Source organism: Colletes latitarsis, chromosome 11 (assembly GCF_051014445.1).
Source record: "Colletes latitarsis isolate SP2378_abdomen chromosome 11, iyColLati1, whole genome shotgun sequence".
NCBI lineage: Eukaryota > Metazoa > Arthropoda > Insecta > Hymenoptera > Colletidae > Colletes > Colletes latitarsis.
In genome coordinates, this window is record NC_135144.1 from 25,657,857 (window position 1) to 25,800,543 (window position 142,687).

Below are 142,687 nucleotides of genomic sequence, written 5' to 3' on the forward strand. Positions count from 1 at the left end.
GTGAGGCACGAATCCCACGATGGTTCAGCCCCTTTCGATAGTCCGACAAAAAGTGGTTCCCGTCGAAGTTAATCAGTATTTAATCGACAGGAAATTACAGTTGCTTAAATTTAAAAACAAATTGATTTTCGATAAAAAATTAAGGTTACTGTTATATTTTTAAATGGAACTAGGTATTTTTAACTTCGTAGTATTGTAGGTGACTACAACGATACTAGATGACTTTTAGATGATTGCCATAGTATTTGAAATAAACAAATGAAAGTACAATACTATGAAATTAAAAATACCTAGTTTCGTTTAAAAGTATCATTTGAAAATCACTTTGTTCTTAAATTTAAGCAACTGTATAGTAATCGTTCAATATCTTTAGGTCGATTAGGATATTACTATAATTTATATGAACCCGTTGGAGCTTACCAAGACCTAATTCCATACGATTTTGTACAGTCTACACACACTACTCTGGTTTCGGAAAATTCGAGAAACTATTTTTTGGTCATTCTATAATTTTTATGTACCGTTCGAAATTTTAAACCGTATCAGGAATTCGTGCACACACATTTGGAAACAACATGGAGTGTTGTATCGAAGCTTTCACAAGTGTGAGCTTCCCCAAATTAATTTGCAGAGGAACTATAACAACACAACTTTGTTGTCAACGCTTTAAAAGCTTCCACAAGTATGGAGCCTCGGACGTCAGGACAGTGAAAGGTCGATCCTAACCTAGATTGACGTTCGAGCACTTGCGAGAGAAACGAGAGCGTAGCCCTCTGGCGGCGAGTGCGCTAATCGCAAGCGCCGCCACGAGATTACCGTGCAGTTTTGCATCGGCCAAAATTCTGTTTTCGCAGAAAATTAACTACTCTGTCGTCGTAGTGTCATAAAACTCATTAGATCGTTAGGATAAATTCGGTATTAGCCGGGATTTCGCGTTGAATAACTTTGCTATCGCGGAAACGTAATTTATGGGCGAAGAGACGGATTTATCTCGCACTGTAAACATGCGGTCAGGCATTCTTTATAGTTGTTTGCACTACGCTCGAAACATGCACCCTCGTGCATACTCTGATCGTTTCTGACTGCAAATAAATGGCGACGGAGGAGTTTGAAACGAACAGAAAGTCTTAAAATATTTCTCACAATATTTTATAGATCCTCTGAAACATTCTTACGAGTGGAATTATAAAATTGAACAAAATTTTATTCATGAAACATTGAAAGTAGTTTGGAAAATAATTTTCAAACAATTATGGGGAACTATGGGACTGCTAAAAGAATTTGTAGACACATTAATAACGTAATTAGAAACCTTATTCTAATTTTAGAAACTTTCTGAAATTCGTTAGTACAATATGTTCACTTTTTATTTTCTGTTTCCCTCTTTGTACTTCGTTGTTTACACACTCTGGAGTATATTTTGCCCAACACATTTGTTACAAGCCAATAGTACGTCGAGCTTTAAAGATTCAGCGATTCGTTTACGCCGGTAAAAAGAGGAAATAACGATTTTCTGCCGAAAGAAGGATTTCCTCGATCGATACTGAATTCGTCATGTTCACTCGAAGGCGGCTATAATTACTCGATGTTCGTTCCCACAGCTGTCCAGCTGAATGAAGATGTTTCCCTCGGGCCGATTGGATTACGCTCTTTATTCCCTTAAATCATTTATTAATAGATCATCGACATTCTGACGCCATCACGTTGTCGTACTTTATCGTGAAAGATTGATAGCCTTTATTTTACCTTCGATTCGCCTCATAAAGAACTCGACGACGTTAATTTTTCATAATTCGTTACTTCTCGAAAACAGAACGATAATAAGATATTGGAAACTTCTAAAAATACTGTTTCGTAACGAGATCTAATTTTCAAATTTTCCCGCCAGAAGTCTGCGATGTATTTGCATAGTTATTTAAACATTCTGACAAGTAGAATATTTTACATTCTCGTGTTTACGCAATCACGATTTTAATATCAATGTATGCTTATTTCATTTCATAAAAAATATAGTAGTTATGCATTTTTAATTTTTTCTTCTGTTTATTAAACTACGAGCAATTTGTATTACATTCGAATTTATTCCACGTCGCATGAGACAGGTACAAATTTTTTTTTTCCTCGACGTGAAACAAGTTGTACAAGTTTCGCAGTTCGTAGAAATACGGGAGCAAATTAAGATCGACAGATCATATATTTAGAAAAGAGAACGCCGTGGTGGATGCGAGCTTTCAATGTTTCCCGGATTCGATTCGCAGGTTCTATTTTCGGGGAAACCGAATTTTCCGAGGCGATACGATTAAATAGTAGAATACGACCGACGGAGCCCGCGTGGATATTTAAAGCCTAAATAATTCAAGAGCCACCGAAGTTATTTTGCGATTATAATCGTCAATTACGGCGGTCGACGAGGGAATATTCACCGTCGATTTAAAATATTGAAATCAGAAGCAATAGAGGCGTATTTACGCTTGAATTCGATCGATCGATTCGTCAGTAGGACTCATAATTATGGATGAACCGTTCGCTCGGCTCTGGGGGATCGCTGAAAGGACTTTCAGCAGGAAATTTGTCTTCTTCGTCGACCGTGGCGGCCCTCAAGTGTGAATTTTAAATTGATCGTCGACCCAGTGACGCTTCTACACCGCGAAACTTCGCCGATAATGGGAAAGACAAGAAAATCGCTCCTTTACAGCGTTTAATCGATACTCCAGTTTCACAATTCCGAGTAAAATGAAGAGAATCACGCGTAACAAAATAAACGTGCGAATAAAACTAAACAATCCTGTTTGAAACCAACGTCTACCAACTAAATTGGGAAAAGGAGAACGAACTCCAACTTAAGGATATTAAAAATTTAAACCAAACAGATAATGATCCGTGTTATCCAGCAGGGGGAGGGGGAAGGGGGTGGTTTACGACCGTTTAGGGGTCGCACGTGTTACCGGGAAGCGAGTGTAAGCGTTAATTAAAAGTGCAAGTAATAGATCGCTCGAGTTCTTCCTCAGTCCTTGGGAGGTTGACCCATTTTCTTGAGGATTTCCGGAGGGACTATGTAACCGAGTTCCTTCATCTCTTTGACGATTTTAGGGGCTTTGCTGAGGTTGTCGATCCACTTGTAGTAAGGCAATTCCTCCCGAGTCCCGCCATACTTCTTCGGCAAGTGGGTCGGCGAGATGTGCTGGTGGAGGCTGTCCATATTACTGCCGTGAAAGAAAATCTTGTTCTGCATCCTCACGTCCAGGAACGGCTTGAACACCGCGAACATCACATCGAAAACCCACGACTGGTGCAGAATATGAATCGCGTGTGTCTTCATGGGAAACGCCGACACCATCAGCGCTATCACCATACTGGCCACCTACAAAAACAATGGAAAACCTTAGTTTCTTATAGTTTATTAGAGTCTTCTAGAATATTCTTGGAGTTTCTACATATTCTTCACCAAAATACGAAACATTAAAATCGTCCAATCCGTTCAGAAGTTATAATGTCTTGAACATACGCGTGAAATTTCAGGGGAATCATTCAGACACTGGTCAGACATTGTATTTTCGGTAATGAATTTTTTTCTCGAAAGTGCGTGGGATTTCGGGGGTATGTCTATTCACCAAAAGTGATTGTAATTAACCCCCCTAGGTAAAAATAATTTTTTTAGAACGATTTGAAATTTTTTAATTTCGCCGAAAAATTTCTCCACATACGAATTTTTTTCTCGAAAATGCGTGGGATTTCGAGGGTATGTCTATTCACCAAAAATGATTGTAATTAACCCCCCTAGGTAAAAATAATTTTTTTAGAACGATATGAAATTTTTTAATTTCGCCGAAAAATTTCTCAACCTACGAATTTTTTTCTCGAAAGCGCGTGGGATTTCGGGGGTATGTCTATTCACCAAAAGTGATTGTAATTAACCCCTCTAGGTAAAAATAATTTTTTTAGAACGATTTGAAATTTTTTAATTTCGCCGACAAATTTCTCCACATACGAATTTTTTTCTCGAAAGTGCGTGGGATTTCGAGGGTATGTCTATTCACCAAAAGTGATTGTAATTAACCCCCCTAGGTAAAAATAATTTTTTTAGAACGATTTGAAATTTTTTAATTTCGCCGAAAAATTTCTCCACATACGAATTTTTTTCTCGAAAATGCGTGGGATTTCGAGGGTATGTCTATTCACCAAAAGTGATTGTAATTAACCCCCCTAGGTAAAAATAATTTTTTTAGAACGATTTGAAATTTTTTAATTTCGCCGAAAAATTTCTCCACATACGAATTTTTTTCTCGAAAATGCGTGGGAATTCGAGGGTATGTCTATTCATCAAAAGCGATTGTAATTAACCCCTCTAGGTAAAAATAATTTTTTTAGAACGATATGAAATTTTTTAATTTCGCCGAAAAATTTCTCCACATACGAATTTTTTTTCGAAAATGCGTGGGATTTCGGGGGTATGTCTATTCACCAAAAGTGATTGTAATTAACCCCCCTAGGTAAAAATAATTTTTTAGAACGATATGAAATTTTTTAATTTCGCCGAAAAATTTCTCAACCTACGAATTTTTTTCTCGAAAATGCGTGGAAATTCGTGGGTATGTCTATTCACCAAAAGTGATTGTAATTAACCCCCCTAGGTAAAAATAATTTCTTTAGAACGATTTGAAATTCTTTTCAATGTCCTGCCATGGCCATCACGCTTTACGAATGGCGTTGTTAAATTCCACGTTACACGCATCGTTAAACTTGACGACCAAAGAGAAATATAGATCATAATAATCGGTTTTAAGATCTCGATCGCCAACGATGGACGAGAAGGACAGGTTGCGTCCGAAAGTTTTCAGCTGGGGCGTCGATAAACGTTGCAAGCTCGTTTTGTTCCATCGCCGGGACCGACGATGCGTCGAAGAGAGGAACGGAGGAACTCGGAGACGCACGGAAGAATATCGGTGTCGAGAACTTTACGGATTGTTGAAGTTTCAAGGACACCATTAGTGCCGGGGGTCCCGTACAGCCACTCCGCCTAGGTTCGCGCGGGATGAATAAATGTAACAGGAGGTGGCCAGATAAAAGGAGGGACTATTAGTTTCAAGGACATTATAAATGGTTCAACTTTCAAGAACGCTGAAAGCAAATCGATGACGGTATCCGCGATACCTAGCGCGGATAAATTAGTGCGCCGGTTGGCGTTCAATTTAAATCGTTATTAACCGAATTCGCGAACGATCCTCCTGCCTGGGGGAGCTTCGATTATTTTCTGGTGAATAATTGCAGTAAATTGAGGCTTACGAGAAGTCAAATTTAAATAAACTATTTTAGAATTAACGCGTGGAGTCGAGAAATTTACAAGTCCAGACGAAGAATTTTGAAAATCAAAGTTTCTTGTGTTATTTGCAAATGGCGTACGATAAGCAAATCACACAAGAAATCTCCACGATAACCAACTGGAAGGAATGAAAATTGTTAGAAAAATAAAATGCAACTGTGAGCGATCAGAAGTCGATAGAATTTGTTGCAAAATACTTGGAGGGAAAAGTAAAAAATGGTACCTGATGAGTGATGGTCCACGCATGCGCCATCGTGATGCCTTCCAGATCGAAAATGGCGACGCCACCGAGAATCTGAGCGGTGGGTTCCAAGACGCCCAGCTCCAGAATGATAACCGTGGCCTTGAAGATCTCCTCCACGGAATATTTCCTTGGATCCCAGTTCCCCAATCGATAGATCATCATCCTTCTGCCGCACTGGGTCCTGTTCGCCGGCACCGTCATCACGTCGTCGTCCCCGATATGCTTCATGTCCATTGGGTTCACATTGTGATGGATCTCTGGGTGTTCCTCTTTGAAGTTGTAGTAATTCACTATCTATCGAAAGATCCCTTGAGAGGAAGGGGCTAAAGTTCGGTCATTTTGCTGCGGAGGCAACTTTGAACGATTAACAGTCTACGGTAACGCGTTTGCTGTCGCACGATTTGAGGTTAGGATCAGGGAAACGAGATCCAATTGATATCGAATGGCACGAATGCACATGGAACGAATGTATAGCTTGGCGAAGTGAAAAAGTCACTTTGTGGGCGTGGTCTGTGCGTGGCGGGACTGTTTAAAACGAGTCAGACTATAGATTGCCGAAGAATAAGACCGAAAATATTTTGATTTTCGTCTTATTTTGGTTTCTACAGTCTCCCATTAAAATATTTCCCAGTATTTTACAAAGACTAAGTATTTCCACGCAAGACAAAGAAATAAACACCCCGACGTGCAAAAGAAAGGATCGAAATATTCTAGTCCATCGCTGAAAGTAAATTAGTTACCCGAGCGCGGCCATTCGCCATCTTATCTCGAGTTTGGATACCATTTGTCATCCTGTACGGCACGCGGAACTACTTTCGTTCCACTTGGCGAAGAATACGAACAAATACCCAGAAGATAAAGCTCCCGGACAAGAAGACGTCGCGCGATCCGATGAAACCTGTCCACGAAGCGAATCAAGATTTCCCAGTCACCGAACCGTGGGCCAACGAATAATTAATGTCGTTGCAAAGGGAGAAACAGCGGGACAAAGGAACGCTCCGTGGAGCTGCTGACGGGAAGAGATCGCGCGGGCAATTATTCAAGCATATCGCGGGCCACTTTAACGAGGCGACGGAACGCGTTTCGGGGAAAAAGTTCGGTTAAATATCGCGGCACGGGACGCGATCGAGTCTGTTAACGATCCAGGCGTCGGCGACGACACGCGGAATTGCGACAACCGCGGCACGAACGGCGTAAATTCGTTCCGTGTTCCGATTCCCGGGTAACGAGAACCCTTTGCCACGGAAAAGTTTCAAAGGAATCCTGGGATAAAGGCTCACTTATACGGGACGATCCGTTTAAATGGATCCTCCCGAATGAAACCTCGAAACTATCGATTGCGTCAAAGGGTCCTTCGAAGCAGAAAAAAATTTGGTGCAATCATTTTTTTGCCAGTGAACTCGGGAAAAATATGGGAGGCTCCATTTGCAATTGCACTTGAAGAAATTGAAGAGTCCCTCTGATAAAACACACGATTTGTTATTTATTTAGAGTGAACTTTTGCTAAATATTGAATTTTGAACGCCTCACGAAAGTTCGACGCCAATGGCTGACAATGAGACACCACGGCGTCGTTCCGTGGATCAAATTGCAACAATACGTGAACATAACCGGCTGGATTAATCAGCCATATCTGGGCACGCATGATTTCTTGTGGTTTTAATTCGCGAAGGTTTCACGTTGAGAGATGTTTGGAGCCTAGTGAAATCGATTGGGCAAATAACTGAGAAACTTTCCAGATCGAGACAGGACATTAATCCTTGTCGATAGATGTCTATCTAACTATTCTATCGACTGATTTGGTATTTATGGTAGCATCTGTATATGCCTGATTCTTTAAGCGATTTATATAAATTGATTCATGAAAGTTAGGCCTTTCATCTTCGACAACTTTAGCTATATCTATAGGCAGATATTTAAGTCCTATCGACTATAATAATGTCTGTCATTGCCTGACATAGTAGTTGAGAATTAAAACTGGTCAATTATTTGCTCAGCCACGAACGTGGGACCCGTGTTTCGCGCTGCGTTCCCTCCAGGGCTTTTTTCACAAGAATCTGACACTACATTTCTCGTTCCTTTCGAACGACAGTCGAGTCGCGTCGGTGCATACAAATGGACCTCGAGCCCCGTGGATTTATCGTCCACATTTTCGCGGAACGTAACGTGGAAAGTGATCTACGATCGATCAGCCGAATAATTGACAGCGTTAAACCGTTAACGAGCGCGTTGTAAGGCACGAACGCTGATTCCTAAATGGTCTTCGATCGAGCCTCGGTGTCCCGACTAATCGTTCCATTCTGGCGCTTGAATTACTCGATTCAGACTCCTTAGAGTGGATTCCTTTTGTTTGTTAATTGGTCTGTAATTGTTCGATCGTCGACGATGACAGGACTACGGCTGTAAGACGAGCTACCCGGATAATTGGTGGAGTTCAGAGACAATTGTCCGGGTACTTTGTCTGGGATGTGTGGCTCGAAGTGTAAGTTAATTTGAAAAAGAAACTTGGACGATTAAGGAGGGAGTCGTTTAAAGGAAAGCAAACTTTTTTTTTACACTGACAAGCGTCTTGGTATTAAATATGAAAGAAAAATTTACTTAGAGTCTCTGTTTAAACAAAAAGAACCCAAGCTTTGTCGATAAATGTTTGGAAGGTGTTTGAAGAGCAATTGGGTCAGGATTTAATGGACGAAGAAATTGATTTCTGAAAAATATAACTTCCATTGACAAGTGTTTTAGATGTAATTGAGAAATTCAGATCTAATTATGGAGGATGAGTTGATCCTTGTTACATTTAAGTTATCTTCCACTTGTTATCAATTTATTTTGCGCCAAATTTAACATAACCTTTGATATTTCGAGGCAACTGCACACTAATAGCTTTTGAAAGTCGTTTGGAAGAAACAGTATTCTCGATTCTGTGTTAACAAGTGTAGATATGATTATTGATAATCTAATCTGGTACCAGTTATTCGACATTCATTGGGAAACACAAATTGATATTATAATGACAGTGTATTCGAAGCAGAAAATTTTGCATTCCCTAGAGAATTACACAGGTTGCACAAAAAGGGCCGACAGAAATAACGTCAATCCTCTAAAGGCTACGTTTTCCATCACGCTGCCTGGCTACCGGTTAGATCGCCTCAGTATGGTTGTGCAAGTGTTGCAAACAAACCCGTTAAACGAATTACGTCACGTCGGTCGCCAGGTTGTAAATTGTCCGACTGTTCGTTTATTTTTAGACCCGCTTTTAACACATTTTTTCGATGCGCGAACATGTGATTCTATCGTAAAAAAAAGAAAGTTCTCTGTGACGTGAAACGACTCGTCGCCATTAACAATTCGCGCGTTCGTAATTGGCGAATCGATAAATAAATTGTCGAGATCCCGGGGCAATTAACTTACCAATCGATGCGCGCGATTGACATTGAAGTTCCTCACTCTGAGAAACCTGACCAAAAAGGCGTCGTCCGTCCTGTGCGGCAAGCACTCTCCCCTCTCTGTTAAACAAACATTTGTTTTTTTTTTAAATTTAAGCGTACTCGAGGCGATCGAAGCCTCGAGAACTTTTCAAATATTATAATATTCAATTCTCTCGACTCTGAAAATATTTCAAATATTCGCCTCGAGGTTCGTTATTACAAAAAATTTTGCTAAATAATCATCCCCGGTGTAAAAATCATTTGAAAGCAGTCTCCAAGCGACGCAGAATCTTCCCCCGGATCGTTCAGAAATAGATTTCCCCGAGCAACGACGTTTGAATTTCCCGCCAAACTAGTAAGTGTGTCACCGTATCACGTGACAGCGATCGTGGAGGCCCGAGAGCCCCAAGAAAGCTCCAATTACCGTAAATCATGTCCCTCAGTTCCTGTATGGTCTGACATTTGACCTCCTCGGTCTCCCCTAGCTCCCTCCTGGCGTACTCCATCACTTCCGGCGACGGTTCGCCCACGTTCAACGAAACCTCCTCCTCGTCGTCCGTCTGGACCTCGTCGTCCTTGAGTTCCGGCATCCCGTTCAAATCCTCCCGCCGTTCACCATCGACCTTGTCCTTGGACGGATCCTCCCCGAAGATTTCCCTCGGTCGATTCTCGTTCGAGGCTCGACCATCGATCTCGCCGTTCACCAGCGAGGCTGTCTCGTTCTCCTGCGGCATCGTGCACCCTCGCGTCATTCGCGATCGACTCTGCTCGAGTGTCGACTCGTCATTCGACGACGCGATATCTGCTTCGAAGCGATAACCTCCTAGAACGGACGCGACCTCGCGTCTTTCCGACTATTCGCGGTGATTCGGTTTTGTTTTCCCTCGTTTCGCAGTCTATCTAGAGAATTCATGTTTAGGGACTTTTTTTCCTAGGCCTCCACCACCCCTGGGGGTCAACACTTGACTGCCAGGGCTTTGGAAATCGTTTTTAGGGACGATCGTTGACATTCGAGAGCCCTACGTTTACTTTCTTTAAGCCTTTACACTCCAAGAATTCATTTTAACGGAAGGAACTCGAATAAAATTTTGTAACGCTGTTTTAATGAATATTAAAATTGTCCTTTTTCCCTCAGAGATATTTGTAAACGTTTGTTAATTTTTTTGCTGTACATGAAATAAATCGAGGTGTGGTATAGTATGTCAGAGTGCAAAGGGAAAAGCTCCAATTTTGAGAATTTAATTTTTCTCGTTTCGTGTATGGTTTAGGTGGCAGTCAATGCGTTGAAGGTCCATTTGTACTACCGACTAGCCATTAAAAATTATTGCAGAAGAACTGAATGTAGTCGGTAGTGCAAATGGGCCTTAATTCGCTGTTGACAACAATCTTGACGCAGATTTTTAAGAATATGTCACTAGGGGGGTGTTTTTGTCTTTGCATTTCTGGGAACGTCTCTGCAATTTTAAATTGAGAAATGAGAATTTACTAGATTATTAAAATTTCATTCAAAATTCAGGTTTAGAATGTATAATTAATTTGCAAAAAATTATGTTTTCTCTTGTACACCAATGGATTTTTACTTCTATAATGAATCAATTACCAAACAGAGGATTCGAAAAGAAATAACAGCATTTAATCAATTACTCTTCAATTTTGGAACTTTGTCACACTAAAAATGGTGGTTTTAAAATCCCCCTGCCAGAGACTTCTAACCAATCGGGGGGAAAAACATTGTCAGAAACACCTTTCAAGGCTTTCTACTATTCTTTCCGGAAGTTCTTATAGCCTCCCATCACCTTGGGAAACCAGATCCTCAATGTCAACTGAAACCGGAAACGACAACGTCCCGATAGAAAAGCACAATTATTTAGGAAATAACCGACTCGTGGGAAACTCTATTTATTCCTGGTACGATTCCTATTATCACACACTTTTCGTCATTAGACATTAGCGCGACTCGAGGGCAACGATTGTCCAAAATTGTAATTAGAAAAGATTCAAGAGATCACAGACGATACTCGATCACAGAAATCGCAAACTTTAGTTCGAAACGGAGGTCGAAATATTTGTTTTAGCGTCGAAACGATGGTTCTTTTGGTCGGTACGCGGTGATGAGTGGGAAAGTTTGATAATTATTCCGCGTTTCGCGCGTTTCCGCCGCGAAACGAGAGGAGAAACGCTCGTCGGTAGTCGCGAGTTTCCCGTGATCGCCGGATCGTTCGAGCAGCGACGCCGGTCGGTGATGCAACTGGCTGCAGCTACGGGGCCCAGCCTGGTTGCATCGACGCGAAATGCACCGCGGTTTCCCTCTTACCTGCGGCCTCACCTTCGAGAAACCGTCAGGGGAAACGATCGCCCCGATTCTAGACTACTGGTCGCGCGATCACAGGGTCGCGTTCGTCGCACTTTTACTTTCCCCAATGTTATTCCCACACGCGATATCGTTTTTTCGATCCTCCGTTAACTGCACAATTAGACATCGCGAAACGAGAATTTTAGTCGCGCTAAAAACGATGATCTTGGGGACCTAGCGTGCAACTGTTCAGCCTAGATTCCTTTCTCTAGTTTTTGGTGAAACCTGGTGACAGGAATTAACATTGTTTAGAAATTTTAACGAAAATAACAGTGACTATTTTGAGGTGTCAATTTGTGATCATTCGTATTTGGAATAGTTTGTTTGTGATGGATGAAAAATCATAAAACGTGGTAACAGGATTGTGTATAAATTTTAATGAAAATAATAGTGGCTAGGTATTTGGAGGTATCAATTTTTGACCATTCGTATTTGGGAGGAATTGCACTGCATTAATAATAATTTAATCCAGAAATTGGATACGATAGACTTTAGGAAAAAACGTTCCATTTTGTTATCCAAATTATTTGATCGTATAATATCACGAAAGAAACTTAATTACATACACCTTAAAGTTCCAAGAACTTCTCAATTTGTGCCAATTTCGTTTAATAATTTTCACGACCCGATGTTTTCACTCGTGAAAATTTGAGCCACAAAGACTCCTGTTAATTTTATTTTGGAAACGGTTCGCTGTTGTTTTGGACGAAATGGATAATCGTGGGCGGTCGCCATTTTGTCCAGCGAGAAATATCGCGAGACCGGAGATGAATATGGTATTCGTACAGGTGACGCGACGTGCAAGTCATTTGAGAAAAAAAGACCATCTATTTAAAGATACAGATAAACATCCTGTTACTTCGCGAGATTGCAACAACGTTCATTTCCAACACGGCTGGAATGATTATTCAAACGAGAGGCGTACGCGTTCGACAAAAGCGACTCTAAAGTTCAAGGCACCCAGGTTCACCGGAGGACACCGACCAATTTTTTGTTTCTACGTTTGCTTTTCCAATATTGAACGATTAGCGCGAAAGATGTCGAAAGTCAACGATTGGTGCATATAAATATTGTCTCAACAAACGGTTCTCTTTTAATATTCACGGCCAGTATCTTAGTCGCAAGATAAATTAAAGGATCATTCAGTCAGATGAACATAAAATAAAGTTGCTTAACTTAAAAATTTGAATGAAAGAGAATTTCTATAATTACTCGAATAATTAATATAAAAATCGAGTATCAAGTATAAATATTATCTTAACAAACGGTTCTCTTTTAATATTCACGGCCAGTACTTTAGTCACAAAGTAAATTAAAGGATCATTCAGTCAGATGAATATAAAATAAAGTTGCTTGACTTAAAAATTTGAATGAAAGAGAATTTCTATAATTACTCGAATAATTAATATAAAAATCGAGTATCAAGTATAAATATTATCTTAACAAAAGGTTCTGTTTGAATATTCACGGCCAGTATCTTAGTCACAAAGTAAATTAAAGGATCATTCAGTCAGATGAACATAAAATAAAGTTGCTTGACTTAAAAATTTGGATGAAAGAAGATTTCTGTGATTACGCAAATAATTAATATAAAAATCGAGTATCAAGTATAAATATTATCTTAACAAAAGGTTCTTTTTAATATTCACGGCCAGTATCTTAGTCACAAAGTAAATTAAAGGATCATTCAGTCAGATGAACATAAAATAAAGTTGCTTGACTTAAAAATTTGGATGAAAGAAGATTTCTGTGATTACGCAAATAATTAATATAAAAATCGAGTATCAAGTATAAATATTATCTTAACAAAAGGTTCTCTTTTAATATTCACGGCCAGTATCTTAGTCACAAAGTAAATTAAAGGATCATTCAGTCAGATGAACATAAAATAAAGTTGCTTAACTTAAAAATTTGAATGAAAGAAGATTTCTATAATTACTCGAATAATTAATATAAAAATCGAGTATCAAGTATAAATATTATCTTAACAAAAGGTTCTTTTTAATATTCACGGTCAGTATCTTAGTCACAAAGTAAATTAAAGGATCATTCAGTCAGATCAACATAAAATAAAATTACTTGTCTTAAAAATTTGAATGAAAGAGAATTTCTATAATTACACGAATAATTAATATAAAAATTGCTAGGACACTTTGGGTATGCTAAGAACTCTCGATTAGGCCACCGTCTAAGTTTAATATCCGATTCCACGGTTCTCGAATATAAGCGAACGTATGATTAAATTGGTGGAAGAAAGTAAGAATTACAAATGATTACCGGGCTATTTTAGAAATTATAAATAATTATCGAGAAGATAGTATTTACGAGAGGACCGTGCTCGTCTCACGGAACGGAAACTGTGCCGGAAGAACGAGACGATAATTATTACCGGATACCACGAGGTCGACGCATTGAATGTCTAGAATTCGGAAAGGAACAAAGTAATCTGTTCCAGTAAAAATTATCTCCAGAGACACGCCAATGCGAAAGAAAGTTTATTGCACTCGAGTAAACGATTTTCAATAATTTCATCAAAAATGTGAACCTGGCCATTTTGAAGTATTTGAGGGGAAAAATACGGTTTTTACTTTCTTCTTTGTCCATCTAAACTGTTTATAAAAATAAAATCAGGAAACTTTATATCGAACAAATACTAGAATTCAAATTCGAGTTGAAATAAAATAATAAAAAATTCGTGAGGTTGAAATTAAACGATGCAATATTTTAACGATGGAAACCACATACATATATGTATATCTAAGTATACATTTATTTGAAATGTGGTTTTCTTCGTTAAGATATTGCATCATTGGATTTCAACTTCATAGATTTTTTATTATTCTATTTTGACTCGAAACCACATTTCATCTTAAATATAATAAAAAATAAATAAATATGTGGTTTTCATCGTTAAAATATTGCATCATTCAATCTCGACTTCATAGATTTCTCATTATTCTATTTAAGTTTGAATTTTAATATTTCTCCAGTACAAGGTTTTCGATACATATATTTGCATAACTGGTTTCAATAAAAGAAAGACATCGGTGAGTTTAGTGTTAATTTACTTGCTCAGAACCGAGAAATAAATTTACAAATTTACTATCGATACACTACTAAAGTTTATCGTTTCGTTAGGAACTCGTCAAAGATGACTCTAAACTCGAAACGTTTCTTCTTCTAAGAGTAAACGATTCGCGAGTCTCTGCATTTAATTAGCGATTTTCCAGCATAATTTAGGTGGTTCGAATCAACGGACGCTAAAGGTATCGAGAATGCTAAAAAGAGACTGCATAGATGGTACCGTGACGCTTCTGGCGTTGATGGAGAAAGTTTTATGGTCTAGACCTAAACACCAGCGGCTGCATAAATGCATGAATTAACTGGTAATTGAGAGGTGTTCCCAAGGTCGAACCGAGTTACTTACGTATACGAGCCTCGAGGATCGTTTTCGACGACGTCCAATAGCTGACACTCGAGACGTTACAAAGTGACACGGACGTCGAGTAAATTTGCGTTCGAACGTCTTTTTACAAACGACGCGTATGAAATTTTACGACTCGTTTATCCACTCTGCCTGGAAGTACTGTGCAGAGATCGTAAGTTATCATCGTTTGTAATTGGATCGTTAATATTGGCTTAGAAGCGTCCAATCAGCGTGGTCGTTGAGAATCTGAAGCAGGAAACTCGTGGAGGGGATTGGACGAAGCGTGGACCAATGCCAGCGCGCTCTGGGGAAGGGTTTATAGGTAGTCGACAACATTCGATCTCTGCATAGTACGATTATGGCCACAGGGAGAGAAACACGTTACGAGAATCACGAAATGGAGGTTAGTTTCGATAAATGGGAGCTGTTAATCTTTTTTACTAGGATATTTCTGTGTCTATCTGTGGGAAAAGTTAGGTTTTTATTTTTTTTAAATTGTCAAATAATACGACGGATAATAAAACCAGTTTCTTTTGTTGTAATTTTATGTTTTATGTTGGGGTGTCTAAAAAATTTAGAAAGTATCAATTATTGTCTGATTGCAGACCAATCCCAGCGCGCTCTGGCGAAGGGTTTATAGGTAGTCAACAACATTCGATCTCTGCATAGTACGATTATGGCCACAGGGAGAGAAACACGTTACGAGAATCACGAAATGGAGGTTAGTTTCGATAAATGGGAGCTGTTAATCTTTTTTACTAGGATATTTCTGTGTCTATCTGTGGGAAAAGTTAGGTTTTTATTTTTTTTAAATTGTCAAATAATACGATGGATAATAAAACCAGTTTCTTTTATTGTAATTTTATGTTTTATGTTGGGGTGTCTAAAAAATTTAGAAAGTATCAATTATTGTCTGATTGCAGACCAATCCCAGCGCGCTCTGGCGAAGGGTTTATAGGTAGTCGACAACATTCGATCTCTGCTCAGTACGATTATGGCCACAGGGAGAGAAACACGTTACGAGCATCACGAAATGGAGGTTAGTTTCGATAAATGGGAGCTGTTAATCTTTTTTACTAGGATATTTCTGTGTCTATCTGTGGGAAAAGTTAGGTTTTTATTTTTTTTAAATTGTCAAATAATACGATGGATAATAAAACCAGTTTCTTTTATTGTAATTTTATGTTTTATGTTGGGGTGTCTAAAAAATTTAGAAAGTATCAATTATTGTTTGATTGTAAACCTGTTTTATTCGTAGAGTTTTATTATTCCTGCGGAGAGTTAAACCGTGATTGATGGACGATTTTCAGTGCAAGCGACCGCGGCACGGTTTATCGAGAACTGCGCAAAATGCAGGCCGGAACGCGCCTGTGCAGTTTCTCTGAGCTCTGCTTCTGGTAACTTGAAACGTTTCAATCCGCCGGACAGAATGTTAAAGAGATTTTCTAAGATTTCTATACGATATTCGCCGGGGGGATCCATAGAACGCGGAATGCAATAAGATACAGTCGGAAGGTAGGTCAGAATTGCGAGGAAGATTTGATTTCGCGGACATGGCGTTGCATTCTTAAGTTTCAACATATTCCGGGATTACATCCTCGGAATATTTCTGAATTATTCAGTTTACGGGAAAACGACCATTTATTAAATACCAAATTATTTCAAATGCAAATTTGTCCCTTGGCCACTTTACGAGAATCTTACATTTCACGAAGGAAAAATCGAGAATTATATTACACGAAAATCTTATTCTTCGAAACCCATCACCATCCATTTAAATAGTTTTTAATCGGCGACTTTTATCCCCCGAAGAATTTAATTCAAAGTTAATCATTATATTATGTCTCGAGAAGAATAATTAAATCCGACAAATATAAATTATCAAAACCCCAAAACTAAAAAGAAAGAAATCTTATAGTGACTGCAAACAGTTGTCATAATTCTATGTTTTGTCATGTTTCCCAATTTCTTCTTGAATTTCGCGTTAAATGGACACTTTATTATAGGTAAAAATGGCCCTGTTTTAGTTCAAACTGCATCGTTAATATCAAGCTCGTGGTGACTACAGGCAGTTGTCATAATTTTATGTTTTGTCATGTTTCCCAATGTCTTCTTGAAACTCACGTTAAATGGACACTTCTTCTCAAGAAAGAAATTGAAAACTATTTTCAACGCGTTCACTGTCCGGTTTCTCAACGGCGTATCTAATAGCGTGGCGGTATGACCCATATACATGTCATAGACAGTGAACGCGTTAAAAAAATGAGAATTTCCATCGTTCCCCTGAAGTCATCGTCGAAGGTCGGTAATAAATGTCACCCAGGATGACAGGAGACATTGAACATGAATTGAACTTTTACTTTTGTTCCCTTCCCCCGGTAACGTACAACGTGCTGGGTAAAATACGGGTTATCGAAACGCGTAATAACGATACGTTAAGCGTACACTGAAAAATAAATGAACGAAACGCAGAGACCGCATCGGCCGGTGCAAGTTGCATCGAACGAGTTACCAAAGATATCATCGAGTTGCGAAACGTGTCATGGTCATCCTGTTGCATCCACGGCTCGATGCTTTCACTAACAGCCGCATCGTATCGCGACTTTTGTCGTGGGTGCATGCGTTGCAAGCGATGCATTACGATGCACGTGCGCCTGGTTGGAGAAAGTATTAGCTAGAATATCGCTTATGGCGCCTGGTCGTACGTTCCACGTATTTTTCACGCCATTCTCGACATTAGAATATCTATTATGTACGAAAAATTGCTCGCCAAAGGTCAGAATCAACGCTAAAGCGGTAATATGAGTAATTGCAATTTGGAAAGAAAATAGAAATCCATCGTAATTTTGTAATTGCTCACACTGTATTCAAAATTAAGTCTTTGTTTTGGTTATACCTTCTCTGAACAAAATAAAATACTGTACTCGTGCTTCGTCAAGATCTTGACGATTATATTCGTTCTGATTCTCCGTGACATTCATTAATCATAACTATGCATCACCCAGTAATCGTAGTCATTAATTACCGAGCCGATTACGCAATATTCGTAAGCATTAATCATTAGATTACACTTTGCTCAATACGTAGAAGTTCATTACCGTAAAATGTTTTCGTTAGAATAATTTTCTGTTCCTTGAAACTTATTATGCTCTGTTTAGACAGTTCTCTTCGTGAATAATTCAAACATCGAACTGTTTGTCTCGACGCGATTTTTAAAAGAAATCGTACAATTTGACGAATATCGAGGAGCATTAATAATTCGATGCGATCCAGCAAAAGTGAAAATATTTACGTAAAGCGATCGAAAAATATTACTACGAGCAAAATGCTACCGTTTTGTAATAAACAATTTTCGTTTGACCTGTAATTGGAAAAATTACCATTTAATTATGCTACTACTTCTTGTTGAATTTCACAAATCCTTATTTATATGCAAATTGAAAATATTACAAATATCATACATTTCAAACTTTGTAAAGCAAATTAATTCAAATAATTTAACAACAAATTTTTAAGCTTAGAATATATTATATAGATATTTTTGGCTATTTTGTAACGTTAATTGTCAAGTTGTTAATTATTACCGAACTCTGATTTCTCCAATGTTTTGGAATCGGTGTATTTCGTAATTTTAGCTCCGCCATTTCCACCAGTAATGCTCGCCGCGTGCATTACATACCAAGACGTAATATGCAGTGATTTGTTATTACGTTCGTTGATGCAATGAACAGCATAAAAGCGCCCCATTACTGCTTTCTCTGTTGTCGCAGACGTTGCAGCAACGCTGTCGCTTTTTCCCTTCGTACGATTTCGTTTTCAACGTAACCACTAATCAGTCAACGAGGCATCCAGTATCGTTTACGGGCGTTCCATTGACGTTCGCTAGTCGGTGGTCAGTTTTTTTGTTACCAGTTTCTTGTGATTTCTACGATCGTACATTTTCCTTGCTTTAAAATCGCTCTTACGTTCATTGAATCTCATTACCCGCGTTTTAGACAACTTTTAACCAGTTTTTGCTCGATGACCAATTTCAATTCACCTTTCGATACGATCTTTAATCTTCTTACCAGAATGAAACATTTTGAGCTTCTTCGATCCAAGATCCGATTACACCTTGTTAAAGTTGTTCCTTAGTCGGTCTCATTATTTAAGAACAAAATTATTAACAGAATTGTTTCGTTAATGCGATGTTTTTTTGAACAATGAAAACTGCTATTAATGATAGGTTAACTCAAAGCGTATCCGCCATTTTTTATCTCTGGTAAAAAAATTAATCAAGATTTATCGGTCGATGTTTCTCTCCACGAGGACGTTTGTTCGTTATTATGGTAATTCTTCGAATAAATCGTTCCACAAGTCCAGTTCGTAAACAAAAACTAAACACATGAATATTTACGCAAAGATAGATTTCAAAGTTCAAAGATTGATATCTAGAACACCCTATATAGCACTAGCAGTCAGAGAAACCTTTATATCCCAGCTTCTAACATTTTCACTTCGTAAAAACGAACGAACGACAGCTGAATAAATAATACCGGGCTGCAACATTGAGATTATGTACGAACGTTTGATCAAACAAAACGTACGAAGATTCATCGAATGAACGACACTTCCTCATTTTATGCCGAGAGACTACTCTCTTCAAACTTGTATTTGTCGAGGGACAACAATGATTTTCTATGCATTTTTTATTATAAGAATGCAAAACTTCTGCTATTTATATTTCTCGAAAGTAATAAAAGTTGCAATGAAATACAGTGAGAAATTCAGGCAGGTTTTCTGTATTATATGTATAATGCTTTTCGAAAAATTTGTTTTACGCATAGTCACGATGTTACACAATTTTTAATTGTATATTTCCTGGGGGAAAAAAACTTGTTGACACCGATTGACGCTGACGTGGATGGTCGACCCTGGGTCAGTTATGACCCACGATACTCTACTATTGACTTTTTCAATTTCTTAAATTGAAATGACTATTGTTTTCATATATAACAAACTTTGGTGCCATATTCTACTCTCCATGCGTTTAAAAATTCCTCATTTTCAAAATATACAGCCGACTCTGGGTCACTTATGACCCACGCTGTCAAACTACAGACTTCCTCAATTTCTTAAATTGAAATGACTACTGTTTTCGTAAGCAACAAACTAAAATAGGTGGTAAAACTTTAATACTATATTCTACTCTCCATATTTTCACTTTTCAAGATACAAACAATTTTTATTTTTTATTTCTACCATCGTACATCCGGACTGAATCATTTAATGCAATTGCAGAAAATAATTAAAGTAAATTTGTCTGCTTTTTTTATTTTTGATGGGAGTAGAGTAGGAGAGCCAAAGTTTGGCCTATTTCTGAGGCACTAAAGGTGGGTAAAAAGTGTCCCAGGGTCGACTGGTCGGTGAGTTTAACAGGCTGATGGTAAAATCGAGTTACAGGGATCACTGTGGGGTACTCACCCTTCGTCTGGTTCGGAACCAAGGGCTGGTCTGTCAAGGACGCGTAGGGATCCTAGCGCCACCGCGATCCTGCGTGCACTGCGACCACCGGAGCACCCACCTAGCCGGTTTCACGCTTCTTCCGTGTCCGTGCATAAATCTGACAGCGAGAAAGTTGCATGGCCGCCGTGGCACAATCGCCTAGCTAGCGTCAAGCGAGCCCTCGTCGACGATATTGCTTCCTGGAGGCGACCGGTATCAACTTGAGTCACTGGCCGCGGCTCTTGGCTTCCTAATACAGCTCTCAGACCCGTTCGTGGATCCCTGAACTGGGTCAATCGGCAACTCGGGCAAATAGATCGCGATGACGTTACCGAGCTCGTAAAACATAAATAAACCATCGGAATATTCGATCGTTTCACGAAAGATACGTGTTTGGAATTTTATCGAATATTAAATACAGATATATCTTTTACTCGATGACCCCCTTGGTCCAAAAATGATAATCGATTCATTCAAGAATCGTCTTTTTCGTAGATTAAGTAAACACATTGAGTGAAAAGAAAATTCTCGAGATTAGATGTTAAGGAAAATTAATCTCGATGGAACTGTAAAAATAAGTTCTATGGGAAACGGTGAGGATGTGTTTCCAAGTGTCTGAAGACAAAATGAAGTAACATTTTTAGGCGGACTTTAAACGCTAGATTTTAGCTGATTTTTATTCTCTATGTAGCGTTGGCGTTTTCCAATTTAATCCACCGCCCCTGGGAAACGAAACTTTCAATGGGAACAAAATCTGAACAACTGAAACAATTTTATCGATACATTGGAGTTCGATGCTTTCAAATTTAATACCCGGTTCAAGATAATTTATTGAAATATATTGTTTAGATTTTGTCTCTCGTTTCGTATTGTTTGCAGTAACTATCGAGCGATAAAGCAACCAGGAATGGTACTAAAGTACACAAAATCGTCTCTATAAATGTTCAAACTTCGAGTGAGATTTTATTATCATGGAGTTCGCGTTGTTTATGTGCACCAGTTCGAAATACTATGTTTGGATTAATGTTTGACCCAATTTGACACACTCTATGTAGCAATGTTTCGATGACCAACACATAATTCTTTGTTTCGTAACTTGATCGAAAGATCTGCAGGAGGCAGACCGTCGATAGTGCAATATTAAACTCTATATTCATAGTTTGGATGTTTCTATGTTGGTGTTTGAAATACTCTATTTGGGTTAATATCTGACCCAATTTAATCCTCTATGTGGCACATGATGTTTCCATTACTCACACATAACGAGCTTTCCTAACTTAGTTGGAGGATCTCGAAAATCCATCGATGGTGCAGTATTAAATTTTGTTCTTATAGATAAATCGATACATATGATATAGTGTAAACAAACGCGTACAAACGAGTGGGACAATTTTCGTCGATGTATTGTAACACTATAAAAAACAGAAAAACTCTTTTCTGATATAAATGAAAGTAGTATAATAATTTGAAAACGTTAAGGACTCGATTAAACTCGATTTTACGATGTTGTGAAATGTAAAATGTGAAATTTGTAACTTAGACACGGGATAGGATTCGACTTAATTAAATTTTCTTTACACGATGTTTAATATATAAGCTCTGGAAATTAGGTGAAGGTTTCATAAGCGTTAAGCTTAATGAATATGGATGTCCTCCGTCGGTTTCCTGAATGTGCTCGTGTCACAGCCAAAGATGTTTATTTTTAAAATTTAATCAAACTAATCATCGATCTTTCTCGTTCGAGATTCGTAATTTAATCGTGAGATTTAGAAGCAGATTGTTAAACTCTATAAATATATATTACGGTTCAAGAATCTCGGTTTTTCGAATTTTAACCGAATGTAATCTCTCACGTGACACGCGATGTCTGGATTAATAACTCGTAATGAGCTTCATAAATTAACTGAAGGACTCGAAAGGGGTTGCCAGCGATAGAATTTTAAGCGTTATAAATATGGATGTGCTCGTTGAGTTTTTCCAAGTGGGCTCGTATTACACTCGAAAGTTACTCGTTTCGAGGATCAAAATTAAAACATTGAATTGCGTACGTAAAGCTCGAACAAATCAAACTGATTCAAACTGTTCGTAATAGACTGATCGATTATATAAATTTTTATACCGATAACTCGGTATTTTTAATAAAACATTGCCACTGGCTGAGGTTATTTTTAAATTTCAACCATTTAGAAAACAATTCAAATATTTGTAAATAAATCGTCATGTATTTTTTGACAGTTTAATGACGAGTTTTTTGACAGTAGATGAAGAAATAAACGTCAGAGACTCGAGTCAAACTGAGTCAAGCTGAGTCAAGCTGAGTCAAACTGAGTCAAACTGATTCAAACAATATGTCGATATCATAAATTGTTATACTTATAGTTCTAGTTATTTTTAAATTTCAACCATTTAGAAAACAATTCAAATATTTTTAAATAAATCGTCATGTATTTTTTGACAGTTGACGAAGAAATGAACGTCAGGAACTTGAGTCAAACTGAGTCAAACTGAGTCAAACTGATTCAAACAGTATGTCGATATCATAAATTGTTATATTTACAGCTCTAGTTATTTTTAAATTTCAACCATTTAGAAAACAATTCAAATATTTTTAAATAAATCGTCATATATTTTTTGACAGTTTAAAGACGAATTTGTTTTACAGTTAACGAAGAACCTAACCGCAGATTCGATTAGATAAAAAGTGGGAAGCTTTATTTGAATCTTCCAGCCAATTCGTGATACATTTCTCAAAAGTTTCTTGCGTTCGATTTTCGTATTAATAGCCAGTTAATAACCCGTATTATTCCTTCTTCTCGCATCGATTGACGTCAGACGAACACGTAACCGTTCGATTATATGTGTAATCACTGTAAGTGACGTGGATGGCAATTTATTAATTGACTAGTAAAGTGTTTTCGGAATCCTGAATACTCCGATCCGTATTACAGTACGTACAAAAAATATTAACAAATATCCGAGTCACTTTCGCGTTCTCTGACACATTTGTGCCCATCCGTGACGAGTTTTAGTTTTTTTCTTTATTTATTTATGGATCCGTAACTCCCGTTGCACCATCGTACTCGTATTAGAAATCAATTACATAATACTTGCATTTATTGCAAGCAGGGCACATTAACTCATCGCTACGCCTTTCACTGCTACGCGGACAGGTGCCATTTTTGATCGAGGAATAGATTAATATCATCACCGAACCAGCAATCTCGATCCACTGATACTAATTACTTACATATTCCCCTCAGGCATATCTTCTCGATTTTATTTTCACCCCCACGACTCTCCAAAATTCTACAAAATTTTCTAACCCAAAAAAAACTTTTCCTTTCCATGGGAAACATTTTGTTCCATTTATACAAGGTGTTCGGCCACCCATGGGAAAATTTTTAATGGGGGATTCTAGAGGCCAAAATAAGACGAAAATCAAGAATACCAATTTGTTGATGGAGGCTTCGTTAAAATGTTATTAACGTTTAAAGTTTCACCAGTAATGAATTTTTTTCTCGAAAATGCGCAGGATTTCGGGGGTATGTGTAATGACCAAAAATGATTGTAATTGACCTCCCCAATCGAAAATAATTTTTTTAGTATGATTTGAAATTTTTTAATTTCGTCTAAAAATTTCAGTAATTTCTCGAACTTTTTTCTAGAAAGTGGGTAGGATTTCGGGGGTATGTTTATTCACCAAAAATTATTATAACTGACCCCCGCAACCGAAAATAATTTTTTTAGTATGATTTGAAATTTTTTAATTTCGTCTAAAAATTTCAGTAATTTCTCGAATTTTTTTCTAGAAAGTGGGTAGGATTTCGGGGGTAGGTCTATTCACCAAAAATTATTATAACTAACCCCCGCAACCGAAAGTAATTTTTCCAGAACGATTTGAAATTTTTTAATTTAATTTTTTAATAACGTTTTAACAAAGCCTCAGTCAAGAAATTGATATTCTTGATTTTCGTCTTATTTTGGCCTCTAGGATCTCCTATTAAAATTTTTCCCAGTGCTCGCCGAACACCCTGTATATCGAGAAACGAGTTTGAGAACACTCGTGTCACGATGTCCAATTATCGAAACCATTAATAGGCGTAACGTCGCAACGATTCATCGGTTACCTTTCAGCAGGTCGAAGAAAGGTAAACTCTTACTTCCTACATGTTCGCGACTTCGACTTCGTTTGTGCACACGTGGCGTTTCTCGACTTTACTTCCGGGTTCAGATAAATTTCGTGATTTCCCTTTCTAAAACGCGTAGACAGAACCGGTGCTCGATAGACTCGAACAAACATTCGAAACGAAAATAAGCAGGACACAGTTTAAATCAAATTTCAATGTTTAAATATTCAATTTTAAAATTTTAAAATTTTAAAATTTAAATAGGAAAGTAATGATTTATTTAAAATAGCAAGCGTTCGAAGTTGCTTTTTTATTTGAAATACCTGTTACTATGTTTCGAGATAGCAAGCATTTTGAATCTGAAATTATTTTGAATACGGTAGCAAAGTTTGCATTGTAATCCTGTTGGACAGCCAGTATATTTGCAGTGTATATAAATCATTACCACATCGTGCATTTAGAGTTATAAATACGCATGACGGACGACGGACACGTAAAATATGAATCATGCGTATTTGCTATAATACTTTAAACATTTATCACTTCATATTGACGCAAAGAGATTTGTGAATTAGTTTAGAAAAGTTTCTGAACACGGTCGGTTAGGTACAAGGTTACTTCGTTATCTAATCGTTTCAAACACAGAGTTATTTAACCAAATAACATAACATAATTGCATTCCAAACACGAAATAATTTTTAAAATTATATAACATAACATTTTTATTATCGAACATTATTTGAAATATTCTCACTTCGATCTTGACCTTGTTCTCCATTTTGGAAGGTTATTGAGAAAATTAAAAACACATAAATGTCAACTTAAATAAAATTAAACGAAATCAAATGCTCAAAATCTCTTTAATTAAAATAAAGGTGCAAACTATTTCGAAGCAAAACACATTATACAATAAAAAAAAATAACAAATAACGAAAACTACGAATATTTTCACAGCAATGTCTCTCTTAAAAATGGCTGAAAAATTCCAATTTCCCAACTTTCGTCATCGAGATTTTATTAAACTTCGATCCTAAATAAAATCATTTATAGCACGTTCTCTCTTCATAGTGTTTTTATTTTTTTGCCTATGTATCTCAGGTGATAAATAATACATAATTGGCCAATAAATTAACCTCTGACAGTTAGTGCATGAGTTCCCCACCTCCCATCGCGTTAATGTTTCTATTTATCACCGAAGTAACGCGCGTTATAAAACAACCAGAACACCGCGCGCTTTCTCCCATCCTCGACCAATATTTGTTCCATTCTTTACAAAGTGCCTAAGCATGGCTGAACTCGGACGATCCTTGCGCGCCCGAACACCGACAACGCCGGTGAAATTCATACACGTCGATTAATCGTTTTATTCTGTTATCATTCGAACGTTTACGCGGTCGTTTTGCCTTTCCATCGAGGCACGTTTACACGCCATTCGTGTGCCTTATCTTCTATCGAATACCGTCTCGAGATCTCGGTGCTCGTTTTCTACTTACTCTCGTGAAAGCAAACGTTCCGCCACCGGCGATGGCGAACAACAATAACTTAAATTTTTGCACAAGCATTGATTTATTATGGATTGTATTTACGAATATACAGGGTGTTCGGCCACCATTGGGAAAAATTTTAATAGATTCTAGAAGCCAAAATAAGACGAAAATCAAGAATACCAATTTGTTGATGGAGGCTTCGTAAAAAAGTTATTAACAATTAAATTCAAACATTTCAAATCGTTCTGGAAAAATTATTCTCGGTTGCGGGGGTCGATTACAATCATTTTTGGTCATTAGACATACCTTCGAAATCCTACCCACTTTCGAGAAAAAAATTCGAAAAGGTGTGAAATTTTTCGACGGAAAAAAAAAATTTAAAATCGTTTTGAGAAAATTATTTTTAGTTGCAGGGGTCAATTGCAAGCATTTTTGGTCAACAGACATACCCCCGAAATTCTACTCAGTTTCGAGAAAAAAATTCCTTACCGAAAATCTAATTTCTGGCCAGAAATGTCGGCCCGAATTTTCATGCGAATCTTTAAAACGTCATAACTTCTGAACGGATTGGACGATTTTAATGTTCAAAAAGCCAAACGCCGCGTATTTTAGTGTAGAATATGTAGCAATTATAAAAATATTCGAAAAGTTGTTCCTTGATCCCACAAAATGAGGAAACCCCCATAAAAGTGGTCCAATTTTCAAACGGTCATAACTCCTATAATAGTGAATGTATTTCAATGAAACTTTTTTCTGAAGTAGAGCTCATGGGTACCTACAAAAAAGTATTAGACAAAATTTCCGTAGCGCGTCAAACAAATTTCTAGGAAAAATCGACAGGGGGTAGGTGCCTAAATTTTTCGACGAAAAAAAAAATTTCAAATCGTTTTGAAAAAATTATTTTTAGTTGCAGGGGTCAATTGCAAGCATTTTTGGTCAATAGACATACCCCCGAAATTCTACTCAGTTTCGAGAAAAAAATTCCTTACCGAAAATCTAATTTCTGGCCAAAAATGTCGGCCCGAATTTTCATGCGAATCTTTAAAACGTCATAACTTCTGAACGGATTGGACGATTTTAATGTTCAAAAAGCCAAACGCCGCGTATTTCAGTGTAGAATATGTAGTAATTATAAAAATATTCGAAAAGTTGTTCCTTGATCCCACAAAATGAGGAAACCCCCATAAAAGTGGTCCAATTTTCAAACGGTCATAACTCCTATAATAGTGAATGTATTTCAATGAAACTTTTTTCTGAAGTAGAGCTCATGGGTACCTACAAAAAAGTATTAGACAAAATTTCCGTAGAGCGTCAAACAAATTTCTAGGAAAAATCGACAGGGGGTAGGTGCCTAAATTTTTCGACGAAAAAAAAAAATTTCAAATCATTTTGAAAAAATTATTTTTAGTTGCAGGGGTCAATTGCAAGCATTTTTGGTGAATAGACATACTCCCGAAATCCTACTCAGTTTCGAGAAAAAAATTCCTTACCGAAAATCTAATTTCTGGCCAGAAATGTCGGCCCGAATTTTCATGCGAATCTTTAAAACGTCATAACTTCTGAACGGATTGGACGATTTTAATGTTCAAAAAGCCAAACGCCGCGTATTTCAGTGTAGAATATGTAGCAATTATAAAAATATTTGAAAAGTTGTTCCTTGACCCCACAAAATGAGAAAACCCCCATAAAAGTGGTCCAATTTTCAAACGGCCATAACTCCTATAATAGTGAATGTATTTCAATGAAACTTTTTTCTGAAGTAGAGCTCATGGGTGCCTACAAAAAAGTATTAGACAAAATTTCCGTAGCGCGTCAAACAAATTTCTAGGAAAAATCGACAGGGGGTAGGTGCCTAAATTTTTCGACGAAAAAAAAAAATTTCAAATCGTTCTGGAAAAATTATTATCGATTGCGGGGGTCGATTACAATCATTTTTGGTGAATAGACATACCCCCGAAATCTTGCGCATTTTCGAGAAAAAAATTCAGAACTGGCGGAACTTTAAACGTTAATAACTTTTTAACGGAGCCTTCATCAACAAATTGATATTCTTGATTTTCGTCTTATTTTCGTCTCTACAGTCTCCCATTAAATTCCGGCAGTCTAATTCTGGGGAAATGAATTCCATTTTTACTCGATCGTGAGAACTTGAGATTTCTGAAAATATCTGAAAATTCTTCTAATTTACAAAATTAAAATTCTGTGATTCTTTAAAATCCTTTCAATTTGTAAATACGGGTACGTTTCTCGAGAAAGTTAATTAAATTGTATATTTTATCGTTACTAGTTTTTAGTGAGTTTTTTGCGTATCCATCGGAAATCCTCGATTTAATGGTTATTAGCTCGTGAAGTCATAGTTAAATTGAAGAGTAAAAGCTATCCTCAGTAATTCGATGAGAATTCCATCGAAGTTGCATGAAACACAAAGACAAGGAGGGGGGAAAGTACGAAGTGAAATCACATATCCGGTTATTAAAGAGATAACGAAACCGTAGTGCAAACTTTTTCTGTCAAACTTTCTAGATACAAGATGTAACTAATATTGTCCACAATTTGACAGTTAACGTAATAATTAGGGGAAGAATTGTTCTAATATTCAGCTCCTCTTCGAGAAAATCAAATACATAAGTGATTAAAAATAAAAAAATATTCGTGGAAACTTACGCAATAAATAAAAAATGTTTGGGAGGAAAAAGTAAAGGTAATGATGGTTGCAAACAGTTATAATAATATAAGTTGTTTATTTCGACCAGAAGCAAGGTTATTAAAATGATTTATTCCCACAGATTTCATTTATATTTATTCCAGTCAAGTAAAAAAATTTGAATATCGCGATGGAATCTGACGACGAAAGAAACATTCGAAGAAGTTCCACTTTTCTGAGAACAGTTCTCGCACTCTTTGTTCCTTTCGTTACGTAATTTTCTTCCTCCCTTTTTTCGTCGTTTGCGTAATCGACCTTCGCGAACGGCTGCAAGGAGAATGGAAAATTTTTGGAAAAAAGCGGCCACTCTTTATTCACGACGAGCAAGCCAGTCCTCCGTTTCCATATCTCTAAAACTTGTACTCGTCCCGACGATCTCAGATAAAATTCTACGGAACAACCGGAGAACAGGTCGCTTTGGAAGAATACTCGTAAAACTTTGCGAACGCCATTTTCCCTTTGTGAACGACGAGTCCGAATCACAAGCGGAGAACAGAGGGAAACGAAAAGGACGAGCTTGGAAAATCTCTTTCGTGCGTAGATTACAAACTTACATAATGGCTGATGTAAAGTTCGTTTCGAATGCAAAGTATTCGTTCAAAGAGGGTCTTCTCAATCGTTTTCACTCACAGAACTCTTTACAAATTTAAGATTTTGTAAACCGTGTCGGTCAAAATTGAGATAAAATTTTTTTTGGTGATTTTTAATTAGTTTACAGTGACGTCTGTTTGATTCGAAGTCAAATGTTTGTGTTTCCTTTAGGTTTGCTATATTTTCTCTTGTTTTGCCAGAGTATACTTTAATTGTTACCATTTGCACCGTGAGAGTCACTGGCGCGGTCTGAAGTCGATCGATTACTATTCATCGCGATTTTCCACCGTTTGATAATCGATTTCTCCGATTGTGGGTCGATCCTCGAGTCGTTATTCAAGGATTTCCCTGCAAAAACGCCCGTATCTTTTGTTTCTTACATATATTATTTCTTCAGCCTCTGAAAAACTCGTCAAGATTAACAATAAACCACAAACGCGTTTGTTTTGCCTTACAATAAGACCTGCGATAAATATAAATGTTTTCGATGAGCTTATTGTCTCGAGTTCCTTTGGTCTAATCTGAAAACGGTCGATTAGAAATCATTGCAATATATCAGCGCGTCTTTTCGTTCACAAACGTTAACATTTTCAAATTGTTTACCCACTAATAAGCCTGTAGACTGTTTTAGACTTGTGTTTTATTTTTTACAAGGTTGACACAATTTGTTTCAAATGTCTATGAATTGTCGATGTTAGTTAAAAATTTCGGAAATCTCTTGAACCGACAAAGGTTGTTTGTTTTCTAATAAATTACAAATTTTATTCTCGTCAATTGCAGAATATCGAACACCACGAACTCATGGAACGACTTAATCGCTCACGTATGAGAGACTGTGGCGACACTTCCCGCGCTCGCCGCCAGAGGGATGTTCAACTCATGCCTTTCTCGCAAGCGCTCGACCATTCTATATTCCCAGCATCCCTCCTTTTATTTCTTCTTCCATACGAGGAAGATTCGAAGCAAAAATCCCCATCTGTTAGCGAATTCACAATTAATCCCAACATGGAAGCACCAAATTGCAAGGTCGATCGATCATGATTTCGAACGAACCGTCCCCCAAAGCGTCGTTTAACAGTTGCTTATCGATCGTTGGAAAGTTAAACTAGCCCCCTCCTACAAAAAACGACTACCAAATCCCGCGGTCGGAGCCGAAGCGCGCTGAAAATCCCTGGCGCGATCGATCGCGCACCCTGACCGCGTTCCGTCGCCAAGTTCACCGTCGATATATTTATAAACACCCATAACCCGATCTCGTCGTCGCATCTCCCCCGATAAACAAACATCCCTCTTGCCTCTGGAACGCTCTACGTAGGAGCGAAACGATCGTAAACAGCCTCGCGGGGGATCGTCCCATTAATCCCCTGACCGACAGAAATCATTCGTTTGATCCCGATCGATCGTTACGCTCCGCTTATCGACGGCTCTGTGAACGGCACAGAAGAGTAGGGGATCGTCGTATCGTATCAAAAAGGTCAGAGCTCAAACCGGTAGTGTATCCAACGCGTTTATATAAAAGCTAGTCTCACCTGGTGTTACGCATCATCCTTTGCAGCGCGACAATACGTTTTCACCCGACGCGAGTCTCTCTTCTATTTGGCGCGATCAGAACTCGCTCAGTCGCGAGTCGTCGAACGCTACGTGGCCGTCGACACCGGAAGCACTCGAAGAAAACGGTGTCCTTCGTGTCCAGCGTGGGTGAACGATCGGAGAAAAGTCGCGAAAAACGTCGGAAAGCCTAGGGGATTTTCGTTCCGGTGCGCGACGCGCTCCCTTTCTGCCACCGTGAGGACTTCCGGTACACGGAAGAGGACCAGTTACCTGGGAGGTGAACGGAACTACCTTGCGCGGTAAGTTGGAAACTATGCAAACGGAAGATTTGGAGAGAGATTTGACGAGGTTTGACGAGGTTTGAAAGTGTTTGGAGGTCTCTTTTAAGGGCCAGTTCGAGAAAGATCGGTGATTGTATTTGGATGTTCGAGTTTGATGGGGTTTGACAAGATTTGAAAGTGTTTGGAGGTCTCTTTTGGGAACCAGTTCGAGGAAGATAGGTGATGGTTGCGTTTGGATGTTTCGCGATTGACGAGGTTCCAAAGTGTTTGGAGGTCTCTTTTAAGGGCCAATTCGACGAAGATCGCTGATTGGATTTAGATGTTTCGAGTTTGACGAGGTTTGACGAGGTTTGAAAGTGTTTGGAGGTCCCTTTTGGGGGCCAGTTCGAGAAAGATCGGTGATTGTATTTGGATGTTCGAGTTTGATGGGGTTTGACAAGATTTGAAAGTGTTTGGAGGTCTCTTTTGGGAACCAGTTCGAGGAAGATAGGTGATGGTTGCGTTTGGATGTTTCGCGATTGACGAGGTTCCAAAGTGTTTGGAGGTCTCTTTTAAGGGCCAATTCGACGAAGATCGCTGATTGGATTTAGATGTTTCGAGTTTGACGAGGTTTGACGAGGTTTGAAAGTGTTTGGAGGTCCCTTTTGGGGGCCAATTCGACGAAGATCGGTAATTGGATTTGCATATTTCGAGTTTGACGAGGTTTTGAGGTTTCTTTCGGGGATCAGTTCAAGGAAGATCAGAGATGATTGCGTTTGGATGTTTCACGTTCGAACGTAGTGGAATAAACTCGAACGCGTGCGACGTACAACTTTCTTGGAGTATCGCTAGTTTTTACTTGGCTGAGTTTCTCCCTCGACACTTTAATGGCCGCTCATTTCGTTATTCCACGGTGTTCGTCGACGCAGATATTTTTAAATTCAACGTTCTATAAATAGTCGAGTGTTTGCCCTGCTCGGTTTCGCTATCGAGTAAACACGCGAATATAAATTTTATTAATTTACAGAACCCGGTACCGCGCACGCGTTTTCGTCAACGTCGTAAATTAACGCTGTGCATTTCGAAATTATGAATTCGCGCGAATTGGAAATGTAAACGTTCGAAATTGAATACTTTCAACCGCGTTAGATTATCGTCGAATGATTTTTATCGCGTTAAATTATTGAAACGATTCGTTGGTCGGTTTTGAGTCGCTTGGTTGACTGTTTGGAGCATTTTAATGATTTGATTTCGTAAGGAAGCTATAGTTTTTGAAACGAGAATAGAATCGACTGACTTCACAGAACTGTTAGGAATATTTGCAACATATGGAGCAAAGGAAAATTTATTATTGTAGGCGAGTCCAAGATCGCAGGTATAAATAATAGATCCTAATGATGTATTATTAAACGCCTGAGAGTATATTCAGTATGACGGCTACGCGTGATCCTCATTACATGGCATTTGAAAATGTTAAGATCGAACCTATTATTTACACGTCATGTTTCGAGATTATTAAGGTCAGTTTGAGGTACGTTGGTATTGCACGGTGTTATTAATTCTGAAAAATAGTTTTAGATCGTCCGTTTAACGTTAGGCGGGCAGTAGAGAAGGTCATTGATAAAAATTGTGAAAGTTAATGTCAACAAACTGTTTGAAACTGTTGCAGCTACTTGCAAACCGTATTAAAATATTCTCAACGTGAAACTGGGCTGGTTTTAGTGGTCACGAAAAGTAAAATTTGACTGTTTTGACAAAAATTATTGTCGAACTGCTAAAACGAGCCTTTGGGCGCCATTTCTATGGATTTAAAGCCAATCGATAATATCTGGGCCACAATTGCTAAAGATGGACAATAATCGGAGAACGTGACAGATTTTAAAAACACTTATGCCTGTTTAATTAATTAGCAAAATATTTGAATTCAACTTAAATTCAATTTCCGTTTCCAGTAATTTCCAACGTAATAAAACCTTAAATGACGTTTCACTTTGAGATCCAATACAATAAACTTCCATATTTGAATTTATGGATTGAGATGCACTGGTATAGATACGCAACGTGTTCGTGCAGACAGAATAATAAGTTCAGGGACATGTAACAAACAGTGTGCACGTAAATATTCATTGCAACAAAGTTAATAAATACATTAGATCAAGGCGTGGCATATTTACAAGTAGTAGATACGAGTAGATACAGAAATTTTTAGACAAAATTTAAAAATTTCAAATCATACTAAAAAAATTATATATAGTTACAGAGGTTAATTACAATCATTTTTGGTTATTACACATACCCCCGAAATCCTACGTACTTTCGAGAAAAAAATTCCTTACCGAAAATCTAATTAGGTGCCTAATTCGACGAAAAAAAAAAGATTTCAAATCGTTCTGGAAAAAATATTTTCGGTTGCTGGGGTCGATTACAATCATTTTTGGTGAATAGACATACCCCCGAAATCCTACCCATTTTCGAGAAAAAAATTCGAGGATGTGTGAAATATTTCGACGGAAAAAAAAAATTTCAAATCGTTTTGGAAAAAATATTTTCGGTTGCTGGGGTCGATTACAATCATTTTTGGTGAATAGACATACCCCCGAAATCTTACGCATTTTCGAGAAAAAAATTCAGTACTGGCGGAACTTTAAACGTTAATAACTTTTTAACGAAGCTTCCATCGACAAATTGGTATTCTTGATTTTCATCTTATTTTGACCTGTAGAATCCCCCATTAAAATTTTTCCCAGGTGTGGCTGAACACCCTGTATAACAAGAGAGAACTATTTTTCACAGAAATGTTGTCATAAACGTCCACTTCCACCGTGATAGGTCGATTATAGTATTACAAATTTAATTAATCTTTCCGCTTCCTCCACACTTTCACTCGTCCATCACTTCCGGAGATGTTGTGCTGTCGCCATTAAACATAAAATTATTCCACCCATCATGTTTATTTAATATGTACCGTTTCACACAGTTCTCTTCCTCATAATTTACATTACGAAATTAAATCGGAATCTTACGATAGAAAACATTTTTTTCACCATCTCGTAAAGACGTTCGAAAAATCGTACAATGAACAAAGGATATTTTTTAATTTCTAAAAACATACGTTTAAAGCTACAACGACGAGAATATTTTTTCTCCGGACTGTATATTATTTTCATTCGCCCTCGGATATACTCGCCAAGTACTCACCAGAGTAAATTAAACGTCCACGGATTAAAATGTTACGTCCACCGAAATACCAGTTTTCTCTTTCGTCGTTACGTCAAAAATGTCCTTGGCGTTCTTATAACGCCAGGAAACCTTGCTCGAAGTGCCCCCAAAAAAAACTGGTTCCACTTTCCACCGTGGTCCACCAATTTCTAACTTTAATCAATTACGAAACACGCGCTTCGAATCGCCCGTCTTCGAAGCTCCGTGAAAACTGCTCCGTAGAAGAACGATAATTAACGAATCGTCCCGCTTTGGCGCCAATTCTACCGTCGATTTCCCGTCATCGTCGAGCACTGTCGATCGATGGAAACGACCGCGCCGCGAATAAATAACAATCGCAGTTTTCCGCGCCGTCGAGCGAACGGGCGGAACGCGTTAATTAAAAGTTCGGGAACCTCCTGAATTTCGCGTGTCCGAACAATCGAAACGTTCTCCAGCGAGGTTACATACATACGTGTGCACGGCGATTTTAAATTTACAATTAGCTCCAGGCGTAACGGGTTGTTTATTGCCCATGTTGTTCTTCTAATACCAATTTATGTTAATTTTCAATGTATCGACGCTCCAGATCTCTCGATATTGAAAGAAAAAGAGAAGATAAATTGTCCGTCACCCGGGAAGGAAATTCTAATTATCGAATCTTCGATGATTATTTGAAAAGTTAATTTTCTATGCAACGGAATCGAAGAACTTGTTTCACGAATGCAGAGTCGCGAACACCATCAAAAGGAAGTAAATAATGAAAATTAACACCCAGTCGAGTGAAAAATGTTTAAACTGTCGCGATTACCATTGCAAATGAGATTACAATATTGCAGCGAAAAGTTTCGCGACGCTTTGCAATGGCGGGAGTCGCAAACTGCCCCAAATCCGTTATAAGAACGACTAGATCGCAGCGCCACCTAGCGAATGAATAAGTCAGCGCGTCTTGGTAGAATTCTTCACTCTGTTTGGCGCGTGAATAACTGAAAACGCCGTGCCCCACTTCCCCGCTCCATTTACCGCGGAAGTAACCCGATGCGCCATATTCCAATTTCCAGATGCGAGGCATCAGTTTCTTAAACCGACGATAATCCAATTCCCATTCGAGCCTCATGCGCGAATCACCCAATGGATGAGTGCTTTCTAACCTTAAAGGGTATAGGGCATTGAAAAATCTTTCGTCGTTCGCAGATTTCTCGTAAATCCGTTCCGAAACAGTTGGACGTTACACCATATTTGACGATTCAGATAATTATTCAGAATCGTACGACGTTTACGAAAAAGAATTATTTATGTATTTAATATTAATTGTAAATTGTACACCTGATTTTTTAACGAGAAAATGTTAATCGCAAAAAGTTCAAGCCACCTTGTACATTCGTTACAGCGAAGGGAACGTAATTTTCAGTAAATTTAATATTTCTGGGTCAACGTTGTATTCGATAGAGTATACACCCTCGATATAAGGTCACTTTTAAGATCTCCGTAAAAGACATAGCGTAAACAAGTACAGTTCATTTGGCTCGAACACTTGCGAAGGGACGCAATTTTCAGTAAATTTAATATTTCTGGGTCAACGTTGTATTCGACAGAGTATACACCCTCGATATAAGGTCATTTTTAAGATCTCCGTAAAAGACATAACGTGAACAAGCACAGTTCATTTGGATCCAACGCTCGCAACAAAAGTTTCCCTTCTTTTCGTTTCCATATTTAACAATTTTTTGAGATTATTTCACCGTGTCTGAATAGTATATTTTTTACCAATTTCTAAGCGTTGTCAGGAGCCCGCCCCTTTCGTCCCTGCAGGGTAAATAGCACCGCTATCGTGACGCGTACATTTCATGGTTGGCGAGACGGATTTCTCCGCCAACGAGAAGCATCGCTCAGGTCTAATCTTTCCATCTCCATGCAATACAGTCATTACTGGGAGTGACGGATCGGCGACCGCTGCGGGTACTCGGCACAGGCAATCCCATCCGCCACGCGAATTTTTCAAAGCGCCGAATTCCAATTTTCCCTTCCATCCGCCTCGACAATTTGTCAAACCGCGCGCCACCGCACAATTGCCTCGAAAATACGGTAATCAGTCATTTTTTAAAAAGTATACCCACAATGAAAACTTTAATCATATGTATATTTAACTGGACGTACGAGCCATCATTTGGCATAATTAGTTTTATAATTTGTTAATTTTTCAGAGTCCAGACATGAATCCTATCGAGCATGTCTGGAACGAATTAGAAAAAAGGATTAGACAACATCATATAACAAACAAAGCAAACATGAAGAATGTTCTTTTAGAAGAATGGAACAAAATCGAACCGGATTTTGCAAAAAAAGTTAGTCGATTCAATGTCCAAACGATTAAAGGAAGTCCTTAAAAGGAAAGGAGGGTCGACTAAATATTAACATTTAATTCCAAGTAATTTTTAATAAAATGTTGTTATTGTTTTGTGAATCAGTGTATATCAGTTACGTGATAAACTAAAATAGATAATAAATGAATCGAGTCAACAAGTTTTTCCTTCAAATCAATTTGTTTAGTAGTTGCAAGCATCTGCCAATACTTGTGTCCAGCACTGTGTACATGTGATTTTAGTTAGAAAATGGTTTTTACCGCGTTTGTCATGCATTTGCCCCACCGCGCGCCGCCTCGTTCGGTCTAGAAACTCGCGTCGCGATCTCCCACTCGACCACCGAATCACGTCGTCCCCTCCACGACGCGAAACGACTCTCCCGTTCCGTGCGTGGTGACCCCACTCCGTGCGTGTCGACCCCACTCCGTGCGTGGCATCCGTCAGCTGAGGCCTCTCTCGTGGACAAGAAACGTTTGCGGAACGGGCCGTGTTTTTCTCGTCGCGCATCGAAAGGAGATCCCGGCGCAAACAAAGCCGTCGAGCAACGGGAACGTCTATGAAAAACCGTCCAGTATCGCATTTTCGACCCTGAAGGCGAACCCGACGAGCGTATAAGAGCCACGGGGCCCGTGCCCGTTCCATTTTCGTTCGTTTTACTATCGGACGCGTGTCGCGGCTCGCCTCTCGAGCACTTCCCCCCTTCCGATCTTCGTGCACTCCCCCCTCTTCGGTGACCAGCTCGGTCATCAGTCCCAGAATCGTTCGTTTTCCGTCGTATTTTCGTCGATCGGCGACCGGTTTCGGCGATTCGTCGCTCGCTGCGCCGCGTCTGTGCTCCGTCGGTGACTCATCCCGTGGATTTATTCGCGAACTTGTGGATTCGAATCGGATTTCTGCGTGGAACGTACCTCGAATGCCAAAATGCAGAACATAGAACGTGAGTAGAGGAGAGTCTGTTTCCGATGTATCAGCGAGTTTTTCGAGCTCAGATTTCTCTTAAGCTGTAGCGTAATAACCATCTAGAAAAATTTTTTAGCCAAATCTGAATTTCATTTAGGGGTACTAACTTTGAATTTTGGACTCTGTTTTTATTTTATCAATGATACTCATAGTGAAATAACCATTTAAATGAAATTCCAATCTGGGAGTAATATTTTGTACAGTAGCAATTTTGAGTTTTGGACTTTTTTTTTATTGACTGCTTAGTTTATTAATAATACCTCGTGTGGATGTATTTGAATATTAAGTAAATATGTATCTGATAAATGTATGTTGAGAACTTTTGACTTTCGATAAAATTAGAGACAAAATCGGTGATTTCAGTCATCGAGCACTCATTATATGAATGGATAATATTGTATAATAATCGACGATGACCCAAATACCAACCTTTACACTTTCACTTATTTGAATAATTCTGGCTGGCCCCCCCGGCCATCGTTAACCTTCGTTGATCTTCGGGTACCTTCGTCGACAGTCGGCGCGAACTACAAAACTTTTATTTACATTATGGTTTCGAATCTCAAACAAAAGAAAAACCACTCTTTAAACATTTTAATTATACCACGAACGGTTAAAAATTGATCGAATAAACGAATCTATTATACGAAACGTTTATCGTCTCTGTATACAGGGTGTTCGACCACCCCTGGGAAAAATTTTAATGGGAGATTCTAGAGGCCAAAGTAAGACAAAAATCAAGAATACCAATTTGTTGATAGAGGCTTCGTTAAAAAGTTATTAACGTTTAAAGTTCCGCCGGTTCTGAATTTTTTTCTCGAAAATGCGCAAGATTTCGGGGGTATATCTATTCACCAAAAATGTTTGTAATTGACCCTCGCAACCGTAAATAATTTTTCCAAAACGATTTGAAATTTTTTTTGTCCGTCGAAAAATTTCACACATTCTCGAATTTTTTTCTAGAAAGTGGGTAGGATTTCGGGGGTATGTGTAATGACCAAAAATGATTGTAATTGCCCCCTATAACTAAATATAATTTTTTTAGAGTGATTTGAAATTTTTTAATTTCATCTAAAAATTTCAATAGCTACTCGAATTTTTTTCTTGAAATTGGGTGAGATTTCGGAGGTATGTGTAATGACCAAAAATGATCGTAATAGACCCGTGTAACTAAATATAATTTTTTTAGTGTGATTCGAAATTTTTTAATTTCGTCTAAAAATTTCCATACCTACTCGAATTTTTTTCTCGGCATTGGGTGGGATTTCGGAGGTACGTGTAATGACCAAAAATGATCGTAATTGACCCCTGTAACTAAATATAATTTTTTTAATGTGATTTGAAATTTGTTAATTTCGTCTAAAAATTTCAATACCTACTCGAATTTTTTTCTCGAAATTGGGTGGGATTTCGGAGGTATGTGTAATAACCAAAAATTATTGTAATTGACTCCCTCAACCGAAAATAATTTTTCCAGAACGATTTGAAATTTTTTAATTTAATTGTTAATAACGTTTTAACGAAGCCTCAGTCGAGAAAGTGATATTCTTGATTTTCGTCTTATTTTGGCCTCTAGAATCCTCCATTAAAATTTTTCCCATAGTTGGCCGAACACCCTGTATATTACAGTTCGCGTTTGGCAATCTTAAAAGTATCCAAAGATGCGCAATTAATTTCCATTTCATTTGTTACATTTGTTGTTGTGACTCCCGTTCATATTGTCGTGGCCACTTTGCATTCATGGATATTAAAACACTTCCGCAGCACTAAATTTGAATGCTGTTCAGTATGCAGGCTATAAATATCGATTCATTAATCCGTTGATCGAAACATCGAGTAATCAAGGTTGGAAGTTTCTCGTATAAAATAACTCTAAGCGAGGTTGAAACAATTACTAAATTTTCCCTAGAGAGACTAGAACTTCGAACTTTTTTCGATCGTTCAAATTTCGCGCCAATATTACGAAGTATTCTCGATCGGAAAAATTGTCATTTCCAAATATGGAAGCTGGTGGTTTGCGTCTTCGTTAGGGCGATCGTCGACGAACCTAACAAGGAGTTTCGAGTTCCATAAAGTTCTAAATAATTTTATATCCAAGGATCGCGAAGAGAACCGACGAAAGAAAATGCTGATTCCTAGTTTCCAATGTGCTAATTCCTTAACCGTTTATATTCTCGTTAGGATAATCGCGCGTAAACCTGTCGCGGAGGTCATAGTCATCGCGCGAATTATTCTCGCAAACACATCATTCTACTTTTTTTTCTGTCTCTTAATAACGCGGAACACCGTCCGCAATCGCAAATCGCGCTCTCGAGTGTCCAACGAGGGGAACGTGTCGTCGCGTTCGGACGTTCGTACACGTTTTTTCCCTTCTTTTTTGTTTGCCCAGAAAGAAAAAGGTTAACAAGACGACGAAGTACGCGATATGTAAATCGAATCTCCCGTGTCCGCGGACGATTTTTCTTGCCGCGTTAATCGGAAATTGAAATCTGCCATTTGAATTTAAAATTTTACATTGTGACGCATGTAAAAACGTTCCTTCAGCGCGACTTCGATGATTAAGAAAAAAAAAAACAACTAAATTGCCCTCGTGGAAATATTATTTGTCGAACGATCAATTAAAAGAATAACATGTAACAGATTAGTCAGGAAGTGGTTTACGCGATGATCGAGCTATGGAAATTGCGAAGCCATTAAGTAATTAACAAAGTATTGCAACACGTTTCGCTGCCCACGAGGTGCACACCAGTATGGAAATCATTTTTGAAATTACATCGAATGCAAATCATAGTAGAGATTTGTTATTAGGACACTTTAATGGGATCTTCGAGATGTTTAGTTTACTTGTGGCAAATACTTTTTGCTTTAAATTTTACGTATTTAAAATAATTTGAAAGATGTAAATTTTAGCATGGACAATTTATATCTCGATGGAGTTGAGATTCAGCGATGTTTAGAGAAGATTGTTTCGTCGTTGGTCAAAATTTTGTATTATCATATACGATTAATGAGAGTTTCTATCGTGAGAACGTATTTCGTGAGAAAAACGGATTTCTTTCGTACGAGAGAAAAGATTCCGACATTTATTCGAAACACATCGATGAGATGAGTTTGCCAACCGAGAAATGCGTGTCACGGAACATGTGTTTTCTCTATTAATTCGATATAGATTTCGGAATACATCGAGTATACAATTTCCTCTTGATAATAATATTGAAGTCTGGTTTTACGCGCCATCGTCGATCTAAACATCGAAATAAAAATGACAGTGAAACCTAAATGGTGAAGTCTTAATTAAATCTTTCAATTATCAGTTCCTTACAAGGTTCGAAGTCTTTAAGGGGAATGTGGTTTGGCGAGTAAGTAGAATGTGAACAATGTCTGACAATTTCTTACCAAGCTGGTGGACCCTATGCGAATATAGAAACTCCTGAATTCTTTCTCCCCAGAATGAATTCCCTATGCAATTCAATTTTCTAAAAGTTAACAAATTTCAGTGTGTCCATTATTATTGTTCGAATGAAGAGCAGGGATATAAAATGGACGCTGTTTCTCAGTTCGAAAGAATCCTCAACATCGTTCGATACGAGTAGAAACTCCTGAATTGAGTCTTTCTCCCCAGAATGAATTCCCTATGCAATTCAATTTTCTAAAAGTTAACAAATTTCAGTGTGTCCATTATTATTGTTCGAATGAAGAGCAGGGATATAAAATGGACGCTGTTTCTCAGTTCGAAAGAGTCCTCAGCATCGTTCGATACGAGTAGAAACTCCTGAATTGAGTCTTTCTCCCCAGAATGAATTCCCTATGCAATTCAATTGTTTAAAAGCTAATAAATAACAGTATACTTATTATTATTGTTCGTGTGAAGAGTAAAGATATAAAATGGACGCTGTTTCGCGCTGTTTCTGTTCGAAAGAGTCTTAAGCGTCGTTCGATACGAGTAGAAACTCTATGAATTGAGTCTTTCTCCCCAGAATAAATTCCCTATGCAATTCAGTTTTTTAAAAGCTAATAAAGATCAGTATACTTATTATTATTGTTCGTGTGAAGAGTAAAGATATAAAATGGACGCTGTTTCGCGCTGTTTCTGTTCGAAAGAGTCCCCAACATCATTCAATAGGAGTAGAAACTTTATGAATTGAGTCTTTCTCCCCAGAATAAATTTCCTATGCAATTCAATTTTTTAAAAGCTAATAAATATCAGTATACTTATTATTATTGTTCGTGTGAAGAGTAAAGATATAAAATGGACGCTGTTTCGCGCTGTTTCTGTTCGAAAGAGTCTTAAGCGTCGTTCGATGGCCGAAAAGAGTTCCTTTTTGTTCTGCGTGTCACGTGTGCGAGTTTCCTGAGCAGGGGGGCGACAATTCACGACCATGGAACGGTTGGTACGCCAACAACGTGTCCACGATTACGTAGAAATGACACAATAGCAGCCCGCACGATCGAGCGTCCAAGTTTTCACGAAGTTTCGGGGCCGACGATCGCGTTTGTTCCCATTGGGCTCGTGGATGTAACTTGTTTCCGAGTGTTCGATTTCCGGTCGTGCATTGCGGAGTCGTTCCGCGTGTCCCGGTAGAATTTCTGATTTACGACCGGCGATCACGACAATTCATAACAAATATTCTACGAGCAGTTGCATCCAAGGCGATCCAAAACTGGATGACTATTTTAAAAATAACAATCTCGTAGGAAATTACTTTCTGTTTAAGTCTCTGCAAGCTCTCCCATCGTTTATAATTCGTAACAATAAACAATTATTAAGTTGTTGTTTGTTGAAATTATGAAACTGAATTTTGCGATGACGATCGTTTTCAGGGTGAAGGAATTATTTTATAAAAATTTCCCTCGCGTGTAACGGACTGTTTAAATTTGCCGCCATATTTGGAACGCGCTGTAGACGCGAACGGATTACAGAAACTGGTCGACTTGAGAATATTCGCTCTAGTGAACTACATTGAACTCTTATTGATCCACGTTGTTTTCATTCGCCCCGATGGTATTCTGAAAATTATTATACCCCATTATACTCGTACGTTAATTTAAATCTAAGAAACAAACACAGACAATCGGTCCAAATATGATCAGATTGGATCCTTATAAATCTAATTTATCAAAATCTCTAATTATATGAGAATCAAAATTAAAATTTTTTAATTCTGGATATCTTCAATATCACTGACCAACTGATTTAATGGTAAAAAGATTTCATATTTCAAATTTTGAGGTCTTTCAAATACTTTCCATTAGAATTATTAAATAAAAATCACTTGGTGTTGGAGAAACTTTTAATCTCCTTGATGTATCCTTCAAATTTTCGTCAGATTAATTTTTAAAAATAAGGTCTTTTTATCTCCATTAAGAATCGCAAGTTTGACCTTTCGACCTCCTTAATATACCGCTTAAGTTTCCAGCGGATCCTTTAAAGGTTCGTTAAAAAATACGTGGATCTAACTTTTCCGTTTAAAGTTCTTTGTTTCCTCGTTGCGATACAGAAAAGTCGCTGGAAAGGAGGATAAATTACCGTGGCCGTTAAGTTTCTTCCACTGTTACGCTTCGTGGAAAAAGTAATTTTCTACTATCGGGCCCGTCCAAGAAGGTTAACGTAAAAATATTTAATCCTGGCCCGGAGGAAACTGTTAACTTCGTCGATGACCAATCAGTCTTCCTCCATTCGTCCTTCGAGGCAGCCATTAAGTGGACGGTGAATTATCAAATATTAATCTCTCTTCCTCAAAGGAAAATCGATCGTTGACGCGAGGATATTCGCGAAATTGTTTTCGAGGCAGTTATTTCCTGCTCAAGGTCGTCGTTTATGTATGCACCATCGATAGATTTTAATGGGCGACGACGCGGACCATAATGGCCGCCTGATGTTTTCACGAGCTCGACGAAAGTTAAATATTGCAGGAAGAATTCGATTTTCTTCTTTATTAACTACGGGCTCTATTTTCGTTCGTTAACTCGATGCCTACCGAGTCGATTTTAATTATAAATAAAGGTTATGTCTGCTGTCGCGTCAAATTCAGAACATAACCTTAAAATAGAACGACATAAAATATCAGCTGTATGATAAAATGTGTGATATCTCGTTGGAAACGTTTACGACATAATTTGTAAACTATCAAAGTTTTCTATACGCGATCAAGTTTTATTTGCATACAAAATGGCCAAATGTAGATTAAAATACACTGAAATACCGAGTACAATTTGTCATTTCTATCACACATGCTCTTATTTTAAAACCGACTCAATTTTAATAAACCGTTACTGTAAAATTAACAGCAACAATTAAAAGAAAATGTTTAACGATACTTTCTACCATTAAATATACAGAGTGTTCGGCCACCCCTGGGAAAAATTTTAATGGAAGATTCTAGAGGCTAAAATAAGACGAAAATCAAGAATACCAATTTGTTCATGGAGGCTCTGTTAAAAAGTTATTAACAATTAAATTCAAAAATTTCAAATCGTTCTGGAAAAATTATTTTTGGTTGCAGGGGTCAATTATAAGTATTTCTGGTGAATAGACATATCCCTGAAATCCTACCCACTTTCGAGAAAAAAATTCGAGAAGGTGTGAAATTTTTCGAGGAAATTAAAATATTTCAAATCGTTCTGAAAAAAATATTGTTAGCTGTGGGGGTCAATTACAATCATTTTTGGTGAATAGACCTATCCCCGAAATCCTATCCATTTTATAGAAAAAAATTCAATACGGGCGGAATTTTAAACGTTAATAACTTTTTAACGAAATCTCCATCAACAAATTAGTATTCTTGATTTTCATCTTATTTTGGCCTCTAGAATCTCCCATTAAAATTCTTCTCAGGGATGGCCGAACACCTTGTATATACTTTCCTACTTTTTATTATTACTTTTCCAGCGACATTTATCACTGCATCGTGTTTCCTCGGTTCGAAATAAAAAAATGTCAGAAAGTTTCATAAAAAGAGACCTCAATCCCAACTTTTTCCACATCTTATATTCCGCAGTCATTGTGTCCTTTACGTAGAACAATTTTTCTCAGCCTTTGAAGCAAAACTCGATAAAACCCAACGTAACGAGCCACTCTTCTTTCTCTTCGAAAGTTCCTCAAGTTTCGCGATAACGATTCACTGTAATGCATCCGACAAACATATCACGTACCCCGATTCTCGTCATCTTGAAAATTAGGTTCCCCCTTTCGCCTTAAAGCCCAATCAAAGGCAACGTAACGAACCTGTTCCGTAGTTAAAACTTTAGAACGAAGCTATCCTTTTTTCTCCTCTACTTTTGTCCGTGCCTCTTCGTCGCTCTCGGTTTTTGTCTCGCCTCTGTTCTTTGCTTCCGCCCATTGTAAGTTTTTCTTCTTTTCAACCCTATTTTTTCCTCTCTCTTCGGGCCGTTCCCCTTTCTGTTTCGGGGGGGCCGCGGGAACCCGGGCTCATTTCTGAAATTAGACTCGCCTTTCTCGAGCAACACTGGCTGGTAATTAACGCGAGAAAGGGAACGAAATTTCCGAGGCGTTCCCTTTCTTCGCGCAAATGAACTACGCCGGGAGATAGAAGGAACCCCATAACGAACGCTTGCCAAACGTGCACGGACAATTTATTAAATAACACGCAAAGAAGTCGATAAAAACGCGAAAATATTTTCGAACTTTATCCCCGAGAGATACTCCAAGGTCCCTCGATACTTTTCCCCCACCCTGTACATGCACTTCGCCCTGTGCATAGTTTTACGCTGCATAAATTAATTATAAATGTGTAATAAATCTTCATAATGTATGTTATTTATAGAATATCCTTTCAAGCTATATTATTTACTAAAATTCCTCGTTAGGTACGAATAAACATTCTAGTATTTGAATCCATTAAATCTATTGATGAAAATAAAAAAAATTGTTTCTCGTTTAATTTGATTTTCCTTTCTGATCGACGGTCGGTAAGTGATAAAAAAAAGTTTTCGTACGCGATTTCTCAAGATTCCGACAACGTGTTTAATTAGTCGAATCCTATTTCGTGTAATCCACGGATAATTATCGTTCCGTTTTTAGAAGCTGTAGGTTCTTGCTTCGCTCGAAAATGGAGGCTCGCGTAATAAGGGTGGGATTCTCGTTTGGTCGACTTCCAGTTGTTTGCAGAGCCAGCGATCGATGAAAGCTCGAGAAAGCGAGACGAAGCGCCGATGAGACTGGCGAAGACGTATTCCAGCGATCGTTAGCCGTGGCTCCTGTAAACAGAGCCAATGGAATTATTATCGGCGTTGGGTTAGGTCTCACGGATTGCTCGAGGGCCCTCGTTACGAAACGGAATAATTTTCTGATATGGAAAATCGTCCGCGGGACGATTGCATAACAGAATTTCCACCCTCTACCGTGGTCACGTTCGAACGATCTTCGAAATTGTTATTATACTCGAGGAGTTCGATTAATAATAATTTCACCGAAAATAATATTACATTGTCGTAAAAACCCCCATTAGGATGCATAGAATAGAAGTTTTATTTAGTAACTAGCCAGGAAATTCGATAAACAATATAGTTTAGGAGGATTTATTACTGAATTGAAACGGTGGAATTTATTAATGGAAAATGATATTAGATTTTCGTGAAAATCCCCCATTAGGATGCATAGAATAGAATTTTTATTTAGTAACTTGCCAGGAAATTCGATAAACAATGTAATTTAGGAGGATTTATTACTGGATTGAAACGGTGGAATTTATTAATGGAAAATGATATTAGATTTTCGTGAAAACCCCCATTAGGATGCATAGAATAGAAGTTTTATTTAGTAACTAGCCAGGAAATTCGATAAACAATGTAGTTTAGGAGGATTTATTACTGGATTGAAACGGTGGAATTTATTATTGGAAACTAATATTAGATTTTCTTTAAAAAAGCCATTAGAATGTTAAATTCAATAAATAATGTAGTTTTGAAAGATTTATTACTGACATAGAGAAAGTGGAAAATTTCTTGTGGCATGAAAAGCAATAACAATGACTCATGGTGAGAGTCTTCTTTGGGAACAAAGGACAATTGACAAGTATCACATAATAATTCAAACCTATCGAACATGAGTCATCCTCGATGCTACAATGACAATACACTATTCAAATTGTTCAAAATTATAGAAATAAATTTTCTATTCAACTTTCTCTTAAATGTCGTGATAAAAACGTGCATATTTCATAGTTACGTACAGGATGTCCAAAATGTTCGGGACCAAACTTATACTACGTATAACTGAGATCAAATACAAAAGTTTATATAAAAATATATTTGAAAATACTTTATTGGAAAGATAGAAACCTTTATTTATTGCGGTGGCTGGAAGAAATGTAAAATTTTCAAATATTCCATCCATGTTGAAAATAATAGTAAATGCATTTTTGGTGTTCACTCTCAAAATTTTCTGTCTCTACCGTAAATATCTTCGTGAATAAGTTTATACAAATTATTTTAACGCGTAGTAAAGGTTTGGTCCCGGCCTTTCTGGGCGTCCTGTACAAATTTTCATCGAAAGGAGACCTTTGAGCGCTCTTGGCCACGCCGTCTACGTGGAACAATTTCGAAAACAATTAAATTATCGGCCGAAACACGGTCGAATATTCAGCGCCTGGACATCAATACGATTCGCGAGCGACATTTCAGTCGTCGTTTATCCGCGAATAATTCAACAAATGCCGCCTGTTGCGACGCCGCGTTACGCAAATGTCACCGGAACAGTGATCGGGACGATCGTAAAATGCAGGTTTCGTACTGGCACGCGTTCAGCTTCCCCATTTAAATGTTTAAATAGTACGCGGGACTCCCCCTGCTGTTCGTGAAAGTACCTCGGCCCGTTGCACCCTTTTCTCCCCCCCCCCCCCCCCCAGCCAGAAGTTCTTGGTCCACTGCCAATCGTAACGGTGGGTCGATGTACCCGAAAGTACGATTGCTCCGTTAAATTTTACTAGCCCGACTGGAGCCGCGAAACAATCCGCAGCCCTCGGTTCCACCCCGATTCTAAATTCCAATCACGGTCGAACGAGTCCACCCCCAAAGTTGTCCCCATTCGTCTTTCGCTGGTAACTTAAAAAATTAATTTTTCAGTGCCGAAAGATCCATATAAAATTACGTAGCATCGATAGAACATGATAAGACAAAATAAAATATTCGACTAGTTAAAGAATTTAAAAGAAATGGAGTCGAACATGAAAACTATCCATATTTGTAAGAATTTTTATTTCTTTTATTATTATTATTAAAACACTCCAGTAAAAGAAAGAAAATAACATTTTTACCATTTTGTTCTGTTCCAATAACGTCAAAATTGGCCACTTTCCGAGTTTTGGAGTCGTTGGCCACAATCTGCGCGCGCACACTAGCTTTCAAAATGGCCGCCGCTTCAGTCCCGAGAAAAGGACGACTCTGAACGCGGAACAGGCTCGCCTCGAGCCCAGGGATCCGTTTTTCGAAGTCGTAGATGGCGAAAGAATTCGACAACCTTCGGTTTCCTAACTCTCGTACTCGTTTGCTTCAATTCGTCGAATTAACGATTTAACCCCGACGTCGTTTCATTTACACAATTAAGCGCGAGGAACGCGAGAATTTCATTAGAAACGAATACATTAACGGCGAACACAAAACAGTCGCGACTAACAGGTTGCACAATCCTTCCGAGGTTAATCATAATCTTGTTTTTAAAACGTGAAAAACATTGGTACACGTAACGTAACAAATGAATACTAATGGTAAACTTTACATTTGCTTGGTAATTGCTTATCAAATTAAAACGGCATCATTTTTATACGACTTGATCTATAGATTCGATGGAACGTTATTTCTCGCGAATCTTCCATCGAATGTTTCGAGACAACAATGGCGTGGAAATTTGTTTTGACTCAGCACAAACGAGTCTAACGTTTCTTACGACATCGAACGGAATTTATCAATATTCAAACGGTATTGTACTCAAGGACTGAGAAAAGCATTCGCAGTTGATTTTTCGCCACTGCGGAAACGTAGAAAAGTATAGCGATTTTATAATAACTACTTAGGCTAATTGTACCTCGCCACTGTTGCAACGATGCTATCTACATTCCCGACTCGTCGTAAGTTCTTTGTGCCAAGTTTCACAATGACGTGGCTAGTTGCAAAGTCTCGGTGTGTTAGAATCGACACATTTTCACGATCTATTCGCCGAACGTTGTAATTAATAACCACGAAGGAATTCGCTAGAGCCACCATACAACGTGGACTCAAAGTCACAAAATTTTATCAAATTTAACGTAACGAATAACAAGTGTTCGAACGTGTTGCTTAAAAATGTTGTTAGAAACCTGTTTCAAACAACTTTTCTCTCAGAGTTCGCTTCCAGTGGCATATATCCGCGGAAACCGGCAGGTGCAAGTTTATAATATCGTACAATGGCGGTCGAAATCTCCTATCTCGTTATTAAATAGCAGGACTATGAGTCTGTCAACTATTAATTGCTATTTTAGTCGTCCCTGATACTTGTATACGAACTATACGTATCGTCCGATTAATAAATCATTCTCCTTCGAATAAATTAAATAAAATAAAAAATTTGTCATCCGCGGGATTGTTTTCTCATCTGTCTCCGGTTTGTCGCACGAAAATACGTTCGAAAGTTGCGTGTCACGTTGGATTTACCTCATTTCCTGCCTGTGTTTAACACGGAAAACAACTTTGTTCCACGACGATTACGTAAACTCTCCTTTGGCCGGCGACAGTATTATTTTTTCTTTCGCGTTCCACACATAATGCGCCTCGAGCAAACGGGACGAATATCAAAATGTTTGCTACGTCCACTCCTCGTAGCTCGCGGAGCCGTCAGAGGACGCAAAGTTTTTTGTGTCCGCTAGTTTTTGCGCCTCAATGAAGGCCGACAATGCCAGGCGGAATAATGTATGTCGAGAGTGAGCAATGCAAACTCGTCGCTCTGGTTGCATTGCCAGGGGAAATATTTTCCGTTGCGTAAAGCTTGTCACCGAGGGAAAAGGGCGGCGAGATTGTTCGACGCAGGGACGAACGATAATTAGATGAACGGGAGCAACAGTAATCAATTGCAAAGCCGATTACGTTGTTAAATCTTAATTTTCGAACATCGTGAAATTAAAGCAATTTTTTAACCGCGTCGTACTCGTGAATTTGATTAAAAAGAGCTGTTTAAAGTCCACCGTTAACATTCCGATGTTTCGAAAGGCGTTCGACGCGATTATTTTTACTGTTATAAACATTAGTATCGAAATTGAAACGAAGGACTTTTAAAATATGACAAATCGATCGTAAAATTGAACGGACTGGTAATAAAATTGTTATTTCCTGGTTTAGTTCCTAGTTTTGTCGATTAAAACCTTCGGATTAGAATATTCTGATCTGACAGTTTGAATTTACGACGTCGAGTCACGATAAAGACGATATAAACAATCGAAAACCTTCGATATTTAACACGTTTTGTTGTATTTTAATTTCAAGGTTTTAATTTACGAGGCAGTCGAACAGGTTCCGGATACGGATATGGAGTCGTAACGATAAACGAAATTTTCCTACCATCTGTTCAAGTTTTACGACTGAGCCTGAGATTATGCCCTCGATGTTACTGTTTCGATATACAAATATAAATTCTGAAAATTGTTGGACGTGGAAACCAGATATTAAATTCCATTGTAAATCGTGTAAAGGCCCGAGAAAACGCCAGAGTCGCAAGGACTTACGCTGTAAACAATACATTACCGAGCGTATCACGTAATTCACACGTGCGATTCGAAGACTATTGCGTATTACATTATCGAGGCTGCACGCGCCTAACATTAAATGCATCGAACGAATTTACTTTCCTCTGCGAACGGAGTGCACAGCGATTACAAATGGCTCCATTGACATTCCTCCATTCGTTTCTACGAGACAAACGTCTACATCCGCAGAAGAACGATATTAGTGTACCAAACGAAGTGGTTTTTCAAAAACAATCGTTCACACAATTTTGTTTTTTACTTTCCCAAACATTGGAAAATAAAATTCAAGGTTACTTTTATATCCTGTCTAGAAATCTTATCGTAAACAATTAGTAAATAAATGCTGAATACAGTCTCGCAATGTCCAACTTTTCGAAAATGCATCTTCCTTTCAATCGTATTTTCAAATCAAAAACACAATGGCGTCCTCCGCCAATGGAGTCAGCGACCGCCATTTTGCTGCACGATTTTCCCGCCAGAGGTCGTCGTAATCAAACAAAATTAAATTAACGCGTAAAAACACTTACACGTTCGTGAAATTTATTGTTAAATAGTAGAAGAATTTGCATTTTTGTTGTCGCAGCCATTGAGAATGAGATCGTGTTGAGGTTGGTACAAATTCCTGAATTTTTGTTAAACTCTGACAATAAAGCTTGAGTCAGTTTAGATTTTAGGGACGAACGAAAGAAAAATTCAATTGGAATTCAATGAGAAGGAATGCCTTACTAAATCGTTTTTAATTCAAAGATAATCGATTGTTTTCGTCTCTTGGGTAAGACTTTGAGAACCCGAGCGCCATTGTCTCGTCCCAACTGTGCTCTCTTAATCTCGTTTAAAGTGCAATTATCGATTGCATCACGAAATGCAAATTCTGCTACCTTGGAAAACAATGGACACGGTATTTAAATTTCGTTCTGTTCGGAATTGTTCGTGAATGTAACTGAATCGGGCATTACAATGGACTTTTCCAATTAATTCAATATTCGTGGCTCGTAAGTTCCGCTAACGCCTGCGTTTTGTTCGAACACGCAATGGAGTGCAATCGCTACTCGCGAACTGAAGAATTTTGCAAGTTAATTTGATCGAGCCGTGACAAAACAGTTTTCTAGTACACTTTATACCAGCTCTTTCCCATTTTCTCTTTCCTTGCCTGACAGGGTTTAAATTGTGAACGTTCGGTTGCTAGTTTTATTGTGGCAAGCCTTGAGAAAATTATCCTGGCACGTATTCCGAGAGGAGAAGAAAACCAAACGTAAACATGGAGAAAGAAAGTTAGCATCGAAAACGATTACTGTATCTAATAGTGCAAGATTGTTGCTCGTGGAACTATTATAAAATTGTGCAGAATATAGTGTACGGATATTACAAAACCACAATCGTGACGCGAACTATAAAATAATATATCAAAAGACTGTTGACACCTTTCCCAAGTAGAAGTTTGTTACCGTGGAATAATTTTAAATACTCGACGTTGACAATGACACGACGCAGTGCACGAAAATTCTTTTAGAGTTTTCTTTTAGAGAAATTTGAAAAAATACTATGGTCTGACAAGAAGGACGAAGAGTTTCGTTAAGTGCAAAATTCATCCGTTTCCTTGGAACGATTTTGATGAATGTATATTTAATGTTTGCAGGAACAATGTTGACCGACTGTACGGAGTTACCCTCCATCAAACTTGGCGGCTTCGTTCTCGAGATAGAGTTCAATTCGCCTAGCGCGGAGCTGCAGGAAGTCGCGAAAAGGGAGCTTCGTGAGACTCCGGAGGTCAAAAGCCAGGCCATTTCCCAATTAAAGGAATTACTAAAAGGTGAAGAATTAAATCAACAAATCAACCAGAAAAAAAAAATTTCAAATCGTCTTAAAAAAATTATTTTTAATTGTGGGGGCCAATTACAATCATTTTTGGTGAATAGGTATACTCTCAAAATCCTACTCAGTTTCGAGAAAAAAATTCAATAAGTGGACAAACTTTTCGACGAAATTAAAAAATTTCAAATCGTTTTAAAAAAATTATTTTTAGCTGTAGGGGCCAATTACAATCATTTTTGGTGAATAGGTATACTCTCAAAATCCTACCCAGTTTCGAGAAAAAAATTCAATAAGTGGACAAACTTTTCGGCGAAATTAAAAAATTTCAAATCGTTTTGAAAAAATTATTTTTAGCTGCAGGGGCCAATTACAATCATTTTTGGTGAATAGGTATACTTTCAAAATCCTACCCAGTTTCGAGAAAAAAATTCAATAAGTGGACAAACTTTTCGGCGAAATTAAAAAATTTCAAATCGTTTTGAAAAAATTATTTTTAGCTGCAGGGGCCAATTACAATCATTTTTGGTGATTGGATATACCCCCGAAATCTTAGGCATTGTGGAGATAAAAATTCATTACCGAAAATATAATGTCTATTGTGTTTATTTCTGTATTCAAATGTTTCTGATGCTTCGTTTGCAGCCGAGAAGGACCTAAAGGTGCCATTAGACAACGAGCCTTGGTTGATACGGTTTCTGAGGCCCTGCAAATACTACCCAGAGTCCGCATTAAAGCTCGTGAAGAACTATTATAGCTTCAAAGTGAAGCACGCGAACGTTTACGATGGTTTGAAGCCCAGCCGGGAGAAGAACATATTCGAGCAGAATATTTTGACAGTGCTGCCTAACAGAGACCAACATGGACGAAGGGTGCTGATCATGGAGCTGGGAAAGAAATGGAAGCACACCAAGTGCAACCTGGACGAAGTGTTCAAGGGATGCGTTCTGTACTTGGAGGCCGCCATGTTGGAACCAAGCACGCAGATCGCCGGTGCTGTGGTGGTCTTCGACATGGACGGGCTCAGTCTTCAACAGACTTGGCAGTTCAATCCACCGTTTGCTAAAAGGATAGTCGACTGGCTGCAGGATTCGATGCCCCTCAGGATCAAGAACATTCACATCATCAATCAGCCGTACATCTTCAACATGGTGTTCACGTTGTTCAAACCGTTCCTCAGAGAGAAACTCAAGAGCAGAGTGAGTTGATTTCCCTTAAATCTACGCGGGTTATAATTGTTCGTCAGATACTTTGATTAATACAACCGCGATGGTTGCATAAACAGGAAATAGGCCCCACTCTGTTGATAATATGGTAATGATAATTCTTTCTGATCAGATTTATTCTTTATACAAATAGTAATTATTCTTTCTCGTGTCACGGTTGGAATATTTATAATAGAGTTTCCAATAATTTTTTTTTTTAGTTTATCGTAAGTCTGGAAAGTGAAATGATATCTTATGTTTGTAATTTATTGTTTTCAGATCATATTCCATGGCAAAGATTACAAATCGTTGCACGAATACATGTCGCCTAAGTGCTTGCCGGAATGTTACGGTGGCACCCTGAAAATCCCAAGAGTGACGGGGCCACAGTGGTTGGAATTGTTGCTGAAGTGCGACACGGAATTCGATGGTACGCAAACTGAACGCACAAACAACGTATCGAGCTATCCCGACATAAGAGAAGAACGTATTCGATCGACAAACGTGCATTTCGTGGACCATTTCTGCACCATTTTGTTACGTCTCGTTGACACGAATAAAATGATGATTCCCCAGAAACTCGAGATCAGTAATTTCTAATAACAATTGCAATTGCTCTTCGAAATCGGAATCAACGACGAACAAACCTTCCCTAAACAATTTCATAGTTAATAATATTATTCCAGATGCACACTATGTGTATAAACATTTTGGTTATTGGGATCAAATTTATAAAATTCTTTACTACTTCATTTATTAGAAAATTAATCGTGAAATTAATTCAGCAGTAATTTCTGTTTTCTTACGTCAGGAATTAATTCGAGCAATGATAATAACTTTTTCTTTTCTTTTTCTTTCCAGCGATCAACTCTTACGGTTACAAGAAACAGTAATTTGTTCTCTGCGACATTCCTACAAAAAAAAAAAAAGGATAAAGAGGAGCAACTGTTTGTAAAACAGTCGAAAATCGAGAGACGAAACGATTTTCGAGTAACAAGGACGGTTGTGGGTTCATCGGTCGACGCGCCAAATAAAATTCGGCGCTCGACTCGGTTACTTTTTTTTTTTTAATGAATAATATATTTCCCCTCGTGGTCCTCTATCCAGTTATCTCATAGCAATCACATTTTTACGAAGAAACGATGAATAAGAAGCAACAGGTTTGCTGGCGCTGTACACTCGCTTACGTTTCGTATTATTACGGAAAGTGAATAGATATTTATATAGAATAAACACAATTTTATATGGAAAAATGAATCGTCGATAGGTATGTATTCGTATTATTATAGTTTATCGAACGAGCAACTTTAGTGAAAATGAAATAAGTTTAAGCAACGAACACGGTTCGTTTAACGGTGGTGAAAACTGTTGAATCGTCGACTTACCTTTTGGATTCGATCGATTTAAAATCCTGCGAGGCTTTGAAAGTTTCGCGGGTTAAAATTGTTTGTCGTTTGGAAAATTTGTTCCTTAGACGAGGAGGGATTGCTATCGTTTGTTGTTATATTTTTTTCGTAATAAAATATTTGTAAAAACAAGTGCGGTAGAACTTTGATTGATACAACCTCGATGGTTGCATGAAAATAAGGAGGAATAATCGTTTGGAGCTACTGTGTAGCTCTTTCTTACTTGATCGGTAGCCATCTGCAATAATTGGTGATACTAAAACAGCAACTAATAAAATTTAATTTATTATAAAACCATGTTTGTGAATTTCAAGTTTCAAGATTAAACGTCTCCATCGTACCGAATAACAATACCTCTCAAATTCATTGCAAAACTTTCCCTTTATTGCACGTAACGTGACTCTAATATCTCGTTTATCGATAACAAAAATAATTACATCTAGCTTTTTAACTTATTTCTTAATTACTCCGATCAGAAACACTAAACTCTTTCGGTTATCGCCTTCACTGTAACCATGAAAACGGAACTAAATAATCCATCTTTTTTTAGATCTTAATCTTAAATCGCGGGAATTTCGTTTAGATCGCGGAAATTTGAATCGCGCGATCTCGTTACCTCGACAAGATTCGGTGTTCACGATCCATTAGGCTAACGAATAGATGCCAGTTCCTCATTATTTCACGCTCTTCTTGAACCCATACGTATTGGAAACTGCGGAAAGAAATTAAAAGTAATCAGAAACAAAGTAACAAAGAATGTAGGATACTTTTTTCAGAATCCTTTAGAATCGTTCGTGCAGATATAAACTAACAGTCCCTTGGCACGTTTCAATCCGATGCTTCGTTATCGAGATATACGCGGTTGAAGTTTCGAGATGGCAACTCCAGCGCCATCTTTAAATTCACCCAGGATAGGATTTAAATTTCGCGCGCCAAAACTGACGTGCTACATAAAACCATTCGTATCTCAGTAACGAAGTTATAACGAGCAAAATGCTAAGAGAACTTTTTAATTGATATTTGCATCAATGATTGATATGTGTATGTATATTTTAAGTCGCGGGTTACTTTCGAAGTAAAGTATTTGCAAGACGTTTCCACGGACGAAGATTTCGATGGTTCTTGAAAGAAACCTCGAACTTATCCGTGAAGCATGGATTTTTTCGCGTACGTTAATTAACCTCTCTGACGTAATTGGACGACGAAGTTGCGCGGCCGCCACGATCAGCGTTTTTCTTCCCGTCCATCGAGGAAAATTATACGCGATACGGTTACGCAACGAAATGATAATGGCACCATCGTAACAACGCCGAGTAATTACGCAAAGCATGAGTTGTAGGCGCGACGATCGCCTTCGAATAAGGGGGGGAGGGCAGATTGTTCGTTGGGGCACAATTGAGCGAACCCTTTCAAGAAAATTAAACGATCGCATGTAGTAGCGAAGAATTCTTGTCAATATTAGAACTGTAGCATCTGAAATATCCTTTAGCAAATACTGTCCCTAGAGACGTATTATGGCCATCTATATAGGGTGCTCGAAAGTAAATGTCATTTGACAAAATTCGATTATTTACAACTTCCATTTTTACTATTGTCATTTTATAATCAGTAATGTTGGAATTTTTTAAAAATTAATCTCGATAGAACGGAGTGAAAAATTAATTTACCTTGAAAGTCTTGCTCGAACCAGCAGAAGTAGTCGCAAATACCTTGGCCAATCGGTACATTTGGCAACTTCAGGTCTCCACCCAACTCTGTGGGAACAGGTTTCTTACCCAGGTGAGAAGTCAACGCCGCTCTGTCCGTGCCGTGGAAGTGAATTCTTTTACGCGTTTTCTCCTGCAAGGTTTCCAAATTTTCAATGTTAATATTATCTTCTCAATAGAGAGATCTGGTTCGCGCAACTAGCACACGGAATGTACAATTAACGGAACTAATTAGTGTATTTAGACGGCTACTTTCACTTTGCTTCGCGATCAAAAGCGGAGCGTGCAAAGCATTACAACAATTAGAGGAGATGGATTATTTCTAATTATTATTTTTCTAATTAAATATCGTCATATTTTTATGCCATTCTCCCGGTATCTATTCACTTTTGTATTCGTGATTTTGTTCTTTGCCTTGTTCGTACTGTTGTTTTATAAAATTAATAGGTCGGGCATTTTTTAATTTAAAAAATTTGTTAACAGTGTTCGAAAATAGTTAGGTAAGGAGAAATAAATGCGAGTGTCTGGAAAGCCTACCAGAAGGAAAGGTTTGAAAATAGCGTAGACCATGTTGAATATGAAGGGTTGATTCACTATGTGGATGCCCTTCAGACGACAGGGTAAACATCTTTGCACCCAATCAGCGACCATCGCGGCGAAACTCGGGGTAAACTGCGCGACGTGGGTCAACGAGAAGCCGTCCATGTTACAAATTACGTGCACACCCGCGATCTGAAACGAATAATGCGTCAAACGCGGCACACCGCGCGTGAAAACAGTTTCACAGCTGATAGATCCAAAATTACAAATTTTGCATATCTTTATGCCAGCATTGAAAATGGATTGGCGAGGTTCTCCCGATTAAAATGAGTCCAAACACGATATTGTTCGGACCACTTTTAGTCTTGAACATTTTTCAAAAATGATTTCAAAAATAATCGAAAGTAGTCCGAATAAGGCCGTGTTTGGACTCATTTTAATCGGGAGAAGTTCAAGAATACATTGGCAATACTCTCCTAAAGATACCAAGAAAAATTAAACAATTTTGAAAATTCTGGATTAAATTTTGAATTTTTTTATTCACTTATTTTATTTACTTTTTACAGACCTGCGTTCTCGGTTCAGACATGGCGGCATCCAAAGCCAGCATGACCGACCGGAATATATCGTCGAGGCTGACGACCTTTGTGTTCCATTTTTTTCCAGGGTTAATCAAAAGTATCCTGCAACCTTCCGAGGTGCGTTCTGGCAATGGTATTAAAATTTCGGAGGATAATGTCTTTTTTTCCTTACTCGGCAACAGATTTTCGCAGTGACGTGGATGGTGCAGTCTAAAATTATAGAACCTCTTCATCTGTCGAGTGCAAAGAGAAGGTGTTAGAATAAACATTTCGAGAGGCACTCTGAAATGTTCTTTGCAAGTTAAAAAAAAAAATTTATATTTTTATTTGACAAACGTGTAGAAAAAAAATGTGCACTCACCAGCTCGAAGCTGCTCTTTGGATACCACTTGCAAGGTCGCATAAATTTTTGGAAAAATTCGACATCGTCCGGGAGAATCAGATCGGGTTCACCTGAGGATGAAAAACAGAAAGGTCTAAAATACGCGTCGTTTATTCGCGTGAGAGGAACGAACGACGAGGCGTGTAATTCGATAGTAACTGAAAATTATTGTGCATAATCGGTCGCGGGTAGCAACGAAGCTTGTTTCCATAAAATAAATATTCTACGTTCTAAATAATGAATACATCATGTGGTAAAAATTGAATCATTGTCGAGTTTTGCAAACGACAATGTTAAATCATAAAGGAAATATTACATTTCTAGACAAGAGAAATTTAATGAAACGACTTTCGACATCAGGTGGAGATCACCTGAGAAAATGGCCATAAAGTACACAATTTTTATGGCTGGTACCTGTTTGTTCAACTCAAGGGACTTTGCGAGCAAGTGAAACTTTCATTTTCAACCGACCGGTTCCGAGCATGACAGAGAATTCGTATATGTCGTGTTGCATCGAAACAGCGCGAAATGTTTGCTAGAAAAAAATATTATTATGCTATTTCTTTGCTTCCTTGGTCATTTAAATAAACGAAATATAATCGAAAACTGAAATGATATCCTAAAAAACGACGAACTCGGACGAAATAATAAATAAATCGATCTCCATTAAAAGCACAGGGAGCAAAACCGTTCGAGGTTGACCCCTGGCGTCGACGAAACGGTCGCTACGATGCAATTTACACACGTGTATCGGCGAATTGCAATTATGCTCCGCGACAGGGCAATTAAATCACCAAGCCACCAGGAATTATAAACTAATTTGCGCCTCTGAGGTTTCCCGTCGTGCAAATCGTATTTCGTTCAATATCTCTTCCCCCGAGCTATTAAATAAAGTCTTCCTCTCGAGGGCTCAGTAAAATTTAACTAATAAAAGGATGTGTGAAAATTCCTCACAGATGAATTTTCATCTATGGTATCCATTAAGGGTTGAGAATAAAAAAAATAATTCAAAACGTCATTGTACATGGCGGATAACAGAGAAGTTACTTCCGTAATACTGCGTGGCGACGCTTCCCGCGCTCGCCAGCAGAGGGCCACGCTCGTCTTGACTTTCCCACAAGTGCTCGAGCTATTCCAATATACAGGGTGTTCGGCCACCCCTGGGAAAAATTTTAATGGGAGATTCTAGAGGCCAAAATAGAACGAAAATCAAGAATACTAATTTGTTGATTGAAGCTTCGTTAAAAAATTATTAACGTCTAAAGTTTCCAGAACGATTTGAAATTTTTGAATTTAATTATTAACAACTTTTTAACGAAGCCTCTATCAACAAATTGGTATTCTTGATGTTCGTCTTATTTTGGCCTCTAGAATCCCCCATTACAATTTTTCCCAGAGGTGGCCGAACACCCTGTGTACACTCCTCGACAAAATATTAAATACATTAAATAATCTTCCAATTAAAAATATCTAAAGCATTATTCTTAATGACGAACCTGATTAAAAATGTAAAATAAAAATCCTCGAATATCAAATGATCCAATTGTTTCTTTCAGATTCCCCCATCATTGGTTACGGGACATCTTCGAGTTGCTCTTCGCGTTGCAATCGTGGTCCCCCGTCTGAAAGTAAGTCGCAAAGGAGGTAAGTTACCTTTAAGCAGCGCCCTGATGTCCTTCAAGGCCTGTTGAACAACCTCTGGCGTCTCCCTCAGTTCCTTTCTGGCCTTCTCGCCGTAGTGCTCCTCCCCGTCGTCGAACTCGACGGTCAGGAGGAAGTTGTCCACCTTGAATTGAGGCACCTCCCTCAGCTTGGTGATCGTCCCGTCGTCCTGGCCAGGTTCTTGCCGTTCCATGGCGGAGTAACCGTTGTCGGGTCTGGCCCTCTGTTTGCCAGGAAGGACTTCTATCTGTCGGACATACATCGTTGAGCTTCCTGGCCGGTTAACTGCCGATAGATAAGAAGATGGCGCCCCCTTCTCCGTTCCACTTCGTGTTCCTTCTCCCTCGTGTCTCTGTTTGTTTTAATATGGCTCGGTGGGCGCTGTTTTTGTGTGCGGTGTTTTTCAAATTGTGACCGTGGCTGTTGTTCTTTGGTATATCGTGTGTTGTTGTTGTTGTTGTTGTTGTGTCCCCAGAATTGACCTGACTACAATGGTTCGGAGGTTAGAAAAATATCACGAGATTGGACTCGATGCATTTCGGGGTTTCCAACGAGTCGCTGCTGTTTCGCGCGTACGCGACTCTGCTGCGATCTTTCGGCCATTTTAGCGAATCGATAACGACCGCCGCGAGCAACCTTCACGCCATTTTGCATATCCGACCGATTCGCCGCGCTGCTAAATCGGCCATTCACTGAATCGATTGTTTTCGTTTTCGCAGGAAATCACGGGATTATGCGCATAAATTTTTCTCTAAGAAATAATATTTAAGAGTTTCGTAACTTCGAGCGTGGAATCTAGATCGAAGGGGTTCCAGGATAGATTCTATTATCTTTTTTCAGAAATTCGACGCTCCCGTAAATGGCTGGGAAAGGCAACTTTCACCGGGGGATCGAAGGAGCTTGTCGCGATGTGGAGAAAGCGAGATTTTCAATCGTCGAAAATTGGAGAAATGAGATTTTCTGTAATAGAATCGCTCTTTGTCCTACGGGAGCGACGTATCCCGCTAGCTTTACTCAATTTTACGCATTCAGATTCTAAACTTAACGTTATAGGACTCGTAAATATTATTTGTTAGCAATTTATGTTGAATTGAATTCATGTAACGATATGGATGTATCCTTTAATTAAAAGAAAAACTGCATTTTAATGCAACTGTCTAAAAAATATGCGCAACGAGTGTCCGTAAACCTAGCGTTAATATTGACATTGGCTAATATTTGCAATGACTAAAGCTCGGAAGTTCTCGAGGGGAAAAATATTTCCAAGGACGCGGCCTCGGAACGCGAGACCGAAAATTGAACAAAGTCGTGCAAAGTACATTCTCTGCAACGTCTATCTATCTTTTGTGTGTAACATCCTAATCCAGCAGTTCCCTGTACGATAAGATAATTAAACAGTGGACGTCGACTAATGACCGTTTGCAACCAGTCATTCCGAACGGGCCCAGCTGCGAGTTTAATTCTTATCTGTAATATAGTTCGAGTTTATTGAAATGCACGAGCTTCCTGAAATCTATCGGTAAACGTTTTACCGTGTGTCGAATATCAACAAAAGTGGATCGAATTGAGTTGGATCTTTTTTTTTTTGATAAATAACGTGTGATTTAATATAAACTGAATCATAGGTTGATAGACCACTTATTATACTTTTTTTTTTTGTTTTTTGTATAGTCATTTTCCTTGTTGCAAATTATCGTGAGATTCTTAGTCGATACTGCGACTACATATGTGTATTATAACGAGATAGTGAAAGAAATTGCTTCCTAAACTGCAGTCGATGCTGTTAAGTCTATTTTAAATTAACTTCAACGCAACTGCTGGGCTGTTTATAGTTGGAAGTACATATTGAGTAACGTAAATATTTTGTTACGAAACATCTATTCAGATTCTCTTAGAAAGCAAACTTACTGCGATTTGAAAATAAAATCGATAAAAATAACTTGATAAGAGAGCTAGTGTAATTATTTAGACAACAAGTCATGGTCTTCAGGATAAAGTCTGTGGTGTTAAATATGTATCAGAATAATATTTTTTTTTAATATGTGTAATAATTTAACATTAGATATTGAAGACCTCTATAAATTACGTAATAACAAAAGCAATGATCAAGACAATACTGGTGAATTTAGAAATATTTTTAGGAATATTTTCTAAAATAAATATCAAGTTTCTTGAAACGTTAGAAGTTTCATTATGTAAAGGACAGAAAAAGTACGTTGTATTAAAAATAATTTGGTTCATCGAGTCGTTAAAATTTGTAAAATTGAATAGTATAGAGATACGTAAAATAAAATAAAAATTTATATCGTCGATACTATATTTAAAAGTACATCTTACGGTCCAACGTTAAAACAGCGGGACATTTGAAACCTTCGATCAGAGTCGGCTATAAAAAGATACTAACATCGAGCCAGGAAATTGCTCGTTCGATAGTTTTCGATACATTCAAGAGCATGTAGGCTCTAAATGTTTCAAGTTGTTATTCGAAATTGCAAGATTCCAAAAATCTCGAACAATTGGGAAACATTTAATGCAGAAAAATTTCTGATAATTCTGGAAAATCTTCAAGCTTCTAAAGAACCTCAAAAATAGAATAATTAATTATTTTTCTGTGATCTTTAAAGTCGATTTGAAACAATCTCGCAACGTTTCACAAAAGGATATTACTTTTTTTTTTCAATAACACTTATTTAAACTTGTATTGTTTAACCCATTTCTAAAATACTCTAATTTTCACTTATATTCTTATATTTAAACACGACACGTTTCAATCTTAATTACCGTATTATTGTATCATTTATCAACATCAACGGAAGATAACCTTTGGAATACATTGCAAAAATTATTCATTAAAAATCATTATCAGAAACACTTGTATTACTCATTGCAGTGATTGAATACATATTTATATCTAAGAGAGAGTTGCCTAATACGTATTCGCTTAAATTACGACTCTTCGATGCCTTTGTTGTCACTAAATATAAAAGGGATCCTAATATTGACGTTTTTATAACAGTAGATTTGAAATCTATAATTTTGATTCTCAAATCATACCCGGTGCGATAATGAACTATCATTGTTTCCTTTAAAAAAAAAAAAACTGATCTCGCTTCCGCTAAAGACACGATCACATAACACGGATTTATGCAATGCACAAAAATACGTTACTTAACACGTATGTACTTGTAAAATATTTTTAAACCAACATTACATACTATATAGTTTCCATTCCGTTTACTCCTCGATTACGGAGAACCTGTTGCTCCAAATCATGCTATACAATATTACAAAAAAAAAAAACAAACACACAAGAAACAGGAAATTAATTTGCAAAGAAATCAGTCTCGAATCAATCATTTCTGATTGAAAAAAGCGAGCCTATCGCGAGATTATCGTAAAATTGCAGATTATTAACATCGAGGATACATTGTTTACAACCGCGTTCGATCGATACCTCAAGACGATAAGATAATTAATCGCCTCGAGGTTCTCAATCCCGGTTCACCGACGAGCTTCGACTTTTTAAACGGGTTCGAAGAGTTCGTGGATCCCTCGAGAGGAGTTTCGAGACTTCCCGAAGGCTCTCGAGAGCTCCTCGTGCCCGTCGCTAAGCTACATCCACGGAAACCGTGTTCCTCGGGCGTGTAAAGAGGAAACAAGAGAGAATCGACGGTGCCTCGTACCTGAGAGAACGTTCCTTCTGGGAGCAAGTTAACGGTACCGGAGTCACCACCGGTGCTTTATCTCGACTCTCTTCGAGTTTATCGCTTCGTGGTGGGGTTGGTGGACGTCTCACAGAGTCCTGGACGCTCGTCTCGCGCGGCTGGATCTCATTTCGCGGTAGCCGCGGCGTGGAAAATTCGTGATCGAGGGTACCCCCGGCGTTATCGATCACTGGGTTCTCGGAGGGCCAACGGGGATAGAAAGAGGCACGGACGCGTTGTCGACGAAAGGAACCAGCGTGGTCGAGACACCGGTGAAGACTGCCCCGTGCCGGGGCTCGGTGTGTCAGAAATCGGCTGGAAAGCGGGAACGGTTCTCCCACCTTCGGCGTGCTCGTGACAGTGGGAACACAGACGGAAGGTTAACCTTTATCACGGCTAGAGGATAATTAAATCTGAAACAGACCACTTCACGCCGAATGTGCGAACATTATAATCGACCCTGTGCCCCCATTTTGCATTTTTACGTCACACTTTTCGCGCCCTTCCAGCAACGTTTCGACGCGGCGGGGAGCCGCCATCTTTTTCCCCCGGATCACCCCACATCGCGAAAACAATCGTTTGGAGAATCGTTTTGAGCACAGTAATTCGATGGTTCGTGGAACGTTTAGTGAAGGGAATAGTGAAGTTTTACGTACAGGGTGTATGTTCTAAATTGGACGAGAGAAACGTGTTTGTAAAGGTTAAAGGGGTTTGTTGAAAAGTTATGGATAAATGTGGTATTTTTATGTGGAATACAACTTACTGGCTACTGTTACTGTTACTGGGCGAAAATTACCTTTGAAATCTCAGGCGATACATATTGCTAATCTGGTCGAGCCAATGTAATAGGAAGTCGATTGTATTCCATATTTCTGTTCCCACATATATGACACAGTCTTATACATAATACATCATTTTTAGACTATTTTTATGTAGAGAGTTTACAAGGCAAATTACACGTTTTTAAAATCTCTGTTTGTTAATTGTAAAGTGCATTAAATTTCATTTTTCTCGATCGCCTACGATAAAGGCAGCGTTAAGTGAAATGTAACTATGAGAACATCTTTGGTAGAACGAGTAGAATCGAAAGTGAAAATGACTCGTTGCGTGTGAGCATAATATTTTGATAAGCAAAACTTTTTCGCTGATGTGACTTATACGCGACGCATTGACCCCCATATGACTTGATTTCCATGCATTTGTTCGATACGAGAAATAACAAATAATTGTCGGTGTTGCACTTTCGATCGATTTCAGGAGCAATTTGGCGAATGTATTATTCAATATCCTCGAAAATATACAAACGTTTCAATATTTATACCCGACGCCATCGAAAATGCAAAACAACCGTTAATATGTTGCGTTAAAAAGTGCACAAAAAATTAACGATAATCATTCTCAACGACTTCGAATGAATCACTTTCTTCGTATGAAAGCGATTTATTTTACGCAGTATTGTTTGGAAGTCAAGGTATCCTATGCAGGTGAATTTGTTATTCTCAAAAATAGCGATTATCTTCAAATTATACACACGTACGATTTTGGGAAAAATTGTTGCTTCTCGGACTATTTGCCCCACGAAAACAAATTATTTCTTTGGATATTTCTTTGTATTTCCAATGATCGAACAGAACCACGAAATCACGGTCGGATCTTTTTAAAAAAATGGTGATTCTTCTATTCCACGTGAATTTACATAATTGCACATATGTTTACCCAACGTGACTGTTAACGAAGCTTGTTTGTTCTCAACGACAGGTCATATTATTATAGATAAACGCGGACCTTGTTAGATGTTAGATACCGTCAACACGTGATATCAACCGATTCAACATTTCTTTATAAATGTATAATTAATTTCAGTGTTAACGAACGTGAGAGTCCCTCTTCTTTAAATGAAAATTCTCGGGGTTCTTCTGCGCTCTGTTCTTTTTTGTTAATACGGTCGAAATTACGAGCGTCAGCAACGTGATGCAATGTTACGAATGCCACCGTTGCTGTCGCTCTTCGTGTTTATTACGTCCTCGTTTCCCATTGTACTCCAAATCGAGCAGCAACGAGTTGGGTCAAGTTCGAAAGTGGTCGAGCACGTTACGTAAATTACCAGAAACTTCCGGCCAGTGGCCACGTCTGATTTTCATGATTTCATAAACTTTACAGCGTCCCCCACCCACCTTCTTTCCTAATCGCAGACCGAATCAGGTTGTTCCAAACTTTCGTGGTTTTATTCGAACTAAATTTCTAGCTCGAGTATATCGAACTTGATAAATATTTCCGTCGTCCGGCCGATTTCAGGAATTTCATAATTTCCGTTTCCTCGTCTTCCGCTTTCTACCTACGGCCGTAGTTTCAATTGAAATATTTTTATTCCGCTCTGATGAGTTTCGACTCGTCCGGTTGGGAATTTGAAAAACTTCAACCGGAGGCGATCGTGACTCAGTTCAACAGCGCAAGAATTGTATTTTTTCGAATTAATTACGGGCGAATAAATTTCTATCGGACGACTTGATTGTATGCAAATGTCGGCTTGTTTATCGCCGCGAATATAAGGTTGCTGATGTCAAAAACGGAGTACACAATTTCAATTTTTCGACGCGGGCATTTATCTTTTCGACGTTTTGACCCCACCTTCCGGGGTTATTTATAAAAACGATTCCGTTGTAGAACGGAAATTAAAAAATTGACGAGTAACAAGGTAACAAGATTATTTTACAACCTAGTATTAAAAAAAAAATAAAGGAATAAAGATTTATCTACGAAAACGTCATAATTGCGCATGTTATTTTGCATTTCCATAAGATTGAATTCATGCATTTCTATGTTTGTCGACGGTATAATTCCAGGAAATTAAGTTACAGTGTTTTCCTCGCGGTATAAACGATTACGACGAAATTACTATTGCGAAAGAAATAAGATGAGACGAGGAGAAAGCCTGCGAAGTACATTTCAAAGCGTGAAAGTTAAATGTCTTGAAAACTGGCTCCGTTCGCGCCATTGTTTTACTTTCGATTTGTTTCTATTTTTGCGCCAGAGAATTAATCGAGATTCCAAGTAAATAACAAATAACCTACTGATTCGAATTTTATATTAACAATGTGTATTTTTAATACAGTTAACGTTCCGTTTAATCGTCATTTTAGTCTCCGGTTGGTTGGAGTTACGAAATCTGTCCAAAAAAAGATGGCTGCTCCGACCTTATCGTCCGTCGTTAGTCTAAGAATCCACTTCAATTAGAATTCCGTCGTCCATTAGCTTTCTGGTTTCCCTTTTTCTTACCGCTTTCTATCGCATACTACTTTTACTCTGTTACGATTACTCTTCCCAGCGTTACCTCGTCTGCACTTTTTCACCTATTCTACTTCCTCTTACGCCATCATTTCCTGATGATCTGCAACTTCTTCGCATTCCACTTCCCCTCGTAACTTCCAGAATGTCTAAAAGAAGGAGGACTAACAAAAACTCGAAAAAATAATTTATTAAATTAATCTAAAAATCATAAGGCTAAAGGAAATCCAGGTCTCTGGGAATAATTGAAATTAATAATTACAGTTTCGTTCTTATATTAGCTTCTGCGCAACTACAACCGGGTTTCTTCGTTTCTCCGCTAGCGGCGCTAGTGGAGAAGGGTACTACATTATCTATAAATATTTTTATACGTTTATCTATAGTTGATATCTATTATTAAAAATTATAAATGCTATTCGCTTGTCCCGTATAGCTATTCTACGCTTCATATCCCATTCTCTTTTCAAGTATCCGTGTCTTTTCAATACAATTTTTACATTTTCAATACATACACATAACCTGTGAAACTGGAACAGGTGTTAGGGTAATAAAATTCAATTTTTTTTTCCTCTGTTCCTACTATAATCTACTCCTCAAACTCTTCCGCTCGATTAGTTTCTCATATTTTACTTTCCTTCCGAATCTGTTTCTTCTCCCGTTTCCTGTTCCCTCGTCACCCTCCCTCCGACCCCCAGTTTAATCTGATTTAATCTCTTCCCTGTTATCCTTGCGTCGTTTCTGTCTTAAGGGAAAAGCGTGGTCTCCTCTCGCTCCCTTCCACCGCCACAGCGACAGTTACGAGCACGTGGAATTACACCTGGAGCAGACGCGCGTCGAACGCGAAAGAGGCAAGTACATAACTGAACTACGGGTCTGATTTTTGGGAAAACCATTTTATAGATTTTACAGAAACCTATTGTATAAAAACATATAATTAGTTACAAATTTATAAGAAACACACAACGATCGTAGAATCACTTAAAGTATAATATTTTGTACAACGGATTCCAATTGCAAATGGAAGATCTTCAGGACGTTTCGAGTACCGCGTCATCTTCCTCTCTCAGTCTATTGCTCCTTGCGAAATCCGTATGAATTCCACTCTGAAAAATAGCAAAAATTAACGAACATAATAGTAACGAAAAAAAAATCGAACGATACTCAGCGTGCGTCGAACGCACATGGGCGTCCAACGAGTACGTCTTACGAATACGACTGCTGAATATCCGCACAGACCGTGTCTGAAATTTTGGATCTCAGCGCCGATACGGTTTACCCCTCAACGCTCATATTTTTCCAAGAATGATCAGTTTTCTGTATTGGACTTGTTTCTAAGCTATACAGGGTGGTCGACCACCCCTGGGAACAATTTCAATAGGGGATTCTAGAAGCCACAATAAGACGAAAATCAAGAATACCAATTTGTTGATGGAGGCTTCGTTAAAAAGTTATTCCCCTGGGGTGGTCGAATACCCTGTATAAAAATGCGGTTTTTGTTAATTATTATGTTGTATCTAACGTATAATTTGAAGGAAAACAAGTATTGTTATCCCTTAAACCGTTAAATTAAACAAATATTGTTTTTCAAAGCAGTCAGACTCGGGCATAAGCGTTAAGGGGTTAAACGTTTGAAAAACTTCAGTCACCTTTAATTTTGTTCTCGTATTTGATCAGAGTGGGATACCAATCAGCACTGGTGTAATCAATTTCCGGTAGGTCGCCGCCATAATTCTTTGGCAAGTGACTCGGTGGGATGTGAGTGTGAAGGGACGCCATTTTACTTCCGTGGAAGAACATACGCTTCTTCAGCTTTTCCCGGACGAAGGGCTTGAACATCTGCCAAACCATATTGAAGAGGAACGGCTGTTTCACTATGTGGATCTGGAAAAATATTAGATCGTTATTATTTTAGAATTTCCAAAGTTTCTACTCCATTGTTTTGTTTAAATTAGAGAAGAGAAATGTACCGTTTAGACAGTGCAAAGAGTTATACCAAAAATATAAAACAACCTATTAGTAGCTTTAATAATTTATGAAAGGAAACGATTTATTATGGATGAAAAATTACTGAAAACATTTTCGAAAAATTCGTTCCATTTTTCTAGTATTTTCAGCTCTGTTGAGCATTCCTATTAAGTTCCAAGGAGAGTATTTAAAGCGCGATCTACATATTAAAATATGCTCACAGTTGCTTGTGTAATTCGGGGAATAAAATGTGGGTAATGCGATAGATTTTGATTATCGTGAATAAAATCGATGGAACTGCTATTATAAGGAGAAAGTGTTTGACAATGGATTTATTAAATCTTTACGTATTTTCGTTCGAACAAATAATGCTCAAGTAAAATCCATACAATTATATAAATTAATTAGAATGTTATGTAAACGAATTTCACCTATGTTTTCGCAGATGGAATGTTTAATTAATTCTAAGAGAACTAAAATTTGTCATGGAAGAGTTTGCTTACTGTCTACGATATATTCTAAAATATTTCATTCGTTATGTTTCAGAGGCTCGAATTTTTCTACGCACTTCTTTGAGACGCAAAGGCATGGCGTCCTGGATGAAGGTAAGAAGCTTCATACTGAAGGATGGCGTGAATCCCATCACTTGCTTCATGGCCAGCGCCTCGAAATCCATTATCACGACGGTTCCAAATATCTGCAAAAATTTTTTCACGACACGATTAACTCGCTAAAGGTAAATAAAATTAAAGTAAAAATTAATCAGAGACGATTTACGATATAAAATTGCACGTAATAACGAGGTAAAAGTTGCAAATGAAGAAAGAGTCCCTGACATCGATATCGGGTTATAATTTACATCAGCGAGCAATACAGATTATATACACGACTTCAACGTTGCTGTTAAATAATTACGAAAACATTAATAGCTATTGTTCGTTGTCGTTAAAATATATACATAAATCTGGCCATTAAAACAAGTAAAAGAGATACTATGAGAACGTAAGTCACTCGTGTTATAAATTTCTCGATTACACTTTACGACGTCGTTTAAAATTTGAATGACAACAAACTAATATTTAATTTGATCGTATAATAAATCAAACACTCTGTAGAAGTCGGTATTCTACGTCTCTGTATCGATAAATTACAAAGAGATGCGAGGAACGAGAAAACGTACCTGGGTTTCGGGCTCCAACATGGCGACTTCGTGGACCAAATAAAATAATCGAAGTATCTGGTCGGCGCTGACTCTGGACGGATCCCAGGTTTTCCCACAATTAACCAGGAGCACCCTTCGTCCCTTGTGATCGATCCCCTTGAGAACATTGACGACGTTGTTCTCCAAAATGGCGGACTTCTCGTCGGCTGGCATCAGATTGTCGAAGAGGGTCGAGTTCTTCTCTTTGAACTCGGCGACCCTCCTCATCAGCTCGTAGGCGCTCTTCGCGTAGAATTTGCATGGTCGCAGGAAAATCAGGAGGAAGTCGTCGTCGGTTTTATAATAGATGGTCTTGTCCTCTGAACGGAGAAACAAAATTGGAGAATGAAATATTAGAAAATATTTTGGTAATATACTATTTTTATCGATGGTAACGTTGTATAGGGGAAGGGGGGAAGTTATTTCCTTCGTAATCGCGAGCTAATACGTGGCGTAATTAAGGACGATAACTATGGACGCCGAAACGGTGCACGACGGTGAATGATTTTCATTTCACGGCCCGTGACAGCCACGGAAGATCGAGCTGTCCTCGCGTGCCGACCAAGGAAGCCACTGCCGTAGGAAATTGCCTCCGTGATCCTCGTTAAGGAAATTGCAACGATCTCTATTTGCCCGTCGAAGTTAGAAACGGCACTTTCGTGCGAGCGAGCCTTGAATCGGGACGGGAAACCAGAGGGAGAGTCGAAAAAGGACTGCGGATCTGCGCTGTGTCGCAAGGCTCCGCCATTGTTGGACGAGCTTATCAGAGAAAAACACATCGCTGGGACGCGAAAGATCGTCGAGACGGTATGTAAAGTTCTGAGTCATCGTAGTCTCTGAAAAGTTCTAAATATACTTATGGAAACAATCCGTAAATCTCATCGAGAGCGCTAAATATTTTGTTACTTTCGCGTTGAAAAATTTACAGCAATTTGAAAATTGCCCGATATCCTTGGAAAGGTTCACGATTTTTAGTAATTTTAACGATAAACCAAATTCCGAGCAGCGTCCGGTGAGCCCCGGATAAGTGAAATCTAACTCGATTTCGGATAACCGGGGAGAGGGTTATTTCATCAATTCAGATCGTAGTACGCGTCGTTTTACGAGAATAGAGAAACACTGTGTTGGATTATCAACGTATATTTACGTTTTACAAGTAGAAATACATATTATGTCATATGGTTATCTCGTCCAACAATGACAAAGCAAATTTATATAATAGTAATTTGACGTGTCAGAGGCACGAGTTCTAATCGTAACGTCTAATTTGAATTGTTCATGTGTATGTAGTAACATGTGTATGTAGTAACATATTGTTTCCCCGTGTTGTAAATGTAACGTCAACGATATACTTTAATTTTTCGTATCGTACGAGATACACGTACACTCCTGCAACTGACTGTACAAAAACAAACCGTTAACAAATAAGATAATCGCTGTTTCTTTTCGAGGAGTTAATCTCCCAACGAAGATTTCGTAATTTTTTTTAGAGTAATTTATATATAAAAATATTAATCGGACATTTTTCAGTTCGACAGTTAAATCTACATATAAATTGGATCAACGTCTATCAAAAACCGATAAAAAATGTAATCGCTCGACCAATATAACCGCTACGCAAATTACAATTGCGAACTATCATTTACGAATGTATTTCGCCAATTGTATAATCGAAACTATATCTTCGTAAACATTTAACTGGAGCAGTGCATCGTCCAATGACGAACAAACTAATTCGTGTCAAACTTGGACGAATTATCGAACAAATACTTTAGAATTCTTGTATCGTGCGAATTCCAATCTTTTAACATTTTTTTGTTAAGAAATACTGTTTCGCTTCTTTGGATATTAATTTCGAAGCGCGCAATGTAACCTCAAGGTAGAGGCAAATGGAGCACGTGTCTTGGCCGCCATGTTTGAATACAATTAATCATACGTCTCGTTTTTATTTTATTGCGTTCCTAACGTCGTCAACATTATTGACAAATTTACAAGCATTAAGGTTATCGTGAGCATTAAAATTTACACAAGCATTAAGGTTGTTACTGTTTTGCTTTATTAGATATTAATTTCGGAGCGCGTAATACGTTTCAAGGTAGAGACGGATGGAGCACGTGTCTTGACCACCATGTTGGAATACAATCAATCGTGTGTCTCATTTTTATTTGATTGCGTTCCTAATGTCAATAACGTTATTGACAAATTTACAAGCATTAAGGTTGTTATATTTAGTTATTTGAAGCGACGGTCACCGGTGACCACCAACGTGTTAAAGACGCCCCTAAATACAAATTAGGTTCGTAAATCTATGCTGATGACTCCCAACTGATTAAGATTTTTCATCACAGCGTTCCCCTGAATCCGTTAAGAGATAGGGAATGACCTTACTGTGCTCTTGCATTGGTGCAACTTACACGGTTTGCATCTAAATCCTCAAAATCCTTCGTGTTGGTAGTTGGCTTTCCCCCTCTCCTTGGGAACTTACCTTCCTTTTACTATCTCCTTGGTTTAACTCTCCTTACTACGGAACGTGTTCCCCATAATCTCAGCGCAACGTTTGATTCATCTCGGTGTTTTGATCGCCGTGTTTGCTCTGTTCAGCTTCTTCTCGTTTACATTTGAGACAAGCAAAATTTTACTCGTACGACGAACTATTTTTTCGAAGTATTCCCTGCGTGCCACTTCTGCCACGAAATACTCATATTTTCATAAAAAATAGTCGATAACAATTAATTATCTAATTCAAATTTATTTTATACTCGAACAGTTTGTTTAGATAAGAGTTTTAACCATTTCTGGTTTATATTTCTTATATATTTCTCGTATTTCATCAACTTTAACACACACTTTCAACGCGTTACGTGGTTTTCGTCTTTCTACTCTATTTCCTTCTTTCGTTCGACCTACCCCAAAATTTGTATCTCAGTTGTTCTCACTGTTTTCGTAAAGTGGATTCTGTTATTCCGTTCCAACCTTCCTGCTGGCTTAGTATGCGACAGAGATGCATTCCTCGTCTCTGTCGCCTTGTTTGCAAGGTCTGTGACTCAAAGTCTCGAGAAAAGAATCGAGGTCCTACTGCATTCGAGCAAATTAAAAAACAATCCCGATACATTTTTTAAATTTTTCTTGCAACTTTGATTCCCCAGACAACACCTTCGGTATACGAAATTCTGTGTCGAACAAAAGTACCGGCATATAGAAATCGCGGCCATTTTGATACCAAAGAGAAAACGTCTTTATCGCGAAGAATCGTTTTAAATTTTACTTTTCGAGGGGACAGTGCTTAATTTTGCTTGGTTAACGGTTCTCTAGATATTCTCGGAATAAAAAAAGATTCCCTTTGTCGTCGATTCACGGACCGCTATCAGCATTGTTTTCGACGTTATCATCGTGGAACGGGATCCTACGTCGGTGCAGTAGAAACGTTATCTCGAGCGTTCGAATCTCCGGTCTTTTTAGTCATCGTCGAGGGTCAAGGTCCACGCTGTTATCGCTCACGGATTCGAAATCCATCGGCTTACGATCGATCCTCGATCGTTTCGAATTGTTACAAGTTGTTTGCGCCTATGAAAATAATCTCGGCGAGCACGTTGATTCGATAACAGCGAGAACCAGAGAGCCGAGTCCGCCGCCACGATAACCGTTATCGAACAAACGAGCGTGACCCTAAGTTTAAATTCTGATGCACTTGCAGACGCAGATCATGTCAATGCTCCGAACATTTTCAAACAGAAACGTTTCACGATCTTCTAGAGACTCTATTCCCACTATCCTTATTCCGACTTTTCACGGTATTCCGTAAACATTTTGAGGTTAGGTTTCTAGTAAGATGCTCGATCGTGCAATAATTAGGTATATTGTTTTCGTTGCTACGTATTTAGAGATTCCAACAACTGTTGAACGATTAGCTACATTTACTCTGACTTTCTACGGTGTTCCCTAAACATTTTGAGGTTAGGTTTCTAGTAAGATGCTCGATCGTGCAATAATTAGGTATATTGTTTTCATTGCTACATATTTAGAAATTCCAACAACTATTGAACGATTTCTCCACATTTACTCTGACTTTCTACGGTGTTCCCTAAACATTTTGAGGTTAGGTTTCTAGTAAGATGCTCGATCGTGCAATAATTAGGTATATTGTTTTCGTTGCTACGTATTTAGAGATTCCAACAACTGTTGAACGATTAGCTACATTTACTCTGACTTTCTACGGTGTTCCATAAACATTTTGATTATCTGCATGTTTGGAGATTTCAACGACTGTTGAAATAAAAATTACAATTTGTAAAATGAAATTATAATGAATTCGTTGGTTTATTGTTCGAATAAAATTTAGAATTTATTTTGTTTACTTCTGTGAATTATTTGTTTAGAGGAAGTGTAAGAAAGAAAGGTACTATGAAAAAAGAAAATAAACACGAAAACAAGTATCAGAGCGAAGAATATAAGATCATAGGTGAAATTGGATTGTGAGACTGCTCGAATACTGTTAGTGTAAAATAAATAAAACGTCGATACGTGTTTTCAGCTTTGCATCGCGTTAATTTGTTTATCTCGTAAACCTCTCTTTAAAAGAGCTTGTCAATGCCAGCGAACGCGTCCACTGAAAAGAAATCTGACAGATTCGTCAGTCACTCTTTTCTTGTCCATCTCCTTTTCTATTACTTCTAATTGAAACGAAGTATCTGAAAGCGTATTTTGCATATCCGTGAAACCGTGAAAAGGTACAGGAAATTTTTGGAAACGTCTCGAATAAATTATGAACTTGTAAATAAATTGAATACGCTGCTGTTTAGACTTTGAAAGGAAGCAATAATTTCAGAAATAGATAAAAAGGTAACAAGTCGAAATTGTGAAGAATCTTTCAGCACGCGATGTTACGTATGTTAATTCACATACGATTTATTATCCTAACAAGAAAGAATATAAAGAAAACAAGTTTACAGATTTCTATAATATAATCGCTGTTTGTATTCGAAATAGAAAGAGTTAATATCTGAAAGAGACCAAATATATTCTTTTGACGTATTTTATTCTATAATTTGTTTCGTGTTTTCTTCGTTTGTTTTGAGTAACTATTTTTGGGTTTGATGTTGTATAGTAATGTTTGTATCGGAAAAGAGGGGGTCTGCAGTTTGAAAATATGAAAATTTGTGTAAGATTCTTCCCAAGGTTTCTCGATCGAAAGTTTTGACGTTGATCGATTGACGCATGAAAAACGAGATAAATTAACGAACGTGTCAGAAGAAAGAAGATAGCAAAAAGGTAATGAAGCACGTAGGGAAACTCATTTTGTCCATGACAATCAGGAATACGTACTACATAATTAAACGATGACATATCGACTGCTGACGCGTCGAAACGCTGTCGAACTCTCGTCTTCCGCAGGTGCGAAAAGTGACGTCAAAATCCAACTGTCCGCTTGTTTGCCAGCAATAAAGCCTAAGGTGGATTAACAATCACTTTTAGCCATTTATCGTCGGCTAATTGGATCTCGATAGCACTAGACTTTTAGCGATAGGCTGGAATTTCGTCGAAAAAAGATTCTGTTCGTTCGTTTGCGATCGAAGATAAAAGTAGTTTTGATAAACATAGTCAAACTAGAATTATTAGAAGATAAAATCGTATCGAGTTACGAATATTATTGCTACTTTAGAGAACGAATCGAAAATGAGCATTCCGAGTTTGATTTTTTAATTTGGGCATTTGAATGAAATTGACATTTTAGAGGTTGTGCATAGTTTAAAAAATGTCAAATTTCGATGAATAGTGATCCCAATTCAGACCTGGAAGAGTTAATATTGTTCCTAGGGGAGGAGTTCCCTCCCTTACCGATTGAGAAACGCAATAGTTCGATAACTATTAACTAGATCCGAAGTAAACAACGAACTACGTGTGTCAACATCGAGGGGAGATATTAACGAACGAATTTTACGATTCGTATGAATTTGAAGTGTTCCAAAAGAATCATATTTTAAGAAAACTTAAATCAATGCTGCAATATCGTGTACTTCATCTGTGGTTTTTTTATATCATTTCGTTCTCCGTTTCCTGTATCCGCCATTTTATTATACAACGATCAGTTTACTATTTTAAAAACTTTACTAACCGATTGGGTAGACAGACAGTTCAAATTCAGATCTTTTTATTTCTGTTATTAATATTTTGTAATTTAATTAGTTTTTTAGAAATCTGTAAGAGAACTGAAATTACAACTGAAAATATTATAAATATATAAAGCAGTATCTGCTGCGTGGTCTCACTGATACGTCCACTAGCGGATCCAGAACGAAACGTCATAATTTTTAATATTTACTCTTGACGGCTAAGTATATACACCTTTCGTACATAATCGTTTAACGACTTAAGACAAACAAAAGAAATTGAATTAATTTTTACATCTACGAAGCCTGTTTCGAGACTAAAATGGCCATCGATAATTCCATGCAAGCAAAATATTGTTCCCAATTACTATAGTGAAACATTTCGAAATAACACAACGTGCACTATCGTCCATAAATTTAATCGAATCAAGTAGAAAACAGAGTAACTTTGTCAGATATAAAATATTCTTGGATGTGTAATAAATGGCTGGTATATAATAATTAATCGAAACAACAAACACCGTTCCCCAACGAGCTATTTTTAGTAACATTTCGAACGTCGTGCATTTTGAACAATCTATACAGATAATTATATAATCGTGTAAGCTGTGAAATGTAAAATAAAAATGATGAACATCTGAGAAAAATACTGGGAGCAATAACGATTCTGCAGGACACAATAATAATATATGGCGTTCAAAGTTTTACAAAAATTCTTTTGTTGCTTTGTGAGTTTGAGATTACAGCTACTCTGGTAAAAAAAACCCTCACGATTAATTGTTCATGAATACTAAGGTTCTGTAAAACCATCTATCAACATATATTTAATTTAATTACATAAATAATCTTCGTCCCAGACCTACGAGTAATATTTTCTTCTTAATCACAGTAATTTTCAAAAATCTGCTCAACTGAGATAAACACTTAAGATGGGGGTAAAATCTACGTACAAACCTCGAATAACAAATAAAAAATAAAATACGTCTATCAGTTATTAGTAAAATAAGAGTACGAAGATTGAATTGCAAAACGAAGGCATACAAATTTCGTGGACGTTTGGAAATTCGTAATTTCTTAAATTTTGTTTTGAATAAAAATTACAGAATAACAAATATAAAGGGAAAAGAACAAAAAATAAAATAAGGATTACATAAAACATAAAAACTACAGCTAAAGGCTAAGCAGTCGGCGCTGTTACAAAATTAAAAAAATAAAAATTAGTCAATGTAATTCACCCTCAAGGTATTTCTAGTAAAATAAGAGTAAGATTAAAACGAAGGGATACAAATTTCGTGGACGTTTGGAAATTCGTAATTTCACAAATTTTGTTTTGAATAAAAATTAATCAATGTAACTCACCCTCAAGGTATTTCTAGTAAAATAAGAGTAAAAAGATTGGATTGCAAAACGAAGGGATACAAATTTCGTGGACGTTTGGAAATTCGTAATTTCGTAAGTTTTGTTGTGAATAAAAATTATTGGATGGTAACTCACCCTCGAGGTATTTCTTGAGCTCGAGGATCCCTTGTTTGACGTTCTCCTCGGTCTCCCTGAGCTCTTTCAAGGCCACTGCCCTGGCTTCCGGTCCCGGTGGCTGCAGGTGAAGCTCGAACGACATCGTTTCCGCTCGCGGACGATCGATGTACCGATTCGGTGCGTGTCGCGCGACGAAACGATCCTCGCGTCAGGACGTCCGCGATATATCTGTGACCCGATATATCTCGCACGAGGAGAAGGAGGCCTCCTCTTGTCCACCATCTCGATCCAATCTTTGACCGCTCAAAGTCCAGTCGTTATGGCGGCCCGATCTCCAGCCGTACGCTCGTCGACGACCGATTTCGTGCCGCTAGTGTACACCGAAAGATGAGACACATCAGCAACGCGTCACCCGATAACGAAGAAACAGAGGCAAACTTCGCTCGGTTCGTTCAGTGTCGTTGATAAGCATCGATCGACGCGAACGGGCAGCTCGGTTCTTTGTGCTCGTGGATAAAATAAACATGGAGCTGGGATCGAGGGACCTGTTTCGTTTCCATCCACCCTGTAGATCGATCGTATTGGTCCACGAAAGGTAAGCTTCGAACGGAGCTGTTGGGACGATTTAAAAAGCTATCCTAGACTGTCATTTTTCCTTTTATTTCATGTTTTTTTTTCTAACGGTAGGTAGGTTATTTCGAACTGAGATTTTGCAGATATATTCACTCATCTTACGAGTACGTGCAGTATTTTTTTCATCGAGAAATATTGAAAATTGTGGGAGTTATAGCTTCTTGTTTAATGGGTCTTCCGAAAAAGGTGAACTACTGGCTTCCATGATCGGCTGACCTGAAACAGAGGGGGCTATAGCAAGAACTAGGAAGATGTAAAAAAATAGATTGATGGCTAGTGAATGTGTTAGGAGGCATAATTCGTGCAATTTGTAAAACAGCTACTTTGATTTCTGAACTCTGCTTTTTCCTGCAATACCATTGGGCCTGACAGAGAGAAGAGTTGACGATTCCTAGAATAGTAGACCTCCATCGTTAACGTTATCGAGGGAGCGATGTAATTGCTTGCAATACTTCGCTTCTTCGTTGCTTCGAAACTTATTTCGAGGGGCTGAATAAAACATCTCTCGTTCCTGAAATAATTAAGCAATTACTATAGGCTCTGTTCAGAAAAAAAACCAATGAAAAATCGTCCGTACAGTCGAGTACACGCTGAGGTAAAGAAGAGTCGTTTGAGTACTTTTCTTCTGTGATTCGTAAAAGACGAGTAGGCTGGTTGTTCTGAATCTAATAACCCCCTGGAGGTGGTGTTCTGAAATAATTAAGCAATTATTATAGGCCCTGTTCAGAAAAAAAGCCAATGAAAAATCATCCGTACAGTCGAATACACGCTGAGGTAAAGAAGAGTCGTTTGAGTACTTTTCTTCTGTGATTCGTAAAAGACGAGTAGGCTGGTTGTTCTGAATCTAATAACCCTCTGGAGGTGGTGTCGCCAGGGGGTAGAAACAGGAGATCGAATGTGGAGGTTATGGGCTTCCAGCCTCGGAATTCCGAGCGTTGCCACGCGGAATTACAATCAATGTTAATGTGGAACTATCGATCTTATACGGGCAAATTATCGAGTTTCTTATACAGTAGTATCTCATAATGTGGCATTTAGCAATATTTCATCCTATTTTATTTGTGTTACAACATTCTACCAGGTTACCAAGATCTAATCGGATTTTAATGGCATCGCACCGAGACCAAACAACTTTTCAAAGTTTTAAGATCGTCTGCACGAGGAAATCGTTTATTTATTTGGCGAATATAGGGTGACACGTTTGAAAACCACTCGAATGCCTTAAAAACTGTCGATGATACTGAAAAGAAATGATTTTATTGTGTCGAGGGGCGTACAAAGTTTTGTCTAACACGTAGATGGTATACAAAGGTCATCTTAATTTTAATATTGGGTAGCAATAATGTCAACGTAGCTGTGACTGATTTTCCATTTTTCGTTCGCTTCGTAGATTTATAAATGCATCGAACATTACGTAAATATAACTAGGGTTTCCTGTAAGTCCCAGCGATTTGCATCGTCTCTTCCTTGTATCTTGGCACAAGACTTTGTACGCGAATATCGTCTTTTTTTCCGGGCTGCTATTCGAGACAAAGAGTAACAATTATGGCGGTGAATTGGTGCTTTGGTTGGAGGACGATGCGACGTTGATGACGCAGAATAACTGGATACTCTTGATCTAGTTGTTCCAGGAAAGACCCAAAACTTTTGCAGTGTCATAAACAAGCGTCAATTTATTTATACGTTGTGACTTTAAAAACTTGTACATATTATAACGTTTAATTTAAAAAAAAAAAAAACAAAATTATAAATAAATATTTGTTGTTCTATCAATGTAAAAATTATGAATTTTAATCAAATTTAGATCCTCGTCAGTTGTATCGATGATATTTCTTTTAATGATTTATCACCTCGTATATAGTGATTAGATCGGTCCAAAACAATTCTTATACTTAATCTATGTGATTTATACAAATTTAAAAAATTATCAAAGCAAAATTGTAAAATCTGTCTCCCATTTGAATAAACAACTGCTTATCGAACGATGATAAACATAATCGGATGCAATACAAAATATTCCTTAAGAAACAATCTATAATCTTGTCCATTGTATCGCTTCGAATTTGTTCTGCGGAAATTAATCAATAGTCTGATCGTTAAATGTTATGTAAATTTTCAAAGCCTGTTAAAAATTATTACCAATAAATGCATCGTGCAAAACGGTTTAAAAATTCACTTCCTTGATCGCTCTCTGTGAATTGTTTCCCTTTATCGACACGAAAATGTTGCTTCGTTTCTTAAACACGCGCGATAGCAGCCCCGTTATTGTGCTCGTGTTGCAATTATGCACCAAATTTAACAAAGTGAATATATATCATTACAAATTATTGTCGTCGATATAACAAATACTATGTCACTATATTAGATTTTAATCATGTGTTTGATATGCTCTGCAATAACGCTTTTGAATTGCACGCTCGGTAATGCAGAGCCCTACAAAATACTAATATACAGGGTGTTCGGCCACCCCCGGGAAAAATTATAATGGGGGATTCTAGAGGCCAAAATAAGACGAAAATCAAGAATACCAATTTGTTGATGAAGGCTTCGTTAAAAAGTTATTAACGTTAAAAGTTCCACCCGTACTGAATTTTTTTCTCGAAAATGCGTAGGATTTCGGGGGTATATGTAATGACCAAAAATGATTGTAATTGACCCCCGCAACCGAAAATAATTTTTTTAGAACGATTTGAAAAATTCTTTTTTCGCCGAAAAATTTCAGCACGTATCCGATTTTTTTTCTCGGAAATGGATAGGAATTCGGAGGTATATGTAATGACCAAAAATGATTGTAATTGACACCCGCACTCGAAAATAATTTTTTTAGAACGATTTGAAAAATTCTTTTTTCGTCGAAAAATTTCAACACCTATCCGATTTTTTTTCTCAAAAATGGATAGGAATTCGGAGGTATGTGTAATGACCAAAAATTATTGTAATTGACCCCCACAACTGAAAATAATTTTTCCAGAACGATTTGAAAATTTTGAATTTAATTGTTAATAACTTTTTAACGAAGCCTCAGTCAAGAAATTAATATTCTTGATTTTCGTCTTATTTCGACCTCTAGAAGTGAACGAACACCCTGTATACGGAATTATCTGGTGAACCAATTTATAATTAACGTGATTACTAAGAATAGTCACTAAATGTTAAATACCTCGATAGTATCAGTACAGAACTACTTAAAAAATCAAATCCTCGAATGCACATCCAAGATTAACAACTCTAACCTACATTTATCGCAATAATTTTTATCAGTATATCGTCTAGTGCTATTTTGCTAACTGTAGCATTTCAATGCGTTATTATACCGGGACACGTAATTATAGAATTAAGATTAGATAAACATGGTGGATGGTTCTACTTAATTTGCAGCATCTACATATATTTCGCAACACGGGACCGAGCACGTGGTCAACGCGTATGTCGAATCAGAAGTTGTTTCACTCTCTTGTCAAATTTTCTACATGCTCGTGAATCGTTTGATCAATTCTTGATCGAATCATACGTGTAATTTATATCAAGGCGAACTATTCTTTTATCTACTTTATCTATTTAACGAATGGAACATTTTAACGTTAAAACAGTAAATAGACTGTCCATTATCCATTTAATTACGCAAACGAAGTCAAGAAATTTATTCTTATTATTGGTTGCATTCGTGCTCTCTGATAGACTATCGCACAAATTCTCTGTGCCATATTAACGCAAAAACTGCGTAAATTTATAATCGCAATCAATTCAAGCCTATAATCAGACGTCATAAAATCATATTTTATCCTCGCGTGTCGTTTTTATTGCATCCGTGTTTAGCAGAGGGCGCCTTCCGTCAATGACTTTTCAGAGCAACGATTATAGATGAGTAAAACAATCGCAGATGGCGGTACACTCTTCGTGTGGTGTGGCCATTGAAGCTAACGCTCGAAAAACGTAGAAAAAAAGAATAATAGTTGCGTTTCATCCTGGGTGTGGTAGGCAAAACTTACCACTGGATTTACTAGTAAGGTCTTGGCATAAATCCGTAGAATATTTGAACGAAGGATTTCGTTATTGACGAGGAATAAATGCTCTGTTAGAGACTTGCGAGAATCGACGTCTATATTTAGACCTCTAGCGGTGACTTCGCGAAAATGAACTGATGCGTGTATCATTCTAAACGTGTTAATCCCCGTGAAGTTCCATGAAATGGCGTGTGTGACGAGGAAGACGGGCAACGAGACTGGAAGGAGAGGGAGATAACGTCTGTTATAGCGAATATTTGTTTTTCTGTGTGCCGCCGTGTACGCGGCATTTACTATCTGCGTCTCTTTGGTGGCTTTCGTTCCTTTCGTCTACAGCCGCATCGATTAAAAGGAGCCAGCGGAAGGGCACTGCGGCCCGAATTTATTTTGCGGATGTGCAGTTTTTCCCCGTACGGTCCGAGAGTCTCGTCAGTGATACGATGCCGGAGGAGGACCAATCAAAGTCTACGATCGACGGTTTTCTGCCGTTCTTGCAGAGCGTGAGTGTTCAGCCTCTTTTCTATCGTTTCGCGATTCTATCGACATTCCTTTCGTCGTTCTTCGACCACTGGCTGCTTCTCGATTTTTCGTCCAGCTAGCGCGAGAATGATCGACGGGAATTAATGTTTCTTCTTCCCTCGGCGACTTTCGTTCTCGGTACATAGCCGGCGAAAAACTATCAAACGCAAAACCACTGACCCACATGTCAATCTTTATTGGCTTCGCGATTCGATTGCCCAGACATATCGGAGATATCTGCCTTCTGACACGGTTTCCATGAACCCTGTTTTAGCAATAAAGCGTCCATGAGAAATATCGTCGAATAAAAGTTTACGGGTATTTCGACTCGCAGTCTATTTTCAGCGCATGTATCACCGTTGGCCAATTCATTCCATGGCATGGCACTGTCACTTTTTCGTTTGTTTCGTTCTAGAAATTTCGAGAGATGTTCGCTTTTTGAAATCTACTGAAACGTTGATCTCTCTCTTATCAAGTATGATATTTGATATTTTCAGCGCCAAGGATTATCGTTTCGAATAAGTCACGACGCGATATTTAATATACGAATAACTTACGATTATAAAAATTAATTGCATTATGGTGTTCTTTTTGCTCTGAGATATTAGTTTAATTTAGTGCATCTTTGGCGGTCCATAGTATTTTTATTTTGTTATATAATGTCATTGTGGAGCGAATATCAAGATACAATCGCCTGGATTGAATTACAAATCATTGCAGATTGAATGGAGGGACCCATGGCTTGCCTTATTATTGACGTTCCATATCGTTGTTACAATGACTGCATTAATGACAAGAAACCATGCCAATTTTCAAATAATGTTATTCCTTGCTCTGCGTGAGTATATTCATATCGCAAACAATAGCACTAATTACTCTGTATTGACATATTTCTGTTTCTACATTTCAGTACTTTTAGTATATTTTTCTGAAAGCATTAACGAAGTTGCTGCATGTAATTGGATGTAAGTAATTCAAGACGTAAAATTATTGCCTAAATAGGTGATATGCATGTAATGATATATGTATAAAATTTCAATAGGCTATTTTCAAGACAACAGTATTTTGACTCTAAAGGACTCTTCATATCAGTAGTATTTTCTGTGCCTATCTTGATGAATTGTATGATTATGATCGTAAGTAGACAAAGATTTAATAGAGTTTTAAATAATCGATGCATATTGCTTGTCAATGCGTCCCCTTTCGTCCGTATATTATGTTTTTAGGCTAGTTGGCTTTATCAATCCAGTCAATTAATGACCAGTTTGAAGAGAGCCCAATTAAGGCAACAAGCAAGGAATCTACAAATCGAAGACGAATCTACAAATGCAAATGGCACTGTTGTAAGGGAAAAGCAGGAATAAAGTTTCTAGTCGGATGACAAGAAGTGTTGAAACGAAAGAATAAGAATATACATTACCAAAACATAAGCACTAGCTTACTCTCGCCACAAATAAAGTGGTATATCACGGCATTATGAAATTCGGCAAATGTTATTTAAGAAAGATAGCATTTTCTAAAAAGCTAATGCCGACATAGTCATTACTGTAATTCATATTGAAGTTGACTAGTTAAATTGTCGGTAAGCTGTACTTACAATCTCGTACTATACGTGTACGATGTTATTGATTAGAATGCAAGTATGAAATTTTAAGTATAACTTACTCCATAATTAATCAAATACTGAAATGTGAGAACCATGAAAAATTACGTGATCTATAAATGGATATTATCTTATATTAAGGTATATTCCGACGATTCTCTGCTTTTATTTAAACGTTAAAATATTCGTTGCAACTCAAAGTGTTCTTAATATATTACCAGTGTACTTATTATTGTAATATGCATTGCTTCTAGCAAAAATTGATATGACACGGCATAATTAGATAATTATGGTTCTAGGTACATATATATGTATGCATGTATGCGTGAATGAGTATACATTTTTTAGGAAAAAAAATTGCTGTTTCAGTCAAGGATTATCGCGCTTATATTTGCAACCAGTAAAAACATCCTTATGTTGTATATTTGTGTAAATCAGAGATTTTCTTGCCGTCATATTTTATGTGTGACTAATCAGTTTAAGTAATAAAATATTCCTTCATAAAACTATGTAATTTTCTTTACTTCACACGCGTTATTTAGATTATCCATACGTCGATATACATATATATATATCGATTTGTAGGAACAGTATACGCATATTTAACCCCCTACTATCCGACGGTGTTAACAATATTTCTTTCCATGCAGCTAACGTGAAATCGAGTGTTGATCATTCAAACATAACGTATCGTCGTATATAAATTTTATAAAATAATATTCTCACTATTATTTTGAAAGTAGAATAAAAAATAAGATCAGATTCTTTTTCAAAAACAAACTTCTTTCATGGTCACAATTTTACTCATTAACGTTATACGTAATTTTTGAGAGTAGACTGTTTGTCGAAACGAGAAAATGAATTTCATCTATTCGCATTTGACTTGTACATAGAATTACTATCGCGACTTCGAATAAACAAAGATCTTCTAAGCTAATGATCGAGTTCATACCGATACCAAGAATTTTACAAAGTGGATATAAAACTGAAGAAATACAGACTTACGCGAGATATGATTTTGTTTGTATCCTTGCATTTATAAATAAAATTGATAAATACATCCATAAAATCAAGGAAATTATCATATAAAATAGTAAAATATGATAATTACATAATTTTTTACTTGAAACATGTAAAGTAAGTTAATTTAAAGTCGAAAATTTCTAGGTTTGGTTCAGGATGTATGGAGAGAGCATGTTCGTCGAGTCACAGGGGTTAAATACCGGATCGATATATCGAAATACTTTAATAGAAAGTCGATCCAGAGGTGCCAGAAGTGCACCGAAGGTGCTCTCTCACACTATGCCAGATCACGCGTACGTGAGCTCGTAGAGATTCTCCAAATTGCTGCGTGAAATAGTTCATTATTTTCAACGATAGATGGCACTTATTTTTCGACCTTAAACCCTCTGGTGCTAAAACGCCCAAGTTTGTCGTGAAATAGTTCGTATCGATCCACGCTAGATGGATTTCTCGACAAGCTTGGGCTTTTTCAGGGTTTCCGAGAAGTTTCAGGGACGCCGGTAAGTTTCAGGGAACCGAGAATTTTCAGGAATTCTTAAAAATGACGTCATTTCTATTTGGAGAGGGAAAGAGGGGTAAAAAATGATGAGAATACATAGAATTCTTTGAAATTATATCATTTATTGCCATAGATTTACATTATACAAAACTTTAATACATATAAACATATTATATTATATTACATCATGCCACAAGTTGTCAGCAACGGTCAGCAGTGGTCAGCGATGGTCAGCTGACGTCGGGAGATGTTGGCAGAGGCCATCTCAGGTCGGGAGATGCTGGCAGAGGTTAACAGAGGCTGGCAGTAGCCAGTAGTAATCGTTGTACGTTGCCAGAAATATAAGCGGTGGTCAGCAGTGGTCAGCAGCGGTCAGCAGAGGCCAACGGAGGCCAGCAGAGGCATGCAGAGACAAGTAGAGTCCAGCAGGGGCAAGCAGTAGCAAGTTGTAATCGTTGTACGTTGTCAGAAGTATCAGGAGTGGTCAGTAGCGGTCAGCAGAGTCCAGCGGAGGCAGGCAGAAATTAGTAGTAATCGTTATACGTTGTCAGAAATATAAGCAGTGGTCAGTAGGGGCCAGCAGAGGCTGGGAGGGGCTAACAGTAGCCAGTCATAATCGTTATACGTTGTCAGAAGTAACAGGAGTGGTCAGTAGCGGTCAGCAGAGTCCAGCGGAGGCAGGCAGAAGTCAGTAGTAATCGTTATACGTTATCAGAAATATAAGCGGTGGTCAACAGAGGCCGGCGGAGGCTGGCAGACGTCAGTAGTAATCATTATACGTTGTCAGAAATTCCAGGAGTGGTCAGCAGCGGTCAGCAGAGGCCAGTGGAGACCTGTTGACGAGAGGTCGGATATTAGTTGTTCAAGAGCGAGAAGGCAAATGTGAGCCTTTCTCTCTCGACTCTCACGAGGCGGTCCGAAATTACTTCGGGCAACTTCGGAGAATCGAGAAAGAGGACATGCGTCATTTTGCCTTTGTCGGGTTTCCGAAACTCCACGAGCTCACGTACGCGTGATCTGACATAGTGTGAGAGAGCACCTTCGGTGCCTTTCTGGCATCTCTGACTTCGGGTAACTTCAAAGAATCGAGAAAGAGAGCATGTGTGAGTAGTGCACCGGGTGCTGAGTCGGCATCTACGTTGGTGTCATTTGTAGTATTTACGTATTTATAATTATAGATAAGAGTAATAATGTGCATAATTTCATCACAAAATTTGGATTCCTACCTACTATTTATCATCTCAAAAGGAAAGATATAGATAGTCTACAATTCCATCAACATTTTAACGTAAAATATGGTGTTCTTACAATCGCGTGTGCTATTATGCTTCTTGCGTTCGAAAGCTAGAACTACAAATCTTATTTTTCGAAATGTTTCCAATAAAGCCCCACTTTCCTATTGTTTTAATATGGGTATTGTTGATGATAAATGGCTAATTGATGTTTTAAAAAGAAAGCATGAAGAAGACAATGTTAAACCTGATAGTACGGGTTATGTAGATAATTTGAATGATCACGTTTCTGTAAACACTGATGTAAACAATAAAAATAATAATAACGTAACAGAAATATTGGACAACTCTAAACTTGAAAATGTTACTGCATTCTTAGAAAAAAATAAGCATGAATATAACAATATTTTAAAAGATACAAGTGTACCAGGACCATTTGATATTTGCACAGAAGATCTTTCTCATCTTGGACCTTGTATAGAACCGACATATAATTTTGCAGCATTTGCCGATAAATCACACACAATTCAACAACTAGTTAAATTAGGAGTAGAATTATATAAAATAGAAAAACAAAGGGAAGCAGTAGAATTGCTTCTAAGCCTGGATTTTGATAAAGATATAAAACCATACTTAACATTTTTAAATAATTGTGGTGTAATGGTAACAAATTTTGGCAAATTTATTACTAAATATCCTACAATTTTCAAAGTGCACATGGATGATCTTCACACAAGAATAAGATATTTAAGGGCGCATAATTTTACTCCTGATATGATACAATCAATATTAAATCGCAATCCTTTATGGCTGTCCTTCTCAACAAAAGATATAGATTATAGATTAGGTTATTTTCAACATGTCTTCAAACTGAATGGTCATAAAGTAAGACTTTTAGCTTTACACACCCCTATACTTATAACATATGATTGGGATCATGTAAAACAAAGTACTTTTGTCATAAAAGAGGAAATGGGTTTCAATCTAGAAGAAATGCAACTTCTTTTGCTTAATAGAGGACGTTTGTGGCTTGGAGGTAAATATTAAAAATTGAATTAATAGATGAAGTATTTACGTAATTTGTTCAGACAAAAAAATTGTTTAATTTTATTTCAGCCAGGGGGAAAATAATTAAAACTTTCGATTATGCTCATAATCAAATGAAGTTATCACATGAAATTTTATCTCAGCAATCAGAGGTTTTAGTATGTAGAATGTGCAGACTTGAGCAAAGGCATACATTTTTAGTAGAATTAAAAAAGAACCAGTACGATCCTCTGAAACCATTATACGTGTCGCCAGCAGCTATAGTCACTGGCACTGATGTAGAATTTTGTAAAAATGTAGCAAAAAGTTCCATTCAAACGTATAACATGTTTCTAAAGTCTATGTAATGTTGAAACAATAATTTGCGCAAATAGTTACATTTTTAATAAATATTTACATTCATATTGTTCTATTTCTTTTTTTTAGTAGTATAACCTTTATTATGTATATATCTGTCTCTTAAATATTAGATTTTCTAGATCGTCTGTAGATCTTTATGTACAAATTTTTATATTTTTACACACAAGAGAGATTGATCCGTCGAGACCGTATTATTCGAGTCATAAAAAATCGGAAAACGTTCCGAGCGAATAATTCATATTAGTGTTTCTCAAACTTTGACTTTTTGCTGGTATTATTAATAAAAGAAAATTACAGTAATGAACATAAAAAAAAAGTACATGGTGAAAAATGACAGTAAAAATTTTAAAACCTTGATATGCACTTTTTTTCTTCAAAGAGCACAAGGTCATCTAAGGGTTCGTAACCAATTTGAGAAACATTGGCTCGCATCTTTTTTGTTTAACAATGTATTCAATTATTAGATAAAAGTCCAAACTATGAAACCTTCCGACCTCCCATAATACTTTTCATATCTATTGATTTACCTACTTCAATTGTATTTTCCTAATTCTATCTTTTTCCGTATCGCCCTGACCGAGTGATACAGCAACGAATCGATCAGCCCGGCGACTGTGAATACGCCACCGATGATCGCGCATGTGTTCGTCGCAAAATGGCCGAACGACTTCGCTTTTTCCGTGAATTTAACCATTAGCGGGCTCAGTTCGTAGCTGAAAAATATTCCAGGCATTCCTGATTCGTCGCTGAACAACGATAGCTGTCTGGAATGTCGTGTCACAGAGAATTGATTCGTTAATAATGTCGAGCCATCGGCGCGAACGTAGGTTGTAGGCACGATTTTTATGTAATGGTAAAACGTCATCGCCCCTGAAAAATAAGAAAAACAACGAAACGTTCATGTAGAACTTCAGTCGACACGATCCGTATCAGCACGCAGCAAAAACGAAACCAACGATTTAACAGGTCAAAATTGAAAGTGAAAGAACTTTCGATACGTTTGGTACGACATCGCTTAAAGCATCTGATTTGCAAATTGAATTGCCCGCTGTTGAGAGTGACGTCGCAAGGAACGGAAGCACCGATCTTTTGTGTAAAAAGAAACTAACATGGCGCCTTTACCGTACGAACCTGCTGGTGCAATGTGTTAAAAGAATTTCGTGCAAAGAACTTGCAAATCTCAATATAAAGAAAACTACACCGAGACGAGGATACGAATTCGAAATTTTACAACGGGCGCTTAAATTGTGAGTGATGTTAATCGTAAAAGGTATTAATAAATTCGTCCGTACGTGAAATAACTACAATTTACTTGAGCCCAATTTTGAATAGACAATAAAGATAAATCTTCTATTCCGGACCGATTATGCCCCATGAATCACATGTCAAATGATATATCAAAAATTTGATTTACTTTTTATATCCGCACAACGAAATCATAATAATTTATCAATCACAGTAAATCGAATAGGTTAAAGGTAGCATGTATTTCTATCCAAAAGTATATTTGTAGATTAAAATGCCAGTCGTACCAGGAGGAGTATACCAACAAGGTCCTTCATGTTTTGAAAGGATGAAAATGGGTTTCATGATTGGATTTTGTGTCGGCATGGCCTCTGGTGCTTTATTTGGGGGATTTTCTGCGCTTAGGTATTTATTTATTATAAGTAAATCCAAAGGATATTTTAATCAAGAAGGTAATAGAACGTTTATTGTCAGATACGGATTAAGAGGGAGAGAATTGATAAACAATGTTGGGAAAGTGATGCTTCAAGGTGGTGGAACATTTGGTACATTTATGGCCATTGGGACTGGAATTCGGTGTTAGTACTAGAAGACTGTTATGTTCAAAATTTAGGATACAAAGGATTGTAATGCAAGTGCACTTTGTTGATTTCTTAATAAAATATTTCTAAGGAGTATGGACATACCTTCCATTGCAACTACAGTGGTGTCATCCATAGGATTTGTTTTTCCTGGAATGTTCAACCCAAAACTTAAGTGGCGAATCTTGTGGGTCATGTTGAATTGAGTCATTTTGTATGGTCGAACATCGTGCACTTTGAACAATATTTTAAAAAAAGTAGAAATAAGTTAGAAACTTTGGGAACATCAGTTTAAGAGGAAGTGCACATGTGTTTTACTTACCATGTGCATGATCGACAGAGAAACTATTACCAGGTGCAATATGAAAACTTCCTCCTACTCTATTTACTTCCATGTAACCATAGATTTGACATCCTTGGGTAAAGGCAGTTTTCATTTTCTCTACAGAGTTGTCATTTTTGCATTGTAATATCAATTCTGGATCAGAAGGTGGTGCCCAATTTTTTTGTTTGTATGCTTTCCTTACATCGTCGCAAGTGTTACAACATCTACAGGATCAATTTATTTAATTGTATACACATTTTCCATAAAATATATTTATAAATTTTTGTAATATCATACTTGATTTTTTCACTAGCAGCCCCATAACAATCCCCACATATTTTGGCAGTAGTACTTTCAGCTGTCTGTAAGAGTATGGTTTTTCAACTACAACTCTAATTTCAAAAGTTAGAATGTAAAGATCTGTAGAAGAATGTAGCGAATAATTTAGATACCTTTTCTGTCATTTTACTAAGTGCTTTTGTATCAGTAATATCTACAATACAATAAAAAAAAATATCTTAATTTTATGTTGTTAACCGTAAGTCTTAGTTCTTTGTGGTTTTACACGCACCAGTTTTCTGTGGTTCTTCTATAGGTTTACCGGTTAAGTCTAACCGTCTTTTAAACATATTATGTTCTATTTGTAAATGCTGTTCACCAGTTATGTCTATGGCATCTATCGATAAAACTGGAATGCATTCAATTTAATACATTTGTCACTGTTATCAATGATAGCTTACATTAGATAACATTCACTTACGATCACAAGACATTGTAGGAACTATCACGTCCAAATTTATTCTTAATTTAGAACCTCTCGACGTGTCTACAAACAATTCTTCGCTCAAGGTAGGCGTGAGATAATAATTTACTTCGGATAGAAACAAAATGCCCATGATAATCGTGCTAATGATCGTTACTGAAATCACACATGGCGTACACGGTAAATATACGAAGGTTATACACTTTATTTACGGTCGTTCAAATGTAAACAATAAGCATCGATCGGAGGTTTTACTAAACGTGTTGTACAAAAATTAGAACGATGCTCCAGAGAATGATAGTAAGTGGTAGTAATCTTCGTGAAAAGGCGAACCAACGAAATTTTAGAGTTTTATTAAAAAATATTAAAATTTTAGGTTAGCCGCGTTTAGCCAACGTGTTAAACATAACACAAGCATTAGCTTCGAAACAAGAAACGATAAATTATTCAAAGATTTTTCGGTTTTATAACACTCTTGAAAAACTCGTATACTCATATATAAAATTATTAATAAGTATGTGGTAACAGAATTGACAGGCGGTATTCGTGTAAATTTTGACAACTGAGAAACACTTTACCGAAGGCACCGGTAAAAGTTCGCACGAGAATGTCCGCCTCTTCGCGCACCTTTGGGTGCACGTCCAGTTGCCGTAATATTTGCATGTTTAATCGACTAAATAAACCCGTTAATACCGATGGAAATTGCACCCAAATTTTTTCTGACGTGCTGACTTTTCCCGCAACACATACGCGACAACGAGGCCAGTGCAGTGTTACCAGACGGCAGACCGGTGCCTAGAGGAAACTGCCCCTCCACTTATGCATACTAATGCACAAACATGTGTACGTGAGCTCCTGCGTTTCGGACAGTTTCAGGAATTCGAGAAAAAAAGGCGAATATGAGCCTTTCCTTCTCATTCTCGACAGCTGAAAACCGACATACACGTATGCGTGGTTGTGCAAACGTATGTAAGTGGAGGGGCAATTTCCGTTGAGCACCGGCTGTTGTCCCGTTACTCTGATTGGAACAGCCTTAGAAACGCGGCAGACGGCAGAATGCTATTGGTTGGCTCTAATGCATCGGGTATGTACACCAATCATTTTCGTTCACTTCGTCGATAAAATTCATTTGAAATTGTACGTCATGTAAGAAGTAACTTCCATATTAGTGTTTACAAAGATGTCTTCGAAATAGGTTGAAGATCGTTGGATTAGGGACGATAGGAGTGACAAAGAGGTACCGTTGATTCAAATTCGTAACAAACGCTCGATAAACTTTATTCTTCCGTATGTGACGCGACAAGATCGGAACCTACCGATTGTGTGTACAGAATTTTCGCAACTGACGTGCGTTACTGCGTGCATACGTGGTCGGAGCATTAGAAAAAAACGTGTTATTCGTCGTGTCTCTTACATAAAACTCTCGTGTATAATAAGACAATCTCGTCGTCGACATAGTAGGTCTTTGTGGCAACACCTCGGTTAAAGGCTTGCGCTGTTTAAGGCACTCTATGCCAGGAATACGTTCAGCGTGCACGAGCGGTACATGAAGTACAGAGTACGTAATGTTTTATACGTATCTATAAAAAGAACTAAAATATCGCTTATGGTAAATAAACGCACATAAATTTATGCAGGCTCGTGGTTTCGAGGAAAATTAGAAAACTAGGCGTATCCTAAAATTAATTGGACGGCGGTCTAATGCTTACTCTTATCGACCCATTCGACGTCTATCAGTTTCTCTGGGGAATGTATAAAATTATGTTATGTCGACCCTCTGCAACCATTGCGTAACTTTTGAGTTGCTTACCCATTATTTACATTTTTAAAGTCTGATTCAACAGAGCTCCAGTTTCAAAAACAGTTAGAGTTGGGCAAATTTTATTTTCACTATTATAGCATGATATTGTGACGTATACTTTTATCGTCTTTGGGAGATCCTCTCGCGCAATAAATAGTATTTATGGTATGTAACGAGTAGAGATGGGCAAAATTCGTATCCGAATAAATATGTCGAATAACGAGAAATAAATGAGTATTTGTTAATCGTAAAAAGAATATATCAATTATAGAATGAAACATTTCACAACGAACAGATGCAGATTTAACTGTTCGATCGAATAAACGTCAGGAATAAATTGTTATATATGTTGGTTTTATTTATCTATTATTCGAATACAGTTTTGCCTGTCTCTGGTGAGAAGAAAATTACCGGGTTCTGACGGTGGAACGGGTCGTGTCGTAAACCTAAAACAAAATAACGTAAATGCTATGATTGTACTTGCTAGAAACGAATGAAGAGGTCGCCACCAGGCAGCCTCAGGCGACCTTCGTAGCCCGTGTGTTTCTTCGAACAGAAGAAAAGGAACACAGTCTGTGAAGATTCTCTTTTTTAAAATAGACTCGTTCATCTAGCGTAACCACTGAATTAAAGTATCTATACACTTAATCGAGGCAATATACAACACACTAAACTCTCTATACATATAGTACGACCATGAAACAGTTGCATCGCACGAAGTACAGTGCTGAAAACACAATGGCGGCGAGGATACACTGAACATTGAGCTCGACGAGCTACGAAGGTCGCTGTCGCGTGTTCCTCGGGCAGTAATGATTCGCTTGCTCGTTTCCCGCTCCAGTCCGTGATATCTGCGACCACTTCCTCATCGAGTTGACCCAAATCGTGGTTAAAATCGTTGTCGAGTCAATCGCCCGACCAGGGCACTTCCACGTCAGCGAAGACCGTCCACTTTTACCATCTCTTTTCACTGTCATGGCGGTCCTTGCTAATTTCTCATGATTGAGGGTGTTTAGACTCGATAGCATGCCACTAATCTTCTCACAGTTTATCCTCAGTAAGGGTTGCGTTCCAGGGGAGAGCTTAATGTAATAAAATATCCTTACAATCATTGCACCTATGGCCAAGTAGGTCTTCCCAAGATTCGTTCCTTCATTACTCGGATTACTAAGAGGGGACTAGTTATTTGGAGCCCCAACAACCCCCTGGCAGTGGTGGTGTCAGGGGGTAGATTGTCGGTTAAAGTCTATTCTCCATGAAGGTCCAATCCCTGGTGTAGTTGCTTTTGAATTAAGTAGTAGTCTCTGGTTTTGGGTACTCCTGAGCGTTTCAGCGCAGAACGATACTCGGTATGTCTTTCAGAAAAATACATGGTGATTTGTACTTCTTCTTTAAGTAAATAAAGTAAACGCAGGATGAAAAGACAGGGTGGCAGAGGCGTGGTGGGTTTCGTCGAAGTCCTTGACCGGTCAGTTGAGTCGACAAGGAGTTTAGTAGATCCAGTTCACAGGGACCCATTGGTGTTCAGTGGCCAACGCGTCCAACGCGGCGATCACCTGTCTGAACGTGTTATCGAAGTCCTCGTTCACGATCACCAGGTCTATGTATTTCTCATAGGCGCGCTGCAGGGCCGCGGATTCCTCTAGCGTTGATTTCAAATCGTCCTCCTATCAGGCGTAAACAGAGTTGTAATAAATATTGCGTTTACACTTTGGATTCGTGATGTCAGAGTGAGACACTCGGGTGCAGTTTAGTCGAAACGTGTCCTATCACGCGTGCAGTGACTGTTAACAATTGGGGAAGGTGCTGGGGTCGGGTATAGACGTATTCGTAATTATTGGAAAACAATCTCTGATTACTAAAATATGTATTGAACGTGTTTGCATTTTTATCGTTTCTTTAAATTATTATTAAAATTTTGCGATCAAAAGTATTTGGGATACAATTGCTTCCAAAGCAGTATTTTGTTGTATCTGTTGACCTAATGTTGATTTAAGGTAAAACAATTTATGTACATTTAAGTATAAAAATGTTTACATATTTTTGAAAGCAGTTTACCACAAATATTAATAAAAAGTGTAACAGTGTGTGATAATGATTTACGAGCAATTACTCTACGCATCTACGATCAATTACGACAAAAAAAAAAAAAATTGATAAAGTGAGAATCCATGCAATACAAACCTCGTACAAGGATGCAAGGGACTCCAGCGTCCTGGCTCTCCTCGAGCTGTACCTGATGGAACTCTGGCGGTCAAACTAGCAAAGCCAACATCAAATACATACGAAAGATTAAATAAAGAACGCTACGTAAACTGGAGGGAATGTACGCGAGCGTGTAGAAATATTCGAGTAACGCAGACAGAAACAGCGTGTCGGTCTCGTAACAAACTTTTCAAGGATTGGTACGAACGATTCCGTGGGACATATCAATCGGATCGTTTTAATGAAACGGGGGGGGGGGGGGGGATAGTGCATGCGATACATTTACAGTAAACTAAATTACACTGCAAACAGACTGGCAAGCAGGGGGATTCTCGAAACGCTGCAATCGTAAAACGTTTGATGGCTGTGTTTGTTTTAAATGAAACGCCTGCCACGTTCGTTGCAATAATAATGCCGAGGCGGTATACAATATTTTACTCATACAAAGTCGCATTCTCGGTAACATTACTCGTATGATTCGTAGAAGAAAAAATAAAAAGAATATGTTATATCGGTAAAAGGAAGCGTAACGAGGCCGTTCTAATTACCGTTAAATTTCGACTGCTCGCCCCAGTCGATCTTCCAAGGTCGTACAGACACTTCAACTGCTCCATTCCCGGCGCAGCAATGAAAATTACGTATGGCATGAACTCCGTACTGTTGTGAAGGATTTTCAGAGCAGCTGGACTACAGTCCAGCACGCACATTTTCCCAGCTCTGATCAGATCGCGAACGGAGTCTAATTTCGTTCCGTACAAATGGCCGCCGTGTTCTCCGTACTCGAGATACCGGTGCTCTCTGATATCAGTTTCCATCCCTTCGCGATCGGTGAACCAGTAGCTCTTGCCATCCTCTTCGAGCACTCTGGGTGGTCGTGATGTGTCTACGTACAAACAGTTTTCATTTTCGTCGTAATAATAACGAAAACAACCTTAACCAAGATATGGGGGAATTTTTGCGCTCGATCTAAAAATAATCAAGCCAAGGAAAATTTTAATGGCAGATTCTACAGGCGAAAATAAGACGAAAAACAAGGATACTAATTTGTTGATTGAGGCTTCGTTAGAAAGTTATAGAAACATTTCCGGCCACACAGTATATTTTCGGTAAAGAATTTTTTTCTCGAAAGTACGTAGGATTTCGGGAGTATGTGTATTCACCAAAAATGATAGTAATTGACTCCCTCAACCGAAAGTAATTTTTCCAGAACGATATGAAATTTTTTAATTTTGTCGAAAAATTTGTCCACCTCCTGAATTTTTTTCTCGAAAGTGCGTAGGATTTCGGAGGTATGTGGTCGAGCACCCTGTATAGTTGTAGTTGTGACAAGACAATGTTACGAGAACAAAAAGAACTTTCCATTGGACTTAATAGAATCCTCTTAACAAAGATGCAAAGCTTACATGGAACGATGGTGCCAAACTTGTCAGGATCGCTGTTTATCAGTCTGTTCTTCAGCGTCCTGCGACCTACGCCTCTCGGGCCAACAAGGGCCAAGGTTTTGCGTCTGAAGGGCGGCATCCTGGCCACTTCTTCGTAAAGAAGCAGCTCCGCGCCATCGAACTCGCCGTTCGACTTGGACTGATACATCTTCCTCTTTTTCTTTTTAGATATCCTGGTGCCGCAGATGCTGATCTTGTGGACGAAGTCTGCTTCCGGGGGTACGAATGCTTTTCTCCGTTCTTCGAGCTCCAGGGACGGGATCAGACCCGGTGGACCGAGGCCCTCTCCTTCCACTCGTCGAGCTTGCCACCAGTTTGGATCCGCTTGGTCAACGATCTGCAGCACGTCCCCTTTTTGGAAGGGCAATCCGATCTCCCTGCACGGCAGCAGGGTGTCTTCTGACGGATCGTAGTCGAAAAGTGCCCTCATGTAACACTGCAATGGAAAATATTGGTATTAACGCGAAAGAAAACTCTGGAGGTTTGTATTGCATTTATTGAACAAAAATAATCCTAAGCTCGCATCCTACGATAGTAAGAAATAAATATTGAAATACTGATTTGATAATTGGTAACAAAAAACAGTTTCTCGAGACTATCTTATCTTTTTAAAGTGATGCTTTCTTCATAATTTCGCAACGTACTTCTTACGTAAAACGTTTCACGGATTTTTCGATCGTGTTTGCTTTTTCATTGCATTTTTCAGATTGTCATGTTTCTCGAGCGTCATTTTCGCTTCTGGTTTTTCACTATTGAGCGTATTTTTTTAGCATTTCTTTACGTTTCGTTCCTTCTTTTCTTACTCTTTTTTTTTTTTAAATAGCTTCTAATCGTATTCTTCAGTCGTCTGTTTTCTATGTTTCATATGTTTGATTATTTTTGAACTACTTATCTTTTAAAACATCTTTTGTATGCATTTGTGTTTACTAGTGATATGTGATCGACACCTAATGATTCGAACATCCCTTCATTTTTAATTTTCTTTACCATTACCTAACCTACGAAACAGAGGAGAGTAAGGCTCAAAGTGTTATTTCATTTGTTTCTGTAACACGGACCGTTATATTTAGAATATGGCAAAAATAGCTCGACGTCGGGCAAATTTTATCAGCAAAGTTGTAAAATCTCGTAGTCTAAATCTAATTGTGTGAAGAGCTCGCGTTGAGAGATCGCTGGCAAACATTGCCACGCGTTCTGAACGCCGGTCATTACGTTTCACCGTAAAAACTTTTAAGAGCGAGATGGATTCCATTAACCCGTCATTTATAACATCACCCGATTCTACCTAAGCATAAACTCAGATCCTCCGAACACTTTCACATTTTTCAAACTCTGTAAACCAATATCAACATCATAAATTTCAGATTTTTTATTGTAAACGGTAGCCATTTTGAATACTGCGCTGAAGATAAGTGTGGTACCATGAGAGATATGAAATATTCATAGACATATAGGCTGGTATATTTTCAATAATTTTTGTTATAAAATCTTATCGCCTTAGGTTGAGAAACACTGGTGCAGATTATATATTTTTCGGTTCATTTGTATTTATAAACATTACCGATACGAAGGTTTGTTATCGTTTCTGGAAAACGTTCACAAAAAGTGTAATACACAGGGCACAATCACGTTGGCAGAAAAATGGGAGTCATTTCCAACAATTTTTACGTTAAGAAAATAAATCTCGGGTAAAAAATACTATCAATTCATTCTTTACTATTTAATGTAATAAATCTGTACATTGATACAGCTATTGCAATACTATCTGTCGAACATGGGCGTAAGCTCGCATACTCTATGAACATTTACGATGAAAAAATATCGCCATAGATTTTCTACTCCTTGTGCAAATTTTTGTTTCCTCGATTCCATTCGTGCCTTTCAATTCAATTTAAATTAACTACTCCTCGAAAGACTGACGCCAAAATATAAACATTCCTCCGCGAACGTCATTCTGACTACTCACCGTTGATTTCAAAGGACGGTTCGCGTCGATGGCTATTCCAGGTGCCAATTTGAGCGTCAGGTTCTCCTTCGCCTCTTGAATGGCCTCCTGAAGCTCCTCAGGGTTGCGAACGTCCTTTCCGTTCACTTCGAGGATCACCTCGCCGGATCTGAGGAGTCCTTGGCGCGCCGCAGTGCTGCCACCTAGAATCCTGGCGATTATCAAGTTGCCAGACTCGTCGACCTGCACCGTTAAACCCTGTGCACACACGTAGAAACGGTCGTCAATATTTGTCGAAGCATTAAAATCTTTGCTGACAACCATTAAATAGATAAAAACGTTGAATCGTGTCGGGATTATAAACAAAGATGTCTTCGAGGTCTGACGATACCCATTTTAATTCCTTCGAATTCCTTTCGACGCGTTATCTGGTTCTCGACGAACAGAGATACACCAGACGAGGATCTCGGGATCCACGTGCTGGCGTCGAATCGCGATCGCGACGATAATAAACGCTCCGGAATTATTTATGAACCGCAAGTGGCATTTCCGTCTTTTCTTCGCGCGAGCGTGAAGCGGGCTCGATTCTGAATGGGAATTCTCTCACGTGACGGAATGGTAAACCTCTAAAAGCGGATCGAACCGCGGAGGAAGTCGTCGCGAACGGCTGTTTCTCTTTGTCGATCGCCGTATCTCTCGTTCGCCACTTTCTTCCGTTTGCTGACGCTAGGGACGGAGTTACAAACGCGCTTCAAACCGTCAAACTTTCGACGCAAGACAAACGGGAACGCAGTTGCGATAATTGCAATTATTAAAATCGTGGAAACGTTCTAGACGGATCACTAGGATAATTTATTTTTAATGTAGAAATTGATTGAATTCATGGTGAAGTGAACCTTTTAGTTTACCTTGTAAAACAATTTTATTATTGGTGTTTTCGATAAAGTCTCACCAAAGGTTCGTCGGGTTGTCTTCTCAAACCGACCATTCTGACAGCCTCCGTCCTTTCGTTGGTGGGCATCGTTAGTGGGGGTGGTTGGGGCTTCGATGGCGTTTCCTTCCGTTCAACGACGGCGTCGTGCGTCTCCAGGAGCGCTTTCAGGTGCGAGGATCGCAACAATCGCGATAGTTCGCGCGCGTTTTCGTCCCGAGAGTTGCGGAGAGCGTGGCAAACCTCGTCGACAATGTCACAGACGGACGAGCATACCGGTTCCACGTGGAGAGGAGGATCCTCCAGACGTTCTTGGACCTAAAACAGTTAAGAGGAATCTTTCGAAACTGGTTTTCTGGCCCAAGCAGCCTTCCTTTCGATCCCCGACGGATTTCGGAATAGTTCGCTCGGGATTTTGGGAAACGTCTGTCGACGGAATTCATTTTTTTAATAATAGAGAGTTTCTGTAGGACTTAATTTTTATTTTACTCGAACGTTAATAGAATTTTTAGAATATTGTTGTCTCGAGCAATCGAATAAGGGTCATTTTGTAAATTTGTGGGAGTAGAAACTGAACTGTTGCGTTTATGGAACACCCTGGTTCGAGCGCTCTGTTCGATGGTGTTGGTGTATGATCAAACCTACAAACAGAGAGTGGCTTTGCCGTTGCCAGTTGTGAAAGTCGAAACGGGTTTCCGCGTTAAATCCACCGTACGAGGAGCCTTGGTCTTTGTCCCTCTCGTGCAACGCGAGAGAAACTGAATCTCTCGGCATAGTCGGATCAACGGTTTCTCGATGCCTCGCTAACCAATGGATTTGAATTTCAATCACGCCAGAAACGAGGAAACGCTGTTCTCAAACATTTCCCTGTTTTACGGGAGTAACTTTCGCGCACAAATTTTATTCTGTCGAGCTATGCTTGTCGTATATTTAAAAGAACATCGATAATTGAACATGAAAAAATTCTCAACAATTTTTTCAGATATTCTTTTAAACTTTCCGTCTTTTTTAAAGCAAACAAATAATATAACCGTATGGAAAGAAGAAACAGAGAATAATGAAAGATGAATATAGTTGAACAAACTTAGGTTAATAACAGCGTACGTGTCCCGCCTTTCTACCTGACGTACACTTATTTTCAACGCTAAATATCCATTTGCGTTTTTCTTTTCACTCGATTTCTTAACATATACAATCTCTGGCATAATAGAAATTTGTTAACGTAATTACAATCGATCCATCGCGTGAATTTACCGCGATTTACGTGGAATCGTCGAGGCAAATTTTGCAACGAAAACCACCTGTGTTTGGAAGATCGATGTTCCCCATTTCTCAGGATTTTATTTCCAAGTATCCGGTATTTTCACCGGAACGACGATTATTGTTTCAAGTTGCAGTATTTACGTTAAAAATATTTTTACGGTTTCGCGATCGTACCAAGGTGATTTTTCGAGAGAAATAGAAACGGTTTGCGAATCTTTTGTAAATTTGTCACCTACGAGTGTCGGGGTCGCTATTGTGCAACGATGACCCAGTGTCAACGAGGTTTGATTGGATTAGAGTCGACCACGTAAGGCCAGTTTACTCCACGTTCAACCAGCCAATACGCTGTTACAACAATGAACGAGTAATTACGAAAGTGGGTCGTTCTCAGCGTTTCAGAGCTACCTTCGAGAATGTTTAATACCTGAGCACACCGATGGGGAACGCGATACGACGAACAATCTTTCGAACAACGCGGAGAATAATGCCGAGGAAACCATATACTGTTGCAATAATCGAGAAAATCCAACTAAAATTCACAATTTTACGGTACCTTTACTAAAAATATTCTACCTGGAAACTTCAATCGAAAGTTTACGTAAAAATGTACCGGCAAAAATTTTGAAAATTGGGTCAGGTATATTCAAAGTGAAATAAAATAAAAATTCTCGCGATGATCTACGAAAATTAAAATTTTATCAAACAGAAGGCGTTATTTTCTGTCTTTGAAAATTAAGAAAACATATTTCTAGAATTTTCAATAAATATTAGTGTAAATTTGAAAAAATCATGTATTTAAGAATTCCTTGGTTGTTGCGATGAATCATCATCGAATCATTCGTAAACGATGCACGTGCAACGCAGATGGACGAGCTATTTTCATGATTCGACGTTGCACCAACGATTATGGATCACGCCAAGCGACGCGTTGAAGTCGCCGCGGAAGATCGTTGATCCTCCCGGTAGCCACGGATCAAAAGGTTCCACGGACGCATGATTTCTGATCTCTCGACTCGCCGCCCACGCGATATAAATCAGCGTCCGACACGCGACATCAAAGAACGCGGTCGAGTCGTGTTTCTCTTGAAAGTCGAGGAAACGGAATATGATTTACGAAGATAGACTGCGCACGATAACTTGGATCATTTTACTCGCGAATAAAATTAGACTCGTGTTTGCGTTGGTCGTTTCGATCGTTTTCAACCTGTTTAAGATTTTCTTTGACTTCGACGTCTTAAAAATACTTTCCGATAATATTTACATTAACGAAAACACAACGTGTTCATGTTTATAAGTACACTACGGATGTTTACGCAAGTGTATATTTTCGTAAAACGAAAATCAGACAGAACTGTATTGCAATTTTCTGACAATTCTCATAAAAAAAATGTTAATTTATGAGAATCAAGAACATAAAAAGAATTTAATCAACGCTGACATGGAATAAGAATTTCTGGAGAGAATCGAGACACACGGATAACAGAACGAGTAGATGACTCTTTGCACAAGAATTCAGGTATCTCTTCCATATGTCGCAAAGCAGTCATTACCATAGGCATCAATTATACCACATTTGTCACGGAAACAACACCAGAACAGCCGGTGTTCAACGGACGTTACGGTCTATAATGAATTCCTCCGCTCTTCTGTGACGTCCCTGAACGCTCCCACGAAACACGCGAAGATCGTCGCAGCTCGGTGAAAAAAAATATTAATAGTCATTCTTTCGCAGCGTGTGTCAGCAGATGTTTCGTCATATCATCCGAACGCTGCACAGCTGCCAATGTTTCCAATAATGGCGCAACGTGGACCGGACATCGATTAACTCGCGACGAGCTACGTCTTCGCGATGACGATTAACCTATCGACAGAGTAATTTCAATATGGCGCTCGAAGGAACTGTCTAACGATCGTCACGCGATCTCTGTTTACGAGATCGAATATTATTGGAACGGAGCCTTTCTCCAAAGGAATTCAAGGACACTCGAAACGACCATCTTGAGTCGCTTAAAATTCTCGAGATCGAAGAATCTAGAAACAATTCAAATTTTTAACAAAACCCTATCGATCTACAAGGTACCAGGAAGTACAGAGATTTTAAAAATTCTAAATGAATTTCAATTTTCAATAAAGAACTAGAAGAAACTGGAAGATCAACCGTCAGCGCTTTCTCTCCTTGCACGTAGAAACCCACACTGGTTCCAACGTTCGAACAAGACTATTTAAACGTAAATAGACGCGCGAAAGTCTGACATTTTTAACAAAATTCCACGATACACGAGACACCACCAACGCTTTCTCTTGCTCATAGACGCGAAGCAAAATTCACTGGAATTTTTAACGCGAACCCGCCGGCCACGAGACACTAGGAGCTAAAGAGACCAACCACTTCCCGCCCTCAAGAGTCGTTAAAAGCAAGTAGACGAGTACCTCTTGGAAGCCCTGAACTCACTTCAACGTCCAACGAAAATCCACCATATACGGGGCACTAAGGGCCCGAGAGATCAACCTATTTGCGCAAGTAGGCAAGCACCTCTCCTGCTTCCCGTGCTTAAATTTTTAACAGAAATCGGACACACTGAGGTCTAAAGTGATCAACATGTATCTCTCGATTTTAGTACAATTTTCAACAAAAACTTTCTCCCCTCTCCAAGTGTAGTAGTTACGACCAACGCGCGCTTCTCGAGTACCTCTCAGAAGTCAGAAGTCGACCGGATCCACCATCCTCGGAGTCGCCAGGTGTTGAGCAACGCGACGACGGTCAGGATTCTCGCTTTCTCTCCGTCACACGTGCCAGCAGAGCGACAACAGCGTCTTCAGGACGCGTTGGACACCTCCGGCGGACAAGAATCGAGGTCTTGGTATCGCGATTCCCGACTTGCTTCGAGCCTGGAGAAGCGTGGAGCCTCCACAACGGGGAAGGACGCGTCTTTTTGGAGAACGGAGTCGGCCGTTCTGGAACTACTGTCGGTTCGAGCGTCGTTTCTGCCGTGAGTTCGTCGTATTATCGATCAGACAGGGCCGTCGTGGTGCACTTGGCGCGAATATTGACGGGGTAAACGGCACGCAGATGCTGACGAAAGGGGTTTTTCGATACGCGACACACGCCGTTTGTTGCTGCTTAGGTAAGCGGCGTCAGAAAACTGCCGCGCCTACTGACGTTTCTTTCGTCCCCACCTCGCCGGACAGGCCGTTCCGTTCAGGCTGTCTGACCGAAACAGGTGGGGGCCCTTCTTCGAATGGTATGCAACACTGCTACGGTTGCGCGCAGGGCCGTGCACTTCGCGGGTCTCGCGAGGGAACCGCCTGAAGTTGACTCCGAACCACGCGATAATCAAAGTTGGACAGATTTCGTTCGCGATCGACGATTAAAAATTGTCGATTCCGTGAATCAACTTCGACTAAATTGTTTGCGTGTTCCGTTTGTGAAGATTTTCGTAAACTGGAATCTGTAAATTAAGTTTTTAAACTGACGTTCGAGCAGTACTTTCCATTTACTCTACGGGGTCAAATGCTCGAACTTTAGATACAAATGCAGAATTGTACTAAGTTTTTATTTCGAAAGTATTGAGAATACAGGTTTCATTCTGTTTGATGACAAAAGCTTGTGATAGTTGAGAATACGCATCAGAATCGTAGTGAAGAATTGGTTGCAGGTCCAATCGTTAATAATTTTAGAATGGCCTCGAAAGAGTGTCCTAATGAGATGATGAAATTAATTGACCCGAGGTGAAGAGTGTAGGAATACAGTATTCTACGAGAAAATTAGTGGTACTAAAAGTTGCATCGTACTTGAAGTTTTTCCAACACCTTACGAGTCATTATCTACAACGAAGAAGATAGCACAGGGTGTAAACATGTAAACGTGAACGTGTCTTGTCGCGAGGAATGTTAAATATTCTAGGTGCACCGTCTAAGAGGAGAGAGGGGATATCCTACTATTTAAGCATTCCGATTGCGTAGAACATACTTGTACGAAACTGCACGCACCTTTCGCGAACACGCGACTTTCGTTTCCTTTATTCTTTCGAAAACGTAAAGTCCTTCTAAAGAGTTCTACTTGCGTCGATGTTCGACATGATCTGGAAAAAATGAGTATGCAATTCGATGAATATAATAAGGTATAAAAACTGGTCGAAGTCATCGACACCGATCTTGCAACGTAGACCCTTCTCAAGATACACAATAATCCGTTACGCGATACAACGGGATCGTATTGCTACAACGTTAACGACTGTTGTCGATAGGTTGGCGAACCCTGGATCGATGATAATCAATGGAGATTCCAACGACAAAAATTCGTTTAATTCTCGATCAAAAGCTATAAAAATCTCGAATTTAACGTCGCTAACTCAGTTATCCCCTTTTACTAATTAGATCTGATCAAACTCCGAAATAATTAAAATTAAAATAGAGTTTAAATAATATAAATAGATCGAGAAACACCGAAATTTGCGTCTTCTATTTGTCAGAAGGTACAGAATTAACGGTTAACGGTTGTTTTAAATTTTTCGTGGTACCTTTGTTAAAAATCCACGGTTTGCTCGAGGCACTTTGGTCCCTGGTTCCGTTACTGTCACTTACACGCGCCTGGATGTCGCACACGCGTTTGCCTCCCCGTCCCTCTGGCCCTCCTCGCGATTACAAAGCCGGTTGGAATTACATCGGTGCCTCGTACACGCGAGCGTACACGCAACACGGCGTCCTCGCGATTTCTGCCAGCGCGCGACGAACGATGACTCCGCTCGAGGAGCCACGAGACGCCGCCTTGCGACCCGGGACAATTGCCGGAGTTCTCCGAGGTCAGAACCAATTGTCGAGGATATCTGGAGAACTCGCGGCGAACGATTTGTCAATCTAGAGACCAGGATTATTCACGATCCTAACCCAGACCTAACCATGACTTCCTGGATGCCCCATCCCGTGTGATTTAACTCGTCTTTCCTGTTCTCAGGAAGCCTCGTTGTTCTTTACGCCTATGGATCGCGTTATTTTACACGCTGATCGGACGAAACTCTTTTTTCGAAGTCGTTCACTGTTGGATCAAAACCGTGTAATATTCTGCAAAACTGACATTTTTATTTCAGACCATCGTGAGCTACATTACCTAAAATTTGTTTCAGTATTTAATTTCGTAAAATTCACAAATCCTATCTAAATTTATTTCTTGTAACATTTCAACTTCGAGAATTAATTTTTCTAATTTCATAGAGGTAAATCTTGTGGCAATTGAAGTATTGAAGGCGTACAGTTACTCTCTAAAGTGGTATGAGCCCATTTGATCGTAAATTGAGATATTTAAGGGTGTAAATTAGAAAGAGAAGTAGTCGACGAAGTGGTGCGTTGGAAATGTCGGTGTTGCGTCCGATCATCGAAGTGCAGCCACGATTGGGCGCGGTCAAGTACAAGCAGTTTGGAATGGGTGACTGCTCGGGGGGAAAAACCCATATTAATTAGGATTTCTTCTTTACTGTGTATATTATTAATTATTCTCTATCTGGTTTGTAATTAGGTGTTACTTGCCTGGTTAGCATTAAAAAATAGAAGGGTATATAGAGTGTAATTAAACAGCATTTGGTAACAATAAAAATGGAAAAACCACAGTTTCATCTATAGTGAATCGCCCCAATTATAGTGTACTTGCCTCCCCCAATTAATTTTCTCGAACATCGAGCGGGTAAAAAGTTCGAAATTAAAACAGTTAATAATAGCTGAGAAAGCGAAGGCGTGAGATTGCTCGTTCCAAAAGTCAATAGACTAATTTTCCGGATCGGATGGGTCAGTTTTCACGGGTATTTTCGTCGGTGGGAAAACCTCCGACACCTTGCTGTCTGTCATCGATTTCCATTGTTGGTTCAGCAGCGTCGAGCCGGAAACGGACACCGGCTTCTTAACGACTTTTCGACGCCGGACGGGACTTCTACCTGTTGGCCCCGAAAGAGGAAGATGGAATGCGGGCCCCGACAGGCCGAGGGAAGGGGCGAGCGATCGGGGCCCAACGTCTCGCAGGAAACCGTGGCTGCGTGCAACCGATCGAGACGAGATAATTCGAACCGTTTTTAAACTCCGTAGTCAGAGTTTTCTGGGGCTTCGAGAAGAAGCTTCACGGGAAACAGATAATAGCAACTTTCTGGTGGTCAGAGATTCCTCGAACGTAGTCGTGGAATTCCCAAAGAGATTATGATTACTGGAAATTTAAGGATTTGCTATGTATTTAATAACTTATAAAGTTAAAATGTTTTTGAAATTACGGTATCTCACTTAGTTATCGTTTTAAAGAAAATTTGCAACTTTTGTAGCAACGAGGAAGGTAGGTTAAGAGACGCTGTCGAGTGCAAACGTAAAGTCAGCGCGTGTCAAAAGATGGGGGCGAGAAGTGCTTACAGCGCTGATCTCTACCATAGTCTCGCTTCATATGCATCGTACAGAGTGTGTCTGTATCGAAAGTATTTTCTTTAATATAAAATTGCAGTCGTCCCGATTTACAGACGCTCCTCGTTTTCTTCGTGGATTCATGGCGTGCGTTATTAATTCGTGATCGCAGGGTTATCCCGTGGAAAGCAAGACACGCGAGATTCTTAAATTTTTCACCGCCCACGCGTTATATAACGATGACGAAAGAAAAAGTGACGCGTGCGAGGCTCGCGTCACGGTGGAATCCTGGCGGCGTCGGACAATCGACGCTAATACTTTCGTCGAAGGCCGAAGAGGCGTCGTTAGCGTTTCCACGTGAAATGTGTGTCGCGACCGAAATAATGCGTGGGCGGTGCAAGCACCACGTGACAACGCGAGAAATAACGCGAGCGAAGTTCCGAAAATTTCTGCCTCGCCCGAAAAACTGTTTTCACGTTCTCGAGCATTCCGAGCGTCGCGGGATACTTTCTCAAACACGAATATTTCGGGGAAAAACGACGTTTGTTTCTGGATTCGTGGAACAGAACGCTTATACAAATTCCGCCGTTTCTATAGAAAATCAAAACGGTGCACTTTGTAAATAAAGAAAGAAGTTTATTTGTTTTAGAATACGTTAGAATATTCTAAAAATATTGTTAGCTTTAGTGGCAACTCTCGAGCATGCACGACCTGAATAGTCCACTTAACCAAGCACGATGAACAAAAGAACTCGTATTGTTAATTAGCGAGACAATAATTTCGTTTCCTTTGCTTCCTCACAGAAAACATTAAATTTCGAAAGAATAATCCTCGTTTGGAGATTTTAATTTTGTCTGTTTTGTAACCTCGTTTTAAAAAAAGCTAAGCTCGTCTCGGTGGTTCGAATCACCTTGTGCAATCACGGGTTTTCAAGTTTCGTGGCGACGGTTCCTATCTTTAAAGATGGCCTAAGGAAACTGATATCTAGAAGGAAGAGGAACAGGTTCAACGACACGAGAAATTTTTTACCAGTCGGCCAGGACTCACGCGTGGCCGCGTCATTTTTCATTCTACCGTGATGGATTCACGCGATGGCGGAAATTTCACGGGCAGACGAAGGAAACCATCGTAAACGAGAGGCTCTCTATCGTAAAGTCGAGCGCTCGTAGTAAACACGTGGCACGTGCGTGTGCCCCGGGGTTCTGCGTGCGCATGATTGACTATAGTTTGTTTATCCCCGACAGATACTCGCTGTGGAACACGTTTTTTAATGCAATGAATTTCACGGAAAAATAGAAAATTGAAAACGATACGACAGAACGAACTCAAACGGAAATATGAGAAGCCTAAACTCGCGAGAGACATTGATATTCACCCTAATCTCTGAAACAATCACACGTGAACCTTTGATGGTCACTTATGATGAATTAATCGATGAGAAGTATGTTCAATAGAGAAATTCTAATTACAGTGAAAAAAATAATTCTATCCCTTCCAAATTTCAAGTATAGTAAAATTAAATCGAATAGAAATAAGAAGATATGATTGAAGGGAATTTAAAAATATGAAACGAATAGTTAAAATGTGTATTAACGTTTGTGGAATTATTTATAAACGAACGAAGATCGTCAACAAAACTTAATAATAACGCTCGATGGATTTCACGGTGGTGTTTCCAGGCCAAGGAAAGAATTTATTTTGGAAAGTGAGGAAATAATGTATTTTTAGTCGAGGCGAGTATAAAACATAGAAAGTGAGGAGCGCATTTCCTACTCGATCGCAACAGTTACGAATTAAAAAATGAAATAATAAACGCGTGTGTCGCAATAATTTTAGCGTAGACTCCTCATCGACTCCAAATTATTTTTACGAAAGCGTAACTCTGTTTTATTTGTCCTGCTCTATATCGTATATCCAATAGCAATTATTTGTACGAGACATAAATATAAAATAATCAACAGCAGTAAGTTGATAGTTCTTCGTGTAATGGAAGATCAAATGATGTATATTTAACGTTCTATAAAATACTAGATTTTTAAAAATTATATTTACACATTCTTACGAATTTTTTAATAATTTCGTAACTCGAGAAGCTTATGACCTTCCATTATACAAAATATTCGAATCCACTGGTGTAAAAAAATATTAATACTATTAGTTCCATAAAAAATTAAATTTCTACATTATTTTGAGATTGCTTTCTCAAAGAGGTCCCTTGGGTAGTAAAGGATGAAACTTAAACTTAAGGAACAACTTAAATATAATTTTGTCTAATTAATGTAAACCAGAAAGTCGAGGAGAAATTTGGGGTTGGTTTTCAAGTTGCAATTAAAGTTTGAGTATCTCAGTTTTCGGTTGAAGGTTAGTGTAATAGAGAAGGTGATGCAATTTTGGAAGAGTTTGTGGTTGACTCACCTTCACCAAAGACGTGACGACCGGGCTGTCCAGGAGGCCCTTGAGGAAAAGCAGGTCCGTGTCGTCGGCCACCTTGCCCAGTTCCTCCAGGTTGTCGCGTACGTGCATGAAGGCGGCTGGAACAGCGACCAGGCACTTTTCCATAACACTATGCGGCTATACGCGACGACGAGGGGCAACGACACTACCGGTTCGAAGCGTCGGGACGAGGGCGTAAAAGAGGGAACGACCGGCTAGGGGAGGCCGGGTGTGGCCATCTTCCTTGCGGATCAATATTCGGGTAGCTACAGGTGGCTGAAACGGAGCACGCGGACCTTTCGGTGGAAAAATCGAACGACAGCGCGTCGGTAAAGATCAAACGTCGAGCAATATTCTCAGAATCGAGGCGTCAAAGATACCCGACGCACAATTTTTTCCGGTAACTTGCTTCTTTCGCAAAATATGTACATTTATTCCTGTTTTCTTTCGATCGAAGCGTTGTCAACATTCTCTATTTGTCTGTGAGTCGTTTTAAAGAAATAGTACAGTTTGCAGAATGTGCAGTTGCAGTGTGCAACCGCATCGGATCGGATTAAGAGCTACTTGGTCGATCGCGTAGAAATAGTTAAAATTAGTAACTATTACTCCAGATGTACGTTTCTGTGGTTTCTGGTGTTACTCAAGGTTCGCGATCCTTTGCTATTTACTCGGTTTGTTAACGATATCTTAAACGAGAACAAAGGAGGCTATTCGACGACGATAGGTGTTCAAAGTAATAATTTTGTAGTTTGATTATAGACTTGTTGGGTTGCTCCATATTCTACAAAACGATCGAGTAAAAATTCTTTCCATAAAATGAGTTTCATAGTTCTACTTTTATATTGTGTACTTTGTATCGAAGAATTTTCCCTTTGTAATAATAATAATCGTATCAATGTTGTATCAATGGGTGGATAATCTATAAAATTATTAGCGATTAGTAGAAATTGTATATTTGTGCCCAAGATGTTCACTGTCTCCATCTGGGCGGCCATACTGTCTTTCTTATTCTCCTGTCGTTGCTCGAAGAGATTATTATCTTTCCAGGAGTCTGCAGAACGTTTTAAGAGGAAAAGAATTTCGAAACGAAAATACAGCACGGAATGCAGTTTCTCAATATTTTCCTTCGAAACGAGCACTATTTTATAAGGACTTACACGAGGTTACTACATTCATACATTTATAAACGAAGTCTGTAGCTTGCCGCAAAACAAATAAACGATTCACTGTTAGCTAACAAATATATTTTCAAGAAAGGACATTAATTCTTTTATCTAATATGGAACTACAAATACACATAAAGTAAAAAAAACAATTAAGCTCAAAGGCTGATGCAGAGCAAGCTCAAGGACAAAGAAATTATCGCAGTGTTAACGATGGCTGCTTAGAGACGTTCCTAACTAGCAGAACCAATTAGAACTACGCACAATATTAACTTCGTTACGCTATTTGATCTCCTTCAACCTCGTGACATTCTCTCCCCTGATCAGAGTTTGTCAAGAAAAAAAAATCTTGGAAAAATTTAATTAGTATGTGATTTTATACGAGGACTTTTGATGTTTAATTTTCAGAGCTTTGAGTGCTCGCGATAAACGTCTCGACGCTCGAATATACGACGATAAGCGACATCGTCGACGAACGGTTTGCATGATAAATGCGTTACGAAGGTATCGAGTGCATAGAACTGCATAGAGGACTGTACCGATCGCGTATCGTCTGTCCGGAACACCTCGACCTATTTCTCGCTCGTTTAAAGCCGAAGTAAAAGTACTTGAACTAACTGTACTTAGGGAAACCTAACCCTCTATTGCATCTGCTAACTCATACAGAAAGATGGAATTAAGAGTCGAGCGGATCCTGATTTTCCTTTCTTCTTGGAAGCAGACATTTCCTTCGATTTGAAATCGTAGCTTAAAGTTTGTAAAATTGTTCAAGAAACGTTTGCATCGATCTAGAAAAATTTGCCTCCGTAAAATCGAATATTAGAACGTTTTGTTATTCCGCCGCAAGTTATTACATTTGCTTTAGATAATATTTGGATCCGCGTAAACGCTCGCGGAATAATTTTCCCCGAGGGACTCGCTCACGAGCGAATAAATATTTTTTTTAATCGTGTTTATTTAGACTTTCCAGAGTACATAATGCAACAGTGCAGATCCGAGAACTTTCGACCTTTCCTTTAGATTTCTCTCAAGTATTTGATACACGGATTCACTTTTGGCAATTTTTAACTTTGCCATTTGTTTCTATCTTCGATCGAAACGTCAAAAACTACGAGGTATTTAAAACGAGGGACCATAGAATTTTTGTTAGGTCTATGTTATTGTCTAAATAAATAGATTTTATCGATCGATATCCAACGGAGCAAAGAAATATTCGATCTTCTGCGTCCAAAATGTTTCTGTTCACTTTCACGGAACTGAAACACTCGAACGCTCGAATTGCTCAAGAATCGAACAAACGACGCGACTCATTTTAAATTACATTCAAAATCATTTTCCAGCCGAAATTCGCTCTTTACCGTTTTCCATGTGGTAGATTTTGGTCCCGTTCATGGCGTCGATGCTGTCCAGTAACCGACGGTCCTCCAGCTTCTCCTTTCTCCCGAAAAAAACCATCTTTACGTCCTATGTCGCACCACAATAATCCAGAACTTCCCCTTTGCCGAAACGACTCGTCACTCGGGTATCTTTCACTAAAAATTCACATCTTTGTCGAGAAACTTTGTCCCGTTTGCCTTCTTTCGAGTCTCCATCTAGCTTCTATCGATGCCTTCCTCGACACTTTCGCTATATTTTCTCAAATATTGATAAAACTCGAAGAGTCAGCTGTCTTCGGTCATCTCGATCTTTTTCGTCGCGATCACAGTGTCTAGGTAATCTCTTTTCGATATCTAAAATTACCAGGATGCTGTTTTGGGTCCGTTTGTTGTCGGAGCAAACAGATCGACACGATTTTCTTTCGGGATCGTGCGCAGTCTGTTCCACGACGGCGCGTCGCGGTGAATGGAAACGGTCTGTTACACCTGCTGGGGCCTCTGGGCCCCCGACTCGGCCAGGGGACTGAAAGCGACACCCCGTGGAGGTGACGGGACAACAGAGACGCGTCAGGCTCAGCGTCGCGCCCGCAGCCACCTTTTTTTTTTATTTTCTAACGCGATGGCCGAGCGAGCTTACTTCGTCAAACTTCTCCCCATTGTTCTACGCTTTCTCATCATTTGTGTTTTCAACCCGGCACGTTTATTTTCACCAGTCGGATCAGAAGTTCAAACACCTGTTGGATTTCTGCCATCGCGTCGGAGTCGGGGCGAAATTTCACTCGAATAGACCGTGAACGTAACCAACGATTAAATTAATCGCTCGGAACGAATTTTCTTATTTATATCCCCTGTTCGATATTTTTTATATGGAGAATTCAGGTGTCGTGACCTCTTCAGGTACGAATTAATTCTGAGACAAATTTTCTTGTTTACCTTCACTATTCGAGATTTCTTTTAATTCGTAATAAATTACTTTTTCGAAGTAAATAGTTCAGCGTCGATGCGTTAGATTAAAATGTAACTTTCTCGAGGAATTTAAGCTGACGTCGATTCAAAACAGGGACGAATGATCGAAGAAAAGGAAAGTTTAAATTAATATTGCGATAGTTAGCCCTATTGTAACGAATTTATTCGCGATTTCAGTTGTTTAGAGCACCTTTCAATGCACGGCACAGGTGCTAGAGTGCCTGACGAGGTTAGAAGATGACACAGTAGTATTCCGAACGTTAGTTTGATACGGCAGTTAACGTGTCATCTCGAGCACGGAGAAAGCGTTTCTTTCGCCACGGAAGCTTCCAGTTTAACGTTCTCGTTTCTTTCGAGTCACTTGTGGTTTCGCGACTGTTAGGTTTTCAGAGTCACGGGCATAACGCACGTCGAGTGGACGATCATTAGCTTTCACTATTTGATTATCGACGATTCATCGACTGACCATTTGACGATCCTCGGTCTTCATCGTTTCGCGATGGAATTTTTATGAATATCTCGTTAGGTATCTGTTAATTTTTACCTAACAGTTCGGAGAAATCGTAAACACTTCGATAGCTACTAATCCCTCAGTGGGTAAATTGTAAAATTGCACCGCTATTTTGATACCTTCAGTTTCGACTCGACCATCGCGATACACCATCGATATTTCGATAACAATTAATCCAACAGTGTGACACCATCGTTTGGAGTCCTCGTAGTCGAAGCATTGTTGAGATTTATGCCACGATCGTGAATCGACTTAACTTAGAAACGTTTACATTCGACTTCAAAGAGGATCGAAAGGATTCCAGGAAACGATTCCTCGCGACTGAGTCTCTTCCCACAGCTGTCTTCCTTCTCAGACGTCTTTACGCTTTATTTGACAAACCACGTTCGCGGATTCTGCTTCATTGTTTTCCTAGTTTTCGACGAGACGAGAGAAAAAATTCTTCGTGAACGCGTGCAGTCGTCGTCGAGGAACGGTTTAGAACTGACGTTGTAGGAGATTTCAAGTCGGAGAACGAGAGAGATTAAAGAGAGAGGAGAGCTATTCCTATTTTTCTAGACGATACAGAGGGAACAGAAGGGGGAGAGAAATGCTCGAGAATTTCGTAGTTTTCGACGAAGGGTTAGGAAACGAACCAGCTGGTTTTTGCGGGGGCGGGGAGGTGGTTTGGATGGGGGCACGATGGAGGGAAAGAAGAGAAATACGAGGCAGTCGCGAAGACTCGGCGTCGGGACGTCCAGGCGTCAACTGGAAAGCGTTTCTTTCGACGAAATCTCCAAAATAGAATTCTGAGAGAAAATGATCGCGACTATCGCGAAGCATGTTTTCAAGTTCGATTAAATAAATTGGAGAGACATGACGTTTTAAAATATGGAAAATTCTTGTAACAAGTGGAGTTTGAGTTTAAATAAATTCTTTTAAACCTTGTCGAAATCATTATCGACGATATCGTATTTTTTTTTTTAGTTTCAATTTAGGAACCGGCGTTTAATAATTTATTTAACGTTCAACAGGCGTTGATCGTTCATCACGTCAATTCGATAAAGTGGATCGTTTATTTTGTGCCGTACCAGAAACATACACGGTTTCAGAACGTTAAAACGATTATAAAACCGCTATCCTTCAACGATCATACGTTTTCGAAGACCCAAAACTGCTTTCTACCACAAAGGTAATAAAATTTAGACGTAAACCAGCTGCTCCGTGATGAGGGGCTGGGGAACGAGAAAGAAACGGACGAAAGAAAACAGAATAATGAACTCAAATTAATGGAAACATATGGTATTTATTATCTGCTAACCATCTAAAGGGAGGATAAATTTAAAAGTTATCTCTGGAAAGAAATTCAGTCGAAGAAGTATCAAAATAATTACTGTTCGATCGTGAAAATGAGTAATGAAAATCTAACAATTATTCACCAGAAGTTGGAATTCATCGAGAAGAAATGATCGCGAACTGCTGTCGACGATGGAAGCTCATAATTCTTTAAATGATTTCTTTGCGACACGAGTCTGACTGATATTAATTTTTATTCAAGGTTGACAGATGTATAGTTTTTGTTATGAGCTTATCGATCGTCCGAGTTTCACTTTGGCGAACACGTGCGTTGATATCGATCCTCTGTTTATTGTAACTTTCCTACGTCATGAGAAAGTCGGTTAAAATTAAACTAAAAGTGCGATGAAAATTGTTTGTATATATCTTCACGAAATTGCGCAACAAAGTTTTACGTTATTACAAGTTGAAAAAGAGAACAGAATTTTAATTAATTCTAAGTTTTTACATTGAAAAAATTTTGTTTAGAGCCAGATCGTTCGAAAGGAGAACAAGAATCGACAACGATCGTTCGTTGTACGTATCTTATTATTTTATATGATACGAGGAAATTTTTTAGAATACAATTATTTATTTAGCCTCGTTTGATGGTAATCGCATTCTACGTCTTTTGTTGTCGCTCGTGTCTTAACCGCGACGCGAAAACCGGAACGTAAGCCAGCATATACGGTGCTTCTCCAGAAATCACGTTAAAATTAACAAGATCACAGTTGCCTCGCACCACTGCGGTTAGAATCTACAGACAGTGAAAAATAAAATTTCCCCGAAGGCGGATAATCAACGATAAACTTCGTCAAACCTACTCAAACCGAAATCAAAGTCAACAAAAAGAATTTCCAAACGACGTAGCGATTGGATGGATTGGTTCTTCAAACACGAACAAACGGAAACTTAAACACGATAAAACACGATGCAAGATCACTGTCGTACTTCTTAACAATCGTTACTTTTGATGATAATAAAATATTTGGTGTATTCTCGTCTACGTTTTTAAAATAATAATAAAATTTATACGACACACACCGAATTGGAAGTAGCACAGTAAATATCTCCAATATTTTTTTTCCATTGCATCGTGTTCGAAAAGGATCGCGAGTGGCGTGATAAACGTTCTCGGAAAAGCACCATCGCTGTCAAATAAACTTTCTTTTTTTTTAGCTTTGTTTACCATAACGGCGACTACGTGCTTCTATTTACATCGACCGAAAAGCTCGCTAAGAAATATTCCTGACAATCCGCGGGAGACCAATCCGTGAGAATAAAGCGAAACTCACGCGAAGGAAGCCCAAACAAACGCCCACCGAACCGATTCGGAAACCAGGTCGACCAACTTGAGAAACATAGCCTCCCGCGAAAGCCACGTTAAGAATTCAGAGAAAGACAATCAAAGGAATTCGCAGGAAGTAAACGAAAATGGCAAAAATTTAGGAGATTTCGAACAAACCGGGTCTCGAACTCACCGGAAGTGGAGTTTAGATGAGCCAGTTCCTTTCTCGGAACGATCGAGGGTAGCCCGGAGCATCCGCAGATGTCCTCGATCTCCATCAACGACTTGGTCTTCTTCATCCTCGAGGCTGTGGTCATCGTCAGGTGACACCGATCATCGCGAAAGCCGCGAGTTTCCTGTCGCGACGTATCCAACTTCCGGTTCCTCGATCGACGACCGTCCCATGCCTGGCGCTCGATAAACTTCCACGTGTTTTGCGCGGCGTCCGGTGTCAATCGATCCGACGCCGAATCAAAATGGCACTGGAGGACCTCGGGGATCTATTCATAGATCATCCGGTGGCGGTTCGCGATTCGCGACGCCGCGAACGAACGAGGAAGACCGCAACGGGACCTATAAGCCCGCGCGCGGTTCGCTTGGGGTACTTATAGCCCCGTCCGCGCGGGGGTGGGTTTTTGCACCCTCTCTCTCTCTTTCCGCCTAGCGATTTAGCGACTCGTGGCAACGAGTGCCGCGTGCGTTCCGATCGATCGATAGCGAGCGCCCACGAAAGGGCAGAAAATAATTCTCGATTCCGAGCGCGGAACTGGGACGCCGGGGATCGACTTCGCCCCCAGGAAATTATTGGCTGGGCAGTTGCGTCTTTCTTTCGTCGAAACGGCTGCCAATACTCCACGGACTCGCGATGGATAAATAAATTATTCGTTCGCTTCGTGGCGAAAGGGTTCCAAGGACACCTAACAAGAATCTTGCTTTATTTCGTCTCTATAGAAACCGATCTGTGACTTGTTTTGGTAGTTGTTGGCCGGATTACATCTCGAAAAAATGTTCAATAGTACATGAGCGCAACGTTGCACCAGAGAAGTGCAGATATACTGTTTTTTAACGAAATTGTGTACTTTTATTTGCTCGAATCGCTCCCCCAGGTCATTGTGCGCAGAAAATCATTGGGGTACCATGTTCGAAAAATCAATATTTCGTGAGATATGGCTTGCAATGCATAGTACGACACCTCGTAGCTTCGCGTCTCCAGACCTCGAAGAGAAAGTAGATTCGCGATCATCTGTTCCAGCAGAAGACCTAACCCAGACACTAATTACACTGTTCTAACATAAACAGCATCCTAATTTTGTTATGAAAAATATTAACAAGCATCAAAGAGTGTTCCAACATCTTTCGCAAGCAAACGACATAGAGAAAATGCGAAATATCTCGCGAAATATTGATTTTTTGAACACGATGCCCGAATGATTTCCTACGCTGAATGACCTGGACGATCGATTCGAGCAAATAAAAATATGCAATTTCGTTAAAAAGAAATATCACAAAAAATGGACACACTCTATGTGTTTTTTTCAATTTGTAATTCGAGTTATAACCCGCCTCAATCGCATGATTCACTCTGTGCACTTTCGTCGAAGAGGTGGTTATATTTATGTATACCACCGTGTTCGGGGTGCGTTTTAAAGCTCACAGGATAGAGATAGAGCAAAAGTTGTGCTCTCTGTTTCACGCGTCACAAAGGGGAAAAGGCGACCAAAGGGCGATAAGGGGATGTTTTACGAGACACGATACTACTTTCGGGATTTTGCACGGTATAAAATGGGTGGCAACCTATTATTTTTGTTTCTTATGTTCTTATATTGCTGTTCGTTTCGTGGAAATTCATTATTAAAATTCATACGAACGAAAACTCTATTAAAGTGACCATTTGTAAAACTTGTGGGGAAATAAAAAATTTCATTTTGACAACGTTTCTTCCAAAAAATTTTGAGGGATAAAATGATACGATAATTGTTAGCAATGCCACGATATATTTTCAAAGGATAGTGTTCTCTGTACGAGTGAAGATATTGTAAGGTACTAAAATTAAATCTAACTCTCGCATAAAACCAGAAACGTCAAATTGTTAGTTTCTCTACTGAATTCAGGAGAACTTTTCAATAATTTAAAATTTAATATCGATCGATTGCAGTGGAAGTATTCCTCGGTTGCCATAAATGTGCGGCCATCTCGCGGAGCGCGTCGAATAATTCCATTGAAATTTCAGAGGGAAGTTGATTTCTTATCGTTGGAATAAATAAATTACCTTTGAATGGCAAAAATTACCATTGCGAATTTGATCGCTATTATGTACACGTTTATCGAGAAAAATAAAAATTCTACGATCTCGTAATAAATCGTTGGTACGTTTCTACGAATTCTAATAACTTTTATGGTGCTGCCATCTAGTAAGAGACATGGTAAAGGGAATTCTGACGATACTGCAGTTGCATACACGCAGGGGTTTCCACCGATTCTTTCGTTCCACCTAACCCAGAGCTATCGTTAGTGGGATCTACGCTATCGCTGTACCATGAGTGTCTTATAACATGAGATACATTCTTCCAAAATGGAACAAAATATTAAAAAGATCATGCATCAAATTGTAAGGGGATCCTCGTAAGAAGGCTTTAATCTTCGTACTGGTTTTAATGGGTCGATGATCAACAATAACTAGCATATGGTCACTGGTGGTCAACAGTGAGGTTGTCAGCAAGGTCAGCGGTCCAGTGAAGATCCAAAAATGACCAAGAGGTGGGACCAATCGAAATAGTTTCCTTGTAGACAAGACAGTCTTAACTGTTAACTTTAACTTTGGCTCTGACTAGTCTCCCCACCCTTTCATCACCTTAGACATGTAAGCTGGGTCACTGCGAAGAATTCTTCAGTCTCGTCGCGAATTCGGGAGTGTACAAATAGCCAGAAGTGAACCGGGGACCGCTGCTGACCACTACTGGCCAGCGCTGACCATGACTGACCACTACTGACCACCACTGACCGCTACTGACCAATGTTGACCAGTGATGGCGCCACTACTGACCACTACTGACCACTACTGACCAGTGCCGGACGGTGATGACCTACGGTAAGAACTGTTTAAAAATTCTCTCTCCTCTTCTATTCTATCGTTTGATACCAATTTCGCTTCAATGAACTGATTTTGCCTTGCTTGTCTAAATGATATTGCAATAATATGAATATTTTCTTACTTTACAGTTGGCTCAGTGGTAACTATCCTATGTACTGACAACAAGTAGTTGGTTTTTATTCTCATTCATTCGTCAAAGTTTCTAGAGTATTGTCAGAGACGAGGTATATGAGTAGATCTTTCACCCAATGTATTTTTTTGGCTCATTTTTATGGGGTCTCGAAACCCCATTACCATTTTCGTGTCATTCGCAACGTTACCAACAGATTCAGAAATGAATTTCAATCCCTACCATAGTCAACACATTACAGCTGTTTGCCCATCAATAGCAATGAGTGAATAGTTTCTCAACTGACCGCCATCCATGAGAAGAGGACGCTAAAATCACCTCTGAATTTTCAGGTCGGTATGGCAGTGAGATTGGGCCACGAAAGTCCATAAGGTGAACGGTCTACTCGTATACCTCGTCTGTAACGTTATCACATTCTTCGATATCAACGAGAGATGGCAACACTAATTTCAAGCGCGAAGCATTATTTTATCCGTTTAATATTCTATGGCCACTGAAAATGCAGCTGTGACGTTATCGTAGAGATAGTACCAACATCCTCTACAGTTTAAGCAGCCAACGTTGTTGCTTTAAACGCAATCTGAATGTTATCACAGACACGTATTCTTATCATAGACGCCTCTTCCAGCGAATTCAAATGAAACATTCGCGCGGTTCTCGCGGTCAACGTTGTAATAATTTAATTTAGTTTCACCGAGTACGCGAAATATGCAGTAATTTGAGGCGAACCGAGTAATTAACTATCGCAAGCTACGTAATTTTGGGTAACTAGAAAATGTCGCTCACGATCCAGATATGAATTATTACCTTTTTCATTTTTATTAATTTCGTAAAGCACGGAATATTTGGGAATTTTCGTGCAACTTTCACACAAGAAAACTGTTTACTGTCCACTTTCAGTCGTTAACTTCGGTCTTAGTACTTTCTAGATTTTCCAATCATTAATTTCTTTAGCTTTTTACAAATTTTTTTCAAGTTCCAACATTCGATCGTCAATTTTTAAATGTCCACGTTTCAACTTGCGTGCATCGTATTTAATTTCAACCTCCAAACTTCGAATGTATAATTTCGACTTTTAATTTTTATCTGGGTTCGAGTTTACGTTCCGATTCTTCCGAGCGAGGAGCATCAAATTGGAATCGGAATTATAATACGCAGTCGCGCGAGTATTGAAATGATCTGAGTCAGCAATATGTTCTGATTACTTTCTATCACGAACGACGAGTATTCAGTGGAGATTGGCTGATTGGGTTCAACCTCGTCGAGGTCGGCGACATAAACGACTTCTTTCGGTTCGCCTTCCGGGTCGCGTCACGTATCGGTGTCACACGACTTTGCTCAACGAAGGTTGACTGACATGGCATTGATCTGAAGAGTTATCATTCGCGTCACGGATGCGTGTCCTCTAAACTACCTACACTGCGGGCCAAAAGATTGGAATCATTTGCAGATTTAGACCAATATCAAATCCCTTCCATTAGCTCCGAGCCAACCTTGCAAACATTAATAACGATTTATTGCATTACATTGACAATTCATTACCTAGGGATAGGAGAGGAACATCACAAAGCTTACATTAATTTTCATTGTTTTAGACCCTCTTCAAAAATTAATATTTTTTTCCTCTAAATGTGGATTCTAATTTCGCCAAGGATTTGGATCTCGATCCCTCCTCCACCCCTTCAGAAGAATCTATTGTCTAGGGGGTAAATTAAACAGAAAAAGACACCACAAAGTTAGCTTGCATTAATTTTACATTCCAGTCATTATTTTGGCCCCTCTTCGAAAATTAATATTTTTGATTTTCCTCCAAATATCGATTCTAATTTTGCTAAGGATTTGGATCTCGATCCATCCTCCACCCCTTCAGAAGAATCTATTGTCTAGGGGGTAAATTAAACAGAAAAAGACACCACAAAGCTAGCTTACATTAATTTTACACTCCAGTCATTATTTTGGCCCCTCTTTGAAAATTAATATTTTTGATTTTCCTCCAAATATCGATTCTAATTTTGCTAAGGATTTGGATCTCGATCCCTCCTCCACCCCTCCAGAAGAGTCTATTGTCTAGGGGGTAAATTAAACAGAAAAGGACACCACAAAGCTAGCTTGCATTAATTTTACATTCCAGTCATTATTTTGGCCCCTCTTTGAAAATTAATATTTTTGATTTTCCTCCAAATATCGATTCTAATTTTGCTAAGGATTTGGATCTCGATCCCTCCTCCACCCCTTCAGAAGAGTCTATTGCCTAGGGGGTAAATTAAACAGGAAGACACCACAAAGCTAGCTTGCATTAATTTTACATTCCAGTCATTATTTTGGCCCCTCTTTGAAAATTAATATTTTTGATTTTCCTCCAAATATCGATTCTAATTTTGCTAAAGTTGCTACGAGAGGCTCGGTATCCCCACTAAAATATCTATTTTTTGAATTTTAATATTTTCGACACGAATAAGTCTCCAGTGTTTTTCATGATTTTTAATTGGCACCTTCCGCTCGAGTTTTTGTAGATCCGCGACTGGTGCTTACCTGCATCAATTCACGCTAACAAATCTCGCGGATGGGGTTCTAATCTCCGGATTACCACAAGCTTCGTATTACCTTAATCCAAGTACGCGTATGTACTCCGCAGTATTTTGACCCCCCTCGACGAGTTATGGAAAAATAAATTCGAGACTCAGCGATCTGGTCGAAAGGCGTGACGCAAGTTCGATTCGTAGTCCCTGTCGTTCCAACAGGATGATTCTACGACGATGATGGATGCGACGGTGTCACGGTTTAAATGATGAAACGCTCTCACTCATCCGTCAATTTTCCAATTGCTACGCGGATGTATAAGGAAAGATAATCCATGTAAAACTACTTGCAACATTACACGCTGGTATCGAATTGTTCACGAATATCGTAAACAACGTGACAAAGTTCTAAGGGTATGATTCGTAAAATGTTTCGAAGGAAAATTCTAGTTTTAATTATGTTGCGTTTAAACAAATGGACTTCTTGCAAATTCATTCGTGCAGTTCAATTCGTTATCAAGAAATACGAAAATCCACACATTTGCGTAATTCTCTTGTTTCTTGAACCCTGATACTCATAAAAACAATCTCAATCTAAAATATTGTAAAGTAACAAATTCTCTATTCTCTGTTCTCTCAGTCCCTATAATTCGAACAAATGTTGACATTTTCGTTGACGCGTTGAATGGCCCTGCACGAAGATTTTAATTTAACAAATGCAGCACCGTTTCGTCGTTAGGTGTCACGAAGAATAACAACGCATAATTAACAAGGCCATTGTGAAATAGTTAACGACGATTAACGAGTGCAGAGTGTGTAGAGTGCCATCGATTGCCGTTTAAGTTTCAGCGATACGGGACGCTAGAGACGCGAACGGGTAATTTTATCTTTTCGGTGGCCTGATTCGTCGGTTGTTCGCACGTAATCAAATTGCTGTCGTCCTCGATGCAACGCGGTATGCAGGCGGGACGATTGCAGCCGATGAGGCGCTGTCGTTCGATAACCGCGATTTACAGCGGCGAATTTCGAAAGCTTACAGAGTTATTGACAGCGCGGGCCCGTGAATCAGGATTATTAGCGACAACCGACGACAGGAAAAGAATGTGAAACGTCGAGGCGGATGATATCTCGACGCTTAAAGGGATTTAAGTCGTTGTTACTCCGTTTCGATTCTACTCCAAATTTATTTATATTTTTTTTTTTCGCGTCACGGTCCCTCCGCCTCGATTAAAATATTTATTTCGCTTTGACGCGTTTCCCGCCCTTATACGGGCGCGAATTTTCGAACATTCGATAAAAGATAACCGGTTCCTTTACGAAATCGAGAATAAAAGTTTCGATTACGGAGCGAATTGTTCCCGTGGGTACAAATTGGTTTCGATCGAACAAACGTCGCCCGTAAATTGATATACATTGGTTTATTGGTTATTCGAAAACAATTCTGCCCGACTGCGTTCCAACGTGCGTTACGTTCAAAATTTCCGTACAGTAATGGTGATAAATGTTTGCTCGATCGAGTAACAAAACACGTAATTTTACGACAAACGTAAAACACACAAAGATATTCGATGGTTCTTTTAAACGATCGACGCGTGGCCATTTTTCACGTTCAGAAAAGAATTTTTCGGTACTTTTGAAGGCGAAGGGTTGTGAAATCAGGGGAAAAAATATGGGGGTGGCTGACCCGTGTCACCCGCGCGACCAACGAAGTGTTAAACAGTGTGAACGTAGATCTCGTGGTTCATAGAGGAGGCGAACTTGGATATTTCTACCTCAAAGGCAGTTTGCAATCGATTATTTATTGTCTTGCAAATATATACAGGGTGAAAATCAAGAATATCAATTTGTTCAAATCGTTCTAGAAAAATTATTTTCGATTGTAGGGGACAATTACAATCGTTTTTGATGAATAGACATAGCCCCGAAATCCCACGCATATTTAAGAAAAAAATTCATTACTGAAAATATAATGTCTGACCATAACTGTCACCCTGAAAATTGAAAAGTTTCAAATCGTTCTAAAAAAATTATTTTTGGTTGTAAGGGTCAATTACAATCATTTTTGGTCAACAGACATACCCCCGAAATCCTACTCACTTTCTAGAAAAAAATTCGAGAAGGTGTGAAATTTTTCGACAAAATTAAAAAATTTCAAATTGTTCTGAAAAAATTATTTTCGGTTGCAGGGGTCAATTACAATCATTTTTGGTGAATAGACATACCCCCGAAATCCTACCCATTTTCTAGAAAAAAATTCAGTACGAGTGGAACTTCAAACGTTGATAACTTTTTAACGAAGTCTCCATCAACAAATTAGTATTTTTGATTTTCGTCTTATTTTGGCTTCTAGAATCTTCTATTAAAATTTTTCCCAGGGGTGGCTGAACACTCTGTATAAACAGAACGATTTAAGGTTTATTAAATTAAAAAGAGCAGTAGAACATAAAAATTATAGTAACTTGTACAAGAGAGTATATAGGTCATCAGATGTTGATACGCCTGTACGTCTCTTCTCTAGATCGTTTCTCCCCATTTCCCGCTAAAATGGCCTCATCCCCGCCAATCAACTTCGCGTTATACCGTTTGACGTATCGACTCGATTAGCTCGAGAGTACCACACTTCCTTTTCGGATACATTGCCATCATTGTGGGTTTTAGTGAACTCCATTGCTGTTTGTACTCTCAGTAGGATTCGAAATGATTATTTTTCTTTTTTAAATATTCAAATCCGAACGCGAACAAAACAAGTACCAGTTAAGCATTCAGATTTCGATGGCTGAGTCGAAAGCACATAAACGTGAGAAAATACACTGAAATCCATTGGACCCCAGAGTTATATTCCAAGATTAAATTTTCATCAACTGAAAATAATTTTTTTAGAACGATTTGAAATTTTTTTTTTTTCATCGAAAAATTCAAATACTTACTCGAATATTTTTTCTCGAAATTGCGTAGGTGGGCACATATAAACACAAGAAAATATACCAGCGGTCCAGTACACTTTAGTGTTATATTCCAATGTAAAAAAGAAATATATAAACAGGAAAATATACTGAAATCCATTGTACCCAACAGCTACATTCCACCTTAGATTTACATTCCAAGCTTAACTGTTGGATCTCGATGGCCCAAACTGAAAGTACATAAACACAAGAAAATATGCGACAGTGTGTAGTTTAAATGTGTCCGCAGATATCTATTGACTAGTGTCAGAACCGACTCAAGGTGGCTTCCTTATCAGCGTACCGTTCACGGGCGTGAATCGTGAATGTAATTATGCTCGAACGAAGGAAAAGGCCGCGATACCGAGCGTGCACCGTGTTTATCAAAGGAGGTGGGAGCACCTGCCACTTCCAGTACGTGGGGAAAGTGCGGGATGGATCAGTCAGTGTCCGACGCACCCGTGTGATCCATCGAGCGACGGCGATCTCTCGATCGACATTGAAGGGGCCCAAGCGGAATCGTCGTCGACGGTGTCTGTCACGTGTTCGTCATGTATTGGAACGAGGTAAGTCATCAAGATACGCTCTCCGCGGAGAGAAAGAGACGAAGCGAGTCGGAGATAAATCATCTTCGATCCTCGAGGACGTTTGTTTTCTTCCGGATAGTCGAGTGTGAAAACATGCGGATTTTTACGCGATTAATAATCTGACTTGGAAGTATTAGAAAGGATGATTCGTTTGACGATAAAATTTTTATTATTAAATTTTTAAATCGTGCTCCCGGTTAGCTGAAAAGTTTGAAACATGGACGAAACAGCGTACAATGACTACAATTTTTCTTACCACGACAAAGCAAATCAAAGATGGTTCCCTCACAACGAGCCGGAAAGTTTCCAGAATTTCGTCGACGGGATTAGGTTCGCGTCGAATCTGTTCGATCCCACGGGCAATTTCCTAACTAAACGAACCACAATTTCCTCGCGGTAATCAAATTCTCTATCTCCTCGCTGGTAAATTCGTCGTCCCGTAAATCGCGTTTACTGCGTTCGCGCGTCTCGCGATAACGGGCGTAGAAAAAAAAAAAATAAAATAATATGAGTGAGCGGAACAACGACGTTAAAAATGAAATAAGGTCGAAGATAATCGTCGATCTTCTGGATTTTACTTTTTCTCGGGAGATCGACTCCCTCCCACGGCTCTGTTCCGTTTTGTTCGACGGGGACCCGGTGTCTCCTTTGACGTATCGATTCGATAACTTTCCCCGAGCCCCTTTTCGTTTCGACGATGGAAAAGTTTCGAAGGCCCCGGACCGTCTCGATTTATCGTCGACGATGCACTCGTCCCTGGCGCGCTGATCCTCGAGGAAAACTCGCGCGGAGGATCGCGAAAATACGAGAGAAAAAGAGCCGGGATCCAGAAGGGTCGCTTGTAATTGTTCGACGACGTTCGAACCATTTTCTTCGCTAATTACTTCGACGAAACCAACTTACGAAGCGTTTTGAGAAATGTCCCCTGCGGTAAGCTTGGAAAATTAATTTTAGAAAATCAGTTTTTAGGGTTAGTTGGATATAGAAAAAAAAACAAATAGTAAAAGTTGAAGAAAATGTCATAGAAACTTAACCTTGAATTGGCATGTAGAAAATTAATCCGAATAAAAATATGAAACGCGATAGATAATTATAAAATGCGAATTAATAATGTTTGACGGTGAGGTATATTTATTTATTTTAAATCAGTTTTTAGGGTTGAATATAGAAAAAAAGACAAATAGTAAAAGTTGAAGAAAATGTCATAGAAACTTAACCTTGCATTGGCATGTAGAAAATTAACCTGAATAAAAATATGAAACGCGATAGATAATTATAAAATGCGAATTAATAATGTTTGACGGTGAGGTATATTTATTTATTTTAAATCAGTTTTTAGGGTTGAATATAGAAAAAAAACAAATAGTAAAAGTTGAAAAAAATTAACCTGAACAAAAATATGAAACGCGATAGATAATTATAAAATGCGAATTAATAATGTTTGACGGCGAGGTATATTTATTATTTTAAGTTTGCTGGATAGGACTATAAATTTAGCACTTTCGTAGTAAAGTAACGGTTTACGATCTTGAAAATGACAGAAGTGCTTGCAACCGGAAGAATAACGTGCAGATATACGTTTCGTTTATGATTATATGCAGGCTCGAGCTGTCGATACAGAATATCGATAAAAGTTTTCCAATAGAACAACACCGCATTGCCCGGTAAGACCTTTATCGTGGCCTTCGCGTTCCATATTTTTCCAACTTTTCAATAAACCATCAGAATTTGCGATTGACCGGAATTTTTTTTTCAGTTATCTTTTCAACTTGACCCACATAATCAAATTTCTATAATCGAGGTACCAAAGACTTCTGTCGTCTTCCTTTAACTATGTACAGGACATACTAACTCTACCAATTAGTCGAATTGGATAAGGTAAACTTTTCGAAACTTCTTTAGAAAGATATATCTCAGTCGTTATCTTTAATCAGCTGGGAACCAAACGTATTTATCGTCGTCTTTCAACGAGCGAAACGATATTAAAATTTGAACAAACTTCGTAATCTCGAAGCAGCTATCATAATCTGACGGTTGGCCTTCGTTAAGGAAGTGGAACTCGATGAATTTCATACTTTCGTTTTCATTTAGACACTTTTGTCACGAAACTAGAGAAACACATCCACTGAATCGGAAAATGATGATTGAATTTGAATGAAATAAATTTGAAAAAGAAATATTATGGTATTTAAGAAAAATTTGTTTACTTCGGTATTTTTATTACGTAAACTTCGTTTCCTGTTTGTTATGTGGTAATCTTCTACATGGAAAAGTTTACTTATGTTTTCTTTATGTCTCGTTTGTATTATGTAATTTTCCTCGATTTTAGTTTTTCCTATTTTACTTCTTTATCTTGACACTCGAGGCAAACCAGTTTTAAACGACTACGGAATACTGTTTTTTTTTTTAATCTAAGTTCGTTTCTCGCAAATTTGTTTTACTTGTATGCCTCGTTTTCTTTCCAGGAGAATTTTTATAAAAGCAGTTTTCCGTGTTGGTTTTTTTGCAATATGCAATTTTCTTTCGATCGTTTGCATGGATGCACGTTTGCACTCTTCCTTTAACTTAGCCCATATTTTGGATGCTTATAAATATGGATCGAGGCGTCGAAATGATTTAAATTCTTGTACACTGGAGGGGGGACATTGAATCTATCGCGAAGTCGAGGCGCATAAAGAACCCATTTATTGCCGCCTCTCCAGTTACTGTCATCCATAACCGTTTTACTTAAAACGAGGCAAAGTTACAGCAAAAAATAAACAACACACGATTTTCCATAAAATCATGCAACAATTTTAACGTTACACGATCGACAACTTTTCAGAATATTAGGATCGTTAAGTCGATATCGCTTCAGAACTCATTTTTATTTGTCCCCAATTTTACAGCGTTGTCGTGTACAATATAACGATAACATTGTTACAATTATCAGTTACATTTAAAATATATAGCCTCCATTTCATAAACCCAGTGAACCCAGTAGAACAATTCGAAAGTTTCGACTGGATCAGTCGAAAACCTTGTCGGCGTGAATCATTCAGAAGATTTCTTTGTCGAAAAATTTGATAAGTCTTGTACGACCCGTCCGGGCGCCATTTAAAAGATTCAAACCCAAATAGAGAAGTTCTCAAACTTTCCTTTATAGCTGAAAACTTCTCTTGTCGATCACTCGTAAATCGAAACAGTCTTCTATTTACGAGCCGAATGAAAGTTCCACGGCTGTCTGTGACAGTAAAAATACGGTCTCAAATCTTGCACATAACCGTCGAGGGTGAAAACCTTGGTCAAGTTTGAAATTGTTTGCACAAGAATGGAGAATTAAAATGGGGTAAACGAAAGAAGGGTAGGAGGCGAGAAGATTGGACTGTTGTCAATCTTATCGATCGTATTTTTTGGGATTAAAGCGGCTAGCAGCCACCACGGAACTGCAAACGAGCATTCCGGGTTGCTTGCGTCGCAGGCGCTGAGACGATTCAATTAAACGCTCGTCATTCGGTAACCCACGGTTCCTTTACTCAAAAATGGTCGCGTCTTTCATCACTCAGATTTACGACACCAAGTTTTTCAACACTCTGTATACGTCCTGTACAGAGTAAAGCAATGTTTTCCAAAGTAGGGGCGCGATCCCTGGAGGAAGCGTAATGCAATCCAAGGAGGCCGCGAAAGGATAATCCTTCACGCGGGAAAATGTGGATAACTTAAACATCTAGTTTTGCTAATACATCGATCACGGTGCTTAACGATTCTGGAAGCACATTTTTCTTTCGCCATTTTAAGCAACCTAAAGTAATAAATTTATTTTCGATTAAATATTGCGGTTCGAAAATATTTCATTTCGAGTAAATTTTCCACGAAGGAAATATTTAATTCTATGAATATAATATAATCAGGAATTAGGAATGGGTAATTTTGACTAGCTCGATAGTTCTAGCGTCGAAACGAGTGTTTCGATCGTGGATGGGGGGGTGTGGAATCTCAGACACGCCGGATGATTCTTTTATTACAGATTGTATTTTACAGCGAACGAAATCTTTTTCAGGTATTGCGACTGCTGGTGCTGCAGGGATCCCTGGCCGTCTTTGTCGCTGGGAAATCCAGTAAGTATCTCTTTTTCTCTCCGCGGAGATAATCGCGATTTTCGTAAGCCGGCTTACGGGTCCGGACGTCTCCGGAACAGTTGAACGTCTTCGGATCGAAGTAGGCTGATGCTCTTCGACGATTCCGCTGTTTGTCGCGAGATAAGTTCACTTATGCCCGGGGTTAACTCGGATTACCGTTTATCGATCGATAACGCATCGATGGTTGCCTCCTTTTATCGATGGGAGCCAAGCGATTGTGCTCGAGAATTCTCCTTTCTCGAGAATACAGTTCAAATTATTTCGATAATTTCAGAGATTATTACGTGGATCGTTAATTATCAAATATTGATTTTGTCTACAAAAGGAAAACTTTCCTGGTATCGTGCAATTTGAGACACCCTGTAGTACGCAGCCTAGAAGATAACGGATCTTCCGTGTTTCGCCTTATTTGGAGTTTCAAGGAAACTCGTTTGTTGTTGGAAAAAGCAGAAACCAGAGGTTTCGAACGCGTTTGTTTTCCTTATTAGAGTTACTCACGTTTTATGGAAATTAGTCATATCGCTGGGAAGATTATTACTAGTTTACACAGTTCTTTTCATTTACTATTTTTACATTTTAAATTCTATAGAATATGAAAGATCTTCTTTCTCCTATCTTCTCTGGTAACTTATCGCCTCTCTCCAGGTTCCTTTTCCGCCAATTTGTTTCTCATTCCGTCTGTCTCATATGCTTTCACGAAAATTCGCGTTTTTCCCCAGTTTCGCGAACGTCGAACGGACACGAGGCTGTCGAAGAGAGCGATCTAAACGGAAACACCGTCCCATTCACTCTTGAAGAGACCTACGACCAGAGTTTTCGTGCAACCGGCTTCAACGGTAGCTGGATATCTGGCACGGAGATACTTTATACCGATGGCTATATCGGTGACACTCGTATATTCAATGTTACGTCGGGGACCAGTTGGATCTTCCTGGATTCGTCCATATTGGTAACTTGCTAGTAAATTTACGTTTCTGCTTTTCTATCACTCGAAAGAGCTTATTCTTTAAGTAATTATAGGCTCAGACCTTACAACAGACTTTGTTTCATCTTACCAAATTTTGATTTTTTTTTTTATTAATTATAACTTTACACACTGTTCATTCGATGGAGATTTGATAGGTAAATTCCTGCCTTAGGCGCTAGGACATTGATAGAAGGTCGCTCGAACACTTGCGAGAGAGACAAGAGCGTTGCCCTCTGGTGGCGAGCACGCCAATCCTAAGTGTCGCCACAGAGTGTTTCAGTCACCATAAGATAGTTTTATGCTTTCTTTCTAACACGTTCACTGCCAGACTTTGATTTTAGGCAATCGTGAAATACGTATCTTGAAAGTCTTGATATTCATTTTCAGAAACTCGGTAAAATTTACGAATCCTATTCAAATTTATTTTCTTTAACATTTCGACTTGGAGAACTGTTTCAGTTCTCTGCAATTATTATTTTCAAAAATGATTACGTCGACAAGTTGAATAGTTAGTCCCTTAAATATTAGTTTGATATTAGGTGTAAGTAATCACGAAACGTGGATAACACTTGGATTATTAGAACTTCCCGAAGTCTTGCCTAATTAGTCGAGTAATAGGCTTCAGCGGGGTCTTTCAATTCCTTTGTGCATTGAGCTTTCGAGAAGTTGGCCCGCGCCGTCGAGGTTTCGAGTAAGATTCAAAGGATTACCAGGGCCGTCGGATATTAATTTAAGAAACTTGAATTGTTGAAAATCGGAAAGTGTGTCAAACAAACACTCGTGGCCCGGAGACGATCGACAAGATTTACGAACGCCCGGAAAATAAGTCGATCCGACAAATTTCATTATTATTCGAATTAGTTATTCAGATAATTAGATATCGATGAAATCTAAGACCTTAGGAAAATATAATCTTTTCCCTCGAAAGTTGCACGAATTATTGTTCAAGTACACTAAATTCTCCCATTTCGTTTCATCCGTCTTTCACAGTCAATTCCAGTCGGTGGAATTTAGAATCAAATTCTCTTCCCTCGATAACGGCCACGCAACAAATAACAAAACCGTGTTTAATTAATCGTACGGAAATTCTCCGTACGGTTCGGATCCTCGTCAGCGAATTACAGCGTCCACTTTCGGCCGTGAATCAACAAACCATTATTGATTTAAGAGACGCATTATTTGACGTTTCTACGCTGAATTTTCCCAACTTCGAAATCATTTGCATCTTGTTTAACAACGTTTGGCCAACGCGTCGAGACATATAAGTGGCAATTAAAACGTGGATTTCGTTATCCAGGAAAAATTCTCGAATAACAGCCGCGTCGTAAACATTTCTACTCCGACGTACGTGTTTCGATCGTAAATTAATTTTGTTAGATATACGTGGCGTAGAATCGACCCTTGATCGATGGTATCAACAACCTAATGCCACGTTATCGGTCGATGCAGACAACGTATGATTTATCGCGTCGTAACGCTACCGATGAACACGAAATCAATCGTATCAATATTTCAGGCCATCCAAATATTGATTCTACCGTTCGACTCTAGTAGTTCGATCTTGCTCCTTAATCTTGTTATCGAATCACACCCCTCGTTCTGAGAATTCACTTCTTATTAACCCTGTAACACCAACTTGAACACAATCTTTCCTCTTTTATTTTAAGTTTCGCAAGAAAATATCGAAAATACTATTTATTACTTCCTTCGAACGTATAATTGTAAATTTATTTGATGAATCCACCTTCGAAGAAATAATTGAGGAAATAGTCTGACCAAACCGACGAACGTTGGTTTTTTAAATAATTTTTCAGAGTCCATACGACAAGCCTTCGTTGAGCGTCTCCTTCGACAGGTCGTACGTTATGATTGGCTACGACTTCGTCAACGTGAGTCCAAAATATTCTGAATTATTTCATCCCATTGCTTTTCGATCGATTCGATATTTCAAGAAACTATTTTTATCGATTCCCAGGGATTCAGGTACTCGACGTTCCAGAAGTTCGACGTTTACAACGTGAAAAGCAAGTGAGTGCCCCTCAGATGAGCAGAATTATCAAACACCGTGATAATTCATCGATCAAAATTTTTATTTACTTCCGTTTGCCTAGACAATATATAAACCTCGCTAATGGCGAACGTTTGGCGTTGGGCTCATGGTCGCCCACTAGAAACGCTGTGGTCTACGTTCTGCACAACGACATTTACTATCAGACGTTCTCCAAAACTGGCAGCGAGGTTCGAAGGTTGACGAACACAGGGGTGCCAGGTGTCATTTACAATGGCGTACCCGATTGGGTGTACGAAGGTGAGAGAAACATAATCCATCCCTGACGTCCAAATAATTTGTATAATAATAACATATAAATCCAGATAGGATTTATAAAATAATTATCGAAAATTTTCATTTTAACACACGAGTTAACGTGAAAGAAATTCTTTTATCTTTTATTCATTTATCTATTTACGTTGAAGAAATTACCTTTTGGTACAAATAGAACGTTGGGTGAAATATTTTTATCTATTTCGAATTATAATGTATTGGACATCTTGATCATCCCTTTAACGCATTAACGGCGAGTAGAAACATTTCTCTTGGCAAATTGTAATAACCTACGCTTTGACTGAGAGCTGTGTGCCATTAGTATGCGAAAGGAGCGGAATATTATCAGTCGTAGCGTAGTTTAATGATCGAGACAATCGGTGTACCAATATTCGCAGAGGAAGTCCTAGGCTCTGCTGTCGCTCTCTGGTTCTCTCCCAATGGAGATTACCTCGCTTTCGCGTCCTACAACGACACCGAAGTGAAAGATGTCGCGATGCTGTACTATGGAATACCAGGCAGCATGAAGAATCAATACCCCACGGAAGTGAAAATCAAATATCCTAAGGTGAGCTTAACGAATCAACGAAAATGTTTCTTTCCCTCATCTTAGCTTCTGTATCCTTTTTTGAGAAGTTTCCGATACGATCAAAGAGCAAATATTAAATCAATTCAAAATTATTCCCCATCGAAGTACCATAAGAACAGACATGCTTCGAAGATGAATTTTAACACGAATAAAACGTTGTTTCGACAATGCGTTTTAATTTATTATCTCCTTGCAGGCTGGCAGTCCAAATCCAATCGTGTCTCTAACCGTCGCTAGTTTGATTAATTCGTCCGTCGAATCGCGTAAACTCGAGCCTCCCATTAACGTCGTGGGCGCGTAAGTATCCCCATAATCCTAAAGCTCTGTCGTCGTGACTGACGCGGCACATTAGCTTAACTTTGAACGGACAGTTCGGTTGTCGTTAGTTAATAATTTCGTACGAGTGACTTCATTTTCTTCGTTAGATATCTTATCTGCTGAAACGATTAATTACTATTAATACAACTGCTTATCGTCGATGCTTGTATAATACCTCTCAATAGCAAACAAGATTCGTGAATTAACTCGATCGTTCAAAATTTTTTAGAAATTAATTTTAAAAAGAAATCACTCTCGTTACGAGGGACTTTGGTATCCACCCTTGAAGCTTACGCCATATTTCGATTAACAGCGAATTTACTGTTTACCAGGGACAACATCCTCTACACCGTGAGTTGGGGGGACAACGAGTACGTGGCAGCTACCTGGACGAACCGCGTGCAGACCAAGTCTCAGACCGTGTATTACGGCACCGGAGAACTGGCGTTCAACGACGTGGAGACGGAGGTCCTGGATCACATGTACCAAGAGGAACGCTCAGGATGGCTACGTATCCTCCCCTCCGTGTTCTCCAATCGATACGCCATTGTTCTGCAGCTCGAGGACTCCGGCACGGACGCTGGACGATTTGTCCACGCGATCAGATTCAAGTACGACGCCGATGGGAGGCTTCTTTCGAAGAGGGATCTGACCTCAGTCGCGGCCGAAGTCATGTACATCGCGGCCGTGGACAAGCAGAGGGGGATATTGTACTATGTGGGAACTGGGGTTGGCAAACCGACGCAGAGGAACCTTTACTCGGTGCCTTTGGATGGCAGTCGAGAACCAGAATGCGTGTCCTGCAACGTCCCCACGCCAGAAGGTGAGAAATAGATTCATTTATGGTCACCGATTGGATGTGCGTCTATTGAAACTCATCAAGCTTACAATAAAATCGTTACGTCATAATTTCAACAGAAATCGTTAAGAAATAATATTTCAGAAATAAACATTTCTGGCCATTGATTATATTTTTGGTAGTGATTTTTTTTCTCGAAATTGCGTAGGATTTCGAGGGTATGTCTATTGACCAAAAATGATTACAATTGATCCCTGAAACTGGAAATAATTTTTTTAGAACGATCTGACATTTTTTAATTTTATCGAAAAATTTCACACCTCGAATTTTTTCCTCGAAAGTGCGTAAGATTTCACGGATATGTTTATCCTTTCTTTTCCACTACCTTGTAATCTTTCATTCCAATAAACACCTCTTAATATGATATTCGGATAAAATCGTAAACTGAACGATGAAACAAAATTATACTATACGAGATTAATTGTTTTTTGGTACGATTTGTCGCAGGACACACTTGCACCTACATCTACGCATACTTTTCCGAGGACGGTTCGCATTACACGTTGAATTGCGCTGGGCCAGATCCATCTACCGTGATGATTTTCGACGCGGCGAATCACAGATTGCTGTACACTTGGGAGAAGAATCGATCTTTGAGACAGAAACTGGCTACTCGTATGCAGCCACTTATCAAAAATCTCAAAGTCAGGGTTAACGGGTACGACAGCAACGTGAGATTGTATTTGCCCCACGACTTCGACGACAGAAAGTCCTACCCTCTGCTGATCAACGTGTAAGTACCACTACTACCCTGCTCGAAAGAAAAAGATCCAAATTCATCCAAAAGAATGAGGGACTGAGCTTGATTAAAAGTTTGAGTCTATTAAACATATTTATAATAACAGAGAAGAGTTCTCGGAGTTGGTCTTCTATGATTCGAAAAAAAATAAGGTTATAAGCTTCTCTGCAACTCGATATTGAACTATAATCAATGCAAATGTCCTCAAAGGCCTATATCCAAGTCGCATTCCAGTCAGGGCTTATTTTCCGTGAATCTGGCACTAGCATGGCGTGCAAAATTATCCGGGGAGCCAAAACATTGTACTAACTTTCACGAAAGATACGATTCTCTCTCAAGTTTTACTTCAGCAAATAAGTAAATTATCGCGGTCGTTTTTTGCTAGTTTCCTCGATTTCGTCGAGTAATTCGAGTACAAAATTTGTGGCTGCGGATGTTAGAAGCACGCAGGAACCGCGCAGTACCTCAAAGCTTCCACTTAATCCCGAGACTCGCATTCAAGCTGCCAGGGTCTCGGCTCGCAGCAGACACTTAATAACGCCGGTGGTGCCATTAGGCTGACGTATAGCGTGATTGATCAGCGCGCAAAGAGAATCGCGATCTCCATTTAAAATTAGAACCGTCGGGTCCGTTTTCTACCAGAACGATGCACTATCGATCCCCTTTTCTTTGCCTTTCGTTCGAACGTTTTCTTTTTCGTTAGGACGATTGGGTTACGCGCCACGTTTCAAGCACATCCAAGTATCTCTATTTAACTCGAGTCTCGTTTCTATTTACATTCGAGGTGTAACGGATATTTAAATGTGTCGAAGATCGAATCTGGAGTAAAAGTTCTCGAATCTTTTTAGATACGCTGGCCCGAACACCGTGAGGATCACCGAGGCGAACACGCACGGTTTCGAGTCGTACATGACGACCAACAGGAGCGTAATTTACGGTCACATCGACGGCCGTGGGTCCGCCTACAAGGGTAGCAAGATGCTTTTCGAAATCTATCGGCGCATGGGCACCGTGGAAATCGAGGACCAAATAGCCGTCACGCGGTAAAGATTTTTCATTATTGTGTTCGCTTGTTTTGGAAGAAGACACGCAGAGAGCTCCGGAGCAACGCATCGAGAACAGACCTGACCCCTCGAGCCCTCCACCGATCCGTCTCCTTTCTCCGTTGCAATTTCTTTCCAGTGTAATTTTCTTAGATGATCGTTTATCGATACACAGGACTCTCCAAGACAAGTACACTTGGATCGATCGAAATAGAACCGCGATATGGGGATGGAGCTATGGCGGTTTCGCGACGGCCATGACACTAGCCACCGACAAGGATTCAGTTTTCAAGTGCGGTATATCGGTCGCACCTGTTTCATCGTGGATTTATTATGGTAATTTTCTTATATCACACGTAGCAGGGCACGATAATTACGGTCATTTATTATGGTATAATTTTCACTCGACGCTGTCGCTTGTCTAAGTTCCCGTACGGCGCATAACTTGCACCGGCTTACCGGTCGGGGATCGTTACGGTCCGAGCAAAATCGTTTGACCGCTCAAGATCGTCAAGCATTTACACCCCGCTCTGCTTAGCAACTTAACTCTGGTTCACGAAAGTGTCTAATAGGAAAACTTTTGAGGATACGAAATTTTGAGGAGTATTTTAAGGGTATTGCAAGTAGATCGTTGCTCTAGAATACTCTAGATTAAATTTAGAGCACTTTTAAAGAATTTCTAGCAACTCAACCCTGCTTCTCGAAGGTGTTCGTACATTTTTAATCGTATTGCAAATATACGGGTGGTTTAGAGCGCTTTAGAGTAAAGTTAGAGCATTGTTTTTTTATAAATTTCGCCCGCGATCGATCGCAGACTCCATCTACACGGAGCGTTACATGGGCCTCCCCACACCCGGGGATAATCTGAGCGGCTACAACGGCACGGACGTTAACAGAAAGGTGGAAGGGATCCGTGGCAAAAAGTTCCTGTTGATACACGGGACTGGCGACGACAACGTGCACTACCAGCAGTCCCTGGCCCTGAACAAGGCTCTCGTGCAAAAGGACATCGTGTTCGAGTTGCAGACCTACACGGACGAGGCTCATGGCCTGGTCGGGGTCTCTCCTCACCTTTACCACACCATGGACCGATTTTGGAGCAATTGCTTGGGCTATTCGCGCGATCACTGACCCGAATCGCTTCCGGATCACTAACTGGGGAAACCATTGAACTACGTAGCTGTCTCCCGTAACCGTCGATGTAACTCCGTGGGCGTTGCTCGATCAACGAGAGATTAATCCGTGAATCTGCTACGAGTTTCGTTCGTTGTCGTTCGAACGACCGCCTTAAATCATTCGGTGACGCGCGCTGGACCGATTTTAACACAGAGATCAAAGATGAACGAGAGTCACGCGTTGTACAATTTTTGATTACTTTTAAATATATTGTAAGAATTATATTTTGGGGTCACTTTACGTGGACGACACTTTTGTAAAACGCAGGAACGTTCCAACGACTAAATTGGCTGTACTCAGGTAAATAATTGTTTTTCTATTTTTAATATCGAGCTGTGCGCGGTTAATTAAAGTTCCGCAGTGTTTTATTCGCAGATCAGTTATTCACACGGATGTCCTTCGCGTACGATGGTTTCATTTTTGGCGCTGATTCGAAATTCCTCTTTGTAACATTTTCCCGCGGGCTCGTCCACGTTTTCTGGTCGAATTGACCGAACGCCGAGACAGAAATACAAAAATGCGTTACCTGTGGAGCATCGAACGGAGCAGCAGCTGAAAATTCAATATTTCGTAGACTAATATTTATTCATTTTCACTATCTAGTTTTGCAAACAACGGGGAGCACATGTTTTCGTTAAACTTTTCCCCTTTCGATTAAAGTGCACAATTCGAACAAACGACCATTAATTGATTAGGACAACAAAATAAAGATCTATGTTTGGGGTGAAAATTCCATTGGGAAAAAGGAAAGTTTTAGAAGGGAAAGTCCTTGATCAAAATATTTTTTAAATATATCTCTTTATAGTAACTATCACATTCTTAAATTTATACATTTATAAATTGTCCGAGCCCCAAATATTTTATTGTTAAATACGATTTTGCCGTTCTCTGACTAGTTACAGTCAATTAAAATAAATAAAACCATCGTAAATGCTTCCATAAGTAGAAATAACTCGTTATGGTCAGCCCAGCTCAAGTAGTAATAACTCGATATGGTCAGACGCATTAAATCCACATTTAATCGCGCGTGTAATACTTTTTCAACGTCAATTATTTATAAATCAAGGAGCAAGTCGATGCAAAAGATACGTATCAAATATTTTTTAAAAACTGTACCGTGTAAATTTCACAAAAATCGGAAATATTTCTCGCTCGACGATCGATCGAAGAATTTTCCATCGGAAATGCACGAAGTTCGACTGAAATTAGTGCCCAATTAAACCCGGGAAACGTCTCGATTTTTTCATCAGCGTGAATTTCCTCGATTTTTATACGCGATGAAAATAAGAACGAGATATTAACTCCGGTCGTTGTACTCGTTATTTACGGACGAGCAATAATCCCCGCGAAAAACCAGCGAGCAGAAACAGTAGTAAATGCTGGAGCAGCACGGCACAAAGCGCGAAGGAACAAAAACCCAGAGACAATCGATCGTTTCCCTCGGTTATCGAATCGATTACGTTCCATAGCGACACTTGTCGGATTAATCGACGTCTCGCACGACCAGTTCACGGATTTGTTGTTTGCACGTACGAATTTCTGGCACGGCGTGCACCTCGACTGACCTAAAATACTCTCTTCCACTCGTCCTTTTACATTTTTGTTTTTTGGTATTCCTTCGAAACGCTCCTACGTCTTCGATGCCATCCGACCCCCTCTTCGCTTTTTCCACGTTCGATTGTTTCTACTTTTACGCGCACTCTTTCCTCCAATTTATCTCTACTTCTTTCTTAACTTTGTTCCACCGACCTGTGTCTTACTTGGACCATCCGCCACATTTCATTTTCCCTCCCTCAATGCTTCCTCCAGAGGCTATAGAGTATTTCATATCTTCAACACGTAATTATTTTCAGAATGGGCAGGTTTAAATTTCGTGGAAGTTTTTATAAATTTCTAAGCAATTTGGGGGGGGGGGGGAGTAAGGTTACTCTATTCTCAAACATTAGGAGAAAATTGTTAGCTTCAGACTATTTAGGAGAATAATATACTATTTAAAAAAATCATTTCGACACGAAGAGTTGTGAAATTTTTTTTCATAAATTCATAAGCAATGTTTCCTTTGGCATCGAGGGGAAAAATTTAGGGTTTGTGAATCCTATTCCACAAACATTAGAAGAAAATTAACTTCAGATTGCTTGGGAGAATTATTTAGGTATCAAAGCTAGTTAATTGTACCTTCATCCCTGTGCATTTGTCGAATCCGATCGGTTCAAAGGGACTTTTGTCAAATTTAATCAGCCGGGTATCGTTCCTACCCCGTCACAACGTCGAAAGTACTTTTCCGTGGGGGTTTGGAGGGGGTTGAACGTCCGCCCACGCCGCGTACGGGCTCGGTGACCTGGAATCCTGATTCGCCAGTCAGCAGGAAGAAAAATTCGGCGAACGAGGAGCAGCACCGCGTTACACTCTGAAAAGTTTCTCTCCAATCCCCCGTCGTGTTTCTCGTTTCTCTTGCGTCGCGGCGGAGGTTGACGAGCTACCACAAGGGGTTGCGGACGGGGTTAAATGAATATCGGTCGTTCGCGGTGACGGTGACTGTGGCCAGCATCCGCGGCGAGACTTCCGGGACGCGTCTAAACGAACATTATACCTGGTTCAGCGATGGAATAGCTCGGTGACCTTGAACCTCGAGGAATCGAGAAAATTTCATTCGTCGATCTATCCAAAGAAAATGTCATTTTGTCTCTGGTTAATATTTATCGACTGAAGCGAGCTACGCTCTAGAATTTTTATTTACCTTTGTTATTTACTACACAGGGCAAAAATAAGACGAAAATCGAAAATAGTGATTTGTTGATTGAGGCTTCGTTTAAGAGTTATTAAGTATATGAAGTACGAAATTAAAATTAAGGTTAATTTAGAACTAATGGGAAAGTCTAATTTTTTTGTCGAGATGGGAATAAATAATTCTGGATAGATTTGAAATTTAAAAACTTTTTATTTGATGGAGAAACAGTTTTGATTTATATTCATTTACGATACTTAAATTATTGAATTTTTGTTTCTGGTCTATTTACTTTCTTGGTAATATTTTGTCGCGTGAAATGTTTGGTGATATTTTTGCCCGAAATATTACTGTCTGATATTTTGTTGCGCAGCCGGGGAACGGCTGGAGGGACCGCGAAGAAATTTAGAACGTATCCCCGAAGTAGACCGACTCAAAATATTAGCTATATAACATCGCAAATTTCTACCGGGAAGAAGAGTGCCGGAAACGCCAACTATAAAATACGTGACACCTTGCCTTGGTACATCCTTCCGCAGAAAGATCGTTTACAACGTGGATGGTTGGAAATTAAATATAAAAGATAAAGTAGAAAAGAGAGTACAATTTTGAGAAATCATTCTCGAAACATTTTAAAATTGTCAGATTATTTTCACATACAGATTGCTTGATGTTCACAAAAATACAAATATTATCGTAGATTATTGGAAACGAAATTTAGAAAATACAAATTTGGTAAACTATTCTCGATTATTTTCACATATCGATTGTGAAAATATAAATATCATCCCTGTCGTTTTTTCAGTTATTTGGAAACTGAGAAAGTTAACGGGTCTCTTCGCAAATGCAATGGAGTTTCTAAAACGAGTTAGAGCTTTTGTATTTCGAAACTGATTTCATACTTGTCGCGCGTGGGTAATTCTGTACGGTTCTGTATAGTTCTATCTAACCTAACACGGCTTGTATCGCGGGTAGTTGATGTCTTTATCGCGGAACAACATCGCCCACGCGAGGATATCCGTCTCCCTGGGCGAACTGGGCTAAGGCCTCGCGCAGTTCCCTCGCGTATGCATATCGGCTTAAACGCCGCTTTAATAACCGAAGAACATCGCAAAGGACGCGTGGGCACGCGAACACGAGCGTCCCGTAGTGAAATATAGCGGAAGAATTATTCTCCGGGCGGATCGAGGCCGACTCAAAAATTATTCGTCGACCCTCCAAGACGAATGAACGTTTCCAACTGTCCGGATGCGCCGAGCCGTCCACGGCTTCGTATCTGACCGCTTGGAACGCCCGGATAAATGCCCACGATGGGTACAAATGGCTGCAAACTATGCTACCGTGCATCGAACGTTCCACCGATTGGGGGACACGCTATGAAAACGTAAATTGAAACCGTGAAAGTGGAATTAAAGCTTTCCCTAAGCAATATTTTATGATTTTTATTATACATTTTTTACATACAATTAAAAATTACTGGGTTATGGTTTTGGGTTTTTATGAATCTATAAGTTTTTACTGGGACCATTTTATGATCGATGATTTTAATTTGTAATATGTAATAAAGTATATCGGTGATTCTGGTCAGTATTATTCTAGAAATAGATTTATTACGAATATGAGGGGGCGTAGTAACTGTGTTATATGTTAATGAATGGAAGCCTTGTAGAATGTTGTAAATTGTAAATTGACAGTATTAATATTAAAAGAAAAACAAATAACGAACACAGTAATAAACAAGTTTCCATCCATAGTGAAATCGCCCCGTTATAGCGTATGAATACGAGTTGGGGGGTGGTAGTAACTAACAATATTGTATAATAATCCTAGAATCAGAAAAATTGTAAAATTCAGTAAATTTTCCAAAGTCAGTGTCCAAATAATACCGAGGCTGCCGGTGAAACAGTTTCAACCCTACTTTGCTCACCAGCTGTCTCAGGGCGCGAAAACCGCGTGGGAGAAAAATTCATTCCCCCGTAGCCTAGTTTTCCAGCCGTTGGACGGGCGCATTAAGCGATCCCGTCTCACGCAAATCCTGGCGATCAACGAAACAACCATCGATTTGTCATCCCCCTGCGCACTCAGACTCCTGAGGGGGGATGGAAAGCCAGAGAGACGGGGTGTGTGTCCGGGGGTGGTTTTCTCTTTCTCTCAGGCTCGTCTCGCGGAACACGAAGATCGGTGTTCGCCGTCACCGATAGCGTTTACGCGCAATGAAAAGCACCCGGTGACAGAGAGAACCATTGTTACAACCCCCGGCAGAGGGTTTGACAATGGGTTGCTCGCCCCGTCCCCGCGACGTTACCACCCCCGCTCCAACAGGAAGACTCTCAACGCGGGAAATAGACTACGTCCCTTTTGTCTAGTCCTTCCAGCCTCCGCTAACTCCCGTAGCCTTTTCATTCTGGCTTTTGCTGTCTCTACCTCCTCCCGCCATTTTTTCTTCTCTCAAACGTCGCTCTT

At 39.0% G+C, this 142,687-nt stretch overlaps 10 protein-coding genes and 2 long non-coding RNA genes across 33 annotated transcripts; 6 read left to right on the forward strand and 6 right to left on the reverse strand.

The window, feature by feature from the left end:
- Nucleotides 1-2,023: 2,023 nt before the first annotated feature.
- On the reverse strand, nt 2,024-20,501 carry LOC143348289 (alpha-tocopherol transfer protein). Of its 12 annotated transcripts, none has more exons than XM_076778350.1 (5): nt 20,233-20,501; nt 9,414-9,714; nt 8,973-9,067; nt 5,544-5,858; nt 2,024-3,361 (listed from the first exon to the last, which is right to left on the reverse strand). In XM_076778350.1, exons 2-5 carry the CDS (start codon nt 9,577-9,579, stop codon nt 3,005-3,007), a joined length of 933 nt encoding a protein of 310 aa, XP_076634465.1. In that variant the 5' UTR covers nt 9,580-9,714; nt 20,233-20,501; the 3' UTR covers nt 2,024-3,004. The 12 variants fall into 12 exon arrangements, with proteins under 12 accessions (XP_076634465.1, XP_076634467.1, XP_076634468.1 ...); XM_076778352.1 differs by lacking the exon at nt 20,233-20,501 and adding an exon at nt 14,770-14,922; XM_076778353.1 differs by lacking the exon at nt 20,233-20,501 and adding an exon at nt 11,304-11,458.
- Nucleotides 15,097-20,366, forward strand: LOC143348305 (uncharacterized). Of its 2 annotated transcripts, none has more exons than XR_013080749.1 (4): nt 15,097-15,172; nt 15,375-15,490; nt 15,693-15,808; nt 20,212-20,366. It is a non-coding gene; the product is annotated as an uncharacterized LOC143348305 (long non-coding RNA). The 2 variants fall into 2 exon arrangements; XR_013080750.1 differs by lacking the exon at nt 20,212-20,366 and adding an exon at nt 16,028-16,651.
- Nucleotides 20,502-30,706: 10,205 nt separating the features above from the next.
- Nucleotides 30,707-54,777, forward strand: LOC143348297 (alpha-tocopherol transfer protein-like). 3 transcript variants are annotated; one of them, XM_076778367.1, is made up of 5 exons: nt 30,707-31,012; nt 51,862-52,035; nt 52,680-53,233; nt 53,519-53,669; nt 54,101-54,777. In XM_076778367.1, exons 2-5 carry the CDS (start codon nt 51,867-51,869, stop codon nt 54,130-54,132), a joined length of 906 nt encoding a protein of 301 aa, XP_076634482.1. In that variant the 5' UTR covers nt 30,707-31,012; nt 51,862-51,866; the 3' UTR covers nt 54,133-54,777. The 3 variants fall into 3 exon arrangements, with proteins under 3 accessions (XP_076634482.1, XP_076634481.1, XP_076634480.1); XM_076778366.1 differs by lacking the exon at nt 30,707-31,012 and adding an exon at nt 37,065-37,471; XM_076778365.1 differs by lacking the exon at nt 30,707-31,012 and having other exon boundaries at nt 51,837-52,035.
- On the reverse strand, nt 45,073-48,729 carry LOC143348304 (uncharacterized). Its single transcript, XR_013080748.1, has 2 exons — nt 47,769-48,729; nt 45,073-45,711 (listed from the first exon to the last, which is right to left on the reverse strand). It is a non-coding gene; the product is annotated as an uncharacterized LOC143348304 (long non-coding RNA).
- Nucleotides 54,778-55,007: 230 nt separating the features above from the next.
- LOC143348294 (alpha-tocopherol transfer protein) lies at nt 55,008-63,497 on the reverse strand. 3 transcript variants are annotated; one of them, XM_076778363.1, is made up of 7 exons: nt 63,200-63,497; nt 59,508-59,759; nt 57,834-57,925; nt 57,460-57,705; nt 56,889-57,083; nt 56,313-56,484; nt 55,008-55,357 (listed from the first exon to the last, which is right to left on the reverse strand). In XM_076778363.1, exons 2-7 carry the CDS (start codon nt 59,707-59,709, stop codon nt 55,320-55,322), a joined length of 945 nt encoding a protein of 314 aa, XP_076634478.1. In that variant the 5' UTR covers nt 59,710-59,759; nt 63,200-63,497; the 3' UTR covers nt 55,008-55,319. The 3 variants fall into 3 exon arrangements, with proteins under 3 accessions (XP_076634478.1, XP_076634477.1, XP_076634476.1); XM_076778362.1 differs by having other exon boundaries at nt 59,508-59,763; nt 63,200-63,496; XM_076778361.1 differs by lacking the exon at nt 63,200-63,497 and having other exon boundaries at nt 59,508-59,778.
- A 3,885-nt stretch (nt 63,498-67,382) lies between these two features.
- Nucleotides 67,383-77,501, reverse strand: LOC143348298 (retinaldehyde-binding protein 1). The gene is made up of 5 exons (XM_076778369.1): nt 77,273-77,501; nt 69,651-69,991; nt 69,039-69,167; nt 68,152-68,386; nt 67,383-67,608 (listed from the first exon to the last, which is right to left on the reverse strand). Exons 1-5 carry the CDS (start codon nt 77,394-77,396, stop codon nt 67,574-67,576), a joined length of 864 nt encoding a protein of 287 aa, XP_076634484.1. The 5' UTR covers nt 77,397-77,501; the 3' UTR covers nt 67,383-67,573.
- A 4,284-nt stretch (nt 77,502-81,785) lies between these two features.
- Tmem18 (transmembrane protein 18) lies at nt 81,786-84,514 on the forward strand. Its single transcript, XM_076778376.1, has 5 exons — nt 81,786-82,391; nt 83,131-83,248; nt 83,321-83,375; nt 83,453-83,546; nt 83,637-84,514. Exons 1-5 carry the CDS (start codon nt 82,332-82,334, stop codon nt 83,772-83,774), a joined length of 465 nt encoding a protein of 154 aa, XP_076634491.1. The 5' UTR covers nt 81,786-82,331; the 3' UTR covers nt 83,775-84,514.
- A 1,736-nt stretch (nt 84,515-86,250) lies between these two features.
- On the forward strand, nt 86,251-88,216 carry Mterf3 (mitochondrial transcription termination factor 3). Its single transcript, XM_076777244.1, has 2 exons — nt 86,251-87,803; nt 87,884-88,216. The coding sequence occupies exons 1-2, from the start codon at nt 86,831-86,833 to the stop codon at nt 88,159-88,161; spliced, it is 1,251 nt and encodes a 416-aa protein (XP_076633359.1). The 5' UTR covers nt 86,251-86,830; the 3' UTR covers nt 88,162-88,216.
- Nucleotides 88,217-88,624: 408 nt separating this feature from the next.
- LOC143347761 (endoplasmic reticulum-Golgi intermediate compartment protein 3) lies at nt 88,625-91,993 on the reverse strand. The gene is made up of 8 exons (XM_076777246.1): nt 91,667-91,993; nt 91,086-91,244; nt 90,897-91,013; nt 90,778-90,818; nt 90,623-90,687; nt 90,323-90,549; nt 90,106-90,234; nt 88,625-89,044 (listed from the first exon to the last, which is right to left on the reverse strand). Exons 1-8 carry the CDS (start codon nt 91,749-91,751, stop codon nt 88,707-88,709), a joined length of 1,161 nt encoding a protein of 386 aa, XP_076633361.1. The 5' UTR covers nt 91,752-91,993; the 3' UTR covers nt 88,625-88,706.
- Nucleotides 89,084-90,094, forward strand: LOC143347763 (reactive oxygen species modulator 1). 2 transcript variants are annotated; one of them, XM_076777247.1, is made up of 3 exons: nt 89,084-89,421; nt 89,688-89,824; nt 89,894-90,094. In XM_076777247.1, the coding sequence occupies exons 2-3, from the start codon at nt 89,694-89,696 to the stop codon at nt 90,000-90,002; spliced, it is 240 nt and encodes a 79-aa protein (XP_076633362.1). In that variant the 5' UTR covers nt 89,084-89,421; nt 89,688-89,693; the 3' UTR covers nt 90,003-90,094. The 2 variants fall into 2 exon arrangements, with proteins under 2 accessions (XP_076633362.1, XP_076633363.1); XM_076777248.1 differs by having other exon boundaries at nt 89,296-89,444.
- A 321-nt stretch (nt 91,994-92,314) lies between the features above and the next one.
- On the reverse strand, nt 92,315-116,654 carry Vari (MAGUK p55 subfamily member vari). Of its 4 annotated transcripts, XR_013080664.1 has the most exons (9): nt 116,292-116,654; nt 109,463-109,578; nt 99,434-99,730; nt 98,503-98,739; nt 96,498-96,972; nt 95,643-95,977; nt 95,074-95,148; nt 93,848-94,556; nt 92,315-93,815 (listed from the first exon to the last, which is right to left on the reverse strand). XR_013080664.1 is itself a non-coding variant. In XM_076777249.1 (8 exons), the coding sequence occupies exons 1-8, from the start codon at nt 116,413-116,415 to the stop codon at nt 94,380-94,382; spliced, it is 1,836 nt and encodes a 611-aa protein (XP_076633364.1). In that variant the 5' UTR covers nt 116,416-116,654; the 3' UTR covers nt 92,316-94,379. The 4 variants fall into 4 exon arrangements, 3 of the variants coding, with proteins under 3 accessions (XP_076633365.1, XP_076633364.1, XP_076633366.1); XM_076777249.1 differs by having other exon boundaries at nt 92,316-94,556; XM_076777250.1 differs by lacking the exon at nt 95,074-95,148 and having other exon boundaries at nt 92,315-94,556.
- An 8,469-nt stretch (nt 116,655-125,123) lies between these two features.
- On the forward strand, nt 125,124-139,325 carry LOC143348274 (venom dipeptidyl peptidase 4). 2 transcript variants are annotated; one of them, XR_013080740.1, is made up of 14 exons: nt 125,124-125,346; nt 129,407-129,464; nt 130,205-130,434; nt 132,267-132,341; nt 132,428-132,480; nt 132,564-132,760; nt 133,174-133,343; nt 133,561-133,661; nt 134,015-134,505; nt 134,989-135,274; nt 136,129-136,323; nt 136,499-136,659; nt 137,138-137,799; nt 137,875-139,324. XR_013080740.1 is itself a non-coding variant. In XM_076778312.1 (13 exons), exons 1-13 carry the CDS (start codon nt 125,332-125,334, stop codon nt 137,452-137,454), a joined length of 2,349 nt encoding a protein of 782 aa, XP_076634427.1. In that variant the 5' UTR covers nt 125,124-125,331; the 3' UTR covers nt 137,455-139,325. The 2 variants fall into 2 exon arrangements, 1 of the variants encoding a protein (XP_076634427.1); XM_076778312.1 differs by having other exon boundaries at nt 137,138-139,325.
- Nucleotides 139,326-142,687: the final 3,362 nt, after the last annotated feature.

Bases quoted from the DNA above. Each gene is read 5' to 3' on its own strand.
- LOC143348298 (XM_076778369.1), bottom strand. From the start codon at position 77,396: ATGTCGTTCGAGCTTCACCTGCAGCCACCGGGACCGGAAGCCAGGGCA. The intron at 69,168-69,650 runs GTACGTTTTCTC...AAATTTTTGCAG, and splicing joins TGTTGGAGCCCGAAACCCAG to ATATTTGGAACCGTCGTGAT. The intron at 68,387-69,038 runs GTGCGTAGAAAA...ATATTTTTCCAG, and splicing joins TGCCTTTGCGTCTCAAAGAA to ATCCACATAGTGAAACAGCC.
- LOC143347761 (XM_076777246.1), bottom strand. From the start codon at position 91,751: ATGCAAATATTACGGCAACTGGACGTGCACCCAAAGGTGCGCGAAGAG. The intron at 91,245-91,666 runs GTAAAGTGTTTC...GTGTGATTTCAG, and splicing joins AACTTTTACCGGTGCCTTCG to TAACGATCATTAGCACGATT. The intron at 90,688-90,777 runs GTATCTAAATTA...ATACTCTTACAG, and splicing joins TTAGTAAAATGACAGAAAAG to ACAGCTGAAAGTACTACTGC.
- Vari (XM_076777249.1), bottom strand. From the start codon at position 116,415: ATGACCACAGCCTCGAGGATGAAGAAGACCAAGTCGTTGATGGAGATC. The intron at 99,731-109,462 runs GTGAGTCAACCA...TAACTGTTTTAG, and splicing joins TCGTCACGTCTTTGGTGAAG to GTCCAAGAACGTCTGGAGGA. The intron at 95,978-96,497 runs GTAAGCTTTGCA...GTTTGTACGTAG, and splicing joins GTTTGGCACCATCGTTCCAT to ACACATCACGACCACCCAGA.
- LOC143348297 (XM_076778365.1), top strand. From the start codon at position 51,837: ATGAATGTATATTTAATGTTTGCAGGAACAATGTTGACCGACTGTACG. The intron at 52,036-52,679 runs GTGAAGAATTAA...CTTCGTTTGCAG, and splicing joins ATTAAAGGAATTACTAAAAG to CCGAGAAGGACCTAAAGGTG. The intron at 53,670-54,100 runs GTACGCAAACTG...TTTTCTTTCCAG, and splicing joins GTGCGACACGGAATTCGATG to CGATCAACTCTTACGGTTAC.
- LOC143347763 (XM_076777247.1), top strand. From the start codon at position 89,694: ATGCCAGTCGTACCAGGAGGAGTATACCAACAAGGTCCTTCATGTTTT. The intron at 89,825-89,893 runs GTATTTATTTAT...GTTTATTGTCAG, and splicing joins GGGGGATTTTCTGCGCTTAG to ATACGGATTAAGAGGGAGAG.
- Mterf3 (XM_076777244.1), top strand. From the start codon at position 86,831: ATGGTGTTCTTACAATCGCGTGTGCTATTATGCTTCTTGCGTTCGAAA. The intron at 87,804-87,883 runs GTAAATATTAAA...ATTTTATTTCAG, and splicing joins AGGACGTTTGTGGCTTGGAG to CCAGGGGGAAAATAATTAAA.
- Tmem18 (XM_076778376.1), top strand. From the start codon at position 82,332: ATGCCGGAGGAGGACCAATCAAAGTCTACGATCGACGGTTTTCTGCCG. The intron at 83,249-83,320 runs GTGAGTATATTC...TCTACATTTCAG, and splicing joins AATGTTATTCCTTGCTCTGC to TACTTTTAGTATATTTTTCT. The intron at 83,547-83,636 runs GTAAGTAGACAA...TTATGTTTTTAG, and splicing joins TGAATTGTATGATTATGATC to GCTAGTTGGCTTTATCAATC.
- LOC143348289 (XM_076778347.1), bottom strand. From the start codon at position 9,741: ATGACGCGAGGGTGCACGATGCCGCAGGAGAACGAGACAGCCTCGCTG. The intron at 9,068-9,413 runs GTAATTGGAGCT...TTTGTTTAACAG, and splicing joins ACTGAGGGACATGATTTACG to AGAGGGGAGAGTGCTTGCCG. The intron at 3,362-5,543 runs GTACCATTTTTT...TTGTTTTTGTAG, and splicing joins CGTGGACCATCACTCATCAG to GTGGCCAGTATGGTGATAGC.
- LOC143348274 (XM_076778312.1), top strand. The intron at 135,275-136,128 runs GTAAGTACCACT...GAATCTTTTTAG, and splicing joins TACCCTCTGCTGATCAACGT to ATACGCTGGCCCGAACACCG. The intron at 136,660-137,137 runs GTAATTTTCTTA...GATCGATCGCAG, and splicing joins TTCATCGTGGATTTATTATG to ACTCCATCTACACGGAGCGT.
- LOC143348294 (XM_076778361.1), bottom strand. From the start codon at position 59,778: ATGTATGTCCGACAGATAGAAGTCCTTCCTGGCAAACAGAGGGCCAGA. The intron at 57,084-57,459 runs GTCTGTAAAAAG...TATTCGTTTCAG, and splicing joins TGTCTGAACCGAGAACGCAG to ATCGCGGGTGTGCACGTAAT. The intron at 56,485-56,888 runs GTAGGCTTTCCA...GAAACCTTGCAG, and splicing joins TTTTCAAACCTTTCCTTCTG to GAGAAAACGCGTAAAAGAAT.